The sequence below is a fragment of the Aotus nancymaae genome, unplaced genomic scaffold, assembly GCF_030222135.1.
Source record: "Aotus nancymaae isolate 86718 unplaced genomic scaffold, 86718_ANA_hifiasm-v0.15.2.pri h1tg000040l, whole genome shotgun sequence".
NCBI classification, from domain to species: Eukaryota; Metazoa; Chordata; class Mammalia; order Primates; family Aotidae; genus Aotus; species Aotus nancymaae.
In genome coordinates, this window is record NW_026988454.1 from 7,667,098 (window position 1) to 7,788,993 (window position 121,896).

General features: G+C 41.1%; 1 protein-coding gene across 1 annotated transcript; it reads left to right on the top strand.

Annotated features, from left to right (window-relative positions):
* The first annotated feature begins 55,847 nt into the window (after positions 1 to 55,847).
* Positions 55,848 to 99,131, top strand: SLC22A2 (solute carrier family 22 member 2). The gene is made up of 11 exons (XM_064360480.1): positions 55,848 to 56,342; positions 58,074 to 58,177; positions 64,081 to 64,235; positions 65,391 to 65,559; positions 67,522 to 67,636; positions 69,261 to 69,367; positions 73,578 to 73,792; positions 74,957 to 75,065; positions 75,760 to 75,872; positions 88,216 to 88,315; positions 98,500 to 99,131. The coding sequence occupies exons 1-11, from the start codon at positions 55,932 to 55,934 to the stop codon at positions 98,564 to 98,566; spliced, it is 1,665 nt and encodes a 554-aa protein (XP_064216550.1). The 5' UTR covers positions 55,848 to 55,931; the 3' UTR covers positions 98,567 to 99,131.
* Positions 99,132 to 121,896: the final 22,765 nt, after the last annotated feature.

The window sequence follows — 121,896 nt, forward strand, 5'->3', positions numbered from 1 at the left end:
CAACAAGTCTTTCCTTAGAAGGGATCTAGGAGGACGACCCAGTGTTATCAGTTCCTTCACTGGATTTTTAGTTGCATGTCTTTCATTATTCTTCTAGTTGTTCTTATCGGGATTACAATGTAAATTCTTATCACAGTCTACTTAGAGTTAATGTTGTGCCACTTCTCATAAAATATAAGGATCTTGCAGTAATATAGTTCCACTTATTACCATCCTTAGTTCTATTATTGTTATATTTTTGTTATATTTATCATATCTAAATATATTATAAATCCCCAATATAGTGTTACGTACTCTTAAAAGAAAAATTTTTAAGTTCTTTTAAAAATTAAGAGAAGAAAAAAACTGTGTAATCTTCATCTGTGCCACATATTTACAATTTCTGGTGCTCCTTGTTTTCTCCTGTACCTCTATGATTACATTTGGAGCCAATTTTCTCAGCCTGAAGAATTTTTTTTTTTTTTTTTTTTTTTTTTGCTACTTATAATGTGAATCTGCTGGTAACAAATTCTATTTTTATTCACCTGAAACGACCTTTATTTCATTATCAATTTTGAAGGAAATTTTTGCGAGATACAGAATTCCAGGTTGAAGATTGTTTTTATTCCTTTGAACCTTAAAGATGTTTTTTTTCAAAGTATTCTCCCTCCATTAATTCTGATGTGAATCATTCTAATGTGAGTCATTATTCATGTTGTTACTTCCCTGTAGTTAACGTGGGTTTCTCATTGTTATTAGTTTTGTTTTTTCTGTTTCAAAGATTTTCTCTTTATCTTCAATTTTGTTTTATTTATTTATTTACTTACTTATTATATTATAAGTTCTGGGGTACATGTGCAGATCGTGCAGGTTTGTTACATAGGTATACACATGCCACGGTAGTGGTTTGCTGCATCCATCACCCCGTCATCTACATTAGGTATTTCTCCTAATGCTATCCCTCCCCAATACCCCCACCCCTGATCTTCCTCCCCTAACCCCTCAACCCCCAGGCCCCAGTGTGTGATGTTTCCTCCGCCCTGTGTCTGTGTATTCTCATTATTCAACACCCACTTATGAGTGAGAACATGCGGTGTTTGGTTTTCTGTTCTTGTGTCAGTTTGTTGAGAATGATGGTTTCCAGTTTCATCCACGTCTCTGCGAAGGACATGAACTCATTTTTTTTATAGCTGCATATTATTTTATGGTGTATATGTACCCCATTTTCTTTAGCCAGTCTGTCATTGATGGGCATTTGTGTTTGTTCCAAGTCTTTGCTATTGTGAACATTGCTGCAATAAACATACTTATGCATGCATCTTTATAATAGAATGATTTATAATCCTTTGGTATATGTCCAGTAATGGGATTACTGGATATTTCTATGTCTAGATCCTTGAAGAATTGCCACACTGTCTTCCACAATGGTTGAATTAATTTACACTCCCACCAACAACGTAAAAGCATCCCTATTTCTCCACATCCTCTCCAGCAGCTGTTGTCTCCTGATTTTTTAATGATTGCCATTCTAACTAGTGTGAGGTGGTATCTCAATGTGATTTTGATTTGCACTTCTCTATTGACCAGTGATACAAAAATTAACTCTAGATGGATTAAAGATTTAAATATGAGGCCTAACACCATAAAAACTCTAGAAGAAAACCCAATACCATCCAGGACATAGGCATGGGCAAGGACTTCATGACTAAAACACCAAAAGCAATGGCAACAAAAGCCAAAATAGACAAGTGGGATCTAATTAAACTTACAAGCTTCTGCACAGGAAAAGAAACTATCAATAGAGTGAACCAGCAACCAATAGAATGGGAAAAAAAATTTGCAATCTACCCATCAGACAAAGGACTAATATCCAGATTCTATGAAGAACTTAAACAAATTTCAAGAAAAAAACAAACAACCCCATCAAAAAGTGGGCAAAGGATATGAACAGACACTTTTCAAAAGAAGACATTTATGCAGTCAACAAACATATGAAAAAAAACTTATCTGCAATTTTCAACAGCTTGCCTACGACAAGGTGTGAGTTTCTTTTCTCTATTTTTCTTGGGTTTGCTGAGTTACTTGGATCTGTAAGTTTAAATTTGGGAAAATTTAAGTCACGTATTCAAAAAAATATTTTCTGCCCTATATTCTCCTTTTTCTCTTTCTGGAATTCCAGTTACATGTGTATAGACTGATTGATCTTGTCTCACAAGTCAATCTCTTTTCAATCTATTTTCTCTTTATTTTTCAGAATTGACAGTGTTCATGTGTCAACCTGCAAGTTCCCTGATAATTTATTTTGTCAAACATAATCTACTATTAAGCCCAGCCAATTAATTTTTCTTTCATTTTGGTTATTTTAATTTTTAGTTTTAAAATTTCTGTTTGCTTCTTTTATACGGTTTCCATTGCTCTGCTGAAATCCTATACCTATTTTTGCATTATAAGCATTTCCCCTTTAATTCCTTGAATATGTTTATAATGACTATTTTAAAGTCCTTGCCTTCTTCTAATTACCACATTTAGGTTATTTCAGGGTCACTTTCTATTGGTTTTCCCCCTGATTATGGATCACATTTTCCTGCTCATTACCTGTCCATCAATGTATGACCTAATGATGGATATTGTGAATACTACATTATTAAGGGTTCAGATTTTGATGTCTCTCTCTGGAAACCATATAATTTTGTGCTGACAACTAATTTACAAGTAGATAGATTTAGTTCTTTTGAGGCCTATTTTTAAACTCTTAGACTGAGTCTGGAGTAGTCCTTACTCTAAGTAGAGTAGCTTTACTTCTAAGGTGTGGCCTTTCTGCTACATTAGCTGAAAGCCCAGCATATTCAGTGAGGTCACCCTACTCTGGCTGAGTGGAACTCTTGTCTCTCAGTACTATATCACCTTCATCATCTCTGTTAAGCACATAGCTTAATGGAACTCCTACTCAGACAGGCCTCATAGAACCTTGTTCTGTTCAGAAGCAAGTATTTCTCAGCCAAAGATTCCATGATCTATGAAGATTTTTATAGGCCTATGCCAGTAGATCCCAGTGCTGGGCCAGCCCCCACAGACCTCATCCCCTGTGGACCTAAGTTACAAACCACCCCCTACCACCCCAGGATCTAGGCTTGCCCTCATGAACCTATCCTCCAGGTCAGTACCCATATGCCCACCCTCCAGGCTTCCCAAATGGACTAATACACCAGGCACACCCCAATGGATCAAGCCCTAGGACCATCCCAGTGCCCAGAAAGCCCCGACAGACTAAAGTGTAAGGCCTACTCCAGTGCCAGGTTAGTCTTTGTGGACCCAGGCTTCAGGCCATTCTCTGCAGATATAGGATCCTGGACTCCCCTTTTGGACCCAGGCTCCAGGCCCACCACATGGACCAAGTCCACTGGTCCCTCCAGTGGATCCGGGATTTAGACCCACCACATGGACCCAGGCACCAGGTCAGCCTGCCTGAAGATTCCAGCAGCAAAGCTTCTTACAAACTACACCAGGGAGCCTGCTTATGAGATACTCACTTCACTTATAACAACATACCTAGACTGAAAATAAAGGGATGGAAAAATTATTTCATTAAATGGAAACCAAAAGAGAGAAGAGAAAATTGTATAGATTGAGTATCCCTAATCCAAAAATGCCAAAATTAAAAATTTTTTGAGTGTTGATATAATGCTCAAAGGAAATGCTCACTGGAGCATTTTGGATTTTGATTTTTAGATTAGGAATGCTAAAACAGTAAATATATAATGCAAACATTCCAAAATCAAAAAATTTTTAAATTCAAAAACCTTCTGGTCCCAATCATTTTGGATAAAGGAAACTCAATCTGTATCACATAAAATAAACTTTAAGTCAAAAACTATACAAAGAGACAAAGAATATAATATTATCATTATAATCCAATGATAAAGAGATCGATTCATTAAGAAAATATAACAAATATACAAATATATGTACCCAAGGCTGGAATACCTACATATAGCAACTAAAGCAAATATTAATAGATCTGTAAGGAGAGATAGAGTGTAATACAATGAGAATAGAGGACTTTAGGAGCCCCACTTTCAGCAATGGACAAGTCATACAGACAGAGAATTAATAAGGAAACATCAGATTTAAACTACACTTTAAGCCAAATGGAACTAATAGACATATACAGAACATTTCATTCAACGGCAATAGACTGCATATGTTTCTCAAGTGCACATGGAACATTCTCCAGGATAGATTACATGTCAGGCCACGAAACAAGTCTTAACAAATTTAAGAAGATTTAAATTATATCAAGTATTTTTTTCAGATCATAAGTATATAAAACTAGGCATCAATAACAGGAGGAACACTGGAAAATTCAAAAATACATGGAAATTAAACAATACGGTTAATGGGTCAAAAATACATTAAAAGGGAAATGTAAAAAACAACTTGAGAAAAATGAAAATGGACATACCAACATATCAGTAACTTATGGTGTGCAGCAAAAGCAGTTCTAAGAGGGAAGTTTATAGCAATTAACATATTAAAAGAGAAGAAAGAGGGCCCAGATCAGTGGCTCACGTCTACAATTCCAGCACTTTGTGAAGTCAAAGTGGGAGAACTGCTTGAGCTCAAGAGGAATTTGAAACTAGCCTGGATGACATAGTGAAAACTTGTTTCCACAAACAAAATTAAAAATTGGCCAGGTGTGGTGACTTACCTGTAGTCTCAGCTACTTGGGAGGCTGAAGTGGGAGGAACACTTGATCCCAGGAGGTCAAGGCTGCAGTGAGCCATGATCACACCATTGCAACCCAGGAGGTCAAGGCTGTGGTGAGCCATGATCATACCATTGCTCTCCAACCTGGATGATGGAGCAAGACCCTGTCTCAAAACAGTGAAACATAGCCAGGCACAGTGGCTCATACTTGTAACCCCAGCACTTTGGAAGGTTGAGGAAGGCAGATCACCTGAGGTAAGGAGTTTGAGACCAGTCTGGCCAACATGGTAAAACTCCATCTCTACTAAAAATACAAAAATTAGCCAGGTGTGGTGGCGGGCACCTGTAATCCCAGGCTGACACAGGAGAATCACTTGAACCTAAGAGGCAGGGTTGCTGTGAGCTGAGATCGCACCACTGCACTTCCAGCCTGTGTGACAGAGCAAGACTTCATCTCAAAAAACAAAGAAACAAACAAAAACAGTGAAAAATAAAAATCAATCTTTTATTTAAAAAGAAGATCTCAAGTAAACAAGCTAACATTATACTTCAAAAAACTAGAAAAAGAAAAAACAAACTAACCCAAAAGTTAGTAGAAGAAAGGAACTAATAAAGATCACAGCAGAAATCGAAGAAAGTTTTAGCCAGAGCAAGGAGGCAAGTAAAAGAAATAAAAAGCATCCAAATTGGAAAGGAAGAAGTTAAATTGTCCCTGTTTGCTGATGACATACTCTTGTAGATAGAAAACTCTAAAAACACCACAGAAAAAAACGTTTTTCGCTAATAAATTCAGTGAAGTTACAGGATAGAAAAATCAACATGAATTACATGCAAAAATCAGTATGTATTGTATCCACAATATGTTTTATATCCACAATATATAAAAATCAGTATCCTTTCTATACACTAACAAAAATCTAACAAAAAATAGATCAAGACAACAATCCTATTTGAGATAGCTACCAAATAATTGGACTAAATTTAACCAAGAAGGTAAAAGACCTGTACACTGAAAACTATAAAACATTGATTAAAGAAATTGAAGAAAACACAAATAAATGGAAAGATATCTCATTTTTATGGATTGGAATAATTAATATCAATTTATGCATAAATAAAGTTTGTCACCTTTATTGTTTTGAGGTACATTTATACCTAATTTGTTAAGAATTTTCATCCTGAAAGTTAAATGTTTATATGACCCAAAGCCATCAGCAGACTCAATGCAATCCCTGTCAAAATTCCAGTAACATTTTTCACAGAAATAGGAAAAAAAAAAATCCTATTATCCATATGGAAAGCAACAGACCCCAAATAGCCAAAGTAATCTTGAGGAGAAAAAGGTCAGAAACATTATACTATCTGACTTCAAAATATACTATAAAACTATAATAATTAAGACAGTATTATACTGGCATAAAAACAGACAATGACCAGAGGCACAGAATAGCAAGCCCAGAAATAAATCCATGCAGTTAGTCAGTTGATTTTTTACAATGGTGCCAAGACCATACAGTTTCTTCAATAAGTGGTATTGGGAACACTGGATATCCACATGCAGAAGAATGAAATTAAATCCTTATCTGACATCATCATATTAAAAATTAAAATCAAAATGGATTAAATACCTAAATGTAAGACCTGAAGTTGTAAAACTACTAGAAGAAAACATGAGAGAAAAACTTACTGACATTGGCCTAGGCAATAATTTTTTTGATGTGACCCAAAAGTACAGGAAAAAATGCAAAAAGAGAGAAACAAGATTGCATAAAAGAAGGCATACAAATTACCAACAGATATCAGAAAAATGCAAATTAAAATTACACTGAGACATCAACTCATACCTGTGGTGTTAGACGACTAATACCAAAAGGGTGAAAGATAACAAGTGTTGGCAAGGATGTAAAAAAAAAGGGGGGGTTGGCAAGGACTTAAAAAAAAGGGAACCCTTGCACACTGTCTGTGGGAATGTAAATTGTACACCCATGGGGGAGACAATCCACAATGGCCAAATAGGAACAGCTCTGGAGTGCAGTTCCCAGCGAGAACACAGAGGGTGAGTGATCACCGCATTTCCAGACAAATTTTTACTGCCCAAAGACCAGGCGATTTCCAGGCAGAAAAGCACTACGAGTCTCTAGCACGACTGTTTCAGCCGGCACAGCAGGTCTCCCCAAAAAACACACAAATCTGGGTGCCATTTCAACTGGCACCTGGAACGCCTAGGAGACAGAGTCACCCATTCAACTGAATAAAAGGGGGCTGAAACAAGGAGCCAGGTGATCTGGTTTGGTGGGTCCCACCGCCAAAAAGACCAGCAATCTGAAACGCTCTGGATTGAGAGTTTCACAGCAAGCACAACTGGACCTGGGATGGTCCAGCTCTGTGGAGGGAAGGGCGTCCACCATTACTGAAGCAGTTTGCCATTACTGAGGCAGTCCGCCATTACTGAGGCAATCCGCCATTACAGAGACAATCTGCCATTACAGAGGCAGTTCTATCTATAACTCTATAAACAAAACCACAAGGAAGTTCACACAGCAGCTGGGCAGAACCCACAGCAGCTCAGCAACGCCTCTGCTGGCAGACTATGACTAGGCTACCTCCTCACTGGGCAGGGCATCTCCGAACAAAGGCAACAGCACATCAGGAACTTATAAATAAAGCCACACCTTCCCAGGACAGAGTCCCCGGGGAAAAAAGGTGGTTATGAGTTCTGCTGCAGCAGACTTAAACATACTGACCCAGCAGCTCTGAATGGAACAATGGTGCACACAACTCAACACCTGAGCTCCTATAAGGGACAGACTGTCTCGTCAAGCAGCTCCCTGACCCCCTTATATCCAAAGACACACCTCATAAAGGACAGCTCAGGCTGACATCTGGTGGATATCCTTCTGGTACAAAGATAACAGAAGAAGAAACTGGCAGCAACCCTTACTGTTCTGCAGCCGCTGCTTGTGATCCCCAGGCAATCAGGGTCTGGAATGGACCTCCAGTAGTCCTACAGCAGAGGGGCCTGACTATTAGCAGGAAAACTAAAAAACAAAGAAATAACTTCATCATCAACAAAAAAGACATCCATTCAGAGACCCCATCTGAAAGTCACCAACTACAAAGACCACAGGTAGATAAATCCACAAAGATGGGAAGAAATCAGTGCAAAAGGTATGAAAACACCCAAAACCAGAACGCCTCTTCTCCTCCAAGGGATCATAACTCCTCACCAGCAAGGGAACAAGGCTGGATGGAGAATGAGTCTGATGAATCGACAGAAACAGGCTTCAGAAAGTGGGTAATAACAAAATTCTCTGAGCTAAAAGAACTTGTTCTAACCCAATGCAAAGAAACTAAGAACCTTGAAAAAAGGTTTGATGAAATGCTAATGAGAATAAACAGCTTAGAGAAGAAAAGAAATGAATTGATGGAGCTGAAGAAAACAACACGAGAACTTCCTGAAGCATAAACAAGTTTCAATAGCCAAATTGACGAAGCTGAAGAAAGGATATCAGAGATTGAAGATCAGCTCAATGAAATAAAATGAGAAGGCAAGATTAGAGAAAAAAGAGTAAAACAATATGAACAAAACCTCCAAGAAATATGGGATTATGAGAAAAGACCTAATCTACATTTGATAGGTGTACCTGAGTGTGATGGAGAGAATGAATCCAAGCTGGAAAACACTCTTCAGGATATTATCCAGGAAAACTTCCCCAACCTAGCAAGGCAGACCAATATTCAAGTCCAGGAAATACAGAGAATACCACGAAGATATTCCTCAAGAAGAGCAACCCCAAGGCACATAATCGTCAGATTCACCAGGGTTGAAATGAAGGAAAAAATGCTAAGGGTAGCCAGAGAGAAAGGTCGGGTTACCCACAAAGGGAAGCCCATCAGACTCACATTGGATCTCTCCACAGAAACCCTACAAATCAGAAGAGAGTGGGGGCCAATATTCAACATCCTTAAAGAAAAGAATTTTCAACCTATAATTTTATACCCAGCCAAACTAAGCTTCATAAGCAAAGGAGGAAAAAAATCCTTCACGAACAAACAATTGCTCAGAGATTTTGTCACCACCAGACCTGCCTTAGAAGAGCTCCTGAAAGAAGCACTAAAAATAGAAAGGAACAATCAGTACCAACCACTCCAAAAATGTACCAAATGGTAAAGAGCATCAACATAATGAAGAAACTGGGTCAACCAACGGGGAGAACAACCAGCTAGCATGAAAATGGCAGGATCAAATTCACACATAACAATATTAACCTTAAATGTAAATTGGCTAAATACCCCAATCAAAAGACACAGATGGGCAAATTGGATAAAAAGTCAAAACCCATCAGTGTGCTGTATCCAGGAAACCCATCTCACATGCAAGGATACACATAGGATCAAAATAAAGGGATGGAGGAAGATTTACTAAGCAAATGGAGAGCAAAAAAAAGCAGGAGTTGCAATCCTAGTCTCTGATAAAAAAGACTTTAAACCAACAAAGATCAAAAGAGACAAAGAAGGGCATTACATAATGGTAAAAGGATCAATGCAACAAGAAGAGCTAATGATCCTAAATATATATGCATCCAATACAGGAGCACCCAGATACTTAAAGCAAGTCCTTAATGACCTACAGACTTAGACTCCCACACAATAATAATGGGAGACTTTAACACTCCACTTTCAATATTAGACAGATCAATGCTACAGAAAACTAACAAGGATATTCAGGACTTGAACTCCGATCTGGACCAAGCAAACCTAATAGACATTTACAGAACTCTCCACCCCAAATCCACAGAATATACATTCTTCTCAGCACCACATCACACTTACTCTAAAATTTACCACATAATTGGAAGTAAATCACTCCTCAGTAAATGCAGAAGAACGGAAATCATAACAAACAGTCTCTCAGACCACAGTGCAATCAAATTAGAACTCAGGATTCAGAAACTAACTCAGAACTACACAACTTCATGGAAACTGAACAACTGGCTCTCAAATGTTGACTGGATAAACAATGAAGTGAAGGCAGAAATAAAGATGTTCTTCGAAACCAACAAGAACCAAGACACAATGTACCAGAATCTCTGGGACACATTTAAAGCAGTGTCTAGAGGAAAATTTATTGCAATAAATGCCCACATGAGAAGCCAGGAAAGATCTAAAATCGACACCCTATCATCAAAAGTGAAAGAGTTAGAGGAGCAAGATCAAGAAAACTCAAAAGCTATCAGAAGACAAGAAATAACTAAGATCAGAGCAGAACTGAAGGAGATAAAGACACAAAAATCCCTTCAAAAAATCAATAAATCCAGGAGCTGGTTTTTTGAAAAGATCAACAAAATAGACAGACCACTAGCCAGATTAATAAAAAAGAAAAGAGAATAATCAAATAGATGCAATAAAAAAACGATAAAGGGGATATCACCACTGATTCCACAGAAATACAAACTACCATCAGAGATTACTACAAACAACTCTATGCACATAAACCAGTAAACCAGGAAGAAATGGATACATTCCTGGACACTTGCACCCTTCCAAGCCTAAACCAGGAAGAAGTTGAAACCCTGAATAGACCAATAACAAGGGTTGAAGTTGAGGCAGCAATTAATAGCCCGCCAACCAAAAAAACCCCTAGTCCAGAGGGGTTCACAGCCGAATTCTACCAGACATACAAAGAGGAGCTGGTAACACTCCTTCTGAAACTATTCCAAACAATACAAAAAGAGGGAATCCTTCCCAAATCATTTTATGAGACCAACATCATCCTGATACCAAAACCCAGCAGGGACTCAACAAAAAAAGAAAACTTCAGGCTAATATCTGTGATGAACATAGATGCAAAAATCTTCAATAAAATACTGGCAAACCAATTGCAACAGCACATTAAAAAGCTTATCCATCACAATCAAGTAGGCTTCATCCTAGGGATGCAAGGTTGGTTCAACATACACAAGTCTATAAACGTAATTCACCACATAAAGAGAACCAAAGACAAAAACCATATGATTATCTCAACAGATGCAGAGAAGTCCTTTGACAAAATTCAACAGCCCTTTATGCTAAAAACTCTCGATAAACTAGGTATCGATGGAATATATCTCAAAATAATAAAAGCTATTTACAACAAACTCACAGTCAATATTATATTGAATGGACAAAAACTGGGAGCACTCCATTTGAAATCTGGCACTAATAGTATTGGAATTTCTAGCCAGAGCAATCAGGCAAGAAAAAGAAATAAAGGGTATTCAATTAGGAAAAGAGGAAGTCAAATTGTCTCTATTTGCAGACGACATGATTGTATATTTAGAAGACCCCATCATCTCAACCAAAAATCTCCTGAAACTGATAAGCAACTTTAGCAAAGTCCCAGGATACAAAATCAATGTGCAAAAATCACAAGCATTCCTATACACCAATAATAGACTTAAAGAGAGCCAAATCAAGAATGAACTACCATTCACAATTGCTACAAAGAGAGTAAAATACCTAGGAATACAACTAACAAAGATGTAAAGGACCTCTTCAAGGAGAACTACAAACCACTGATCAAGGAAATAAGACAGGACACAAACAGATGGAAAAATATTCCGTGCTCATGGTTAGGAAGAATCAATACTGTGAAAATGGCCATACTGCTCAAAGTAATTTATAGATCCAATGCTTTCTCCATCAAACTACCTATGACCCTCTTCACAGAACTGGAAAAAACCACCTTAAACTTCATATGGAACCAAAAGAGAGCCTGCATAGCCAAGTCAATTCTAAGCAAAAAGAACAAAGCAGGAGGCATCACACTACCTGACTTAAAACTCTACTACAAGGCTACAGTAATCAAAATAGCATGGTACTGCTACCAAAACAGAGACATAGACCAATGGAACAGAACAGAGGCCTCAGAGGCAATGCCACATATCTACAACTGTCTGATCTTTGACAAACCTGACAAAAACAAGCAATGGGGAAAAGACTCCCTGTTTAATAGATGATGTTGGGAAAACTGGATGTTTTCCCATGTGCAGAAAGCAGAAACTGGACCCCTTCCTGACACCTTATACTAAAATTAACTCCAGATGGATTAAAGACTTAAACATAAGACCTAACACCATAAAAACCCTAGAAGAAAACCTAGGCAAAACCATTCAGGACATAGGCATAGGCAAGGACTTCATGACTAAAACACCAAAAGCAATGGCAACAAAAGCCAAAATAGACAAATGGGATCTAATTAAACTCCAGAGCTTCTACACAGCAAAAGAAACAATCATTAGAGTGAATAGGCAACCAACAGAATGGGAAAAAATTTTGTAATCTACCCATCTGACAAAGGGCTAATATCCAGAATCTACAAAGAACTAAAACAGATTTACAAGGAAAAAAACAAACAAGCCCATTCAAAAGTGGGTGAAGGATATGAACAGACACTTTTCAAAAGAAGGCATATATGTGGTCAACAAATATATGAAAAATGCTCATCATCACTTGTCATTAGAGAAACGCAAATCAAAACCACATTGAGATACCATCTCACACCAGTTAGAATGGCAATCATTAAAAAATCTGGAGACAACAGATGCTGGAGAGGATGTGGAGAAATAGGAACACTTTTACACTGTTGGTGGGAGTGTAAATTAGTTCAACCATTGTGGAAGACAGTGTGGCGATTCCTCAAGGACCTAGAAATAGAAATTCCATTTGACCCAGCAATCCCACAACTGGGTATATATCCAAAGGATTATAAATTGTTTATTATAAAGACATATGCACACATATGTTCATTGTGGCACTGTTTACAATAGCAAAGACCTGGAACCAATCCAAATGCCCATCGATGATAGGCTGGACATGGAAAATGTGGCACATATACACCATGGAATACTATGCAGCCATAAAAAACAATGAGTTCATGTCCTTTGTAGGGACATAGATGAATCTGTAAACCATCATTCTCAGCAAACTGACACAAGAACAGGAAATCAGACACTGCATGTTCTCATTCATAGGCAGGTGTTCAACAATGGGAACACATGAACAAAGGGAGGGGAGGATCACACACTGGGGTCTGTTGAGGGGGATAGGTGAGGGACAGTGGGGGGTAGGGAGTTGGGAAGGGATAACATGGGGAGAAATGCCAGATATAGATGATGGGGTTGGAGGCATACATTGCCATGTATGTACCTATGCAACAATCCTGCATGTTCTTTACATGTACCCCAGAACCTAAGGTGCAATAAAATGTATATTAAAAAAAAAAAAGAAAAAGATCATCAACCCAACAGAAAAAAAAATTGTACACCCATTATGAATAAGAGCATGAAGGTTCTTCAAAAAATTACAAATAACTTATGATCCAGCAATCCCACTATTAGGTATATATCCAAAGGAAATGAAATAAGTATGTTGAAGAGATACCTACATTCCCATGTTCATTACACCATTATTCACAGTAGCCAAGATATGGGATCACCCTGCGTTCATCCACAAACAAATGGATAAATAAAATGTGGTATGTATACACAATGGAAAACCATCCAGCCTTAAAAAGGAAGGAAATCCTATCATTTGAGACAACATGGATGAAATTGGAGGACATCATATTCAGTGAAATAAGCCAGACACAGAAAGACAAATGCTTTGTGATCTCATTTATATGTGGAATCTGAAAAAGTTGAATTCATAGAAGCACAGAGTAGGATGGGGGTTAGCAGGGGCTGGGGGAGAGGAGATGTTGGTCAAAGGACACACATTTCTGATAGGCAGGAAAAATAAGGTCAATAGATCTATTGTACAGTATGGTGACTACAGATAATAACATTATATTGTATTGAAAATTTCTAAGAGAGGAGATTTTAAGTGTTCTCATCACAAACAAAAAATTGATGTTTGTGAGGTAAAGCATATGTTAATTAGCTTGATTTAGCCATTCCACAACATATACATATGTCAAAACAACATGTTGTACATGATAATTATATAGTTTTTATTTGCCAATTAAAAAAATTTTTTTTTAAGTGTAACTCAAATACACCTGTTAGCAAAGAGCTGAGAGGCCCTGAAGGGGTCCTGGAAGGAAGAGACCTGGGCCAGGAGCCCTAGCCCCCCGCCCCCACATACTTTCCTGCCACCAATCCCTGGTGTTACATTGGACAAATCACTTTTTCCCTGAATCTGTTTTCTCCTCTGTAAAAGAGAGATGCCGCCTGCACCCTCACTTCCCTCCCCTACCTTCCTTCCATTTTTTCTTTCTTCATCCAAGCCTTAGTTGAGCTCCTAGCAAATAGCAGCCTGGTGGCTCAGAAATGAGTTATTCTGTCTTCTGGATAGCCTACACACCCCCACCAACTTTATTGGAACATTGTGGGGAACAAATAATCAGAAAGAGGTGATGCTGTTCTGTATAAGAAGGTGCTTCCCAGGCATTAGCCATGATTGATATTTTTTCAGCATTCCTGTTCTAAAGGCAGGGTTTCCTTTAGTAGCATCTGGTGTAACTATTGCCTGTCTATGGGGAAGCCCTGGAACAATTCTGTGTTTTGTTCTGGCAGAAACTGAACAGGCCCCTGTGTTGTCTGGCTGGCCCCGTGTGCGGGCACAGACCCAGTCTGGCATCTGGTGAAGTCACCCTGGTTGCTGCGCCAGCCCCCACTCCTCCGCAGTGAAATACACACAGCATGCAGGTGAGCCTGGGAGTGTCCAGGCTTCCTAGAACCTCAGCTTATCCCAGTTAGAAAGTCAGCACTATTTAACATGCTCTTGCTGCAAATATTTGTATTAAAAATTCCAATCTGATATGCTTTGCTTCACTACCTTTAGTTCTATAATTATTGATCTTAATTGCTTTGATGCCAGTCTTCAACCTTGATGGTCAGCACGTGACTAGTGTGTCCAGCTCTGTGTGTCAGGCCAGTGTGTCCAGCTCTGTGTGTCAGGCACGAAGCTAGATAAATCATGATCTCTGCAGGGTTCAGTTGGCTCTTCTGTTAAATGAGGGGACAGACAAGATTCGTTTATCCTTCTTAGTTTCATGATTCTACAGTTTTAATTCAAGTTTTAAAGCTTCTAGAGCTTATAGTATAAATTGGGATCTAAAACTAATAAGAAAGTATAAAATAAAGGTTTCTTGTTATCACCTCCCTATCTTCATTTGCAGATTTCTGTCAAAATGGAAGAGGAGTGTAAAAACAGCATCATTACATTTTTATAAGGTTAAATTTATTCTCTTCTAAATTCGCAGATGAGTCCCACACTTTCTGATATCCACATGTTCTTTTTTTTTTTTAGACAAGGTCTTGCTCAGTTGCCCAGGTTGGAATGCAATCTTGGCTCACTGCAGCCTCAACCTCCTGGGTTTAAGTTATATTCCTGCCTCAGCCTCCCAAGGAGCTGGGACAACACACATGCCTGGCTAATTTTCTCTCTCTTTCTTTCTTCTTTCTCTCTCTTTCTTTTCTTTTCTTTCTCTTCCTCCCTCCCTCCTTCCATCCTTCCTTCCTTCCTTCCTTCCTTCCCTCCTTTCAAAATGGGGGTCTTGCTTTATTGTCTAGGCTGGTCTCAAACTTTGAGACTTAAGAAAACCTCTGCCCCAGCCACCCAAAGTGCTGGGACTACAGGCATAAGCCACAATTCACAGCCATATAACTTTTTTGTCATTGGTGCTTTGGCTTGATTTTTTTGTTTGTTTTGTATTTGAGTATCTTGTTGGCAGCCCTGTGTCAATCATTCTATCTTTAAAATTTGTATTCCTGGTCCATGAAGTCCAACTGACATGGTTTGACTATGTCTCCACCTAAATCTCATCTTGAATTGTAGCTCCCATAATCCCTATGTGTCGTGGGAGGGACCTGGTGAAAGGTAATTGAATCATGGGGGCAGATTTTTCCCATGCTGTTTGTGTGATAGTGACAAGTCTTACAAGATCTGATGGTTTTATAAAGGGCAGTTCCCCTGCACACGCTGTCTTGCCTGCCACCCCATAAGACATGCCTTTGCTCTTCCTTTGCCTTCCACCATGGTTGTGTGGCCTCTCCAGACATGTGGAGCTGTGAGTTCATTAAATTTCTTTTTCTTTATAAATTACACAGTCTCAGGTAGGTCATTATTAGCAGTGTGAGAATAGACTAATACAGTAAATTGGTACCAGGAGTGGGGCAGTGCTGTAAAGATACCCAAAAATTTGGAAGTGACTTTGAAACTGGGTAAAAGACAGAGTTTGGAACAGTTTGGAGGGCTCGGAAGACAGGAATTGAATGCCTTCAATCAAAATGCTGATAGTGATGTGGACAATAAAGTCCAGGCTGAGGTAGTCTCAGATGGAGATGAAGAACTTGTTGGAAACTGAAGGAAAGGTCACTCTTGCTATACAAAGAGACTGGTGGCATTTTTCTCCTGCTCTAGAAATCTGTGGAACTTTGAAATTGAGAGAGATGATTTAGGGTACCTGTCAGAAGAAATTTCTAAGCAGGAAAGCATTCAAAAGGAGTCAGAGCACAAAAGTTTGAATAATTTGTAGTCTAATGATGCAGTAGAAAAGAAAACCCCATTTTCTGGGTAGAAATTAAAGTGCCTGGCCAACATGGCGAAACTTCATCTCTACTAAAAATTAAAAAATTAGCCAGGCTTGGTGGTGAGTGCCTGTAATCCCACGCTTGAACACAGGAGGCAGAGGTTGCAGTCAGCCAAGATCATGCCATTGCACTCCAGCCTGGGCAACAAGAGCAAACTCCATCTCAAAAAAAAAAAGAAAGAAAGAAAGAAAAGAAAGAAACGCCAACTGCAGAAATTTGCATAAGTAACAAGGAGCCAAACATTAGTTACCAAGACAATGGGGAAAATGTCTCCAGGGCATGTCAGAGATCTTCATGGCAGCCACTCCCATTACAGGCACAAAGGCCTAACAGGGAAAAGATCCCTGCTGTATGCAGCGTTGGAACTTGTGTCCCAGCCACTCCAGCCATGCCTAAAAGGGGACAAAGTACAGCTCAGGATGTGACTTCAGAGGGCGCAAGCCTTGGCAGCTTCCACATGGTGTTGGTCCTGCGGGTGTGTAGAAGACAAGAATTGAGGTTTGGGAACCTCCACCTAGATTTCAGAGGATGTATGGAAATGCCTGGATGTCCAGGCAGAGGTGTGTTGCAGGGGTGGAACCCTCATGGAGAACCTCTGCTAGGGAAGTGCAGAAAGGAAACGTGAGGTTGGAGCCTCCATAGAGAGTCCCCTCTAGGGCACTGCCTAGTGGAGCCATGAGAAGAGGGCCACTGTCCTCCAGACCCCATCACGGTAGATCCACCAACAGCTTGCACCATGCGCATGGGAAAGCTCAAGACACTCAATGCCAGCTGTGAAAGCAGCAGGGAGGGAGGTTGTACCCTGCAAAGCCACATGGACAGAGCTGTCCAAGGCTGTAGGAGCCCACCTTTTACATCAGCTTGACCTGGATGTGAGACATGGAGTCCAAGGAGACCATTTTGGAACTTTAAGGCTTAATGACCCCCACTGGATTTCAGGGTTGCATGGGACCTGTAGCCCCTTTATTTTGGTCAATTTCTCCCATTTGGAATGGGTGTATTTACCGAATGCTTGTACCTCCATTAAATTGCTTTTGATTTTACAGGCTCATAAGTAGAAGGGACTTGCCTTGTCTCAGATGAGACTTTGGATTCTGGACTTTTGAGTTAATGCTAAATGAGTTAAGACTTTGGGAGACTGTTGGGAAGGCATGACTGTTTTTGAAATATGAGGACATGAGATTTGGGAGAGGCCAGGGTGGAATGATATGGTTTGGCTGTTCCCACCCAAATTGCATCTTGAATTATAGCTCCCATAATCCTCACATGTTGTAGGAGGGACCTGGTAGGAGGTAATTAAATCATGGGGATGGGTTTTTCCCATGCTGTTCTTGTGATAGTAAATAACTCTCACAATATCTGATGGTTTTATAAAGGGCTGTTTCCCTTCACAAGCTCTCTTGCCTGCTGCCATTTAAGACATGCCTTTGCTCCTCCTTTGCCTTCCATCATGATTGTGAGGCTTCTCCAGCCAAGTGGAACTGTGAGTCCATTAAACCTCTTTTTTTGTTGTTCATAAATTACCCAGTCTCAGGTATGTCTTTATTAGCAGCATGAGAACAGAATAATATATCAACCAGCTAGAACTGATCAGCAGATTTCTTATCTGAATCCATAGCTCTTATTTCCAGTAAGCCCATGAATTATCTAGTTCATCAAATTAATTAGCACATTTTTACCTATAACTCTAGTTTCTCACCCTTTGTCTTTTTGCCCACACTCTAGCACCAACTCTCCATTCCAGTTATCACTTACTCCAAGGCACCAGATAAGCAAATCTTCCTCCCAGAACATCCTTCCCCTTCCAGGTCAGGTTCTCCTCCATCCTTCTAAACTCAAGTGAAGATTTGCCTACTTCATAAACTTTTCCTGAATTTTACCACCCTCTTCCAGGCACTGTAATTTAATAGATTATATCCTGATACCATTAATCAGGGAAAAATGGGACCAACTCATGTCAGAAATGTGGACTATACTGGATATATGTTTCTCTTTTTTCTCACCAGTAGTGCTTTCCTCTACCTAATACTCTGTAACTACTGCCAAAAAGTTAAGTAAATCAGATCATTGACTAGAAGAGGCCTTTGAGGCTAAGTTACTTGCCCAAGGTTGCAAATCTAGTTTAGGGAAGAACTAGATTTGCAACCTTGGGCAGGTAAGGTTCCCAGCACCTGGGACCAGTTCCCAGCACCTGGCTCTTCCTGCCATGATTGGTGACATTGACCGCACTGCCCTCCTGTCATAGTTCCTGGAAGAAACTCCTCTGATTAATGCACCACCTTAATCCCTACTAGATCATTTCAGAATCCAAGTAGATGACACTTACCTCTTAGATAAATGGCGCTCTCAGAGGTTGGCTATCAGGTACAATAGTTTTCTGGAAATAGTGTCTGCCCAGAATAGATGAAGACCTTTCAACTTGGCTATTTTCTAAGGTAGACCCTTGGTGAAACCTTTGAAGTTACTTTGCAGCTGCAAATGGCTGCCCCATGCACAGAATAGGACTAGATGTCTAATAATTCCAGAGCAGGCCTGCACAGTCACCTCAAAGCACAGTGCTGCAAGTGAACGTTTTCTTAGCATAAACATCCTATTCCTTGCTATGTTATTACTTCCACCAAACATAGATTTCTTAAGTTCTTTCAATTTGAGATAAAGTGTAACTTTTGTTTAGACTGCAAAATACCAACCAAAGAAAGGGGCCTTTAGAAATTAGTTTTATTGACAATTTTAGTATGTCTTTAAAAGGAAAGATGCAAGAATGCCCATGTGATTCTGTCTCAGCAGAGTAAGTGAGTCTCAGCTGCCTGTGTCCATCACAGGCGGGTAAGGCTGATCAGAAGACTGTGTTCTTGACATGGGTGAGATGCTGGGAACTTGGCCAATGCCCAGGCAGCACAAGGAAGCTCCAGAACCTGCGAGACCCCAGGAATGGGCTGTCATGACCCCTTACTCTTCACTTACTTGGAGCACTACTGATTCTACCAAGTGTGTTTAAACTGCGCCAGATCTGTCTAAAACACTCCCTGAGCCAATACCTAAGGGAAATCTTTACAAGCTCACAAGAGATAGGGATAGCTCAGCCTGCCAATATTTAATGGCTTTGGGCCCTGGTGAGAAGAGAAAACATACAGAAAACCTCCTTTTCTCTTTCTGTGGGTGTATTATTCAATCTTCCCCCACTCTTTGGATGGGAAAGCTGGAAACTGAATTACTGTACTTTGTGAAAAAAAAAAAAGGATTTTGTTTGTGCAGCCAGTTTCTCAACAAAGCCTCAGCATGGTGTAAACGATTCTCATCGGATGAGGTTGCTGCGATGTCCACAGAGACCTGAAGGATGCTGCTGGTGTCTCTCAGCACCTGGCTGAACCCCCATGGTGTGTGTAAGACAAGGGGCTTGGTGAGTGTGTAAGACACCACCCAATGAACCTAAAATGCTTCACAGCATAGCATCCAATGCCAGATGTGGATTTCTAGAGTAAGTGCCTCAGGAACTTGGTAAACACCTACAAAGCGCCAGGCACTGGGCTGCTCCCAGGAGGCAAGGGATAAGCGGCAGCATCCAGGGAAGGCGCCCTAGACACGGTGGGAGCCAAAACGTGGATTTTCCTAGAGAGAAAGGCAAGGAGAGCCAGGAGTAAAGCAACAGGCTGGCCAGAACCTGCTGTGCCGGGGGATGGGTGAGGAGCTGGGCCCTGGTGGAGTGAGGTGTCGAGTCCCCCAACCCAACCTGGCACCTGGATGGGAGGGGGTAGACTTTGTGTTTCCCGCATGGGCCACACCTTCTCCCACCCACTTCTGCCAGACACACCCTGCCCACTCCTTTGCTGGGCTGGCACCTGCCTGCTCTTCCAGAGTAGCGTCATACTGCGTAACATTTCTGGGAAGTCCTGGCTGCCCCTGCTTTCCTCCGAGGCTCCCTGTTTGGATTTCCCCCAGCACTTGGCACATGCTCTTAAATCACCTTGGGTTTGCTGGTCATGGTCCCCTGCAGGCAATAAGTGCCTTCAGATCGCACCCCAGGGCCCAGCACCACACCCAGCATGGAGTCAGCTGAGGGTGGAGCCACAGGAGAATGGCAGAGCCCAGGACTTCTGAAGTCTGGGGCAGGGGTTGGGGTGCACTCTGCTCCCTGACAGGGAGCTACAAGATTTAGAGGGAAGCTTTGCTGGCAGAAGTGGCTACTGGAGAAGATTCCATCATCTTTGGATTTATGTACCTGGGTTCCCTGAGACCTGCCAAAATCTGCTGAAGTTCCCTGGCTACTACGGAAATCAGACGCCTCTCAGGGCCTCAGTTTCCCCATGGAAGAAACAAACAGCTTCTTAGAGATGATCACAGAATCACATGTTATTAAAATCTTTGCTTTTGATCCAGCCATCCCACTCCTGGAAATCTGTCCCATAGAAATAAAAGTGTATTCTGGGACATAACAGCACAAAAAGGATGGTTATTGCAGCAAAACATTGGAAACAAGGGAACGCCCACCCACAGGAAGACCAAGCTGCCTTCTCTCTGTCCTCACATGGTCTTCCCTTGCACATGCGCATCCCTGGTCTCTGTGTGTGGCCAAATTTCCTCTTAGAAGGACACCAGTCAGATTGGATCTGGGATCACCCTAAGGCCTCACTTTATCTTCACCCTTTAAAGGCCCTGTCACCAAACACAGCCACATTCTGAGGTATCCTGGGTTTAGGACTTCAACATAGGAATTTGCAGGGGACGCAATTAATTCAGGCTATAACTATGTGTGTGTGTATGTGTTCATAGACGGGTATGTGTGTGCATATATGTGTGTGCTCATATATGTGTGTATATATGTGAGTGTGTATATATGTGTGTGCATTGTGTGTGTTCGCATGTATATATGTGTATGTGTGTATATGTGTTTGTGTGGAGGTATGCATGTGTGTATATGTGTGTTTGTGTGTGTTTGTATGTATGTATGTGCATGTGCATGCATGTGTGTGAATATGTGTATTTGTGTGTATATATGTGTGTGATATGTATATGTGGTTAGATATGTATGTGTGTATATGTGTGTGTGATATGTTGTTAGAGATGTATGTGTGTATATGTGTCTGCATGTGTATATAAGTGTTTATGTGTGTATGTGCATGTGTGCATATGTGTTTATGTGTGTGGATATGTGGATATGTGTGTGCATGTGGATATGTGTATGTAGGCATATGTGCGTGTGTGAGTATGTGTGCATGTGGCTATGTGTATGTGTGTTGCATATGTATGTGTGCCTATGTGTATGTATGTGTATGTGTGTATGTGTGCCTGTATGTATGCATGTATGCATGTGTGTGCATGTGGATGTGTAACTGTGCAAGTGTGTTGGGCATGTGTGTTGCATTTGTGTATGTGCGTGTGCCTGTGTATGCATATGTGTACGTGTGAATGTGTGTGTGCATGTGTATATGTGTATGTGTGCATGTGTGTGCATGTGTGCCCCTGTGTTGTGTATGTGCATGTGTGTGCATGTGTGTATATGTGTGTGTGTGCATGTGTGTGAGAGAGAGAGAGTATGTGTCTGTGTGTGTACCTTGACTCTGATCGGATTATGCTGTGCATTTCCAGGCACAGCGTGCATCTGTTCTGACTTGGCCTGTACTTCTTTTTGAGAGAGACACGGTGACTTGCTCTTTAAAAAAATATATGGCCGGGCGCAGCGGCTCACGCCTGTAATCCCAGCACTCTGGGATTCATTTTAGGTTAGCCCAGTCCTGGAAAATGATGCCGGTTGGAGTAGTGCTCTCTGATGGCAGGATGTTTATGAAATGACAGAGTCTTCTTCCCCTTTGGGGTTAAGCAAAGTACAAATCTGACCATTTCGTGAGCTCTACTTTTCATATCCCTCCCTTGCCCCTATGATTTCTTTGTCTTTGCTCACTCTGTGACCTCTTCAAGTCCGTTTCATCCTCTGCCCACACATATTTTTCTTTTTTCTACACCCTTTGCTTTTACCTACAGCTGGGATTGTCTTCTCCCATAACGAAGTCCCACATAACCAAGGTGAGTGAGCAATTCAACACAACCTAAATGAAAAAGACAATTGCCATTTCCATGCCTGATTTAAGGAATAAAATGTGTTGTTTTTGGAATGCCCATTGTGGGTTTGATGTTGCTGCATCTCAATTCCCCATCTGACCATGCCCACAGAAATATGGGAAGTGTTCTGCTGGCTCTAGAACAGCCTCAAATAAACCTCCAAATTCTCTCCTCTTTTTTTTCTAAACTATCTCAAGATGACAGAAGGAAGCCACTGAGCAAAGCTTTCTGAAGCAGACCACGTCGTTGCAGGTATAGGTTGTGGTAGTCTTCAAACCAACTGCCAGAAGTATGAACACCCACACTGGCAAGGACATAAAGCAGCAGGACTAATCGATTCTGAAAGCCTTGCCACCATGGTGGACAACGAAGAGTACAGAGCTGGGTCTGGTTTCACGCCACTGTTCATTTACTGGGCAACCTCGTCGAATCACCCACACCTCATCTGTCCAGCTTCTCACCTGTGTCCTGGAATGGCTCTGTTCTTCTCACCTGTGTCCTGGATGGCCAGGTGGATCCTAGCTCATGCATGAAGGGCCACATCAATGGCAGAGCCCTGGGTGCATGGGACGTAAGAGATGGCTTTCGCATTGCAGTGATGAGAGGTCTGGCTCAAAGGCAGAAGAGCTAGGTCACCCTCGCTACTTTCCCCTGAACCTCACACTCATCATCGAGAAAATGAGGACATGAGAGGCAACCTCCCAGCTGCCCTTCCATGCTTGGACCATCCAGAGGACATTCAGACAGCCACTCTGCCAGCATCCTCTACATGCTGTTTTTCCTTGTCCCCCTTCAAGGGTAGGCAGCCCACCCTCTCTAGGGACTGTGCTCTATGGGGTGGGATCCTGGGAACACAGCTCTGGGAGGCTTGGATCCTGGCTTTGGAGACCAGAGAGTCTCCTCGGGCCTCAGCCCCCAGCCCTCCCTTAGAGTCCTCCTCGTCCTGAAGCGGATGCCGAGGGGCCTTGTGCTGGGGACATGGGCAGCAGGTGTCTCGAGCCTCCCAGTCTTCACCCTGCATCCTGTCAGGGTGACCAGGGCTCAGCAGCCACCACAAGGTGGAGTCAACAACTCATGCTCCCTCGGGGGAACAGGATCACTTCCCAGCTCTGCTCCAGAGCAGAGTCCAATCTCCCTGTTGAGTGTGGCTACTGCCCTCAGCCCGCTCCAGGTAACAGGGTGGCAGAGAACCTTCCCACTGCCTGGACCAGAGATGCAATGTCATCTTATCCTATATTATCTGTAACGCTGTCTTAATCCAGCAACCCTGCCTCTGTGCACACATCCAAAGGAAATGAAATCAACCTCTCATAGAGACACCTACACCCTCCCGACCTTGCTTCAATTTGCAGCTATTACTCACAATAATCAAGGCATAGAATCAACCCAAAGCATCCATCAACAGGTGAATATATGAAGAAAACACGATGTGCGCACACACATATGCACACACACACACACACACACACACACACACACACTGGAATACCATTCAGCCTTTAAGAAGGAGATCCTGATGTTTGTGACAACATGGATGGGCCTGGAGTACATTACACCCAGTGAAATAAGCCACATACAGTAAGAAAAATACTGCATGATCTCACCTACATGTAGAATCTAAAAAAGTTAATCTCACAGGAGTAGAGAGTGGAATGGTTGTTACCAGGGGCGGAGGGAGGGCATTTGGAGACATGGTGGTCTCAGAGTACAAAATTTCAGTTAAGCAACGTGAATAAGTTCTAGAGATCTCATTACAGCATGGCGAGTGTATACTGTGTACTTAAAATTTGCTAAGAGTAGATCTTGTGTTATCACCGAAAAAAGGTAAGGCGTAAGAAAAAAGGTAAGGTGATAGATATGTTAATTAGCTTGATTTTAGCAATCATGTCACAATGTATATGTCTCTCATCATGTTGTACACTTTAAATACATACAACTTTTATTTGTCATTTCTACCTTAATAAAGCTGTAAAAAATGAAAATATGAAGTAAGGGACAGTCTCACCAGCTCATAATGGATAGAATGTATACCTTATATTTATTTTTATGCTAAGTGTTTATTCAGTTATTCACTCATGCCTTTACTGAAAACTATGCCCTCTTCCAGGCATAGTGCCAGGGGCTGAACGCAAACAGATAAATAAGTCACAGCCCTTGTCCTTGGAGAGCTCATGGTCTAGCAAGAGGTGAACAAAAAGAAGGCAATACGGGCATTCGGTAAATCCCTGACTGGTATGCAAATGTGAGACCAGTGCCCCTACCTGGACTCCCCTCCCTAATAATGTAGAATAGTGAGCTTTTCATACACTGTGGCTAAAGCTTCTAGGAAAACACACACACACACACACACACACATTTAGAGGTGCAGACTGTGACTATGGAATAATCCAGTGTAACAGCCCACATGATGTTTGACCTTGAGGCCAGGTCTCTGATAATCTATGAAACAAGTCTCTCCAAAGTCTTAAAATTTGTAAGTAGGAAGGGCTGAACCCTAGTTGTGACTGAAAAACATACTCTGAGTTCTCTATTTTCATTGAGAAACACTTTATCCTGCTTAATAATAAAAGCCAGTGATGGCTCAGATTACCATGTGCCTGTATAGCTTTAAGAAGAACTTGTGTTCCTAAATTCTTAGGGATAAATCCATCACCAGAACACTGGCTCCATCTTCAAGTGCTCAGAACTTGCTTATCCACACAAAGAGAGGATAAAGTCTCATGTTAGGAGTTGATATCTCAGGCTTCCTCCTGGCACTGCCTGCTTTGAGCCGGGTCGAAAACCAGCTCTTCCAACAAGACTTCCTGATTAATCCTGCCTTATACAACTCATTTCAGGGCCTCCTGGCACCCATGCAGTGACCACGGCCAACCAAGCATGAAAATAATCACTGTCTTCCCTAAACCCTTAAACCAATGGTTTATCTAACTACTATGTGCTCTCTTTTGGGATCATCCACAGTTTTGTTCGTTTGTTTTTTAGCCTGTTAGAAGTTACCTATATATACTCTGTAGGCTGGTAAAATAATTTGAATGAAACTACTTCTAATTAAGTTCACCACCCAAAACTGTATTTGTAGAAGACTTTTTGTTTACAAAAATCTTATACCTACATTTTCTCAGTAAATATCACACTAATGCTTCTGTAGATAGAGCAACTTCCATCTTACAGATGAGGAGAAAGATCACAGATTCCAACCCCGATGTTCTGGTGTACTCCCTTTTTCTAACTCCTTCATAACTTTCACATGTGGTATATACAAGCGTCACTATATTTGTAATAATGTAGATGCTCCCTTCAAATGATTCTACGTGTTCTATTAACATGCCTATCTAACGCTTAGCACTTACAGGTGAGACTAATAGAGACTCTGTAAGTGAACGTGGAAGACCGTCCCTATATCCTCACCCATACTTAGCCTATGGAACTCTGTGATGTCTGAGACCAGGTCTTCTCCACCCTTTGTAATTCTCAGAATCTTGGGCACATGGTGAGTTCACTCTGTATTTGTTGGAGAATTTAATGGATTGTTTTTATAAAGATGGAGATTCAGTCCCCCATCTCCTAGATAAATGATCCTCAGGCATCTGGGGGACATAGCTGCAGCAGACCCTGGGGGAATCAAGCTGCAATTTTTATCCCAGGATGTTACTCTTACAGGCTTTCAAGCCACAACAGAAGCAAAGATGGGGTGAGTAGGGACACAGTTATTTCCAACTGGTTGCAGATGGGAAGAAAGGTCTGTGACATCTGTTGTTGATCTCTGGGCTCACATCAGACACTTTGCAAAGCTGGCTCCCTCCAGGGGATTTGGGTAACAGCCCCCACTTTCAGAGCACATAATATTATACACTTGCAGAGCTCTTTATAGCAGTGTCGGTGGCTTTCGGGACACAAGTTTTCAGCTGGGTCTATTCCTGTGAAGTTCCCAGAGTTACACCCCCGAGCCCCTGCCCCCCAGCCAAATGTAACTCTAGAGCAGAGAGTTTCCATGTAGAGGCTTCATCTGTTTGTGTTGGCCTGTTGCAGACACTCGCTGAGATTTGACCAGTGCAACATGTGGCCCCATGCTAGCGTGCTGTGTGCTGAGAAAGCACCTTAGAGCAACAGCTGGGGAACCTTCCTTTCTGCCTCTGCTCTGAAATCAAGCATGTTTATTTAAGACAAAGGGGGCTGTGCTGGAATCACTTTGGGGAAAATTACAGGTCGCAAAATGTAATGTGACTATAACATGTTGGAATGTTGATGACTGCTTGCCATAATGTGGTCACTAATGTTTCTTTCTCCCTCAACATTTAACATTGCAACAGCTACATGTCACATTCTCTATTTCATTCCCTGAAGAATTAGGTTTAGTATGACTAAATTTCTACTCAATTCTAAAGAATTCTAAGATTTAATAGCAAAAATATATCATATAATGAGGATATTATATTTTGGAAGCTTGGGTTTAGTGGTCTCTCCTGCTCCATCATTTTATAAGACTTCCTTGTATTATTAAATGGAATCCTGATTCAAGATAGCATTCATTGTAATCTATTCGTGAAAGAAAAAGCCATATAAAATCAACTGGACACTATTAAGGAAATGTGACAAAATAATGTGTGGGCCTTAGTATTTTTGCTATCAACCAGCAAAGATGAATATAAAAAATTAAAAAACAAGTAACTTAAGAAAATCTTATTTTAAAATGCACAGTATACACACACATACACACACGACATGTATTTACTGAATTGCATACATTGAAATATTTGAAATATTAAAATAATTTAAATTGAAATAAAGTAAAAATATTTCTGCATAGGAAAATTGGGAAGATTAAAGTACTATAAAAATAGCAATACTTCTCTAAATAATTGAGGTCTACTATTTAATTCCAAAGAAAATGTTTATTTTTTTTTTTTGAAGTTGAAAAAGTTAACATAAAGTTTATGTGGAAAATGAAATAGATAAGAATAGTTGGTGAATAGGAAGAGTATTAATTTTTTCTACATTGGATTTTCCTATCAGATTTGAAAAGATATTTTAAAGTTTAAATATAACTTCAATTAGCATTTTAGGGATATAAGATGAGCCAGAAAGAGAAACAGAACAGAGCTGAGAACCCATAAACAAATCCTGCTATACACCAAAAGGACATGTGTTATAAATGAGGCATCACAAACCAATCGGGATTTTTTTTTTAAAGTAATGCTCTAAGAGAATTGTCTTTTATTTTGGAAAAAATATTATTTTTTTATCTCATGCCTTTAATAAATTCCATATGAATTAAATAATGATACATAGAAAATAATTCCATGCAAATAATGTTTTTGAAAACCTTATCTCATCTCAGTAACGAGGATGCCAAAGTATAAAAGCAATGGAAGAAATAAAACAAAAATATCTGTCTATTTAAATATTGAGCAAATTTTAGGTAGGTCAAAACTTCCTAAAATCAAAAAGCTAAAAATAAGCTAGGAAAAACATTACTGGCACAGATTTTCAGCTTTCTGAAAGTACCAGCTTTGCCTTGTTCTCCATTCTGCAAAGAACAGGCTGTTTCTGTGTTGACGTAGGCTTTCCTACTTCTGTTCCTGTTTCAAGACCTCTTGTCCCCATGGATTAGTGACATAGGAAGAGATCAAGTATGGAAATTCTACCATTTACTTAGAGCACTGTTAAATCTCTATTTAAAATGTCTAGATATTTCTATGCCTAAAGACCTCATCCTGCTAAGTATTTTGTTTTAGAAGTTGTTTTACTTTAGGCTTAGATTTTTAACACTGGAAAAGAAATGTGATACGGTCCCTTAAGGAAAAGTCAGTTCGTAAAATTCTGAGGAAAGGAAAAGGTGGAATTTCAAGGAGTAAGCTTAACTAAATTCCAAGTGGGACTTTGATAGGAGCAAAGAAGAATCCCACTGAAAAGGAGATATTACTCTCTTGAGAAGAAGAGAGATCTGTGCATGCCCATTTGTGATAAGTAGATAAACAAGGGTAGGAATTTTCTAACATCTTCAGTACCCAGCAGGTATGATTTACCTAGAAAACAAAACTCACGAATTAGTCATGTTTAGTTCCAGTACAAAAACAAGAATCAATTTTACTTACAGAAAATGTTCATTGTACATATGCAATGTAAAAGCATAGCCACATGCACGCATGTTTCTTAGAAGGAAACAAAAACTCATCCAATTGCAATTTCTGCTTCTGATCGAGATGGAATAACAGAGACCAGACTTACCCTCCTATCTGAAACAGTCATAAAAACCAAACAAAATATATCACAGTAGTTTTCAAGATACGGGACGTTAGGCAATGAAGGACAGTAATCCTGAGAAATGGGAAAAAAAACAAGATGAGCCCTATGATTACTCCAGCTCACTACCATAATAAGTTTCCAGTCCATGATGGAGGAAAAGAGAATTCAGGTGGCACCTAGTGGACTCCCTATGTAAAGAGAACTCTGTAAATAAATACAGCTGAGACTCTGGGAGACCAAGCTGCCTAGAATTTGCAGATTAAAGTGTCAGAGAGGAAAAGAGTTGCATGGAGAGAGAATTTCTGAGATTTATGCAACATGCCCCTAAAAAATTTAGCAGAGTTCTGATAAGCACATGCACTTAAGGAAACTATGTGAGGCTGGGGAAGGAAGTGTCATAGAGGATTCGAGAAGACTACCATGCCCAGGAAAAGTGCCTCTTCCCACCACTGAGAGAGAAAAGCATCAAGATTAATGTGTCATTAAATAGGGCACTCAAATTAGTCTTTTCTCAGTAATGTGGAGTAGTTAGCTTGTGAGAAACCACTTCTCTGTTCCAAGTAAAGATTCTTTAGAGCAAGACCCAAAAGAATCAAACTTTTTCCGAGTAATTTGACAACATTCTAGAACAAAATTCAAGAATATCCATAGATATACAAAAATACTCAGCACCAAAGTAAAATTCACCAAGCATGCAAAGAAACAGGAAAGTGTCTACACTTAGGAGAAAAATCAACCAATCAAAACTGATCAAGAACTGATAAAAATGCTTGAATTAGCAGATAAAGACATTCAACAGTTATTGTAACTATATAACTCTATTCTAGATGTTCAAGAAGTTAAATAGATCCAAATCAAACTTCTAGAGAAAAAAACTGTAAACTGTTAGATAAAAAATATACTGGATATGAATTAATAGCTACTTAGACATTACAGAAGAAAAGATCAACTGACTTTGAAAATATAACAATAGAAACTATTCAAAACTAATTTGAAGAAAAAAGAACATAAAAAAATGACAAAATCATCATTAAACTGTGGAATAACTTCAAATGGCCAAATACATGTATATTTTGCACCTGAGTCCCTAAAGAAGTGTGAAGAGGGGACAACAGAAAAGCTTTTTAAAATAATAGATTAAATTTTTCCAAATTTGGTTTAAAAAAAGTAGAAACTCAGAGATCCAAGATGCATATCTTACTCTGAACACAAGAAACATTAAAAAATTATACCAAAGCACTTTGTAATTAAATTGCACAAACCACTAATAAATCTGAAAAGATGCCAAAAAACAAGACATAATAATAGATAACAGATACAAAGGAACAAAGAATAAGGATGACAGCAGATTTCTTTTTGGAAACAATGCAAGTGAGAAGGCCATAATAAAACATTTTTAAGTGCTAAAAGGAAAAACAAAACTGTCAATAATAAATTCTATATTCAGTAAAATACCTTTCTAAAATGAAGGCAAAATAAAAACAAAAATTCTAAATTCCCATTAAGTTGAAAGAATTCGTTGCCAGCAGATCTACATTACAAGAAATGTTAAAAAAAAAAAAAAAAGAACTCTTTCAGCATAAACTGAAACTAAATGGAAACATAGATTTATACTAGTGATTTTCAACTGTGGCACTGTTGACATTTGGGGCTGGATAATTTTTGTTGAGGGACTATTCCTTGTACTATGGAATGTTTATCAGTATCCCTGGCCTCTACCCTCTAAATGCCAGGAGTAACCTTCCTCAGTTATGACAACAACAAAAACTAAAGGTGTCTAGACATTGCCAAATGTCCCCTGAGGGGCAAAATCACACCCAGTTGGGAACTAATGATTTATATGAAGGAATGAAACACAATAGAAATGGTATGATATTTATTGGCAAATATGTAAGTTTTTTCTCGCTTTTAAAACCTTTTTAAGATATAATTGACTTTTTAAAGGCAAAAATAATTTCTTTTTTGACAACAAATTCTTTCATTTTTAAAACATTTTTTTAAAAAGTAAGACATTATGGATTTTATAGATTTCTGGGATTTAAGAAAAATGTATTTCATAATAGCATAAAACCTGGGAGAAGAAAAATACAGAGTTCCACTATTATACATACTTGTACTACATGAAAGTCATATACCATTTGAAGTATGTAACTATAAGCCCTAAAGAAGCCACTAAAGTAGCAAAAGGTTTTAGCTAAAAGTCAACAAAGGAGATTAAATGAAGTATTAAAAAACAATTCAAAAGAAGAAAGAACATAAGGAAAATGGAACAAAAAATGAGGCAAAACAAATAGAAAACAAATATCAAAATGGTAGACTTAAATCTAACTATATAAATAATTACATTAAATGTAAATGATGTAAAGCTTTTAGTAAAGAGCCAAAGATTGGAAGAGTGTATAAATAAAGCAAAACTTATTTAAACATCACATAAGAAATGTACTTTAAATATAAAGAAACAAGCAGGTTAAAATGAAAAGGATGGAAAAAGATACAACATGCTAACACAAGCCAAAAGAAATCTGAAGTGGATATTAATATTAAACAAAGACAAATATAAAGCAAATAATATTACAGATAATAAAAAAGTTACTTCACTAAGATAAGGGTTGAGTCATCAAGAGGTACAACAATCATTAAAGTTTATGTACCTAACAAGAGAACTTCAGAAACCATGAGGCAAAACTGATATATGCAAAAGGAGAAGTAAAGAAATCTATAATTATAATCAGAGATTTAAATGCCACTCTCTCAATAATTGATAGAACAAGTAGACAGAAACTTAAGGACATAGAAGACATGAACAACAATAGCAACCAAATGACCTAATTGTGAATTTATTGAATGCTCCATCCAACAACAGAAGAATACACATTCCTTTCAAATGTATACATCATATTTACCAAGATAGTCATATTCTGGCCCATAAAATAATTCTCAACAAATTCAAAAATGCTTCAATTCATACAAAGTATGTTTTCTGACCATTAAATTATAAATCAATAACAGAAAAATCACTGAAAAATCTCCAAATAGCTGAAAAGTAATGAACACAATTCTAAATAACCCATAAATCAATGAATAAAGCAAAGAGAAATTAGAAAATATTTAGAATTGCATAAAAATAAAAACATTAAACCCCCACTTCTATGGATTAACACTAAAACTGTACCTAGAGGAGAACTGAGAGCACCAAATGGCTATAGTTGAAAGTATAAAGGATCTCAAACCAATAATCTCAGATATCACCTTCAAAACTGGAAAAAGAGAAAGTTAAATTTAAAGTAAGCAGAAAAAAGGAAAAAAGGAAAAATCAGAGTACAACTCAATGAAATAGAAAACATAAAAAACAATCAATAAAACAAAAAGCTGTCTCTTAAAGAAGATCAATAAAATTGATAAACCTGTAGCCAGAACAATCAGGGGAAAAAATGAGAAGGCACAAATTACCAATATCAGCAATGAGAGAGGTGATATCACGAGTCTACAGATTAAAAAAAAAAAGATAATAAGAAGATATGAAGAACTTCCTGCCTATAAATTCAACAACTTAGATGAAATGGATACATTTTTAAAAGACACATACAACTAAAACTCATGTAAGAAGAAACTGATAACCTGAATAATCTTGTATCTATTCAATTGAATTTGTAGCTAAAACCTCTTCAGTAGGAAAATCCCTGGTTCACGTCTTCATTGGTGAATTCTACCTATTATTTTCAAAAGAATAATTTCAGTTCTACATAAATCTTTCCAGGAACTTGAAGAGGAAGGAGTACTTCTGAAACTATTCTGAGACTAACACAGCCTTAACACCAAAATCATGTAATGATATTACAAGAAAACTATAGACCAATGTTCCTTTTGAACATAGATGCAAAAATTCTAAACAAAATATTAATAACCAAATCAAAAAATCTTTTAAACAGAAAATGCATCACAACCAATAGGACTTCTTCAAGGAGTGCATGGTTGATTTAATATTTAAAAATTAATTAATGAAATTTAGCATATTAACAAACTAAAATTGAAAAAACATATAATAATCTCGATAGGTGCAGAAAATAATTCAACTAAATCCAACATCTACTTACGATTTTAAAAAAAGCTCTCAGCCAACTAAGATTAGAAGAGAACTTCCTCAATGTGATAATAAAGATCTGTGAGTAACCTACAGTTATCATTATAACTAATGGTGAAAACCTAATTGCTTCCCCTTAAGATTGGTAACAGAACAAGACGTTCACTCTCTCCACTTCTATTTAAAATTCTACTGGAGATTTTATACAGTTCACTCAGGCAAGAAAAAGAAAAAAGTTCTAAACTGGAACTAACCCAAATGCCCATCAACAGATGCGTGGATAAGTGTGTAATACTACTGAGCAGTAAAAAGAAATGGATTCTGATCCACACAATGACATCGATGATTCTCAAAATAACCATGCAGAGCAAAATGAAGCTACAGGAAAAAGTACGTAATGCCTGATTTCATCTACTTAAAACTCTAGAAAATGCAGGCTAATCTACAGTGACAGTGAACAGATCAATAGTTGTGTAGAAAAGGTTAAGGGGCAAGAGGGAGGAATTACAAAGAGCATGAGGAAATTGGAGGAGATAATGGGCATATTCATTATATTTCATGTGGTAATGGCACATACACATCAATGTTTATCAAACTTTACACTTAAGCGGTATGCAGTTTATTGTACACCAATTGTATCTCAAAAATTATTGCTGCTGTTTTTTAAAAATCCTATGATACTAAGTTTAATAACCTACCTCAGTGGTTGCAGGGCTTTTGAAGAGTGGTAAGTGAGTGCGCTGAGGATTGAGTTGCCTTTACATTAGAGGGCAATCATTTCAAAGTGAGCCAGCGTTGACACCACAATACAGAATGTGGGTACTGCCGTGGAGAAGACGCCTTCATGAAGTCACTTAACTTTTCCCAAGTGCCTACTGAGTGCTAGACAGTCCTCTGGACAAAGAGGTCACAGCCATGAACAAAAGACACCCAAATCTCTACCCTCAGGAACCTACGTTCTTAATGGGGGAGATTGAAAAAAAAAAACAGAATAACTGCATAAGATATGCTTTCAAGAGTGAAACATCAGCAAGGATCACTAAAGCCAGGACTGTATGTCTGTACTAAGTGTTGAGGCAAGAGGGCGTGTTGGAACTTCAGATAAAATGTTTAGGAAGGCCAGAATATGGAGGAAGTGAGGGATTGGGCTGTAAAGATGCTGGGAACAGAGTGTTCTGGCAGAGGGAACAGCAAGTGCCCACCGATGAGGAGCAGGGTGTGCTGGATGACAGGAAAGGGGCAGGGGAGGGGTGAGAAAGAGAGGGGGCAGCAAGGGTAGGATGCACGTGCAGGGAGAGGCTAGGAAGCGCTCTAGATCACACAGGGCTTATTCCTGAGTGAGGAGAACACGGAGGAGGAATGGGTTTCTTTGGTTGCTGGGTGGGAAATAGATGCGAAAGCTCAAGGGTGATACAAGATCAGAGAAGGGTCTCTTGCGTTCACCTGGCTGAGAGGCCATGGTCGCTTGGACCAGGGGTTTGGCAGGGGAGGTAGGAACAGCATCCAGCTCTCCATATTTGGTGGAGGTGGAGCTGATGGACTGCACATGTGTATGAGAGAAACACAAGTCAAGGCTGATATGGAAGTTTTTGGCCCAAGCAGCTGGAAGAATGGAACTGCTCTTAACTGAGAGTTCAGGTGTAACCACTTGCAAGCTTGCTTCAAAACTCCTTTCAAAAAGGAGTGTCAGAGCCACGAATGAAATCCAGAGTTTTCGACTTGCTGTGGAATGCCCTTTCTTCCCCACCACGCTGCACACCACTGCATGAGAAAGGACGGGAAGCAGGGCTTGCCTTCACTGGGCAACAGCTTTCCTGGGCATACCAGCTTATCACAAACACCATCCTGGGAGCAGTGCAGAAGATGTAGTCACTCAGAAGAAAGATCAGAATCTGAGGCCTCCGGGCATCCTGACCAGGCAATATTTCTTTAATTCATCAGCTTGATTTTGTTGCCAACCCAGCCCTCATTTGGACGGTGGGTATTTCTTGGTTTCCCACAAAAATCTGGACTAAATTTTTAAGGAAAACAAAAAGGCTGTTGACAGAGGAGTTCATCTGCTACCTGATTAGCCATCTGCTTGAAAACAGGTAGCAGCCAAAAAGTTTGAGAGAAAATTTCTGACAGAAAAAAAAATGTAAAATTGAGCTCTTTCCTTGTAATTCACAGAAAGGAAGGTGAGAGTGTGGTTTTCGTGAAGCTAAAACGGACCCAGTTCATGAAAACAAAACAAAACAAAACGTGTTTTGAGGAGTGTATTTTGAGAAGTTCTGCCTTAGGTCATTTAATACTCATTCGCACTGGCTTCTGCCACCCCTGTAAATGCAGTAAGCGAGCTGCGGAGGAAAATGGCCATCTGTGGGTCCTGACTTCAGCTGCAGAAAAAGGGAGCTGTGGAGATGCCAGCAGCTGCCCGTGTGGAGGAAGATGCGAGAACATTGCTTCCAAGACAGGAAGCCAGACAGGGCCGGGAAGTTGTACATTCTCAGGCAAAGAGCTGAAAGATGCTGTCGCTGAGGTCAGGGGGAGAAGAGCAGGAGGGCTGGATCCTTGATGGTCGCAGAGTAAGGAGGATGCGGTTTGCACCCACAGGCCCCTCCCTCAACATGCAAAGATTTCAACCTGAGGCATCGAGACTGCAGGTGAGGCCAAGAAAAGACTTATACTCACAAAGTTAAGGTGAACTGGGTGCGTGTGTGGGTGCATGTGTAAGGGGTGGGTGAGTGATGCACGGCAGAGGCAGGTGTGTCCACGAGGCTGAGCAGACACTGAGACTGCAGCCCCTACACCTCAAGGAACAGGCAGGACATCTTACTTTAGGAATGTGTCTGCAGCTGGCGGAGCCCAGGCGAGGGGCTTTTGTAACTGTGTCATCCAACGCGTTAGTCGCTAACCACATGTGGCTGCATAAACTTTAAACTGGTTAGAATGACACAAAATTGCAAATGCAGTTTCCCACTTGCACTAACCCTGTTTTAAGTCTCCATAGCCACCTGTGGCCACTCGCCACTGCTCCAGGTGTACAGACACGGGACATTTCAGCCGCTGCAGAAATGTCTCTTGGCGGTGTCTGCAGGTGCCTGCTGCAGCTCTGCTGGGCAAAGGAGAGTGGCCGCTCAGCTGCCTATGGATGTACATGACCCTGCTGACATCTGAACAGTTGCTCTCAGCACCTGAGCTGCATCATTAGGGTGGATCTGGGGCACGCAGGGAGAATCCCAGCCTGTCAGCGAGATGGCCTGGCCTGCAGTGACCGGTCAGACCTCTTGTCCTCATGGTCACATTTTCAGAATTGGGGGCAGGAATCCTGCTGGTGAGTCTCCTGAAAACATTTCATTTTACCCAAGAGTTTGTATTTTCTAAATCCTGGTTCGCAGTGAACCTTTTATAACAAAGTATCTTTCAGATTTCTACATGACTGCCTTAACTATGAGTTTTTGGTTTTGCCTTAATATAAAAGACATGTAAAAATGGGAAGGCTCAGGGGTGAGGAAATCTGTGCTGTGACTCTGAATGGGTTGCTCAGGCTGTCTGGGATTCAGTTCCTTCAACCGTAAGATAAAACAGTAGGAAGACAGTTTCGGGAAGCTACGACAGAGTCTGAGCTAACCATAGTTCTGGAAGCTAGTGAGTGACTCGAAGTTTTAGCCAGATTCTGAGGAGAAAGTGCAGGGGTAAGCTTGGACACACCAATCAAAGAAGCTGTGGGTGATATCCCAGCCCTACAGAGTCGGAGAAATGAGACCCCCCAACTCCTAAAAGTGTCAGAGCCACGAATGAAATCCAGAGTTTTCAACTTGCTGTCGAATGGCCTTTCCTGCCCACCACGCTCCACACCACTGCATGAGAAAGGACGGGAAGCAGGGCTTGCCTTCACTGGGCGACAGCTTTCCTGGGCATACCAGCTTATCACAAACGCCATCCTGGGAGCAGTGCAGAAGATGTAGTCACTCAGAAGAAAGATCAGAATCTGAGGCCTCCGGGCATCCTGACCAGGCAATATTTCTTTAATTCATCAGCTTGATCTAGTTGCCACCCCAGCCCCCAGTTGGACACTGGGTGTTTCTCAGTTTCGCACAAAGCCAGCAGCGAATTCATCATCTGGCTGCAGTGAGGAGACTCCCAACACGGAAACACAGTCCTTCTTTCCGACCGGCAGGCAGCTGCAGGGTTTGTTTTTGCTGGTAGTAGCGTAAGCGGGTGAGGATGTTGAGCCTCCTGATGGCGTCAGCAGCGTTCCTGAGTTATCCCTGGGAGCTGCAGATCATTGCAACACAGGGCTAGAAGAAGCACCTGCTGCGGCCGTTCGGAGGATTTGTCCCGTCAGACACTCGGCAGCCCTGAGGGAGAGTCGAGTTGTGAATTTCGTCACCGGCATACTGACATAAATTGAGCTGAGCTTGAATGTCACTGGCCACTCGCTGGCTCCAGTGGTCTTTCCCAACCAGAAGCCACTGGACTCAGTGACAACAGCTCTGTAAAGTGTCAGAATCCAGCACAGGCCTGCCAAATGACCCCGGGCAACCTGAAGGTGAAGGAGCCTCTCACCAACCGGAGAGGGCTGCACTCGCGGCGGTACGCTCCCTGAGGAGGAACATTCTGGAGCCTGGTCTCATTCACCCTCTGTTCTCCCTTACACTTGTTTGTCAACATGATGAATGAGAGGCAAATGGCAGGACCACACTGTTTCAAACACGTGAATTGATTTTTTTTCCCTGGGCCTCTGGGTTCACTGACCAGAAGAAAAGACCCCAAATAAAACCGGATGTTTTCATGAAGCGAACTTTAACTTTGCATATATTACACCCAATTATCAAATGAACAAAAGCTATGTACGGATTAATTTGCTATTTGGCAAGCATGCAGTCACTCAATCATTAGTACCGTGGAAAATGATCAAGTATAAAATAATCCTTTGGGATTGGCTCAAAGGATTTGTTTTTTTCACAAGCAGACGGAAAGAGAAACAGCTACTTGTTCAAAAAGAAAGTGTGAGTTTGGAAGGAACATTTTGGTCACTCAGAATCAACTCAATGACCGTCATTGAAATTTCACAAAAATCTTGGTTCTTAAGTGAATTGGAGACAACTCAAACAGGACAGGCTTGCCAAATTTGAGTTTTTCAATAGAAGCTACATTATTCTGCGGGTCTGAGCCCAGAGCTCTGATGCAAATGGGATTGAGAGACTAACCAATATGAGCCAGCAGGTTTTGCTGCAGTTCATTTTTGTGAAAAGAGTCCTATAAAGTCAGCAACCCAGAGGTGCTGGCCCAAAGTCTGATTCTCACTGGCTGTGTCTAAGCCATCTCACCCTCCCTTTCTGAACCTTCATTTCTTGCTTCTATGATAAGGAATCTGGACCAGTAGTTCTCATGTGGGGATATGTGACGTGTCATGACTATGGGCATCTAGTTAATAGAGACCAGAGATGCTGTTCAACATCCTACAACGCACAGAAAGGCCCCTTAACAACAAAGAATTATCTGGCCCAAAATTTCCATTGTATTCAGGTCGAGAAACCCTGGTTTAACCTAGATTTACCTCATTTTCAACAAGATCACATCCAGCTTCAACATCTCATGGTCCTACAGATAGTTCAGTATATTTCTTCCATTCCAGATCCTTTATCCTCAATATAAAAATAATTTTTATTTTATTTTGCTGTTTTATTTTTTGAGACAGGGTCTCATTCTGTCACCCAGGCTGGAGTTCAATGGTGCAGTCAACAATTCACTGCAGCCTCGGCCTCCCGGGCTCAAGCAATCTTCCCACCTCAGCCTCCCAAATAGTTGGGACTATAGACATGAGCCACCATGCCCAGATAAGGTTTCTGTTTTATTTTTTGTAGAGACAGGGTCTCATCATGTTGCCCAGGCATGAGCTACCATGCCCACCCTAATTTTCATACCTTACCAAAAATATGTGGGTGGCAGGCACTATGTTAATATATAAAGGAAAACAAAAACAGCAGAATAAAGCTTCCTAAGTAACACACTTCTAATAAATACTTACAATGGCAGTTTGCAATGACACAAAGTCTTCCAGGGTATAACCTGTATCTCAGCAGTAAAATTAATCTTTTGGAAAATGACCTTAAAAATTGTTTGCATGATGTTTGCTAAATAAATCATTCATCAGATAATATCTTTGGTGCTGGAAAAAAAAAAAAAACCACATAGGTCACAAAAGCCCCATACTATGGGAAATAGGGAGACATGGATGTCTATGTATAATTGTGAGTTTGGGACCTACACACAGACTTTAAAAAGAAAATAAAGCCAAAATGTTTTCCCCACAGAAACGCCCTTTCTCATTCATTTTTTCCAATAAGAGCTTCGTTTAGAAGAACATGTGTTTTCTTTGCTGACTTCCCCTCTCTTCCCCTTGAGCCCAAGTCTGATTCCCCTCCTTGGGAATTCCATAAAACCTGCAATACTTGAACATTGCACTTCTTGCATTTTGTTATAAATGTTGGTTCATTTGTCTGTCTCGTCCTTTGGACTTTAAGTTTCTTGAGGAAAAAGCCCATGCCTTGTTTATTTCTGTATCGTCAGTGTCTAGCCCCAGTGGGCATACAGTAGGTGCATCACAAATATTCATTGACACCCTTAACATCCGAGACTTAGCAGACCTGGCTGCTCCTCCCACAGAGAAATGCTGAATAGAACCATTGTTGGAAAGAGAGCTCAAAAGCAAGAAAGGTGCTAGAGTCACAGAGTCATAGAAGGAAACTGAAATCAGAGAGGTGGCTTTTCAGTTCCAACATGATTTGAGCCCATAGGGTGCAGTGAATTCCTTGGCACTGGAGTTTAGTACTTGAGAAGAATCGGAATTTGTGGCCTCAAGCCTGTATGTGATGAGAAGCTGAAACTGAGTTCCCCAAATAAAGCTAAGGGTTGGGGGTAACTCACTCCCAGGAACACAAAAATTAGTTAATCTGAAAAATATTTTAAGTGGGTCTGTTTTAAAGGTTTGCATATATAAAGGAAGTACTTAATGTGTAATATAAGAATACAAAATTATGCTTAAAAAGAACAAGGAGAAGAAAAAGAAGAGAAAAGAAGAAAAAAAAAAGAACAAGGAGATTGACCAAACACCATAAATACAAATTCAGCCCTGAAAATAAAATACCACAGACCAGTTAGACTGTAAACCAAACACAACAGAAGGGAAAACTAGAGGGCTGAAACTACATCTGAGAACGCAAAATACACTGACCCAGGGAACTAAAGAGGTTGAAAATATAGACAAAAAGTGAAAAGAAATGGAGAAAAGAATGAAAAGCTCCAACTTATTTACGGAAAGATTCCAGTTGAGAGAGTTGAGAGAATGGAAAAGAAACAATATTTGAAGGGGAAAAAGGTAAAGAATTTTCCATAAGAAGCCTTACCAGACTTCTCCCTTACATCGATGGAGCTATTTTTCTCTAATTAACCCGGTAGGTTTCATTGCCGCCTGCATTACTATGATCTCAGAGACTGAACATCTAGGAGAGTCTAGGAGAGAGCTGCCTCCATGTGTTTCTCTCTGCTCTGCGCTCTGTTCTATATACACACTTTAAGTTCTGGAGTACATACACAGAGTGTGCAGGTTTGTTACATGGGTGTACACATGCCATAGTGGTTTGCTGCACCCATCAACCCGTCATCTACATTAGGTATTTCTCCTAATGCTATCCTTCCCCTAGTCCCCCACCCCTGACAGGCTCCAGTGTGTGATGTTTCCCTCCCTGTGTCCATGTGTTCTCATTGTTCAACTCCCACTTATGAGTGAGAACACGTGGTGTTTGGTTTTCTATTCTTGTATTAGTTTGCTGAGAATGATGGTTTCCAGCTTCATCCATGTCCCTGCAAAGGACATGAACTCATCCTTTTTAATGGCTGCATAGTATTCCATGGTGTATATTGGCCACATTTTCAGTATCCCATCTATTATTGATGGGCATTTAAGACCACACCCCCAACCATGATATTACAGGCTATTATTATTTCGGACTGCTTCCCCCATCACAGTGTTAGATCTCTAGATAGAACTCTCCTCCCCATCCAATGCTGGTTTGGTTTCTTTGTATTAAGTAGCTAAAGCTTATTGGTCACTTACCACATGACCATCTTGGGAGAGACTGAATATACACATGAACAATGGCAAGACATATAAAGTCAGAACTCTGCAATCAGCCCCAGAAGCCAACCCACCACCTACAGCTAACATCTCAGGAAGCCAAACGACAACCCTGGTAGCAACCAACCCAAGATAGAATTTGCTTAATAACTGACAGCTACCCCCATTTCTATCCCACTTGCAGCTTAGGACCAACTGGAGAGAGTGAACTATGTGCCCTAAGCAACCACAGAGGATGGATGCGTCACCTCTGGACGGCCCACGTCCTTCCAGCTTGCCTGGCCAGCAGCCCCTGGTCAACACCTACCTGACACCTTCCCTTTTCTGCTGTAAAGCTTCCCCACTCCTCTGCCTGCCTATGAGTCTCTGTCAGAACACAAGTGATGGCAGTAGACTCCCTTGCTATAGCTAGCTCTGAATAAACAGTTTTTGCTTGTTCTCATTTGAGTGGTTTTTGTTCATTTCCACACTTGCTTATTTTAGCTTTAGCACACATTCTTTTAAAAAGGTAAATTACAGATCCTCCTCAACTTACAATGGGGTTCTCTCCCAACGAACCCATCGTAAGTTGAAAATATTGTAAGTTGAAAATGCATGTAATACACCTAACCTACCAAACGTAATAGCTTAGCCGTGTCTAATTTAACCATGCTCAGAACACTTACATTAATCTATAGTTGGGCAGCATCATCTAACACAAAGTCTCATGAATACCACAGTGAAAGTGAAAAACAGAATGGTTATATGGGTGCTTGAAGTGCATAGATGCCACACCACTGTGAAGTTGGAAATTGTAAGTGGAATCATCGTACATCTGGAATCATCTGTATTTTACTCTGTAAAATAAATACGAAGAAAATAAGTAAAAATAATTTTTCAATTCTCAGTTATACAGTATTTTCTTCACATCATGTTCCTTTTTTGCTTGGTCTGGGTAAATAAATATGGCTTGCTGGTCCCCTAATTTACATCCAATCCTATGAAAATAATGCCGTAGGCAACCTGTCTCTCTATTCTTGGATCAAATAAACCTAAACTCTGAGACTTGATGTTGAGGAAATCCTAAATGTAAACAAAACACTTTGATCACTTGCCCAGTGTCTCTCATTTCAACCCCAAGTCTACAGGTCTTTTCCTAGTCTTCTACTTGAATCTGTCTTTCTTAGGAAAATGAATTAATGGATGAATTAATTATATCAAAGATACATTTGATCATTTTTTTCTCGTGGTTAATAAGGGTAGTAATCCAAGGAAATGGAGAGGAGGTAGGTAGCTGTGGATCCAGGAACCAATGAATCACACACACACACCATCCTGGCTCCACATTAAGCAAGAGCCTTTTGAAAGAAGGAGGGAAATACTTATATATGCGATGATGAATAATCTATAACATCAGAAGCATTATTGAGCTCTTTATCTGTGCGTGACATAAAAGACCTGATTTACCACTAGCAAATCACTAAGTCCTTAAGTGGTGAAATTAAAAAGCTCCCTAGCCATTAGTTCATTTCCTTTTATTAATAAAGACATTATAACCCATTAACTGACTAGCTTAAGGTCACAGAGCAAGTTATAGCGAATCTGGGACAAAGTACAGATTCTTTTCCAGGTCAGGAGTTGTTCCATTATACAGCAAGATGCTTACTGAACCCCTTTCAGCCCCAAAGCCTCTTAGGGACTTTCATGTCCCTAATTTGGGGATTACAGAATCATTTGTATAACTTTAGAATCCAGTGGAATTTGGCTTTATTGCCCCAAATGTATAATAAGTTACTATTCCAATACCTCATTTGATTTTTTTGTCAAATAGCCTTCCATACTATGTAAATAAGTATGACAAGGTTCCCACTATGGATTCCAAATTATTTTAGGGTTTTCGAAAATGTCACAGATTTTATCTTTTTATTTTTCTTATTCTTAAGCTTTTTGTGATTCCATTCAACACATCCTGCTAAGACATGCCACTACTCCTGAAAATTACTGTGGTTTTGTAACACAAAATGACTTCAAATGAGTATGGAGTATGTATATATATGGGAATGGCCCTCACTCCACACTGCATTAGAAGATCTTTCTTTAAAACAAAGTTCAAGGCCAGGTGCAGTGGCTCACGCCTCCCAGCACTTTGGGAGGCCAAGGCAGGCAAATCATCTGATGTCGGGAGTTCAAGACCAGCCTGACCAATGTGGAGAAGGCTCATCTCTACTAAAAATACAAAATTACCCAGGCGTAGTGGCGCATGCCTGTAATCCCAGCTACTCGGGAGGCCGAGGCAAGAGAATCGCTTGAACTGGGGAGGCAGAAGTTGCAGTGAGCCAAGATCCCGCTGTTGCACTCCAGCCTAGGCAACAAGAGCGAAACTCCATCTCAAAAAAGAAAGAAAGAAAGAAATTCAAATTTCTCATCAGGACAGATTTGGGGACAAGGGAAGAAGGCGGATGGAAGTGAGGTGAACAATGATGAAAGAGAAAGGCTGAGGCCAGCAGGGCAGAGCGAGCCTGTGCACTGCTAGAAGAACAAAGTCAGAGCCAGGCCCAGGAAATCTCTGATGCACACAACATCCATGTCAGTCTGGGACCAATCAGTAACCCTGCTTGTTTATCCCTCATCTCTCCCTTCCTGCTCCTTAATGAGGAGAGAAGCGATGAAAGGAAGGAGCAGAGCAAGCCAAGGAGGGGAAGTTTGGTTGGGCTCTGTCTTAATCCGCTGGGGCTGCTGAAACAAAATACCTTAAACCGGGCAATTCATAAACAACAGAAATATATTGCTCACAGTTCAGGAGGCTGAAAAGTCCAAGTTCAAGGTGCCAGGAGATTAAGTGTCTTGTGGGGGTTTCATAGATGGTGTTCTGCTGCTGCCTCCTCATATGGCAGCAGGGGCAAGGAAGCTCACTCAATTCTCTTTATAAGGGCACTAATCCCATTCACGAGGGTAGGGTCCTTGTGACTTAGTCACTTCCCAGAGGCCCCACCTCTTAATACTACCACATTGGGCATCAGCTTCCAACATTCAGACGATGGCAGGCTTCGTCACTAAGAATACAGGAGTGAGACTATGAGGGCCCAGAGGTTTCAGCAAGAAGCCAAGGAGCAAAGACACTCCCCACCGTGCCATGAAGCATTTCACAGAGTTACTACTAGATTCAGAAATCCCCTACCATAGCTGTGTTGGCTTTAGGGCTCCCGTGACAAAGGACCGCAAACTGGGTGGCTGAAGCCAACAGAAACTTATTCTCCCATGGTTCTGGAGGCCAGAAGCCTGACACCCAGGTGTTAGCAGGGCCATGTCGCCTCTGAAATCTGTAAGGGAGAGTGCCTCCTTGCCTCTCCCAGCTCCTGGGGTGGCCGTGGATCCTTGGCGTTCGCTGGCTCACAGCTGCAGCACTCCAGCCTCTGCCCGCATCTCCACAGCCACGTGCATGTGTCTCTTCTCTTCTTATAAGGACGCCAGGCACGTCAGACCAGGGTCCCACCTACCCCAGCAGGACCTCAATTAATTACATCTGTAACAGCCCTGTCTCCAAACAAGGTCACATCTGAGGTGCTGGGGGTCAGGACTTCAACACATATTTTTGGGGAGTACAACAGTAACCTTCTGTTCCTTTTTTCCATGGTGATTGTGCTTACAAGCCTTCAAACAGAAAATCCTGTGTAAAAGGAAGGACCCAGGAGATGACGTCTGTCTTGTCCATCAGGCTTGAAAGAAGAGAATCCCAGGTTCTCCCAGGAGCAAACAGTAGAGGCCGTGTTACGTGGCAGGAAAACACAAGCAAACTGATTTCCCCTCCTATGCTCTCAGCACAGCACAGAACACTTCTGTAACCAGATGTGCGGGTTTTTCCCCACACATCCATTGACACTCTCTACCGGGAGTTACCATCCACTGGTTAAGGGCCCAATCCCACAAAATGGCCCGCATGATGCCAATTGCAAGGCTGGGACTCCAGAACTTCCAACGGATCAGCTATAAATCAGGAGTTCCCATGACTCCCTCCTCGGGTTTGATTCATTTGCTAAAGCCTCTCATGGAACTCCGGGGAACACTTTACTTACATTTACCCGTTTACTATTCATATCAAGGATATTGTAAAGGACACAGATGAACGCCAGATGGAGAGATGCGCAGAGCAGGGCATGGGGAAGGGGCACAGAGCTTCCCTCCCTCCAGGCGCTCCCCCATGTCCACCAACCCAGAAGCTCTCCACACCCTGAAGTTCAGGAATTCTTATGGCAGCTTCATCACATACGTGTCATCGATTATTAACTCCATTTCCGGCCCCTCTTCTCTTCCCAGAGGGTGGGGTGGAGATGAAAGTTCCAAGCTTCTAATCCTCCTCCATGCAGAAGGCCACTAGGAGTGGCTCCATTAGAACAAAAGATGCTCCTGTCACCCAAGAAATTCCAGGGGTTAGGAGTTTTGTGTCAGGAACCCACATCAAAGACCAAATATCAGAACAAAAATGCACCTAGTACCCCTGTTGCTCAGGAAATTACAAGGGTTTTAGGAGGTCTGTGCCAGAAACTGGGGGCAGAGACCAATAGCTATTTCTTATTGTAGTACAATATCACAGTCCACCCCCTGGTCGCTGGCCACAGATCTCTTACAGCAACATGATATACAACTCGAAAGATACTGTCAGTTGACTAGAATCCCATTCATCCATTAATAGTTAGTCCAGTCCATCATCATATCTTATGGAAATAGCTCCCAAGGTGGGACTACTCAGATTTGCAGGCTTCCACCCCGTCCCATAGGGCTTCAAAAGCAGGAGTGGTCTCGGCAAACACATAGCCTTACCCTTTCACGCATCGGGGATAACTGAGCTAAGAGGCAATGATGTCTCTTGCTCTGAACCACTTTCAAAGTATTAATGTCATGTGAGACTTTTCTCATTGCAAGAGCCTTTTATTCACTCATTTACTCTCAGCTACGATTTCTCCTTCTCTTTGTTTAGACCCAAATGTTTCCACCCTTGGAAGGGAGACTTGGATCAGCCACTGTGCTGGTCTAGAATGCCGGCAGCATCACTGCTCGAGCAAGTGCCTCCCCCTCGGTCCACTCCGTTCAGACAGGGTACAGAACAGTGGGCTATATTTACCACCAAACAAGATAGCTTCATTCCGTGTTAGCCCCAATTTTGCCAGAGGGTGAAGATACAACCCGTCTGTAAGGCTGACCAAAAGGATGGAGAGGCAGACTCAGGGTCAGGTTTAGCAAGTTTATTTCAACCTGCCAGGCTGGCTGCCTCGCCACAGGCAGTGAAGGCAGCAGCCTGGCTTGCAGACTGTGGAAGTTATATAGGGGATTTGCAGGTAGCCATGTGCTATTCTAAGAAAAACCACCTTTTAGTTCTTAGGTGCTAACATTATGCTTAATTGGGTCACCATCCTGGGTTCGAGAGCCAAGTGCAACCACATCCTGAAACCCAGGTGCCCTGCTTAGAAGGCTTGAGGCCGTTTTTTGTTGTGAGCTCAGCTTAGCAGGGGAGAACGGGGAGGGGGTCTATGGGCTCGCCTTGCTGTGACCCTAACACCATCCCCATCAGGCCCTTGGGAATTCTGACACAAGGTTTAAAAACACGGTGACAGTTTCCTGCTTAGGAATCATCCCTGCTGCCAGCACTTATAATTGCAGCCCTGGTCCTATGACCCCTGCATCAGGTAGGGAGTAAAAAGTTAAAGTGATGCGGAGAGGGAAGGAAAAAAATTACTGCCATTATACCTGTGTACTTCCGCCTTGGCAAGAACTGCTTAGTCATACCAGCATCCTCCCACCCCTCTTTCCCAGCTCCACCGGAAAATGGAAGAAAACGCTGAGGGACACGCCTTTAGCCCCACTCATACTGAGTGTGCACTACACTCGTGAAGATGTGCAAGCCAGCCCTTCGTGTCTTCACTTCCCCGCATTTGGGAAAACCAATGTGTTAATTGCCCGTCCTACTTCTCTGTCAAATTATTACTCTGAGGAGGCTAGCTCTGCCCATTCCTGGAAATTATGGGCTGTACAGTGTGTTCTTTGGTCTAAAGAAATGTGACTGGGCCATCCAAATTGGTGCAGTATCTTCTGTTCTGGTTTTTGAATGGTACGGTGAGTATTTATATCTTCCACTGAGTAAGCAAAGCCCAGGCCAGAGTCAGTGTCTACACAGAATAGGTCTAGATTCAGCCCGTCTCTGCACTGCTGCAGTTACCCACTGATTTTGTGGACCCAGCTGGCCGCCTCAAAGGAGGACATAGGGATAACTGCTTGTTGACTCCAGTCACCTTTTGAATCTGGAAGGGAGTTCTGATGAGCATTGACTTGTTCTACTTTAATGTACCCCTCAGATTTCCACAGGGCTGTGCTCCATGGGGGAGTCCTTCTAGTAGCCACGTTTCCATGGCCCTTTTGCTGAGTGTATGGCCAGGCCACTGGTTGCGGCCTGAGAGTCAATAAAAACCCAAACAGGAGCTCCTAAAACCCTTCAAGTCTTCCATCACTGTTAGGTAACAGCATGCAATTCAGCTCACCAAGTTGATTTGTTTTAACCCACTTTGATCAAAGTAGCCCTTCCTACAGGACTGTGTCTGTTCACCCTGGAGCTGCCATCCACAAACCAAGAAACTCTTGGTCGGTCAGTTGACAGAGGTTGACAGGGCTCTGTCCAAGTGACAATGTAATCCAGCAGATCCTCACATAGCTCCAGATTCAGTCCTAGAGGAAAATGGGCTCCCTGCTCATGCGAATCTCCTCCTTGTATTCCCTAGGAAGCAAGATCCTGTATAAACCATTTCCATTTTATCACAGGACTCTTCTGGGCACTGCCATTCTCATTAGAGCATTTCTCTGCTATCACCCAAGACAGCAGGGGTGTTTCATGTTTTAAGATCATTTTATGTCCTTCAGTCATAAGAGTAGCTTCCACTAATGTCTGAGACCAAGTTAGTAAATGCCCTTAAATGAGAATTCTCCAGTCCAAAGTCCCAGTAGTTGTTGCTGGGAGGTGCTCACAGGCTTTGATGTAAGCTCCAGTGCACGCACCACACAGACCCGACACAGAGATAATCTGGCCCTACCAACGCTCCAGCTTTGATTCTCCCCTGTGGGCTCAGATGGTCTCCCACGTTCCCATTTAGCATGCCCAATTAATATTCCTTTACATGGGTAACTTGTATGTTTAGCAGGTGAATATCCCGGTCATAAAAAAGACAGTCCCACATGACTTAGCTTGCACACAAAGTATGTCAGCTGCTTCATCTGGGGTGCTCCACTTCACTCATGGGAGGAGACAACAGTCTCTCTTCTCAAGATAAATAAACCTTACAGTGACTGTAACAAGTCCACTAGGCAGGCTGTTCCCTTGAGAATAACCTGCTGAGTTTCTGATCACTTAGAGTCATCTGGGTTGTCAAGCTGTGGGTACTGCATCAACCCAAACACGCTCCTCCACTCCGCAGCATTCAAAACCACACACAGTTTCTGAATTCGTTGCTGTCATAATCCATTTTCACTAAAGGCCCCTCAGGAAGCTGATGATACTGATCTACAAAATGAACAGTCCCTTCACACTACACCTCCTGGTTTCACTAATCTGCTGCCTTGTCCCTCTCCCCACGTGGACTACCTTCTGGTGGCTGGAAATCTTAGAAATACTTTCTGTTGTTCCTACATAATTTTCCCCTTGAGAGTGGCTTTCAGGCCAGCGGCTAAAGCTCAGACCCACTGAAATCTGAGCTTGGTCCAGCATCAAGGTCTGACCCAACACCGTCTTTTAGTTTCATTTTAGCTGCTACGTATGACAATAACCAAGGAATTGAACATTTCACCCTAGTTTGCATTTCCTTACGCAGCCAGTGAACCAGCTCCCTGGGAGTTGGAGTCATCTTTCAGTTCCACTTCACTTCCAGTAACTGAGCACAGAACAACTGTGGCTCCAAACATGGGTGACCACGTGGCCACCAAGGAATCAACGTTTCCTCACCCCAACACTTTCATCATTTCTCTTCCCAAACCACATTTCCCAGAGCCAGGGTTCTTCTAGCAAATCCCACTTCATTGACACCAACTTGTATAGTAGGAAAAATGAGGCAGTAAAAAAGAAATAAAAGAAAGAATGAATGGATTTAGGAAGGTCTTTTGAAACTAATAAAGTAAGAAAGCCATTGAATGCTGACAGAGGACGCCACCAGAGGCACGAGGATCAGAAGGCCCGAGGTGGATCGTGGATAACGTCCTTCGTTGCAGTGGCTACGTTTGGGTAGCTTTAACTTTGCCACTCTTGTTTTCTCCATCTGCATTCACTTTTATTGATAAAAAAGTATTTTAAATAACAGAAAATGTACCATGTCACCCATAAATACTTCAGTATGATGTATTCTAATTAATTAGGCCTCCTTGTTTAAAGCATGACCACAATGACCAGACCTAATGAAATTACAAATAATTCTTTAATAACATTTAATATCTAGTCCACATTCAAATGGTCTGAAAGATCGTTTTCTTCACAGTTATATCCAAACTCCTTGGGTCTGGTTTGACACCTCGTTGGGTCTGGTTTGACATCTCCGAAGTCTCATGGATTCCTTGGAGAACCCAGGTCATTGGGAGAATGTCCTGAATCCTGCATTTATCCGATTGCTTCCTTTTATTGTCATTTAACTTGTGACTTTACCCCCAATACATCCTGTGAACTGACAGATTGAGAGGCTTGAGTGCATTCAGGTGTATGTTTTAGGTTGTGTGTTGTGTTCTGTAACCGGTTGCATTACAACAGGCAGCCCATAAAGTCAAGCTGCTCACTTTTAGTGATGGAGTCAGCCTGACCCCTCCAATATGAAATTTCTCATCAGTATTTTACTTAATAAACTTAATATCTATTGCAGATCAATGCTGAGACTCATTATTTAATGAGATTTAAAAAACATCATTATGAACTCATACTCATAGATTTTTAAAATATGTTTCATGTATTTCAATCCATTGCAGTTAATTTTTGGGGGTGGGGGGTAGTCTCATTTTCTATTGCCCAGGCTGGAGTGCAGTGGCACAATCTCAGCTCACTGCAACATCCACCTCTTGGGTTCAAGCAATTATCCTGCCTCAGCCTCCCGAGTAGCTGGGATTACAAGCATGTGCCACCATATCTGGCTAATTTTTTGTATTTATTTTTCAGTACAGATGTGGTTTCACCATGTTGGCCAGGCTGATTTCGAACTCCTGGCCTCAAGCAATCCACTTGCCTCAGCCTCCCAGAGTGCCGGTATTACACCACGCTCGGCCTGTTGCAGTTAATTTTTTGTTTGATGTCCAAATTCCCCCACTTCAGGTCAGTGGTAGCATCTTCAGATGGCCCTTGGTCCTGTCAACACAGCCAGTAGTCTCAGGTTTCTTGTTTCTTTCATTGCTATAATTTTTTCATTGCCCGACAGAATGTCCCAGGCTCCTAGTGCTGATTTCCTTCTTCTGATCTGAAATCAGCACTTTTTCCTAGATGACTCTCTCTTTTATCCACTTCACCCTGCTCCAGGCTGAATGAAGTCATTAAAAAATTAAAATGTAGTGAACTTTGCTCTCTAGCCAGATCACAACAGCTATACTTCCAGCGGTGAGCCACAGTTTTGCTGTGAATTAAAAGACCTGCTTCAGACACCTATTTTTTTTAATCAGTTTGGAATGAATTCATGTTAACATACTATGTTCCCTTGACTCCAGCACACGCACCTGTGTTGAATCCCCTTATCATCTGCGGTGGGAAGGTGGCATGCTCTGTTTTCCTTAATGCTCTGGATAAACAGTCTTAGGAAATAATCACCTGGTCAAGGAGGAAATTGGTTGCTAACCCAAACTTTTAAAAAATGAAAGCAGAGAATTATAGCAATGAAAATCTTAATGATTCTTCTCTTACCGTTCTCCAGGAGGCCTCTGTGGGATACGTAAAGGACATCCTCTCTGTCTCTACTGGATTCACTCTCTCTTTGAAGAAAGCAATGCAGTCAAGAAGTTGACACACTCCTGGGTTTCTGGAGAGAATAAATGCCCAAGAAAACTCAGACTGTATTTGGATATTAGTAAGAACTCTGCTTTGGCAAACAAACCAATGTGAAGGTCCAGGATTGCCAGACCCAAGAGTTCGGAGCAGTGAGGTACTGCGGCATGTTTTTCATTTTTTTTTTTTAAGGAATAGGGTCTCACTATGTTTCCCAGGCTGGTCTTGAACTCCTGGGCTCAAGCAATCCTCCCACATTGGCCTCCCAAAGCACTGGGATGATAAGCATGAGCCCCACACCTGGCACTGGCCCTGCAACATATCCTAGCTGCATGCTTAACCTCATGGAAGGGGAAGGAGAAAACAGCTTTTTCTCGCCCCTGGCTAGATGCATAACTGTGGCCCCTGCTAATGTGAGACAGATTAACAAAGGAAAATCATACACATTTATGCATGTTTTACAAGACACCAGAGCCTTCATAAGTGAAAGCCTAAATAAATAGGGAAATCTGAATATTTTTAAGCTTGGGTTGGTGACGAGTGGACAGTGTGGGGAAGTGTGATTGCACAAACAGGGTGTGATCTAATGCCAATAAACTGGGGGAAACTTAGCAAGGTGTGTTTGTTCAGACTCTTCTCTGTGTTCATGTGTCTTCAGAGATAAGGATGCTTCTTTCCTCCAGGTATCAGGAGGGCACGTCTCAAACTGAGGTCCTATGACTGATCTGCCTCAGGGGAGAGGAACGTGGAAGGTGAGAGATCTTTCTGCCTCTGCCATTTTCTCAAATGCCAAGGTTCTGAATTTTGGGGTGGCGTGTCCTAAACCCCATCGCTAACCTGGAAGCCTAGGGTCAAACCAAATATTTGCACTTAATTTTACATAGAGTAATAACACAGCCTTTAAAAATAAATATCTGACAGGAAAAAAACTTAGTACTTAACTGTCTGGGTCTTTTACAAAATGATTCCCCAGAGCTCTTCAAAATTACACCCATGAAGTCCACTGGGTGGTCTCTGTGGTTTTGTGTTAGGCTCATGCTTTGTCTTTTAGAGAACAGAGCCTAGTCCTTTTACGATTCTAGAGCTGCAGGTTTGGTGTCAAGACTGGGAGTATAAAAGAAAAGTAGAGAGGGAACCACAGGAGGGGCGAGTGAGCCACCCTCATGCTCCTCCTCCCCCGACGATGCCTCCTCCTCTCATCACCAGGAGAATTCCAGTTTCCTGGCTCAGAGGAAATCAGCACAGAGCTATCACTTTGTAGGGAAAATAGAACCGATAAAGATAAATGAATAAAATCAGAAATACACTGATGAATAAGGCCCAAGGAGAGTTCTGGTCAGCCCTCCTGGAAGCCGTGCTCGGCAGGATGGTGATAGAAGTGGTTTTGCATTGCCTTCTGCACACTGGACTCACTGAGGATGTTAGCCCAGCCCTGCATGAGGAGATAACCGCTGGCTCTACGGTGCACCCGGGAAACCCACCCAAGTGACATGCCAGGCCCCAGACTCCTCTCCTGGAGGCAAGAGATAAATCAAAACAGAGCTCAGGGTTGCCCCTGGTGGTGGTGAGAAAAGCATGTCCTCTACGTGGGGAGCTGGGGACATTCATTCTGAAAAGACAAGAGTCAGAGTTAAACATAAACGTTAGCTTCAAATATCCGAAGTTCTGTGTAGGAAAGTTTTAACTTAAGCTACCTGACCCCAAAAGGGAAAATACTGTCCAAATGTGTGAAAAGTTCTAGAAGATGAATCCTGTTGCACTACGAGGATGATCTTTCCAGCAATCTGTGAGGTCCAACAGCAGCCTGGATTCAGCCAATACTGAAAGCATTTCGGTGCAACTACTTGGGACGGGTATTGAGGAATCGAAGGGTCAGATGGGACTGCCTGCTGTCCTCTAAGCTGCCTTCCGTCTAGGAGACTCTGAGATCCGCAAGTTTGAGTCAAGGCCAATCACCTGCTGCTGTTCCTGGCCAGAAGCCCTACACCCAGCCCACCCTGCAATGACGCAAGTGGGTGACATGGAGTTAAGGAAGAAGACCAAGGCATGTGATGGATGGATGGGGCACACAGTGAAGAAAACAAGGGAGGAATAGAGGGCGAAAGTGTCTCTGTGAATGACTTCCAACTGCTGAAGCCACTGTGCTCAGTAATAGTCCTATGTGATCTCATCCATCAGCACTCTGACTTAGGGATAATGGCCTTTTTACAAGAGGCATCAGAGCTTGCCCAGGTGACATGGATACATTAGGGCCAGGCTGGACTACAGTCCGGGCTCTGCTGACCCTCCCCTGGTCCCACTGCTTTTCCCCCTTAGTGGCATAGAGGACAGATGGCACCCATCACTGTGAGGCAATCTATTTCAATCATTTTTGCCTCAGGTAGATGTCAACTTAGCCAGATGGGTTGCATCGACCTCAATAGACCAGATATTGATTACCAAATCAATAATCTTGCTTAGCAAATGACCCAAAAGTCTACGTTCCATTGCTGATGGGTCTCACTGCTTTTGCCCTATCATCCTTTAAGTACCTGATGCCTGGCTTGCCATGGGGTAGATAGGATTCATCCACTCTAACTTCCCACCCTAACTGTCCCCTTGTCCTCTTGTGCGGGGGGCCGAGAAAGTTAGTCTGGGCACAACTGGCCTTCCTCATTACTACACAGAGGATTGTACACTGGGGCAATATTTACTTACATTGCAGAGAAACCTGATAAGTGATTGAGAAATACTTCTGACATTAATTATGTTACCAGATTATATGGATTAAATGATCAGATTATACTCTAGTCATGCTTCTGAATATGTAAGCACCCCCATAAATGAAGTGACAATTTCCCAAACTGTAGGCTCTCTACCCCTCCTTTCTGTGGCTTCTTTCTCTGAGTTACCCACTGCCCGTGTGGCTTCACTGTAGGGGCAGTCACCTAATGGGATTGATTTTATGGCAGCTGTGCTGTGACTCGTTCATCCATGGAATAGTGTTGAGTGACAGTGTAAACGCATTGCTATAAGCAACCTGAGGTCTGAACTTCTTATCTGATTGTTCCCCCTAAGTAATTCATAGTGAATTTCAACATTGTTTCCCACTGACCAGCAGTGCTCTTCTGGCTCTTACCTAGTGCCCCTTGCTCATGACGTGAAGATCTGATGTATTGACATGGATCATATCAGTGAGTAAAACCCAAGGGCACATATGTGTCTGTAAATTTCTTGTAAGAGGCAGTTAGGAGCATCTCTGGGCCCCTGGAGTGGAGTAAAGTTTAACAACCTCTGTCACTTTTTAACTCTTTAACTCCCCCTCCTACAGCTCCTTGATGGGGAATCGGTGCAGACAGAGCAGCCTTGGCTTCCGGCTCAAGCACTCATGATGCTGGTTGCAACTGGGAAGTCCGTAAACAGATCTGAGCCCCCTTATTCAGCTCAGAGCCAACGGGACTGGCAGCGGCCCAGGGTGCCATGCAGCAGAGCACCTCTGTGTGCCCGACACAGCCGCAGTGGAAGTTAATGGATGTCATTGCTGGCGTCCTGCTTTTTTAAGAAAACAGGAAGCCTGCAGCTGCAGCAAGAAGAAAGACCCCTGCAGGTCACTCCTTTTAGACTATGTTATTACACCCACTGACTATTGGAAAATTGGGTTAACTTTCTGGTATTTAGTTTGCAGGTATGTCAGCAGGCCACCTTCTCTACTTGGCAGGGTCACAATGTAGTAAGAATCCTTTTGTCCACCGGGAAAAACAAATTTCCTGTTTGTCTTGCAACCAGCACCATCCTAAAGACATCCCTGACCTATGAGAGCAGAAAAGGGGTGATCCCTTTCCTCCTCCTCCTAAGGCTCACATCCAACAACCTATAACAGGACAGGTTAACAAGAGAAAAGCAGGACACATTTATTTGATCACAGTTTCACATGACACAGGAGCCTTCAGAATGAAGACCCAAAGATACAGGGAAAGCTGTGGACAGCAGCGTAGCACTGTGGTTGGACACAAAGGGTAGGAGCTCATGTTGATAGACTGGAGGAAAACTCAGGAAGGCCTGTCTGTTCAGATTCTTCCTGGCCTCTGTGTACAGTATCCTTTCCTCCAGGCATCAGGGGCAGGAGCCCTCTGGAATGCAGGTCTGGATTTCTTTACGACTCACTGTTATACAGAAAGGCAGCAGGAAAGTTACAGTGATTTCTAGGGTTTCTGGCTAGATTTTGTAAGATACATGGAGGACAGAAAGATACACAGCTTTGGGGAAAAAAAGAGTCTGATTCCTGTGAGCTGATCTGGGGAAGAAGGATTCTGACTTCTGTGGCTTGCCCCGGGGAAGAATGGCCGGTGAGAAACAGGAGGGCAGAAGGTCAGAGAGAGACTTCACTTCTGAGGCCTTCACAGTGGGGCATGGATTTCTTAGCCACAACAAACCCAGACAGAAAAATCCAGGACAAGAGGACAGTGGCTTGGATACACCTGCCAGCATTTACAAGTGACCTGTCTGCGACGTGAGCACTTCACTCTTTCCCTCCAGATGGGTTAAGGGGAAGGACCCTTCAGGGATGAAATGCAGGAATTCCAGATTGGAGCAAACACTTTGAAAACGCAGAGTTATAAAATCTGAACAGCATCAAAACAAGCAGCCCCAAAATACATCCTGACGGCTCTTGTTGTTGGTTGGAGAATGAGCCCAGTGGTCAGACTTGCAACCCACTTTGAATTTGGACCAGGGTTCTGACCCAGATCCTGATTCACATCGCCCTGGGCCTTGTGGCCAAACGCGCGTTTTCTCCTTAGCGCCTTGAAGGAAAGGCTGGGGGTGTGCGTGAGATAGGAGTATATTACGTTCCTGGCTGCTTGGGGCTCTTCGGGAAGATTACTGGGCTGTGATAGGGGCCAGCACTCGGATTCCCTGTGGTGGGACACAGAGGAAGGGTTGTTTGTGCTGCTGGCGTGGAGCACCGACAAGCCTGTGGAGAACCTGTTACAATAAACACGACAGGCATCCTGGGAGTGAGCTCAGGGCATTTGGGAACCGCTGGAGGGGTGCACCTTTGAAGTCAGCTGGACCAAGGAAAGGCCTGCCCCGAAGGCTGGTCACTTGCAGAGGTGAACTCCCCGCTTTGACTTCTGGCCAGGGTCTGTGCTGAGCTGGCTGCAGCCGCTCTCAGCCTCGCTCCGGGCAGCTGGGGCAGCCTCAGGCCCGCCTGCCTGCGGGATCATGCCCACCGTGGACGATGCCCTGGAGCATGCAGGGGAGTTTCACTTTTTCCAGAAGCAAATGTTTTTCCTCTTGGCGCTGCTCTCAGTTGCCTTCACGCCCATCTACGTGGGCATCGTCTTCCTGGGCTTCACCCCTGACCACCGCTGCCGGAGCCCCGGGGTGGCCGAGCTGAGCCTGCGCTGCAGCTGGAGCCCCGCAGAGGAGCTCAACTACACGGTGCCGGGCCCGGGACCCGCGGGCGAGGCCTCCCCAGGCCAGTGCAGGCGCTACGAGGTGGACTGGAACCAGAGTGCCCTCGGCTGCGTGGACCCCCTGGCCAGCCTCGCCACCAACAGGAGCCGCCTGCCCCTGGGCCCCTGCCGAGACGGCTGGGTGTACGAGACGCCTGGCTCCTCCATCGTCACCGAGGTAAGAGACTGAGCCCGGGGCTGGGATGGAGAGCAAAGCATGGAGCTTTTCTCTAGGAGGCAACCAGGGAAAGCCCGGCTCTCATAAACTCTGCCTGGACTTGCTTTTTGGCCTCCATGTATCTTACAAAATCCCAATTTCCAAATGAAAATATGCAGCTTCTCATTTGTCTGGAGAATGAGTGGATTAGTTAAAACGTCCTCAGATGCTGACAGTAATGACTCCAGTTACTGTGTGTCCCGGCAGTGAGAAACAGGCAAAAGCGTATCAGAACCCCTGGAAATGCTGCCGAGATAGGGAACCTGGTGGTTCCTCCTCTTTTTCTGGAAGCCTTACCTCCCCCTCTCTTCTTCCATCACACAGACGCCCACACCCACCTGAAACTGCGGAACCCACCTGAACTGTGCCTGACCGAATGATATGACGTGCTTTTCTCTCAATGTCTATTTTTTCTCTTAATTTCCACAAAGTGTTCATATAAGATCATTTGGGCTAGAGATCACGCTATGGCACTATTATTTTGTTAAAAACCACAGATGACATCAAAAGCTAGTTGTGAAGCCTCATTTCAATAAACGTAATTTTAAAAAGGTAAAAAATGGAGGCTTGCTTTTATTGCAAGCAAAGCAAAATAGGGGGATTAAATTATCCTGAAAATACTGAGCCAGTTGCCTAGTTTAATTTAAAACGACTCCTTGGATAATGGGAAGATATTCTGTATGAGCAGACAGGTAGATAGAACCTAATTTGAAGGATCTAAAGTGGTCAGATAGGATAGTTACAGGAAATGTGCAGCTCATACTCTCCGAGGCTCTCTCACATGGCTAATCTCATCCTGTCCTACAGAGATGAGGAAATTGAGGCCCTAAGCAGAGAAGAGTTTTTTCCCCAGGCCACACGGGAAGTGACTTAGCAGAGTTAACCCTAGAGTTTGGAGGGCCTGACCCAGTCCAGCACCTGCCCCACCTGATCACCTCCTCTTATTCCAAATGAGAGGAAATGCAGCGGCCTTCAGCAGATGCTCCTAACCCCCTTTTATTAAACAGACAGCAGGGAGATGCTAAATGGCTCAGCCTCCTGGTGCCTGCATTGTGTCATGTCCACACACCTATCTGCCTGTGCATTGACATTAGAAAGGAAAAAAATACATTTGTGTATAAGTGGAGTAATTACCCAATTTCAGCTGATTTAACCAATGCTATAGTTTTATCTTAATGACAAATTGCCAGATGGAAGGGCAGGGCTTTTGGTTGTGTAAGAAAAATCGAGGCCGGGCACAGTGGCTCACAACTATAATGCCAACATTTTGGGAGGCTGAAGTGGGAGAATCATTTGAGCCCAGGAGATCAAGGCTGCAGTGAGCCATGACTGCCACTGCACTCCAGCCTGTGTGACAGAGCAAGACCCAGTCTCACCAAAAAAGAGAGAGAGAGAGGAAGAAGAAGAAGAAGGAGGAGGAGGAAGAGGAGATGGAGAAGGAGGAGGAGGAGAAGGAGAAGGAGGATGAGGAGGAGGAGGAGGAGGAGACGGAGAAGGAGGATGAGGAGGAGGAGGAGAAGGAGGAGGAGGAGATTGACATGATCAATAAACAGTGGCTTATTGCCACTTAACTACACAGTTCTACTCAAGGAATATTTAATGAGTACCCCAGCTGAGTTGTCTCCAACAGGATTCTAACAGGATTTCATTTCCTTTCTCTCCCAACTTGGAACACATCTCCCCTGCTGGCAGTTTAACCTGGTGTGTGCCAACTCCTGGATGTTGGACCTATTCCAGTCATCTGTGAACGTAGGATTCTTTATCGGCTCTGTGGGTATCGGCTACATAGCAGACAGGTAGGTTGAACCACCTGTGGTGGAATTTAAATAATCCCAAAGGTTTGGAGAACCCTTGGATGCACCTGCCCCTGCTTGAATACCATCCTTTCCCAAGCACACAGACCACAATCTCCTGGCCTTTGTGTCGGTGTTTTTACAATCTTAGATTTCTTCTGCTGCTTGGATAATCATGACTATTGTCTTTATTTTCAAACTCTCCAGGGTTACAGACAGTTGTTTCAACATTATACAGCAAGTCTTCCACATGGGCTATGCAGAAGCTTAAAGTCGGAAGGGAGAGTAATAGATGATCTCATCCCTTTTGTAATTCCCAATTCATTTTTTGGCCTCATTGCCCTCCACCTGCCCATCAGCCTTCAGGGCCTCTGAGCTCAATCCTATCCTCTGCTTGTCTCGCATATGCTGGGAGCCCCCAGCACCAGGCCCAGTGTAGAATCTCCCTATTACCTGTGGGATTGCAAGATTCCCGAATTAGGTCCCTGGGGCAAGATGTGACTATATGTGTGGAACCCACAACTTGACGAAAGAGAAAGAGGGTCTGTCTACAATGAGAGAGGTAAATGTCCGCCCCTACAATGTCAGTGTCCCTGGAGAGATGACGAAAGGCCTCTCTGATGAGTCTGTGTCTTCAGCAAGCTAGTAGTCAGTGTTCATACAAATGAAGCTATTGCTATATCTTACTTATCCAGCATTTTGAAATCCCACACTCACTGTGTTGCAAGTTCCTTATAACACGCAGCTTTGCTCTCTTGATTACCAATGAGACACTTTTAGGATCCTCAAAAGGAAAAGGAACCAAAAAGTTTGCTTCGTAGTTGATAAGCACTTTAGCTAACGTGACCATCAGGGCTAATTATTTAATATTCATAACACTGTTTAATGAGTGTTTTCCATGGCCGGACACTGTGCTCAACATTTTGGGCAATAGTGTTCCCCTTAATCAGTAGTCACCTAGTGAGCTAATGATGCAAAACTATATATCATTATATGTAACACACAAACATACAATTATTATCTAGATAGAAATATATACTTATATACTTACATGTAAAATATTAATATATAACTGAAATAAATAGTAAAGTAAATGCATTTTTATGCTTGTTGCCCTCCCATGCCATCCCCAACTATATCTGTGACATAATCCAAACCTGTGAGTTTAATGTTAAATGCAAGTAGAATATTTTATCTGATTGTATTATATTGTTAGGCAGAACTAAAACTTGCAAATGTGTTAAAGATTAAAAGTGATGGCTTAATATATCACATCCCCAAGGCATATGCACGTCACAGGGGCCTAGAGCCCTCCTGGCAGCAGGAGGGAAGAGGGGTAAAGGTGGAGGTGCAGGCCACATGCCTCTCATCCCTCTCCTGCGGTTATTACTGTCTCCTCAGCTGCCCTGGCAAGGCTCTTCCTGGGGCTTTCTGCGGGAGGCTTGCAAGGTGAAAGGGAAGGTCATTTGTTTTTATATTTTGTTGCAGCAGAATTGAGGATGATTCTTTAGAGATGACCAATTAAGTCAGGAGAGACACATTAACAAGGGGAGGTCTGGAGTCCACCTCACACCCCTGGGCAGCCTGGCCCTGCAGGCGTTCACTCTTTCCACACTCCCTCCGCCACCATCATGTGGAGATGCTAACACTCACTCCCTCACTCCCTGGCAGTCTGGGAGTAGATGGATGACTCAATCTTTAACCCTTGCACAGTGGGTTAAGAAATTAGTTAATTATTCACATCCCACTCAACAAGTAGCAGATCGGTTATAAATCCCCACTGACAGTGCATTCCTGAGTTATAAGCCCTAGTCAATTATCTGCCTACTTAAATGATCTCATTATTTTGTTACTGTTGCTGAAATCCCCTCTGTCAAGGGAAGTACTCATTATTTTTCCCCAAAGGCTTTCTCCATGCCTCAACTTCTTTTTCTATACCATCTGAAGCTTGGCTGGTCATTGCCCTTCTTTTGTTCTGTGCCTTCGTGCAGGAGTAAGAAGTGTGGCCTAAAGAAATGAGAAAGCAATTTGTTTTTTGTATAGTTAATGCCTACAATTTTCAGATTTTATACAATGGGACAAGAATGTCATGGATACCCATTGTATTCACAGATTAAACTCACATTAAATAAAACGCATTGTCCTCCATGAATAATTTTTAAAATATGGCCTAACAAGCTGATCAGGTAGGTATCCGTTATAAAGCAAAAACAAACAAACAAAAACAAACAGAAAGGCATTGTGAAAAGATTGTAAATAAGATTAAGAATGGACATAAGAATATACCCATAACTTCCTAATGAATGACTTTGAATATGACATAAGACAAAACAAAGCAATTCCTTACCAATTCCAGGGTTTTTTTACTCTAATGAGCAGTAACTATAAGTGCTGTGGTATTTATTTTATTTTATTTTATTTTTTAGACAGAGCTTCACTCTGTTGCCCTGGCTGGAGTGCAGTGGTGCAATCTCAGCTCACTGTAACCTCCGCCTCCTTGGTTCAAGCGAGTCTCCTGTCTCAGCCTCCCGAATAGCTGGGATTACAGGTGCCGGCTACAATGCCCAGCTAATTTTTGTATTTTTAGTAGAGGCAGGGTTTCACCATGTTGGCCAGGCTGGTCTTGACCTCCTGACCTCAGGTGATCTGCCTGCCTTAGACTCCCAAAGTTCTGGGATTACAGGCATGAGCCACCACACCTGGTCATAAGTGCTGCATTTAGTGTGCCATGCTTGTAAATGTTTAACAACTGGTTCTCTGGGAGGGAAAGCCCCAGTTTATAGTGCTTGCTGATATCTCTGGTGTAAATATACCCACTGTGGTCCACTTCAAGCTACATAAATGACATCGTGGGACACAGAGTTGGTCAGAACTGTGCATCATTTCACAGCATTTCCACCATGCAGATAGAGTAGATGTAAATAACCTCACAAGCATAGATGACCAAATATAGTAAAATCATTGGAAAGTGATTTTTTGCATATTACATTTGTTTTCAATAAAATTTAATTGTAAATGTATAAATTTAATTTTTAATGATGGTTGTGCTAACAATTAGTTTGCAAATTTTCTGTAAGTCACTCTCAAGAGCCAGCACCCTACTTTTATATGTCATGATGGAACTTAATCAAAGTGAGCTAGGAGGAGGGACTTGACTCTGAAGGCAGGGCTTGGACACTGGACCAAATTGAGGACTAGTTAAAACTGGTCCCAGGTGGGAGCAGCTTTCCATAAGACATACCCACCAGTGTGCCATGTCAGTTTGCTATTGCCATGACAAGGCAATCATCACCCCTTTTAATGGCAATGACTCTACAACCCAGAAGTTACCATCCTTTTCCTAGAAATTTCAGCATAAGCCACCCCTTAATTTGCCTGTGATTGAAAGTGGGTATAAATATGAATACAGAACAGCCTCCTCTGAGCTGCTCTTCCAGGCACACTGCCTCTGGGGTATCCCTGCTCCACAAGGAGCAGAGGTGCTGCTGCTATACATTGCAGCTTCAATAAAAATTGTTATTTAACGACACCAGCTTGCTCTTGAATTCTTTCCTGGGCAAAGCCAAGAACCCTCCTGGACTAAGCCCCAATTTTGGTGCCTGCCTGCCTTACATCAAAACCAGCGCTAAAGTCCCAGTCAAACTTACCCAACTATATGGGATCTTCCAAAACACGTTCACTACTGATTACTGTGTGCTAGTCAATTGATTGGGCATCCTCATTTGTTATATTTTATTTAGGATCACAAGAGCCTTTTAAAGTAGATTTCATTATCCATAGTTTACAATGGATGAAGAAACTTTAATTTCTTTGAAATTAAAGCACTGCTTCCCAAACGCTGAGGTGTATATAAATCTCCTGAGAATTTTGCTAAAATTCAGATTCTGATCCAGCAGGTCTGGGTGGGCCTGAGATTCTGTATTTCTAACCAGCTCCCAGGTGATGCTGCTCCCAAGCCCATGCTAATAGTCCTCAGCCACATTCTGAGTCACAAGTAGCTAAAAGACTTACCAAGCCAGCAGTACAGGGAGTCCACCCCCTCCTCTCCTGTTTCATCTGATTGTTTTTAATTTAACCATTTAAGTGGCCCTGCTGAGGGGTAGGAGGAGTCTCAAACCTCTATCCCAGATACCCCAAATTTATTCTAGTCATGCCTTATTATTGTTTTAAGTTCATCGTTTTCATATGTGGAACGTGTCCCCAGTGAAGTTTTTCCACATCATGGATTTGATTTTCTTGCTCTGAGTTTCAAATAATGAATACTCCCTCTCATCATATAGAAGATTTTGTCCATCTACATGGAGCACTACTGTGGTGTTCTATTACATGCCTGAAGCATCTTTGGAAGTTGAAGAAGTACCATTTGAGTAAATGTTTATAGATTATCAACTCTTTGAGGGTAAAGGAAGGGGTTTGGGTAGGAGAATATGGGAAGAAATGCTAAAACATTAAGTTGAGATGTGACTTTGGAAGGCTTTGAATTAGAGGCTGAGAGGTTGTATATTAGTAGTGGGGAGCCATTGACTGAGAATTAAGAAATTACATGGTTACCTAGGTGATGGGTTGATAGGTACAGCAAACCACCATGGCACAAATTTACCTATAAAAAGAACTTTCACATCCTGCACATGTACCCCAGCACTAAAAATAAAAATTTTTTAAAAATTACATGGTCAAAACAGAATTTTAAGACTTAAGAAATTTACTAGTTAATGCTAATTACCAACGTGACTGCTTAACCTTTAAATTTCATATTTAAAATATTACTATTCCAAAATAATTGTTAGTAATGTGGGTTATTTTGAAATGTTTAGTATTTGACATGTTCACTAGAATATAGTTGCATAATAGTAAAAGCATCAATTAAACAATGTTTATCCAATGGGCAATCATAATAACAGAAAGCCGTCCTTCCAATTGAAGTGGAAAAACATTAAATAAACATTGTTTTCTATGAAGAATTTTTTTTTATGTATCCACCAATAGTGGATTAGGATATCTTTTACAACAAAACCAGGACATGATGAAAATAATAGTGTTGGGCCCCAAGTCAACTCTCTGAGCTGAGGCAGCTTTGCAAACAGAAGGAAGAAAGGAAGGAAGAAGTCAGAGGTGGGTATGTGCCAAGCTCCTTACCTGTAATATCTCACTTAATCCTCTTTTCAGCTGAGTCAGATGGGTATTTTCCAGATGAAGACATTGAATATGGTTGAATAGCTTGCGCAACATCATAGTAAGTAGTAAGGTCATGATTAAACCCAGGTTACCAATTGTTTTCCTCTATTCCATGTACTGAGATGACTTCCCAAATCCCTAAACTGATAAAACCTAAGTCTCTCAAATCTGATGTGTGGAAGCTCTCTCCCCAGGGTGCTCCAAACAGACACTCCATAGGACAGTAACATGTGTGGTACCAAAGACAATTTTCACAAAGTTTACAAGCGATGTCGAAAAAGGAAGGGGGTATATACTGAACACTGAATTTTGTTTTCAAAGTGAAAACATTCTTGGGTGAATAAATTGGTTGAAACTGTTAGTGCAAAGGTTGCAACTCACATGGCGATGTAAGACCTAGATAGGACCATAGGGTATTCAGCACTGGGTGGCCTGGAAGAATTATTCCCTCCCTGAACACCTGCCACAGTGTGGGACTGAGAAGGTACTTGAACTCATGGGTGAATGGGGCTTATCATGCTGAAAACTGACACAGAATGTGCTGGTGAAAAGTGCTACATGAACCTGGAGTCACAGATTCCGTTTGTAGCTATCAGTCTGTGCCTCCCGGATTTACAAAATTTAACGTTAACCTCTAATTTTGTTTATATTTCCATAACTTCCATGCATTTTCTACAATCTCCACAAATCAAAATGAACTCGATTCCCTCTCTTTGTTTTTCTCCCTGCAGGTTTGGCCGTAAGCTCTGCTTCCTAACTACAATCCTCATAAATGCTGCATCTGGAGTTCTCATGGCCATTTCCCCAACCTATACATGGATGTTAATTTTTCGCTTAATCCAAGGACTGGTCAGCAAAGCAGGCTGGTTAATAGGCTTCATCCTGAGTAAGAATGCTTGTGCTAGCAGTTGTGAGAACAGAGGAACCTCACTGCCAAAATAGAGTCAGGTGGGGGGTGGCATCCAGAAAATGGGACCCAGCTTCAAGACAACATTGAGAGATTTTTTCTTTCTATATCACAAGAATTTCTAAAAGCATATCAACCACTCAGCATTCCACCTCATAAAGAAAAAAAGTGAAGGCAGAAACAAGTATGACATAATGCCATCCAGATTCTTACATAATTTTTTTGGAATTTTTGTTTTCTGTACACTGAAGTATTGTGTAGAAAGAAAATCTATTGCACCAGATCTATTCATAAAGAAGATTCAGTGATGAGAAATATAGTAGATTTATAAAGGACTTTAATACTTTGCAAAAATCTATTCTAGTAACTCCAGTTATCTTCAACTTACATATAAGGAAACTGAAAACACAAGTACTGTAGTCACCCTAGGTTACTCACCCAGCCATTTTTAGAACCAGGAATATAACTTACATCCTTTTCATTAGTAGCCAGAGTTATAGTTAAGTTCCATATACTATAAGACAATATTTGATTTCTAACAGCAAAGCATCTTTATAGCTATATTCTCACTATGACTGATGCCAATGGGTTGAACCACCAGCTTGTAAAATACTCCAGCATGTAAAACCAGTTTTTGCAAGCCAGCACTATCTCACTCCAGCCCTCTGCTAAGTTACCAAGCCATTTATACAAATAAACAGGATTGCGAGATAAATCTTAACCCCATGTAAGAGGACAAGTTATACTCAGGTGTTCATTTATGTAAAAATCATCTACAGTCTAAATTTAATGTTTGATTCATTTGTTCAGGTCTTGAGTTACTACTCTAGGTCAAAATCTTGCATATATCTGAAATACAATTGCATCATGGAAATTATAAATGAAATGTGTTTGCTTATATTGGCAGGCCTTTCATCCCATCTACAATGGAACTAAAAGATTTATTAATTAATAAAACAGCAATAGTTATAACAAAGTAAAAACCAAAAAAAAATCTAAAAATATTCAGAGAGCTGTATAGAATATTCTAGAATGTGTCTATATTTTTGAGGTTGGCGTCCTAGTTTCCTGATAGTTGGACAACCAACTCATTATTGTATTGAATTGCATTGACCATTTGAATTCTCTCTGCAGTTACAGAATTTGTTGGGCTGAGGTATCGGAGAACAGTGGGGATTTTTTACCAAGCTGCCTTTACGGTTGGGCTCCTGGTGCTGGCTGGGGTGGCTTACGCACTTCCTCACTGGAGGTGGTTGCAGTTCACAGTTACTCTGCCCAACTTCTGCTTCTTGCTCTATTACTGGTAAGTCCATTTGGAACAAAAATGAAAGAAATCAAAGTATTTTATTTTGCTAAAAAGGCTACCGTTCTTAATGCACACTATCCTTCTGATTCTGAGATTGCTTTCATTCTCCAGGCTCATTTCACAAAGAGCCCAAGTCCATGTTTCAGGGATAAAAATCACAAGCTTCACCTGTCTCTCCCTCTGTAAATCAAATGTCCTTTCTCTTTGGGTTTGAAGTTTTTATGACCTGGATCTTACAATTCCACATTATTTATTTGGTGTTTAAATTAGCTTCTAGTCACTGTGGTACAATTTGGACTGTAGGCCCTTTGAAGAGACTGAAAATATCACTATTACTATTCTCTCCCTCCCCCAGGGAAAACTTTAGGGTTGAGAAAGCAGAACATGGCACTTGTGTCACCATTTCCCAATACTTGTGCCCAAGGCAGACATCCCCAATTAATTACAGTGTTCTTCATCCCAGATAAGGCCAACATGACACTCCAGACAGACCATACCAATCAATCATAGTTACCAAATATGTTTGTCATCCCTGCCCAAGGGAAACACTTGGAAAATACCAGAAACTATTAGAAACCCCTAATGTGAGATTATCTGAAATAAAACGAAGGGGATACTGGATTATCAGACCAAATCTCTCTCCATGCAACAAACCCACTTATTTAGCTCCCCCTGGATTTAGCCACTTGTTCTTCCAATGGCTGTCTTCTCTAAGAATTAAACATCTCAATCCTTTCCAGGATGCCTGTTTCTTATCCAAAAGCCAGTAAAACTCCGTGTCTTAGCAACTCAGGCTGCTGTGACAAAAATACCATGGACTGGGTACTTACAAATATATTTCCCATGGTTCTGGAGGCTGGGAAGTCTAAGATCCAGGTGCTGGAGAATTTGTTCCTGATGGGAGCCCACTTCCTTGCTTGCATAGGTCCCACTCGTGGGCCCTCACATGGCAGAGAGAGAGATAACATTCTAGTCTCTATCCCCCTTATAGGGACATCTGGGGTCCCCACCCTCCAGATCTCATCTAAACTTAATTACCTCCCAAAGGCCCCAACTCCAAATTGCACACTGGGGGTGAGGGCATCAGTGCATGAACTTGAGGGGGGACAGAGACATTCAGTCCATTACACTCTGAGAGTGGCCCTTCCTGCTCTCTCCATTATACTTCCACAAAAACATCCATTTCAGATTCCTTTTAAACCCTGCCTCTCAGAGCAACTTCTCTACCAGAGTGATGATCCCAACTGAGGCGTTCCTACATTCACACCGTAACTGCCACAGCAGCCCTAACACCTCCTTTCTCAGCTTCTCCTCCTCCCATTCACCCTGAACTCATTCACCTTGAACCCAGCTGCCCAGTGTCCCCTCCAGAGTCAGAGTCAACGGTTTTAGTCTTGCTCAAAAACTTGCAAGAGCTCCCCAAGCCCTGCTACATCAAGCTCAAACTATGCAATCTGTCTTTTAAGTTCTCTTCCCATCTGACCAAACGCTTATCTCATTCCTTTGGGAAACTGAGCATAACACATATACATACTTGCTCCCGCCCCCGCAATGGTTTGCATACTCCAGTGTCCAGTCCTTGACCCCTCTGCCAGTTCTCAGTCCTTTGCAAAGCCCAGGGCCACCCAGACAGACTTGCCTCTCCTCCTTGCAACAGGAGTTGGATGTGCAGCTGCACCCTGCTTTGCAGCTTGCTTCCTGTGTTTCTGCTTCCTGTGTTTCAGCTTCCTGTGTTTCTGCTTAGAAATCCCTGAAGAGGGAACCTGAAGAATTCCTGGACAACGCTGACTACAAGTCAGCATTTGAGGGAGGGAAGAACCACGTATCACCCTACATGATGCTGTTTTCTTTGTAGATCCAACTGTGTTAAGATCCTCAAAGAAATCTGATTATAAAAAATTGAGGGAAGGGGTAAGGAAGATTCCTTAAGATTTGCCCTCCACTCACCTTGTACCCTAGGTGCATACCTGAGTCTCCCAGGTGGCTGATCTCCCAGAACAAGAATGCTAAAGCCATGAAAGTCATTAAGCACATCGCAAAGAAAAATGGAAAATCTCTACCTCCCTCCCTTCAGGTGAGCCAGGGCCTTAAGATAAAATCAGGGAACAGGAAAAAGGGAGGGTCTGGGAAGACTCATGCATGCCAGTGATCTCAGCTGGGAGCCGTGGAAGACCCACCCCCTTGCATTTTGGTTTATCTGTAGTGGAATGCAACAGAGTATTTTATGTACTAAGATTTGTGGTTTCATGGGCGAACATTTCAAATAGGTGGAAAACATCAAACTAAAAGGGAACCAGAAACCATTTAAAGGTCAAATGAGGAGCTTCTGTCTCACAAGATGCCTTCACCAGCCTCCTATGCCCAGGTGCCCATCACTCCCATCATCTGCATATTAACCATCCTCAGGTCAGATTCGTAGATGAGTAAAGCAGTTCTTTAAACACACATGATTCCTTAGAATTTTGTACACCTTGGATAGAAAGAGTCCCAAAAGGTTTTTTTGTTTGTTTTTTGAGATGAAGTCTTGCTCTGCTGCCCAGGCTGGAGTGCAGTGGCACCATCTCACCTCACCGCAATCTCCACTTCCCTGGTTCAAGCAACTCTTCTGTCTCAGCCTCCCTAGTAGCTGGAATTACAGATGCATGCCACCATGCCCAGCTAATTTTTGTATTTTTAGTAGAGACAGGTTTTCACCATGTTTGCTAGGCTGGTCTCGAACTCCTGACCTCAGATGATCTGCCCACCTCAGCCTCCCAAAGTGCTGAGATTAGAGGCATGAGCTACTGCACCCAGTTCAAAAGCTTTTAAGCAATCCCCTGCCTTCTTAAATAGAATCCAGTCAGAGAAGTGTTCATTATCTATGTTTAGTGTTTGCCTTTAGTAGATCCCACTACATTGACCTCAAACCTTTTCTTTCCACAGAGGCTAAAAAAGAGATTAAGCTTATTAGAAAATAGACTGGATGCGATGGCTCATTCCTGTAATCCCAGCACTTTGGGAGGCAGAGGCAGGCAGATCACCTGAGGTTGAGAGCTAGAGACCAGCCTGGCCAACATGGCGAAACCCCATCTCTACTAAAAATATAAAAATTGGTAGGGTACAGTGGCTCATGCCTGTAATCCCAGCACTTTGGGAGGCCAAGGCAGACAGATCACAAGGTCGGGAGTTCAAGACCAGCTTGGCCAACGTGGTGAAACCCCGTCTTTACTAAAAATGCAAAAATTAGCCAGGTGTGGTGGTGCATGCCTATAAATCTTAGCTACTCAAGAGGCTGAGGCAGGAGAATCACCTGAACCCTGGAGGCAGAGGTTGCAGTGAGTGGAGATCATGCCATTGCACTCCAGCCAGGGCAATAGAGTGAAACTGCATCTAAAAAAAACAAAAACAAAAATTAGCCAGGCGTGGTGGCACACAGCTGTAATCCCAGTTACTTGGGAGGCTGAGGCAGGAGAATCACTTGAACCCTGGAGGCAGAAGTTGCAATGAGCCGAGATTGCTCTATTGCACTCCAGCCTGGCAACAGAGCAAGACGCCAAAAAAAAAAAGGATGAAATGAGACACAGTGTGGAAAGTGCTTGCTCTAGTGCTGGGCACGAGATGTGCACTCAGCATGGGTAAGGAATTATTGTTATTCTCTACATGACCCAGGGACACCAGCATTAAATATACCAAGCCATCCTTTCTATTTCTTTTCTTAGCGCCTGAGACTTGAAGAGGAAGCTGGCAAGAAATTGAACCCTTCATTTTTTGACTTGGTCAGAACTCCTCAGATAAGGAAACATACTTTGATATTGATGTACAACTGGTAAGGAATATTTTTCACCTTGAAATGGCTCCAAATACTTTTAATCACAATCATCCATATTAAGGGAGGGAAGATAACCTGACCTCATCCCCGTATTAGCACTGATGGTGGGCAGCAATGGGTGGCTCGTGTCTAGTAGGTTTTCCGATCATGTTTTTCTCAGGCAAATACTGACATCAGTATAGTCCCTAAGCACAGATCAAGGTAATCCAACCTCGGATTCACATTGGAATCACCCAGAAGCTTACAAAATACCAAGCCCAAAGCCCCCAGAAATACCAATTTAATTGTTCTAGAGTAGGGCTCAGGAACCAGTGGTTTTTAAAATCTCCAGGTGATTCTAATACATAGCCCAGACAGAGAACTATTGGTACTACTTAACTGATGATGAACGTAGATCTCTATCATAGAGCTGGCCAAAAAAAGTTGGGGGGGAAGGAGGATGCCTTTTCTTCCCTTTTTCTATTTGGAGAAAAAATAAATTTATGAACAGGAATAATCCCCAAGAATAATTCCAGTGGTTTCACAGCCCAGTGACTTGATCTTTATTGTGTTTGCTGTCACTGAGCTGCTCTCAGAGCTTTGGGCCATGCCTTTTCTAGTGGGGGATGCATCCTTTCAGGGCACATTGCATCTCCACCCAGGCAAATGGAAATTTACAATCACTGAGAAAAGCAAAGCTCGTCAGGAATTAATTTAGCAACCTTTACAATAGTGCATGGGAAAGGCAGCTTTGAAATTCGACTTCATTATCCTTCTTTTTTTTTCCCAGTAATTGTGACTTTCATTGATTATCCTCATATTTTCCATTACATATAATGATCATTTTTAGTTAATAAAGCTAGAAACATTTTCCAAATGTTGTTTGTATCAGGCTGGAAGAGAAGTCATCAAGAAGCAGGGCTGTACTCATTTGGTCTTCCACTTTCCTAAAATTTGAATTAAGTAGTCAGTTCTTTTGATTTCAACTGCACTAGAGTACCCCAAAGAGAGAAATAATTCACGACCACTAATAACTTGACATAGTTTTACTAAATAAATCGTTCCATCGGCCAGGCATGGTGGCTCATGCCTGTAATCCCAGCACTTTGGGAGGCCGAGGTGGGCAGATCATGTGAAGCTGGGAGTTCAAGACCAGCATGACTAACATAGCAAAACCCCATGTCTACTAAAAATACAAAAATTAGTGGGGTGTGGGGGTGCATGTCTGTAATCCCAGCTACTAGGGAGGCTGAGGCAGGGAAATAACTTGAATCCAAAAGGTAGAGTTTGCAATGAGCCAAGATCACACTGCTTCATTCCAGCCTGGGCAACAGAGTGAGACACTGTCTCAAAAAATAAAGAAAGAAAATAAAAAATACGGAGAGAGATCCAAGATGGCCGATTACTAACAGCTCAGGATTGTGGTTCCCAGTGAAAGCGCAGAGAACGAGAGGATGCCACACTTTCAGATGAATTTTTGTTGCTCACGGACCAGGAGATTCCCAGCAGAGGAGCCCCATGGGTCGCCAGCACGACTTTTGTGGCCAGTTTTGCCGGCACCCCAGCACGGTGGTTCCAGGTGCAGAGTAAACGGGACTGGGTCCCCTTTTGGTTGACGTTTGGAGCTCCAGGAAGGCGGAGTTGCCTATTCAGCTGATTGAAAAAGGGACTCAAGAAGGAAGCCAGACCAGAGATTCCCAGGCAGAAAAGCACTGTGAATCTTAACACCGCTGTTTTGGCTGGCGCAGTGGGTTGCTCAGATTTCAGTGCTGGGAATCAACAAGTTGGATGTCCACTCAGAGTCCTAATTTGAAAGTCGGTAATAACAAAGGCGACAGGTGGATAAAATTACATTGATGGGAAGAAACCAGTGTAAAAAGGCTGAGAAAACCCAAAATCAGAATGCCTCTCCCTCTACAGAGGATCATAGTTCCTCATTAACAAGGGAACAAGGCCTGATGGAGAACGAGTGCGTTCCATTAACAGAATTAGGCTTCTGAATATGGATAATAAGAAACTTCAGTGAGTTAAAAGAACATGTTCTATCCCAATGTAAAGAAACTAAGAACCTTGAAAAAAGGTTTGACAAAATCCTAACGAGAATAGACAATTTAGAGAGGAATATAAGTGAATTAATGGAACTGAAGAATACAATATGAGAACGCCGAGAAGTATGCACAGGTTTTAACAGTCGAATTGATCAAGCAGAAGAAAGTATATCAGAGGTTGAAGACCAACTTAATGAAATGAAATGAGAAGACAAGATTAGAGAAGAAAGAGTAAAAAGGAATGAGCAAAGTCTCCAAGAAATATGGGACTATGTGAAAATACCTAATTTACGTTTGATTGGTGTACCTGAATGTCATGAAGGGAATGAATCCAAGCTGGAAAATATTCTTCAGGGTATTATTCAGGAAAACTTTCCTAACCTAACCTAGTAAGGCAGGACAATATTCAACTCCAGGTAATACAGAGAACACCACAAAGATATTCCTCAAATAGATCAACCCCAAGACACATAATCGTTAGATTCACCAGAGTTGAAATAAAGGAGGAAATTCTAAGGGCAGCTAGAGAGAAAGGTGAGGTTACTCATAAAGGGAAGCCTATCAGACTCACAGCAAATCTCTCAGCAGAAACTTTACAAACTAGAAGAGAGTGGGGGTCAATATTCAATATTCTTAAAGAGAAGAATTTTCAACCCAGAATCTCATATCCAGCCAAACTAAGCTTCATAAATGAATGAAAAATAAAATTTTTCATGAACAAGCAAGCACTCAGAGATTTCATCACCACCAGGCCTGCTTTACAAGACCTTCTGAAAGAAGCACTATACACAGAAAGGAACAACCAGTGTCAGTCATCCCAAAAACTTATACACAGAAAGGAACAACCAGTGTCAGTCATCCCAAAAACTTACCAAAAGGTAAAGAGTATCTCCGTAATGAAGAATTTATATCAACTAATGGGAAAAATAGCCAGCTAGCATTAAACGACAATATTAAACTCACAAATATCATATTAATCCTAAATTTAAATGGATTAAATGCCCCAATCAAAGACACAGACAGGCAAATTGAATAAAAAGTCAAAACCCATCAGTATGCTGTATCCAGATCCATCTCATAAGCAAGGACATACTAAGACTTAAAACAAAGGGTTGGTGGAAGACGTACCAATCAAATGGAGAGCAAAATAAAAAAACAGGAGTTGTAACTTTCGTCTCTGACAAAATAGACTTTAATAGTAACAAAGACTAAAAGAAACAAGGACATTACATAATGGTAAAAGGATTAATGCAACAACAGGAGTCAATGATCACAAATATATATGCACCCAATATAGGAACACCCAGATACATAAGACAAGTTCTTAATGACTTATAAAGAGACCTGGACTCCCACACAATAATAGCGGGAGACTTTGACACCATGTTGTTAATATTTGATGGATCAACGAGATAGACAATTAGCAGGGACATCTGTGATTTGAACTCAGACCTGGAACAAGTAAACTCAGTGAATATTTATAGAATTCTTTACCCTGGGTCCATAGAACATAGATTTTTCTCAGTATCACATTACACCTATTTTGAAAGTGATCATATAATTGGAAGTAAATCACTCTTCAGCATTTGCATAGCATTTCACAGACTTAAGTGAAATATTGGATGGCTGTTTGTTTGTTATTTTCCTCCCTTATTCCTTCCTGTCTTCGCTGTTAAGCACAATTATCGGCATAAAAGAGGTTTTTAATACCTATTTTTAGATTGCATTCCAGCCTGGGCAATAGAGCAAGACTCCTATTTTCTCTCCCCCTTTCTCTTTGTCTTTCTTCCTTCTCTTTTTCTCTTCTTTCCTCACTCCCTCTTTCCCTCCCTCTCTCCCTCAAAAAAAAAAAAAAAGAAAAAGAAAAGAAAAGAAAAAATAAAAGTCATTCCATTAAGACATTCTTCTTGGCTTTCCATTTGTCTAGGAAACATTAGTCTAATTTCTAATTATTTCTAACTCTTCTAATTTCTTCCCTTCTTCTGGTTCTTGGAAACCAGCCAGCCACAGCCAGCCACTGAAGTGGATCAGAGATTATAAAAGCAGTGGGATTAGGGGCTAGCAAGGAGACAGTCACGGGGAAAGGTGACCTACAATCCACATTATTTTTCCAGAAGCCTCTCTTTTTTGGTTGCCTGTGTTTGGCGCTTGGCTTGACCTGAACTCTCCTCTTTGCTCAGGTTCACGAGCTCTGTGGTCTACCAGGGCCTCATCATGCATGTGGGCCTTGCAGGGGACAATATCTACCTGGATTTCTTCTACTCCGCCCTGGTTGAATTCCCAGCTGCCTTCCTCGTCATCCTCACCGTCGACCGCATCGGCCGCCGTTACCCTTGGGCCGCGTCAAATATGGTGGCAGGGGCAGCCTGTCTGGCCTCAGTTTTTACCCCTGGTGGTAAGTTTCAGGCCAAGTTGGAGTTTTGTCTCCAAGACCCTGAAGAGAGGGAAAGTCACAGCCCATTAAAAGGAAAACCATGTAATTTGTCATCCAAATCAATTTGGAAAGACAAGTTGGAGGGCAGTATCTGGGACCCTTCTGGGCAAATTTATATGGCCAGCCTCCTTTTAGGAAAAATTGCACCCAATTGTTTCTTGGTATGATATAACAAGAGAGATTACAGAGCCCCATGCTGCAGGCCATCAAGATGACCTGGAGCACAGAGCATGGGCCTTGGGGTGGAGCAGGCCCAAGTCAAGGTCTTACTCCAGCACTTCCTAGGTGTTAATTAGGGGGCTCTCTCTTGACCTCCCTGTATCAACCTGTAGAGTAAATGAGAAAAATGTAAGTAAATGCCATCCATAAACAGCTATCCATTCCTTTTTTCCTTTTAAAATGCTTTCTCAATTAAGGGGAACAAATACCTGTGTAAGAGAATCCTTTTAGCGATATGGAGCTTTATTTGAAGCCATTAGTTATTAGCAGTTGTTTAAATGTGCCTATTGTTTGCTCTTTCTTTGACCTCTATAGACTAAAGTTGGCCCAGCTTTGGAAACTGGTATAACTCCATTGTCATTAACAACTGAGGTCTAAAGTTAAGAGAACACAGAGGGTTTTTAGGGCAGTGAAATTGTTCCATATGATACTAAAATAGTGGATACAGATCATTATGCATTTGTCCAAACCCACAGAAGTATACCACCAAGAGTGAACCCTAATGCCATTCTATGGACTGGGGTGATTATGGTTGTCACTGAAGGTTCATCAAGCAACAAACGTACCACTTTGTGGAGAATGTTGATAATGGGTGGGGGGTAATGCGTGTGTGGGGGCAGAGGTTATGTAGGAAAGCTCTCTATTCCTCTCCATTTTGCTATGAACCTAAAACTGCCCAAAAAAAATAAAGTATTTTTAAAAAGAGAGAATTAGCATTGTGTCTGAGGTTAAGATGAACGAACATGAGAATCTGCTGACATTAACATGAGTCTATAGAAGACATCATTTTTCTTTCTTGTCCCGTTCTGGAATTGGGAATTTCTCCTTGCAAATCCCCCTCTGGAGCACTGTCTGAGGATGAGGAATCATCTGTGTATGGATAAGTGGTGTGCTTTTCCCCCTTAGATCTACGATGGCTTAAAATTTTTATCTCATGCTTGGGAAGAATGGGGATCACAATGGCCTTTGAGATAGTCTGCCTGGTCAATGCTGAGCTGTACCCCACATTCATTAGGTGAGTGTATTTTCCTTAGCATGAAGAGGGTGGGTGGAACATTTGTTCATTGACTGGAACCACCACAGGTGCAGACAGAGGACGCCTTACCTTCAAAACACAGTGTAAGGGAAGGTGAGAACACTTAAAGGTCCAGCCAGGCCCAGCAGTTTACCTCTCACACTTACAGGCTGGGGTAAAATACAGAAGCCGTGGTAAGAACAGAAAATTGAATTGCAAGACAGGGATTATCCAATGGCTACAGGGGAGATTGATTTGAAACAGCACAAACAGGTCCACAGAAACAGTTTAGGGAAGCCAGGTGATGGAAGTAAAAAGAAACAATTGCTCCTCCCAAAGTTAAACAAAATCTTAAGGTTTATATAAAACAAAAGTGACAGAATATGAATGGAATTAAGTATATATAAATATCAATGTTGTGCATTGAAATTAACATGAATAATTTTTTAAATTCTTGAACATTTAATTTTTTTTTAAATTTCAATAGGTTTTTGGGAAACAGGTGGTGTATGGGTACATGAAAATGTTCTTCAGTGGTGACATCTGAGATTTTGGTGCACCTCTCACCTAAGCAGTGTACACCATAGCTCTTGAACATTTTAATGATTTGAAGAAGTATTTATTCAGGGGTGGCTGGGAGACAACTGCTGCACTGTGAAAAGTTAACAAGTTCAATCCGTTTCCTCCATCCTAGGAATCTTGGCGTCCTCGTCTGTTCCTCGATGTGTGACATTGGTGGCATCATCACGCCATTCCTGGTCTACCGGCTCACTAACATTTGGCTTGAGCTCCCGCTGATGGTTTTTGGTAAGAAATCTTCATAGATATCTTTAAATGAAAACTCATTTTTCTAGAGACCTTCACTTTTCTACTTCAAAACAGGTGTCATGCCTATTAGTAACTACTAATTACTACTACTGGTAGTAATGATGTGTCTGCAGCTTGCATTCTTCTCAGACGTGCCTAGTAATTAGTAATATTATTAGTATTAGTAATACTAATCAATAATATTAGTTCAGTATTCATAATATTATCAGTTACTACTAATACTCAAGTATGGGACTCCTGCCATAGAGGCAGAAGGTTGACCAGAAGAATGAGAAGGGAGAAAGTTTTCCAGCAGCAGGCCCCTAACTCTCTCTCTGCTGATTTCCAGCCTTCCTGAGGTCTCTGTCAAAGAGTTAACTCTCCATGCCCAGAGGCAGTGAAACACAAAGCCCTTTTACTTCTTACTTCAAAGAAAGGGGTTAAAATTTTGCAAAAGGCAATTTCAAAACACAGAGGAAATAAAGACTCACATTTAGAAAGTGCATCAGCATAATGGAGCACCTGTGTCAATGCACCTGGAGCGATTAGATTTCAGGAGCGTCCCACAACACTTCCCTTCTGCTACTGCCAGCAGGAACACACCAGCCCTGAGCCTTCTCTGGTTAACTCGAACACCTCAGTGCACCCATTTCAGTCTCTTTGACACCCATTCTGAGCTGCTTTTAATTTGAATATGTGATGCTTTTTCCCATGGGCATATAACACTCAATTTAAGGAAAGAGAAGAGGAAAAGATTTCACTGTCAGATGCACATGGGATGGAAAGGGAACTTTAAAAATCTCAGGACCCCCAAAATCCTTATGCAAAAGGAAAGACTAAGCCTGGAGGCTGAGTCATGCAACACCCTCTTCCAGATGAATAGCTGTTACAAGCATTATACCTCCTGCCTCAGGCGTCTACAAAGGGCCTCCCCTGCAGATCATTCATAAGTAAATTCTTTGCTTGTAGACAAGAATTTTAGGTCTACAGTCTAAGCTTAGCTCCTAAAACTAAAGTCTGTTGATTCCACACTGATCATGTTCGTTGCAAGCTTACCTCCTGAGGTACAGAACAAAGACAAGTCACTCCTCCACATGCCCAGAGAGGCCTGCATAATTGATTCTTCCTTTACTCCCATTTTCTCTCCAAACATTCACCTTATCATGTAAACTGTACACCTAACTGGGCACTAGCTAAAGTCTCACAAGAATGGAACCATTTCTTCACAGCCTACCTGCCACTCTCCCTTCCTGCCTCCCTACTTTAAGGAAATGGATAAATACCTCCTGAAAGCCTCTTTGTAGAAACAGCCACTGATGTGTCTGTGGCTCCTGGTTTTCAGGGACATGCGCTAAAGCTGACTTAATAAGCCTTGACTGATGGGGACTTTTTCCTCGTCACCCATTTTGGTTATCAGAGGAAGCTCCTACCACTTCATTCCTCAGGCTGCACAATGCCCCACGCAGCTGCTCTGCTCATTCCTTCTCTTATCCTTCTCATGGAATTTGTGAGGGAGGAAATTTTCCACCGCTCTAGTTCTGCAAGCAAAATTTCCAAACCATTGGAAAACGGATCCAATGAATTCCTCCACGATCCAGTTAAATAACAATAAGACAGCCAAAGCTGACAGAGCACAACCTCTTTATCCTGAGATAACTTGGCCACAGAGTAGCTGGCGCTACTCCTGAGACATATGTGCCCCCTATTCCTTTCTCCCCCAACACTGGCTAAGGAACCTGTCCCTAGAACCCTCTTTTCATCTTGAGGAGGTGCCCATCCCACCCTCTGGACTCCTTCCTGCCACGGGGAAGTTAGAGACCGCTCAGTCTTGGCCACTCCCTTAGGTGGACAGTGGGTGACCAATGGGTCAGCAGGACATTTTTGGATAGCAAATGGTCACTTTGTTGCTGGAAAGGGATCCTGATCCAGACCCCAAGAGGCGGTTCTTGGATCTCACACAAGAAAGAATTTGAAGTGAATCCATAGACTAAAATAAAAGCAAGTTTATTAAGAAAGTAAAGGAATAAAGAATGGCTACTCCATAGGTAGAAGAGCAGCATGGGCTGCTCGACTGTGTATACTTATAGTTACTTCTTCATTATATGCTAAAAAGAAGGGGTGGATTATTCATGACTTTTCTAGGAAAGGAATGGGCAATTCCTGGAACTGAGCATTCTTCCCCTTTACAGACCATATAGGGTGACTTCCAGGCATTACCTTGGCATCTGTAAACTGTCATGGTGCTGGTGGGAGTGTCTTTTAACATGCTAATGCTTTATAGTTAGTGTATAAAGGGCAGTGAGGATGACCAGAGGTCACTTTCATCACCATCTTGGTTTCGGTGGGTTTTGGCCGGCTTCTTTACCACATCCTATTTTATCAGCAAGGTCTTTGTGATCTGTATCTTTTGCTGACCTTCCATCATCCTGTGACTAAGAATGCCTAACCTCCTGGGAATGCAGCCTGGTAGGTCTCAGCTGCATTTTTCCCAGCCCCTATCCAAGATGGAGTCACTCAGGTTCAAATACCTCTGACAATTTCATGTTTCTCTAAGTGCTATTTAACAAAGCAATGCAAAGTCCAGGCCAAGAGCAACCAGCTTGACCCTTGTTCCTGCCTGACACCTTCCTGCAGAAAAGATACAGGATTATAACTACAGTTCAATATTTAAAGTAAACTCAAAGACAATTCCAAATTTATTCTTGAAAGTAATTTCATATTATTCCCTCACCAATCTTTAATATGAGTAGCTAAGAAAGCAAACCTAATAGTTTTGCATTTTAACTTCTTTCCCTTTCTTTTCCACACAATAATAATATACTAATTGTGGTCTTGAAATAGCCATAAAATGATAATCGAAGAAGGCTGAAAGTCAACACATTGGAAAATACTGGCTGAAAGAACACTGGGAACATCAATAAGGATTATTCTGGTTAATTAGGCCTGTCTTTGCAAATATAAAATGCCAGATGAATGGTAATTTGATTAATCAGTTGTATTTATCATGATTCACTCACTTCAGATATTCAGATGCCCACTGAATGTGTTTCTTGTTTGCATTAGTTACAATACAATAACCAAGTGAATCTTGGGAGGCTTGGAGAGAGATTTTGAGAGGTTAATTATTTAGTGGGCAATTCTGTTGTTTATACCATGTACCAGGTACTATTCTAAGCCCTGACAATATTAATTCATTTTAGCCTCATAACAAGCCTGGCTTGTTACCAGAAAGGGGTCCTGATCCAGACCCCAAGAGAGGGTTCCTGAACCTCACACAAAAAAGAATTCACGGCAAGTCCATAGAGTAATGTGAAAGCAAGTTTATTAAGAAAGTCAAGGAATAAAAAATGGCTACCTTACAGGCAGAGCAGCGCTGAGGGCTGCTGGTTGCCCATTTTTATGGTTATTTCTTGATTATATGCTAAACAAAGGGTGGACTATTCATGAGTTTCTTATTTTTAGACCATATAGGGTAACTTCCTGATGTTGGCGTGGCATTTGTAAACTTCATGGCACTGGTGGGAGTGTAGCAGTGAGGACTAACAGAGATCACTCTCATCACCATCTTGGTTTTGCTGGGTTATAGCTGGCTTCTTTATTGCAGCCTGTTTGATTAGCAAGGACTTTATGATCTATATATCTTGTGCTGACCTCCTATCTTATCCTGTGACATAGAATGCCTTACTGAATGCAGCCCACTAAGTCTTAGTCTTGTTTTTCCTAGCCCCTCTTCAGGATAAAGTAGCTCTGGTTCGAACACCTCTGAGATTTCTCCACTACATTTTATAAGAGAACCCTTAACCCTAATGGCTGCAGAGAGAGGAAGATCCATCCTCTGTAATGTCTTCATGCTGATTAGGGGCAGTGATATTTCTGATTAACTGTTAGGGTTTCTTGTATTCAGGGTAGAGAGCTCAGTCAGAAAGCATCACTATGGTGAGGGCCATTCATAACTCTGAGTTTTGACAAAAAGAGGTATCTGGAAGATTAATAAGAGTTTAATTTAAGAAAACATTTGGTAAGCTTATCCTGTATTTCTACACAAAGAGCCCAATAGCAATATATTCCACAATAGTAAAGCAAAATAAGCAAAATTATCCCAAGTAAACTAAATTAGAAGGCTCTCCGTGAACCTGGCAATTGTTGAAACCATGCTGATATGGGGTCACTAGGTGATTCCAGTGTGACCAGAATTAGAATATTGATCCAGATTTTTATATTACCTATCCCTCTTGTTTCTTCTTCTTTTTCTTTTCTTTCTTTGTGTGTGTGTGTGTGTGTGTGTGTGTGTGTGTGTGTGTGTGAGACAGAGTCTCACCCTGTCACCCAGGCTGGAGTGCAATGGCACGATCTTGGCTCACTGCAACCTCCACCTCCCAGGTTTAAATGACTCTCCTGCCTTAGCTTCCCAAGTAGCTGGGATTACAGGCACCAGCCACCACACTCAGCTAATTTTTGTATTTTTAGTAGAGATGGGGTTTCACCATGTTGGCCAGGATGGTCTCGAACTCCTGAACTCGTGATCCACCCACCTCAGCCTCCCAAAGTGATGGGATTACAGGCATGATTCACTGTGCCCAGCCCCCTCTTGTTTCTTCTGAGCTGCAGGAATCACTAGTTGGAATGAGCAGGGTCAGTCTAAATTGCAGGCGGGGGGCAAAAAAGCTTAAAACAACTGATGAGACTAGAATATAGTAACAGGTGTACCACTGTTCTTGAAACATAATTTTTCTCTCTCCAGTTTCCCATTTTACTAAAGACAAATCATGGTAAGACTGATTTGCTTTATTATACTTGGCCTGATTATTTGTATAAAGTGCAGCAAAAAAATAATTATTTTTCACATAAGCTTTTTAAATTGGCTTTGACAAAACTTTGTTCCATAAAAGGAATCTGATGTTTTTTTCAAAGCCAAGCCCATCCATGGGTTTGTACCCTGAAATATCCATGATTTTAGTAAATTTCTCTTCTCTTGAGGTCCCCAAATAACTCAGGGCTCCTGGTCCTATCAGAAAGTAACATTTTTTACTTACCACAGGTCAGGAACCCTGTATGGGGACTATGTAGACAAGGTATGATGCCAGTTTTCCCACGGGGCTTTTATTGGCTCTACAAGTTAAGCTTGATTCCTTAAAGGGAAGCACACCATTCCAGTCAAAGCCTTGGTCAAAATAACCAGTTTCTCCAATTGTGTCTTGTTGCAAAAGAAAACAGATATTTTAATTGCACTTATGCAAATAACTATATTGCCATAAGTTAAGAATATTCACAAATAGTTTTCAAATTCTAGAGAAATCATGTAGAGATAAACAAATATGTTCCAAAATTTGTTCACAGGAATATACTTGACTTAATTGCCATAAGCGGTAAATATTAATAGCTCAAAAGAAAAGTTTCCTTGACTCTGAAAAACAAAACAAAGGATCAGCAATGTTTTTAGCAAAAAGTTAAAAAGATTACTTTAGTTTTGTATTAGTTCAGTGCATGCAGTTAACTCCTGCTTTGTTTGATATACATGAACATTTCACCTCTCTGTGAGAGTCCTGAAAGTATTTTCCTCTATTCTAATTCACAATCTCCAAAGTTATCAGAAACCTGCATTCAAGAATACCTGTTAAAGTCCTATAGTTGATTACAAAACCACCTTTTGAAGAGGATCAAACAAGACAACAATTGTCTGTGGATGGCAAAGTCTTAGGGCAGCCACAGTCAAAAACACAATTGATAAAGAAACTTGTTACTTCTGTGGCACACACTAATTTGCATAACAATTATAATTATTACTGATAATGTACACTAAGTCCTATCAGAATTATAGGAGTTTCACATAATTTCGGAACACATATCATTAAGACATTTATACAAATAGAGCCCCGAAACAACCAAACACCATTTCATATTTGACAATGCTTCCTGTATGATTTTTATACTATATAAGCCAAATTTCGCTTTTATATTAGTGTACTATTAATGTTAAACTGTTTGTAATAAAACTTCATAGACATATCTACCCAATTTTAATGTTTGACCATAAGGTAGGATTCTCATAAACCTTTTATAACTCTTTATAAATTTTTTATTAAAGAGCAGATCAGTGCTCTAAAAAAACACCCTATTGTGCTTTTATTCTAATGTTCAATTTATGGAAAAACTGAATAATACCTCTTTAACTTTAGCCAATATGTTCATGCAGAATTTCTTTTGCATGATTAATTTTTCACCAACATTCCCAAACTTCTTCAAACCTTCAGCTTTATATTATTTAACTTAAAACAATCCTTTAACCCTTTAGGCAGAAAAATCCACATTTCCATGACTTCTTATAGTCTTTTAGCAAAAATACATTTTACTTTTTTTACACACCTAGTATGTAAAGCTGTTTTTATTTCCCAAAGATTACTTAAGTCACATGAAATAAAAGATATTACACTTTTTACTTTTCTGACAAAAATATTTGACTTAAGCTGTTATTATTTTTAAAACAATCAAAGCTCTTTCATATCACACACACACAACACATATAAATTCACAGACAGAAGAAAGTTTAGTACTTTTAAGATTTTTATTTGCTACTTTTCTCTTCAAAGTATGCAGCTTCTAGGGCCTATTAAGCTGGCACAGCTGAAAAGCAAAAACAGATTCCCAAAATTAAGGGTCTGATTTTTATACCAGATCCTGTATCCCAAAAACAGGAAATCAGCCCATCTCCTATGGGGATCTTATCTCTCAGTGGGAAGTGGGGACATTTTCTTAACTTCTATGTTGCCAAGAACATGCTTTTCTGATCCAAACTTGCAAAGAGCTGAGTATGTCCCCATAACTGCCATTAGCTATCCCCAAAACTATATTTCCTACCTATTTATTACGCATCAAAACGGCCTCATAATGTGTAGTAATTTTAATTTCCGATGCTCTCCAAAGTCAAAAACATCAGTTAATGCAATGCAAAACAGAACACAGCCTTAGGTTTTGAGAAGGACCCGTCCACTTCTAATTCCTGGGGTTTTATGAGGAAAATAGAGATTTTTCCAAAAGGGGGTCTGTGATGCCTCCTCTGTTTTTTCCAAGGCATTCCAGGCTATTAGAGCTTGAATAAACTGACTTTTAACCATAGCACTCTTTTTAAAAAATTATTTTAAATCTCTTATTACCCGACTTTAGCCATGCCAAGTGGCCAACATTTTTGTGCTCAGAGAAAGGAAAGTTCAAAATGGCTCATGGAGGAGAAGAGAATTAACGAGTGGTAAAGGTTATGCAGATTTTAAACCAGAAAGGACTCATTCCCTCAGCCAGGATTGAACCCTGGGTCCCCGTTGGAAAACGGTGAAGCTTTAGCTATTGAGCTACAGTATTGGCTGGTTTCCACTCTTCCCAGAAGGATTTTAGAGCAGCCAATTCTGAGATTGCAAAGGTTTTTAACTGCTCAAGATAATTTTTTGGAATAAGTATGACATGAAGCCCCAAATTCCTGTCTGTTGGGTGGTGGAAACCAAGAGAAAAAACTGCCATGTGGTTGCAAGTTCAAGCTCCCAAGGACATTTTTCAACATATGGTCTCTGGGCAAGATGAAATAGCAGACAGTTGCCCTGAGTAACGGAAAAGTAGAAAAGAGAAAGGAGAGAAAGAGAGAAAAACATTACCTGCACCAGGGTGGGGAAGGCAAGGTGCTCAGAGAGGCCAGAAAAAAACCCACCTATTATAGCAACACTGAAAGGTTCAGGTGACTGCTTGTCAGTAGTGAAGCGATCTTTTCCAACTGTCCTATCAGCTCTCAAGTGTCGCTCTTAGGGAGAAATAAAGCTCCCCATAATCCATGATCCTGCATATGCCTAATCCTATTACCCATAGCCATCAGCAGAGTGCAAGAGAAATTAATTCAAAGAAAATAGCAGTTGACATCCCCTAGTGCCAAATTTGTTCTGAGTTGAGAGAGATTTTACTGTGAGGGGCCTCTAACTCCCTCAATATTAGGAAGGACTGTAACCTTCCTAAGTTAGGTCTCAAATCCAAGTTCAGTCAAGGGTCATTGCCTTTTATTAGGAGGGGCTTTTAACCCTCTCTCTTTTTTTTTTTTTTTTTTTTTTCCGAGATGGAGTTTTGCTCTTATTGTCCAAGCTGGAGTGCAATGGCCTAATCTCGGCTCACTGAAACCTGTGTTTTTTGGGTTCAAGCGATTCTCCTGCCTCAACCTCCCGAGTAACTGGGACTACAAGCATGCACCATCAGGCCTGGCTAATTTTGTACTTTTAGTAGAGATGGGGTTTCTCCATGTTTGTCAGGCTGGTCTGGAACTCCCGACCACAGGTGATCCACCTGCCTTGGCCTCCCAAAGTGCTGTGATTATAGGCATGAGCCACCACACACAGCCAACCCTTTCTGTCTTAGGAGAGACTCTAACTCCCCTAAATTGGGCCCCTGACCCAATCACGTCCTTTACCCGGGTACCCCACTACTTACCCAAAGTTGGCTAATCAGTGCTGCAGTCTAATTCCTTTGGGCTGATGACTCTCCTCAGTATCATCCCTTCACAGTTCACCAGAAAAATGCTATTGAAAAGGGGTCCTGATGCAGACCCCAAGAGAAGGTTCTTGGATCTTATGCAAGGAAGAATTCAGGACAAGTCCATATAGTAATGTGAAAACAAGTTTACTAGGAAAGTCAAGGAATAAAGAATGGCTACTCCACAGGCAGATCAGCTCCTAGTTGCCCATTTTTATGGTTATTTCTTGATTATATGCTTAAACAAAGGGTGGACTATTCATGAGTTTCCCCTTTCTAGACCATACAGGGTAACTTCCTGATGTTGGCATGGCATTTGTAAACTTCCATGGCATTGGTGGGAGTGTAGCAGTGAGAACTAACAGAGGTCACTCTCATCGCCATCTTGGTTTTGGTGGGTTTTATCTGGCTTTACTGCAGCCTGTTGGATTAGCAGGGTCTTTATGATTTGTATTTTGTGCTGACCTCCTATCTCATCCTGTGACTTAGAATGCCTAACTATCTAGGAAGGCAGCCCAGTAAGTCTTTGCCTTATTTTACCCATTCCCTATTCAAGGTAAAGTTGCTGTGTTTCAAACACCTCTGACATGTCAAGGAAAAAAACTAAATTCTGTAAAATATTTAAAGAGTTTATTCCGAGCCAAATATGAGTGACCATGAAGCACAGTCTCAAGAGGTCCTGAGAACATGTATTCAACGTGGTTGGGTTACAGCTTGGGTTTTTTTTTGTTGTTGTTGTTGTTTTTTTTATGAAGAGTTGGGTTTATTTTAACAGTAAATTTGAAACTCTTGCCTTAAGCAAGAGTACTACAGTAATTATATCAGGAATAGACAATAGACAATTTCCTACACTGTCAAATATGTAAAAGTTCCTTTGCACTTTCTTCAACACTGATCAACAAGCAGATTCAGTCCACATTTGCTTTGATCTATCTACTGAGTTAACCCAAACTTCTTCTTCAGAGACTCTGGCATCTCAGGTGGAGGAGGGTGAGGGAGCCTGAAGTAGACCTTCACGGAGTCATAGATAAACCACTGTAATGCAGTCAGAGTACCAATCATGATGATACGGGCAGACAGTCCTTTCCATACACCTTTAAATCCAACTCTCTTGAGGACCTGAGAAGCACTGCTACCTTTTTCTTTATTCAACACAGATACCACAGAATCAGCAGGGTGAGAAACAATTGCACAAAAGACTCCAGCTAAGACTACAGCTTGGTTTTAAACATATTAAGGAGACAAAAGACATCCATCAATACTTATGAGGTATCCACTGGTTTGGTCCAGAAAGGCAAGACAACTCAAAGCAGGGGCTTCCAGGTCATAGGTGGATTCAAAGATTTTCTAATTGGCAATTGCTTTAAAGAGTTATTATCTAAAGATGTATGGAAACCAAGGCTCTTATTATGTAGATGAAATTCATAGTTAGTGCCCTTAGAGACAATGGCAGGTGTTTCCTATTCAGACCTTTAAGAGGTGCTAGACTCTCAGTTAATCTCTTCAGGATAGGGAGGGTCTAGAAGGGGAAAGATGTAGTTATTGTAATAGAGATTCTTTACAGATGCAAATTTTCTCCACAAAAGATGGCTTTGCCAGGCCATTTCAAAACAGGGCAAGGAAATATATTTTGGGGTAAAATATTTTAATTTCCTTCTTTGTCATGTGACGTTACTCAGGTCAGAATTTGCTATCTTATTTCTACAAAGAGTCTGTTGTGTCAGTCTTAAGATGTGTTTTAATGTTAACACTGGTGAATTGTGCTTGAACCCCAAAAGGGAGAGGGTATAATGAGACGTGTATGACCCCTACTTCTTCTCATCAGGGTTTGAATGAGAAGGGGTGGGGGTGAAAAACCTTGAAGTTTTTCAGTTCAATTCAATCAATTTTGGGTCTTCAATCTTTATTTTTGATTTACATCTAGGAGGTGGTATTGTTAAAGAAAAATTTCTCCTGAATTAAATTTAAAAGAATTTAATTGAGCAAAGGATAATTTGTGAATCAGGTAGCCTCCTGAGCCAGAGTATGCTCAGAGACTCCAGTACAGCCACATGGTGGAAGATTTATGGACAGAAAAAGGAAAGCCACATACAGAAATTGGAAGTGATGTACAGAAACAGCTGGATTGGTTACAGCTTGGCGTTTGCCTTTTTGAACATGGTTCAAACAGTTGACCACATTTGACTGGCTAAAACTCAGTGACTGTGTAACTGCCCAAGGGGTTTACCTTGCCTGCTGTCTAGACAGAGCCAATTTCTGAAGACAGGGGAATTGCAAAGAGAATGAGTAATTCATGCAGAGTCGGCTGTGTGAGAGACTGGAGTTTTATTATTACTCAAATCAATCTCCTGAGCATTTGGGGAGCAGAGTTTTTAAGGACAACTTGGTGGGTTGGGGGAAGCCAGTTAGCCGAGGGTGCAGATTGGTTGGGGATGAAATCACAGGGAGTCAGAGCTGTCTTCTTGTGCTGAGTCAGTTCTTGGTGGGGGCCACATGATCAGATGAGCCAGTTTATGATTTGGGTAGTGCTAGCTGATCCACCAAGTGCAGGGTCTGCAAAATATCTCCAGCACTGATTTTACCAGCAGTTTAGAAAGGGTCAGAATCCTGTAGCCTCCAGCTTCATGGCTCCTAAACCATCATTTCTAATCGTGTGGCTAATGTGAGTCCTACAAGGCAACCTAGTCCCAAGGTAGCAAAGAGGTCTGCTTTGGCTGTTGTCATCTTTGTTTTAATCTATAAGTTTCTCCCCAAGTTAGTTCAGCCTACACCCAAGACTGAACAAGGACAGGTTGGAGGTTAGAAGTAAGATGAAGTCAATTAAGTTAGATCTGTTTCATTGTCTCAGTCATAATTTTGCAAAGGCTGTTTCACTTAGCACAGGATTGGGCTACAGTGTGTTTACAATTCCATCTATAGTTCACAATGTATAGAGAAACCTTTAGGCCAAACTTAAAATATATAAGGAGGCAGCTGTAAGCTAAACTTGATTTGAGAGTGTATTATCCCACTTTATATAGGAAAGTCTGGAGCATCAGAGAGATGACAGAACTTCCCAAGGCCCTGAGACCAGTAGGTGAGGGGGCCAGAGTTGGAGCCTAGGTTCCCAGAGCTTGGGTTCTGTTCCCTGCAGCTTCTGTTTCAGCCATTTTCTGAGGGTGTAAAGATAGTGATTGGCATGCAGTGTTTTGAGACCTCAAAACTAGTAAAGAACCCATATCCTATTTTCTGTATTCTATTATTTTAAAACACATATAAATACAACTTTAAAAGATCAAAACTTTTATTAGAATCTAAAGAAACAAAAACGTGTTTATTATTAAAGATTATAGCTAGAGACAAAGGGGAAAAAAAGGAATAATGGGATTTAGTGAACATCTAAATTTTAACTAAAATCCTGGCTATGCTTTTTAGTGCTCTTACGTAGTAATAAATACATAATTCACTTTTATTTGCTAGAAATGATCCAAGTTTCTGAGTTATTTTTCTTACTTAGTGCATTATACTGGCAGAGTTATGGTCCCCCTTTTCATACAGTTAATTTTTTGCAGAGTTATTTTCTAACTCCAAAGTATCTTAATATGGTGGCAATGTCCTCTATCCTAGAATAACCTTGACTCAAAATGTTAAGTATTCATTTCCCTATTAGGAATTGTAATTCAATGGAGTTTGGAACTGGTATAATATTTATAATGGAAAATACAGCATCACAAAAGGCAAAGGAAGCTGTAAATAGGTACAGAAAAACACCCCAAAAATGTTTTAAACAAAAATAAAAGAAACTATAATTATAGACCTTGAGGTTTTCAGTTCTTAATGTGATTTTCATCTGTTTGGCTTTCAGCCGTGGTTGGCTTGGTTGCTGGAGGTCTGGTGCTGTTGCTACCAGAAACTAAAGGGAAGGCTTTGCCCGAGACCATCGAGGAAGTCGAAAATATGCAGAGGTAGGCTGTTGAAAGTTCTAAATAAACTGTTCTATAAAGGTTTTAGGACAACCCTGTGGCCATTTGGGAAGAAGCATTAGATTGACTTCATACTTCACATCATACACTGAGATAAATTCAAACTCAGTCAAAGACTTGAAAGCATTTTAAAATTCATTAAAATAACAAAGACAGTATAAGAGAATGTCTTTAAACTTACATGTGGAGAAGGTCTTTCTAAACATGACCCAAAAAATCCAGAATGCATAGAAGAAAGGTCAATATGTTTGCTTTCATAAAAATAAAAGATTCTGCATTAAACGACTACCACAGGCTAAAAATAAAATTATAAACTTGAGGAAGATATTTACTACTCTATACTGGGCTAATTTTCCCAATATATAGAGACCCCTAAAAATCCATAAAAGCAACCACCCAATAGAAAAAACAAAATAGGCAACACATTTGAGCAAATAATTCAGTGAAAAGGAAATAAAAACAGCTCTTAAATATATGAAAATATGCTCAACCTCCTTCACAGCAAGAAAAGTTCAAATTAACACCGCACTAATAACTACTTGGATTGTCAAAAATAAAACTACTTGGTAACACACTATGTTGGGGAAGAATGGGGAGAAACGCAGTATCCCGTGTTGCTGGTAGGAGTTAGACGCCTCTGTAACGGACGGTGCAACAGTAATATAAAAATCACAGACACGTATGTCCTTTAACCTAGCCACTCTACACTTCTGGTTTACATGTGCCAAGTGACATATGTACAGGACTAGTCATTAAGGCAATTTTTTATAATAAGAGTTTGGAAACAATCTGAATGACCATGAATCAGAAGACCAGTTAAATAAGCCGGGCATAGTAGCTCACACCTGTAATCCCAGAACTTTGGGAGACTGAGGAGGGTGGATCACCTGAGGTCAGGAGTTTGAGACCAGCCTGGGCCAATATGGCAAAACCCTGTCTCTACTAAAAATACAAAAAAAAAAAAAGGAAAACAAAGACCAGTTAAGTAAATGATATGCCATTCTATAAAATTATACAGCTATTAAAAAGAATGAGGCAATTTCATATACACTGACAAGGAAAGTTCTCCAAGATCTATTGCTAACGGGGGAAAAAGCAAAACATAGAAATGTCTATATTCTACCATTTGTGTAAAAATAGTGAAAGACACCTATATAAATAATTGTATCTCTGGAAAAAATGTACAAGAACCATAACATTGGTTGTCTATGGAATTGAGTGGCTGTGGGACAAGGTAGAAGGGAGTTTTCAATGCTTACCATTTTGTAATTTTGAATTTTGGACCATATGAACCTATTCAAACAGTAAACCTGTCCTAGTAAATTAAAAAAAATTCTAAATAAAGACAAAATACAAAGAAATAAAGACAAAATACAGAATATATGAAAACATGCTCAACCTCCTTCATAGTAAGAAAAATTCAAATTAACACCGCACTAATAACTACTTGGATTGTCAGAAATAAAACTACTTGGTAACACACTATGTTGGGGAAGAATGGGGAGAAACGCAGTATCCCGTGTTGCTGGTAGGAGTTAGACGCCTCTGTAATGGACAGTGCAACAGTAATATAAAAATCACAACCACATATGTCCTTTAACCTAGCCACTCTCCACTTCCAGTTTACATGTGCCAAGTGACATATGTACAGGACTAGTCATTAAGGCAAATTTTTATAATAAGAGTTTGGAAACAACCTGAATGACCATGAATCAGAAGACCAGTTGAACTATCTGACGCTCTCCCCACAAGTTTGTTTATGCAGCATGTTTAGATATTTTTATTTATTTCTTTCTTACTCCATTTTCGGCCTGCTGATACCACAAACAACTGACTTTTATTCATTCTGCCAAACCTTCATATTTAACATATTCACTACCTGGGCAAAATGCTGGTAAATCACAGTGGTCTGAGGCTTTTCCTAGAATTGAATCTTAGAGTTGGAAGAGACCTTTGAAACCGGCCAGAGGTCACACACTCGAAGCCTGCAGGTCACCAAGTTCTCCAGTGCTTTATTTGGCCCACACAGTATTTTTTTTAACTGGGAAATTCCATATAAACTAGATTTCCAGGATCTGTTAAAAAAAAAAAAAAAAAAAAAAAAAAAAACAGAATATTTGGTAACATTGAGAAGATATTTCCTCTTGTTGACAGTTTGTAGGAGTGAATGATGGCCTGGCTTTCTGAAGGGCACACCCTCTCAGGAGGCCACAGTCCTCACTGTTTCCTATCGTCTTTGGTACATTGTATGATCTGCCTGGTGCATGCAGACATTTGAGTTGGAGACCTTCCATCTAAATCAACCATCTCCCACCCCGTACCCCTCTCCCCACACAGCTTCCCACATACATGGGCACCTCTCATCAAAGACAAAGTCTAAATCCTGTCCTGGAACTTAGCACGGTGCCTGACATACACAGAGCAGGAGCTACCAATTATTCGTGGAACAAATGCTGAAATTCTTTCAGCAGCATCCCTAATTGAAGTTCGTTTCTCTAGCCAGCGCCAGTGCCAGGCAGGCGTGTGGTGAAGAGCACCGCCTGTAGAACCCGAAGCACTGCCGTCACACTTCCCTCTTGTGTGGCTTTATTGCTTTAATGCCTCAAAGCCTCTGTTTCTTCATCTGTCAATGGAGACAACAGTATCTACTCACTGGATTAAAGAAGAAAATGTGTGTAAAGTGCCTGACACTAATTAAGTGTCGGTTGGTTACTAATTAAGTTGATATGGTTCCTAAGGGCACTAAACCTGTCCTAGTTACAAATATAGCCTGTGGACTCATACCCTATTACTTTATCTCACTTCTTAAGTCTGTTTTCCTTTCTGTAAAATGAGGATAACAATAGCTAGCATTGGCCAGGCACAGTGGCTCACTCGTAATCCCAGAATTTTGGGAGGTCGAGGAGGGCAGATCATGAGATCAGGAGATCAAGACCATCCTGGCTAGCATAATGAAACCCCATCTCTGCTAAAAATACAAAAAATTAGCTGGGTGCGGTGGCACAGCTGGTGGCCCAGAGGCAGGAGAATCGCTTGAACTCAGGAGGCAGAGATTTCAGTGAGCCGAGATTGCACTACCGCACTCCAGCCTGGGCGACAGAGCAAGTCTCCATCTAATAATAAAATAAAATAAAATAAAATATAACTAACATTTACTAAGCGTTCTCACCCAGTGAGTGTTGTTTCAATTGACACTCACCAAGTGTCAGTAAAGTACCTGACACTAATTAATGTCTACGAGCCACTGCTATTATTCATAGAAGTTTTGTAGCCATTCTATAAAACAGGAAAGTATGAGCCTAGACTGCTTATTGGAAATCAAATTTTAAAATACATTCTGAGTTGTTGTAAGATGGAGAAGTGCAGCTCAGGGGCATACACACACCTATGCTTGTCAGAGGTGTTCATTTTCATCAGGCTGGTTCAAAGCAGGCTAATGAGATAGTTCAAAAGATCATTCCTGTTGTTATTTTATATTCTTTTCATGTATGTGATCTATAAATATGCCTATAAAGATTTGCACTGTTCTTATTTCTGTATCACATAACTCAGTTCACCACTCACTGAGAGATGTGTAAGGCTTGGGGAATTGCAGAAGAGTGGGAGTGGGAGGACTGAGACAGAGCCAGAGGACAGTGCGCCTACAGAGGGAGGGGTGGGAGGTGTGGCCTGCAGGAGGCAGGGATGTGTGGGAGCAGGAGGGCAGACCACAGCTGGCACTGAAAACTGACCCCAAGAACAGTGTCACATGCACTGAGGAGAGCCAGCAGAAATGGCAGGGCAAGGGTCCCTGCCTCACCAACCAAGTCACTTGGTTCCTAAGGGCACTAAACCTATCCTACTTACAAATGTAGCCTGTATGGACTTATACCCTATACTTTATCTCACTTCTCACTTCTCACTTTATTTCTGTCTCTCTTTTTGAGACAAGGTCTCACTCCAGTTACCCTGGCTGGAGTGCAGTGGCTTGATCTCAGCTCACTGCAGCCTCGATCTCCTTGGCTCAGGTCATCCTCCCACCTCAGCCTCCCAAGTAGCTGGGACTATAGGCATGTGACACCGTGCCCAGCTAATTTTTTGTATTTTTTTAATAGAGACAGGTTTTGCCATGTTGCCTAGGCTGGTCTCGAACTCTGTAGCTCAAGTGATCTGCTCACCTTGGCCGCCCAATGTGCTGGGATTACAGGTGTGAGCCACCACGCCTGGTTCCTTATCTCACTTCTTAAGCCAGTTTTCTTGTCTGTAAAATGAGGATAACAATAACTAACATTTACTAAGAGCTCTACCCAGTGCTTTCCATGCCCTTCTCGTGTACCTTCTTTTATTGCACTTCATTTTATTGTTTTGCAGATCATGCATTTTTTAACAGATTGAATGTATACAGTGACCCTACATTAAGCAAGTTTATTTGCAGCATTTTTCCAACAGCAGGTGCTCACTTCCTGTCACCATGGCATGCTTTGGTAATTCTCACAATATTTCAAACTTTTCCGTTATTATGATATCTGTGATGGTGATCTGTGATTAGTGATCTTTGATACTACTATTGTAATTGTTTTAGGACACCTTGTCTGTGTAAAACAGCTAACTTAATTGATAAATGTGTGTGATCTCACTGTTCCACACACTGACCGTTCCCCCACCTCTCTCCCTCTCCTTGGGCCTTCTTATTCCCTGAGACACAACCATATTGAAAGTAGGCCAATTAATAGCTCTACAGTGCCCTCTAGGTGTTAAATGAAAGAAAGAGTTGCAAGTCTCAACTTTAAATTAAAAGACAGAAATGATTAAGCTCAGTGAGGAAGGCATGTTGAAAGCCAGCATAAGCCAAAAGCAAGGCCTCTTGCACCAGTTAGCCAAGTTGAGAATGCACAGGAAAAGTTCTTGAAAGAAGTTTAAAAATGCTAGTCCAGTGAACACACAAATAAGAAAATGAAACAGCCTTACTGCTGATAATGGAGAAGTTTGAATGGTCTGGATAGATCAAACCAGTCACAACATTCCCTTAAGCCAAAGCCTTATCCAGAGCAAGGCCCTAACTCTTCAATTATATGAAGGCTGGGACAAGTGAAGAAGTGGTGGAAGAAAACATCAAAGTTAGTAAGTGTTGGCTTATAAGGCTTAAGGAAAGACACCATCTCCATAACATAAAAGTGCAAGGTGCAGCAAAAGAAACTATCATTAGAGTGAACAGGCAACCTACAGAATGGGAGAAAACTTTTGCAATTTACCCATCTGACAAAGGGCTAATATCCAGAATCTACAAAGAACTTAAACAAATTTACAAGAAAAAAAACAGAACAACCCATCAAAAAGTGGGCAAGAATATGGACAGACACTTCTCAAAAGGAGACATTTATGCAGCCAACAAACATATGAAAAAAATGCATATCATCACTGGTCATTAGAGAACTGCAAATCAAAACTGCAATGAGATACCATCTCACACCAGTTAGAATGGTGATCATTAAGACGTCAGGAAACAACAGATGCTGGAGAAGATGTGGAGAAATAGGAACACTTTTGCACTGTTAGTGGGAGTGTAAGTTAGTTCAACCATTGTGGAAGACTGTGTGGTGATTCCTCAAGGACCTAGAACTAGAAATACCATTTGGCTCTGCAATCCCATTACTGGGTATATACCCAAAGGATTATAAATCATTCTATTATAAAGACACATGCACATGTATGTTTATTGTGGCACTGTTCACAATAACAAAGACCTGGAACCAACCCAAATGCCCATCAATGATAGACTGGATAAAGAAAATGTGGCACATATACACCGGGGAATACTATGCAGCCATAAAAAGGATGAAGCTGGAAACCATCATTCTCAGCAAACTAATACAAGAACAGAAAACTAAATACCACATGTTCTCACTCATAAGTGGGAATTGAACAATGAGAACACATGGACACAGGGAGGGGAACATCACACACCGGGGCCTGTCAGGGGGTGGGAGGCTAGGAGTGGGATAGCATTAGGAGAAATACCTAATGTAGATGATGGGCTGATGGATGCAGCAAACCACTATGGCATGTGTATAACTATGTAACAAACCTGCACATTCTGCACACGTACCCCAGAACTTAAACTATAATTAAAAAGAAAAAAAGTGCAAGGTGAAACAGCAAGTGTTGATATAGAAGCTGCAGCAAGTTATCCAGATCTAACAAAGATCATCGATGAAGGTAGTCACACTAAACAACAGATTTTCAATATAGACAAAACAGACTTCTATTGAAAGAAGATGCCATTTAGGACTTTCATAGTGAGAGAGGAAAAATCAATGCCTGGCTTCAAAGCTCAAAGGACAGGTTGACTCTCTTGTGAGAGGTGAATGCAGCTGGTGACTAGATGTTGAAGCCAGTGCTCATTTACCATTAAAACCATAGGGTCCTTAAGAGTTATGCTAAATCTACTCTGCTTGTGCTCATAGAATAGCAAAGTCTATATACAGATAACAGTATTTCTGTTTACAGCATCGTTTACTGAATATTTTAAGCCCACTGTTTAGACCTACTGCTTAGGAAAAAAAGATAGTTTTCAAAATATTACTGCTCATTGACAATACATACACCTGGTCACCCAAGAGCTCTGATGGAGATGTGCCTAAAGATTAATGCTGTTTTCATGCCTGCTAACACAACATCCATTCTGCAGCCCATGGATCAAGGAGTAATTTTGACATTCAAATATTATTATTTAAGAAATATACTTTATAAGGCTGTAGCTACCATAGATGGTAATTCCTCTGATTGATCTAGGCAAAGTACATTGAAAACTTTCTGGAAAGGATTCACCATTGTAGATGCCACTAAGAACATTTGTGAATCATGGGAGGAGGTCAAAATATGAATGTTAACAGGAGTTTTGAAGAAGTTGATTCGAGCCCTCATGGATAACTTTGAAGAGCTCAAGACTTCAGCATAAAAAATATCTGCCGATATGATAGAAACAGTAAGAGAACTAGAATTAGAAGTAGAGCCTGAAGATGTGATTGAATTGCTTCAACCTCATGATAAAACTTGAACAGATGAGGAGTTGCTTCTTAGAGATAAGTTAAGAAAGTGGTTTCCTGGCCAGGTGTAGTGGCTCACGCCTGTAATCCCAGCAATTTGGGATGCCAAGGCAGGCAATTCACGAGGCCAAGAGATCAAGACCATCCTGGCCAACATGGTGAAACCCCATCTCTACTAAAAATACAAAAATTAACTGAGCGTGGTGGTGCATGCCTGTAGTCCCAGCTACTCTGGAGTCTGAGGCAGGAGAACTGCTTGAAACCGGGAGGTGGAGATTGCAGTGAGCCAAGATCACACCACTGTACTCCAGCCTAGTGACAGAGTGAGACTCTGTCTCAAAAAACAAACAAACAAAAAAAAAACAGTGGTTCCTTGAGATGGAATCTACCCCTGGTGGAGCTTCTATGAACATTGTTGAAATGACAACAAAGGATTTAGAGTATTACATAAACTTAGTTGATAAAGCAGCATCAGGATTTGAAAGGATTGACTCTAATTTTTAAAGACATTTTACTCTGGGTAAAATTCTATCAAAACAACATTGCATGCTATAGAAAAATCTTTCATGAAGGGAAGAGTCAATCAACATGGAAAACTTCATATTCTTCTTTTAAAAAGTTTCAACAGCCACTTCAACCTTCAGCAACCACTATCCTGATCAATCAGCAACCATCAACATAGAGGCAAGAGCCTCCACTCACAAGATTGCCACCAATTGAAGGCTTAGATGATTGTTAGCATTTTTAAAAAACAAAGTATTTTTAAATTACATTGTTTTCTTAGACATAATATTGCACATTTAATGGACTGCAGTATAGTGTAACCATCCTTTTACATGAACTGGGAAACCAACAAAAATGTATTACTCACTTTATGGTAAAATTTACTTTACTGTGGTGGTCTGGAACCGAATCCTCAACATCTCTGAGGTATGCCTGTATTCCCTCACTGAATCTTTGCAGCAATCCTATGAAATAGGTGTTATTATTATTAACCCCACTGACAACTGAAAAAAAAAAACAAAACCCAGGCCAGAGAAAGTAAAAGACTTGTGCAAAACCACACAGCCAATAAGTGACAAAGCCAAAGTTTTAATCCTGGCAGTTAGATCCTTTGGCCCATGAACTTGTCTCACCATCAGAGGGTTGAGCTCATGAATGGGACAATGCAATGAAGCACCCACTCCAGTGCTTGGTATTTAGTTAGTATTTACTCACCGGTAGCTGATGTTGCTGTTGCTGCTGTTGCTGCTGCCGCTATTGCCATTTTTATCGTTGCTGTTGTTGCTGCTGTTGCTGTTATTATTGTTACTGCTGCTCTTGTTTTTGCTGTTGTTGTTGCTATTGTACTTGTTCCTATTGCTGTTGCTGTTGTTGCTGCTGTTGCTGCTGCTGTTGTAATTTTTGCTGCTGTTGCTACTGCTACTATTGTTGCTACTGCTGTTGCTGCTGCTGTTGCTGCTGCTGTTGTTACTGCTGGTGTTCGTACTGCTGATGTTGCTGCTGCCGTTACTGCTGCTGCTTCTGTTGCTATTGCTGTGGCTATTGTTGCTGCTGTTGCTACAATTGTTGCTGCTGCTGTTGCTATTGTTGCTTTTGTTATTGTTACCATTGCTGTTGTTTTTGTTATTGTTGCTGATGCTGTTGCTATTGCTGTTGCTGCTGATGTTGTTACTGTTGCTATTGCTATTGCTGATACTATTGCTGCTGCTGTCATTGCTGTTGTTGCTATTGCTGTTGCTGCTGATGTTGTTACTGTTGCTATTGCTATTGCTGATACTATTGCTGCTGCTGTCATTGCTGTTGTTGCTATTGCTGTTGCTGCTGATGTTGTTACTGTTGCTATTGCTATTGCTGATACTATTGTTGCTGCTGCTGTCATCGATGTGGCTACTGTTGCTATTGCTGTTACTACCGATGCTGCTTCTGTTGCTACCGATGCTGCTTCTGTTGCTATTGCTGCTAATGATGATGGTATTACTGTTGCCATACCTGTTGCTGCTACTGTTACTGTTGCCGTTGCTATTACTATTGTTGCTGCTGTTGCTTTTGTTGTTACTGCTGCTGTTGTTGCTGATGCTTCTACTGTTGCTATTACTGTTGCTGCTGTTGTTACTGTTGTTGCTGCTCTTGCTGTTGCTGCTGTTGTTGCTGATGCTTCTACTGTTACTGTTACTGTTGCTGCTGTTGTTACTGTTGTTGCTGCTGTTGCTACTGTTGCTGCTGTCGTTGCTACTGTTGCTGCTGTTGTTGCTGCTACTGTTGTTGCTGCTGTTGCTTTTGTTGTTCCTGTTGCTGCTTCTATTGCTGCTATTACTACTGTTGTTGATTTTGCTGCTGCAGTTTTTATTGTTGTTGGCATAGAGACCACAGGAGCTCAACTGACTTGATCGTACCCCTTCATCTGGAGCTTTAGAGAATTCCAAAACCATAGGGTGATTTGGGTAAGCTTCTGCCATCCCTCGTCTTAGATTGGATTGGTCCAGAAATTGAGACAGAACTAACCAACTCCAGGTGGGGGAAATTCTGTGAGATGCTGGGTGGCTGGGAGCAGCCCACACAAGACTCAATATTGCTATAAACAGGAACAGGTTCAAAGGGCACAGCTGGGAACAACAAAATGAAGAAAGCAGCATTTCTACAATGAATATCAGCAATGTCTTGGCATTCACAAAGACAAGATGATTACTTGCAATTTAAACAAATGTTTTAATTGCAGTTTTCATTTATCGAGCTGTTAAAAAGTAAATATACTTTGAGAAAATAGTTATTCAAATCCTATTTGTAGGACTAATGATAACAATGTCTAAATTTTGCGATCTTCATCATTAACTGACATAAGATTTGTTTAGTCTTTACCTAAATTCTCTATTACAGAGAAAGACGAACACCCTAAAAAGGAACTTATTTAGGCCAGTTCCAATTCAATAAGAGAATTGTAGGAACAACCTTGTCCACATGAGCTATCAACAAGTTCTGTCTATTTTCTTTGTGAGAACCACCACTCAGAACACATTGCAAGACTAATTCTGAAAAAGCTTATCATCATTCGTTGTTTTTCTTATTTTTATCCACTTTATTTTGGTTTTCAGCCTCCTCATAATTTCTTTCTCCCCTCCCCATTTTTATTTCTTATTGCAGACCAAGAAAAAATAAAGAAAAGATGATTTACCTCCAAGTTCAGGAAGTAGACATTCCATTGAACTAAGAAGAGAGACCATCACTCCTGTTGTGACTTCGCTTTGATGACAGCAAGAACAAAAGCAGAAATTTCTGCACTCATCTCAAAGCCCATACAATGCAACCCAACTTACCCTTGAGCCCTGTCAACCTAGATCTATAGCCATTGGAGGTTATTGTACCACTGTGGAAAAGTATACCTATGGGACCAGATCCTGCCAAGTTCTTCCAGCTCACTCTATTCTCAGCATTCCTAGGACATTGGACATTTGTTTTCCAGAGGGTTCTTTTTTTCCATCTTTGTATTTTTTTTAATTTGATTCTTTTCTCTACAATGCTATCTAACCAGAATACATAAGGGAACTGTGGGCCAGAGAAATCAAAATAGAAAAAAAATCTGAAAAACAGTAATGTTGAAAGAGGAGCATCTATTTTCTTAAAGAAATAAAACATCCAAAACAATATAAAGTTGTCCAGAATGTATGTCAAGAACTTTAGATAGCCCTTTCAGTAGCACAGGTGAAGACATTTTTAAAAATACATTGATCATTATCTGGATTAGACTTAAAGTGAATCTCAAATAAAAGAATCAGGAATACAACTTGAGTAATCATGAAGTCTTTCCATATTTAGACTGGATAAGCATGAACGTGTGTTTTCTACAAAAGATCTTGAGAAGAGTTCAGTAAAAAATGTTGTTAACATTATAAAACCATTATCATTTTTTATTCTAGGAAAAATGTCTCAATTTGTAGGTTTTAAAATATATGTTAATATTTTATAAAAGTAATACTATAAATACGTTTTAAAAGCTAAATATTATAAGACTTATAATGAAAAACAAATTTTCTTGCCCTATTTCACCTCTACCAATTCCTCAGAGAAATTTTCAACTATTTTAGGTGAATTTTCCTCTGAGATTTCTCTCCATACATCTAAATAGTTTCTTTATATTGTCATTTCTTTATTTTTCATTTTAAATATTATCTATATGGTTTTTAATGTAAAAGATAAAAATGTAGCTCTCTTCATCTCTCCCTTTTCCCAACACACAGTTTTTCTGTTCCCTTTGAACTTTATCACATTTTTATTAAATCAAATAGTGAATGTTCACGTCATTATGGCTATTAACACTGAGTCACATAGTATACTATTATTAGTACACTAATCATCAATTAGTGTACTTCCTTTCTTTTACAGTATCTCACTTTTCCTGAACACTGGTTTTTGTTGCTTTGTTTTCTACATATTCATCATTAATTTTTTTCCAAACTGTCTGACAGAATAATAGCTCTCCTTCAATATATTCAAATACATCATGCATTGATTTATCTTCTTTTCTTCTGTCCTGAGAGACCTCCCACCTGGAGCCCCCAACCATCCTGCTCTACTTTGGCATGGTGGATCTCTAGGTCTGCAGCAAGACTGTTGCCCTGGGCTCTCTTTCCCCACCTTCTTGAGCATTCCTTTGTCTCTGTGGGATCTCTTGTCTCCTGGATGCTATCTTTTTCCTGGTTTTTGTAACATTTTAAAGAAGCGTATCTTCCAATAGCTTCCTGGAAAAGCATGCATGCATATCCTTCCATATTCTCTTCTGTGCCATCAAGTGTTGAAACTTGCAAATGACATTTCTCAGACCCTTCACCTGGCTTCCTATACAGCTCTACCAGTGGGTCACACTGGCTAGTGATGGGAAGGAAGGAGCAAGAGAGAAGAGAAACATTGATATTATGGGCTGTAGAATTGCATCATAGGCTGAATTCATTCCCTCATCAGACCTCTTAAACAAAAACTATTCAATGGGTAGGAAGGAAGGAATCTCAGAAGTGAAATGGAGACACTGAATGAACTCAAATGAATCTGAAAATCTTGAACTCCCATGATATGGTTTGGCTGTGTGTCCCCACCAAAATCTCACCTTGAATTATAATAATCCTCATGTGTCATGGGAGGGACCCAATGCAATGTAATTCAATCATGGGAGAAGGTTTTTCCCATGCTGTTCTCATGACAGTGAGTAAGTCTCATGATATCTGATGGTTTTATAATGGGGAATTTCCCTTCACATGCTGGGACTCCTCCTGCCTGCTGCCATGTAAGATGTGCCTTTGCTCCTCCTTTGTCTTCCACCATGATTGTGAGGCCTCCCCAGCCATGTGGAGCTGTGACTCAAACCTCTTTCCTTTATAAATTACCCAGTTGGGAGTATGTCTTTATTAGTAGCATGAGAACAGAATAATACAGTAAATCGGTACCAGTGTCAATGAAAAGTATCAAAACTCTATAAAATATTTGAAGAGATTATTCTGAGCCAAATATGAGTGGCCATGGCCCATGACACAGCCCTCAGGAGGTCCTGAGAACATGTGCCCATGGTGGTCGGGGTGTAGCTTGGCTTTATACATTTAGAGAGGAGTGAGACCTCAATCAAATACATTTAAGGAATATATTGGTTTGGTCCAGAAAGGCAGGACAACTCAAGGTGAGGAAGGCCGGGGGTTGGGGATGCTTCCAGGCTATAGATGAAGTTAAACATTTTCTGGTTGATAATTGGTTGGGTTTGTATAAAGACCTGGGATTGATAGAAAGGGAATGTTCAGATTAAGATAAAGATTGTGGAAACCAAAGTTCTTTTGAAGTCTTATAGTGGCTGCCCTTAGATACAATAGATGACAAATGTTTCCTGTTCAGATTTTAGTTAATCTCTTTAGGATTGGGGGAGTCTGAAAGAAAAATATCTAGGTATGTTAATAGAGATTGTTTACAGATACAAATTTTTCTCCTCAAAGAACAGCTTTGCAGGCTCATTTCAAAATATGGCAAAGAAACATGTTTTGGTGAAAAATATTTTTTTTTTCTTCTTTGCTTTGTAATGTTATTCCAGAGTCAGGTTGGAAAGTAAGTCATAATATATATAGTTAAATAAAACCTATCTGGTGAAAATTTATGATTTGTAGGGCATAACTCCCCTGGCCCCTTAGATAGGTATTTGGGTAAGATTAAAAAAAAAAATCATAGTTTAGTCCTCACCAGGTAGTGGAGTGCTGCTGTAAAGATACCTGAAAATGTGAAAGCAACTGTGTAACTAGGTAACAGGCAGAGATTGGAATCGCTTGGAGGGATCAGAAGAAGACAGGAAGATGTGGGACACATTGGAACTTCCTAGATACTTGTTGAATGGCTTTGACCAAACTATTGATAGTGATATGGGCAATGAAGTCCAGACTTAGGTGGTCTCAGATGGAGATGAGAAACTTGGGAACTGGAGCAGAGGTGACTCTTGTTATGCTTTAGCAAAGAGACTGGTGGCATTTTGCCCCTGCCATAGAGATCTGTGGAACTTTGAGCTTGAGAGAGATGATTCAGGGCACCAGGTGAAAGAAATTTCTAAGCAGCAAAGCATTCAAGAAGTGACTTGGGTGCTGCTGAAAGCATTCAGTTTTATTTATTCACAAAGATATGGTTTGGAATTGGAATTTACATTTAAAAGTGAAGCAGAGCATAAAAGTTAGGAAAATTTGCAGCCTGATGATGCAATATAAAAGAAAAACTTATTTTATGAGGATCAATTCAAGCCACTATGGAAATTTGCATAAGTAACTAAGAACCAAATGTTAATCCCCAAGACAATTAGGAAAACATCTCTAGGGGATGTCAGAGACCTTTGTGGCAGCCCCTCCCATCAAGGGCCCGGAGTCATAGGAGGAAAAAAATGGTTTCATGGGCCAGGCTCAGGGCCCCCCTACTCTGTGCAGCCTAGGGACTTGGTGCCCTGCATGCCAGCCACTCCACCTGTGGCTAAAATGAGCCAAAATATAGCTCAGGCCATGGCTTCAGAGGTTGCAAGCCCCCATCCTTGGCGGCTTTCATTTGATAATGAGCCTGCAGGTGACCAGAAGTCAAGAATTGAGGTCTGGGAACCTCCACCTAGATTTCAGAGGATGTATGAAAATGCCTGGATGTTCAGGTAGAAGTTGCTACAGGGGTGGGGCCTTCATGGAGAATCTCTGCTAAGGCAGTGTAGAAGGGGAATGTGGAGTTGGAGCCACCACACAGAGTACCCACTGGGGCACACTACCTAGTGGAACTGTGAGAAGAGGGCCACTGTCCTCCAGACCCCAGAATAGTAGATCCACCAACAGCTTGCACCATATGCCTAGAAAAGCTGTAGACACTCAACACCAGCCTGTGGAAGTAGGAGGGAGGAGGGCTGTGCCCTGCAAGGCCACAGAGGTGGAACTGCTCAAGGCTGTGGGAGCCCACCCCTTGTATCACCATGAAAGTGAGACATGGAGTCAAAGGAAATTATTTCAGAACTTTAATACTTAAAAAAAAAAAAAAAAAGACTGCTCCACCGGATTTGACTTGCATTAGCCCCTTTGTTTTGGCCGATTTCTCTCATTTGGAATAGGTGTATTTATCCAGTGCCTGTACCCCCTTGTATCTAGGAAGTAACTAACTTGTTTAGATTTTTCAGGTTCATAGGAGGAAGGGACTTGCCTTGTCTCAGATAAGACTTTGGACTGTGGACTTTTGAGTTAATGCTGTAATGAGTTAAGACTTTGGGAGACTGTTGGGAAGGCATGATTGTTTTTGAAATATGAGGACATGAGATTTGGGAGGTACCAGGATTGGAATGACATGGTTTGGCTCTGGCATTCCCACCCAAATCTCACCTCAAATTGTAATAATTCCCATGTGTCAAGGGTAGGGCCAGGTGGAGATAATTGAATCATGGGGGCAGTTTCCACCATACTGTTCTCATGGCGGTGAATAAGTCTCATGAGATCCGATGATTTTATAAATGGGAGTTCCTGTGCACAAGCTCTCTTGGCTACTGCCATGTAAGACGTGTCTTTGATCCTCCTGGCCTTCTGCCATGATTGTGAGGCCTCCTCAGCCATGTAGAGCTGTGACTACATTAAACCTCTTTGTTTTATAAATTACCCAGTCTCAGATATGTCTTCATTAGCAGTGTGAAAACAGACTAATACATCCCAAGCCCCCTGAACCTCTTTCGCCAAAAGATGCAACCTCTCTTTTCCTTTTTGAGAGAAACAATCTTCCCTTACTTGAACACTTGTAATCATCTCATCTGAGGTAGCTGCCTTGAGAGGGAATGCTGGCACTTCTTAAGACCTCTGCCACACACTATTGTCCCCAGATATGTCCAGAGTAGATTCCCATGTACATCTCAAGAGAAGTCAAATGATTCCAGTCTAGGAAAGAGATAGCTTAACTATAAAAAGAATTTCAAGATTTTTAAACTTACATTGGCAGAAGTCAGAGGGGAGATTTAGGAACAAATTGTAATGATGCTAGACCCAGGAGGGTGAACATAATGTTGGAGCAAGTCAAATTTATTGATATGAGTTCCCTAATGCAAGATTCTAGATTTAATGTGGTAGCTGAACCATTGGCCACTAGATCCAGTAGTTTACAGACCAACAGCTTTAGAAAAGATGTAAGGGAATGTTTGCATAATTTGTAATAAGGAAAGACTTCTTAGTTAACAACAAAAGCCAAGAGATTTAAAAGATTGATCCATTTTGCTACACAAAACAAGACTAAATTAAATGAAGCTAGGTGAGTAACACACATGCACCATCATACACACCAAAAACAAATGTGATAGATGAGTGACAGATTTAGAAAAACATTTCAGAGTATAAAAAATATCCAAAGGACTATTGTCTAATACAAACAAGGATCTACTAAAAATCAATAAGAAACAGACAGTAAGGGAAAAAATGATCCAAGAATACAAATATTTATAGCAGATAACATAAAAATGGTCAATTAAGTTATGAGAAAGATGTGTATCCTTATCGCTAATCAGAAAAATACAAATTAAAATAACAATGAAATAGTTTTCACTCATCAGATTAATTTTTAAAATTAATAAAATTGAAAATATTGGGTGTGGACAAGGGTGTAAATAAACTTTCGTAATTGATGGTAGAAGTATTGGCTGATACATCCCTTTAAGAAGGCATTTTGGCAGTGTCCGTTATTATTACAAATGGGCATTTCTGTGACCCAACAATTTTGCTCCTAGGTATCTATCTCAGAAAAACACAATAGCAAACACAGAGGCATTTCAGAGATATTCATTGCTTCATTTATTGATGACAGCAAAAATTAGAAATAACCAAAGCATAAATATGAGGAATGCTTACATAATGGTATATTCACTCTTCAGTTAAAGAGGAATGAAGAAGCTTTATAGATGCTCCATAGAAAGGCCTCCAAGACAAAAGACAAAGGCAGGTTTTAGAACAACAGTGTGGGAAAGAAAGGATGCACACTCACTGATGGCAGATTTTTTTCCTTAAGTATATGTCTTCTGGTAAGAGTTCCATGTGCTCTTTCTTGCATATACCACATTCATAATTCATTTGTTTATAATTTGCAATTTTGGTTTCTTTAAAGTAGAGCTAGAACTCAAAACATTTTGAAACATTCTGAATCTCAAATTCGAGATTTTTACAGCATTTTTTATTTTTACATTTGATTCACTCACATTTAATTACATGATATTTTTAGTGATTCATATTTATTAAATATTAAGAAAGCATTTAATTTACATTAAGCACAAGAAAAATGTAACTCATTTTCACATTTATAGTTCATCAGGTTACATAAGTAATAAAATTGGGCAATTTCAACACCAAGTTTAATGAGAAAAAAACACATCTGGGAACAAATGCAACCTACTCTTGGTCAGCCTGTAACTCAACTGGTAGATGTGGGTGGCTGAGCATGCTAGAATGTGACCACCTAGCAGGAGGTGTGGGCTGGTCAACTGCTTTTGCAGGGCGGGGGTGGTCCTGCCAGTTGACTAAGTAGGAACTTGTTTTGTGAGTTTCTCCTAAGTCCAATGCTGATACTTTAAACAAAACATACAATTGTTTTTATTTTCCTCACACAAGCCTCATTGAAAAGAACCATGTATATGAAACACCAACCTGATGAAACACCATCCTGATGAAACCCCAAGAATAAAACTCTTCCCTTTCCCTGTTTGGCAAGTCTTAGCACAAGATCCATGATTAGCAAGGATTCTAAAACAAGGACTCAGATCAGTCTGAGTGGCCTCCATTAAGTTCTGGAATCAAAAGCAACTTGGCAAAGACATCTTTTCCAAAACAGTTTGACTCCACTTTATATCATCAGACAAATGGGTCTTGGACTCAAGTTGACATTCTGATGTCCTTGGCAACAATTCTTCGAGGCAGGAAGATGTGGACTAAGAGGCTGTCTTTATCCATTCCCTCTCCAGCTGCTGGAATTTTCAAGTTTCTGTGACATCAATGTTGCCTCAGTCTATACCTTCCCTGGCTAGTCTAGAATATAATAAATCTTGTGCCATGAATGCTTTTCCTCAATCACAGAGCACACAAGGCCACCCCTTCCACAAGGACTGGTCCTAGCAAAACTGAGGCATACATCTCCCAGTTTCCCTTGGTCCCGGGAAGTTCTGCCCCCTTCCCACCTAGTCCATAGCTCACCGGCCCAGTTAGTCCATAGCCCTTTTCCTGTGACACCAAGCCATCTCCCCAAGCTTGTCAGCAAAAGACGCAGGCACCGCCACCTGGAATCTGAGGACTCCACCACAGAGTGCGGCATGGGAGTCGAGGATACTTTCCTGTAAACTAACCTAGCCGTGTTGTGAAACCAAAAGTCATGGTCCAGAGAGCCCTCGGGCCTTAAATCATTTGAAGCACTTGTGTGCCCAGAGGTTCCTAAAAAGCAGTGACTCTCCACACCAGGCACCTGCTGTGATTCTCACATCCATGACTTGAGCCCTGAACTCTCTTCCCGGCTCCAGGCATTGCCACTTAGCTGTCCTGAGGGTTTCCTGTGGACACCATTCCCCACTGGAATATTACTGCAGATGTTTAAAATACATATTATCTTTAGAGCTCTATAAGAAGAATTCTGAAAAATTCCATATTCATATGTTGCTTGCCCATTTTCTAAGCCATCTCTCATCTCCAGGAAGATTGTAAGCTATTTATACCCCAAAAACAGATGTCCAGTAACCATTTTTATGTCAGATTCAGAGACACCAGGAGCTGTGAAGCACAGCTGCTGATGTCCTGGAGCACACAGTCGTGTGAGACAACAATTCCAAGTCAATAAATTACAGTGCTGTAACCAGAACTGCACTGTGTGAGCAGTGTCACTAGAACATCAGACTACAAGCCACAGCACAGTGGCAAGAGTTGCTGTTGGCCTTTTCTATTCAGTAATCCTTGATGGTGGAATAGTAACCCCAGCATTGCACTAGGCACCGCAACAAGATGCACAAGACGAATATGGCTTTTGTTTTCACAGGAGGGATAGAGGCAAGGAATTGGGCAGTACCATCAATGTGCGCTGGAACAGGAAGAAAGAGCCTTGGGCTCTCAGAGTCAGAGCTCAGTCCTGCCTGCTGAGTGGGGACACGTTTCCCTGGGGAGTTGACATTTAGCTGCAATACTAGAAATCAACAAGCTTTTCCAGGCAGACAGAGGAGAAAGCATGTTCCCTACAGAGATAACAAGTACTGGAGAATGTCACCAGGACAGGTTTGGGGGAACACCGTTGTGGCTGAGGGACAGGGCATATGCCGGAGGTGGGGAACAGAAGGTGGAAAGGAGGGAGGCAAGTCAGAACTGCACAGCCTTGGCACTGTGGGAATAGAGGTGGGGAGGGAAGAAGGAGAAACAGGAGGTGGGGTGGGTGGAGAGAAGGGAATAGATGAGAAACAGATCTAAGGAGGAAGAAAAAATGATGTGATTAGATGTGGGGCAAGAGGTCAAATGAGGAATTTAAGACAAGTCTAGTGATGAGAATGATTCCATTACAATCTAACAGAAAGCAAACAAACTGGAAACTAACTCTAAATGTTCAGTAAATATCTGGAGGTCTACATGTTCTGAGATCATTAGTATCACAGAGTATGATACAGTCACTTTGGTACAGAAAATAATCAGAAAGCATAAAAATAGGTTCAAGTACTGATATAGCTTGGATGTGTGTCCCCTGTAAATCTCACGTTGAAATGTACCCCTCACTGTTGGAGGTGGGGCCTGGTGGGAGGTGACTGGACCATGGGGGCGGATTTCTCATGAATGGTTTAGCACCATCCATTTGGTGCCGTCCTCACTTTAGTGAGGTTCTCGTGAGATCTTGTCATTTAAAAGTGTGTGGCACCTCCCCACCTTGCTCTCTTGCTCTTACTTTTGCCATGTGACATGCTCACTCCCCCTTCACTTTCCAGCATGAGTGTAAGCTCCCTGAGGCCTCCCTAGAAGCAGATGTTGCTATACTTCCTGTATAGCCTGCAGACTGTGAGCCCGTTAAATTTCTTTTCTTTATAAATTACCCAGTCTTAGGTATTTCTTTTTAGCAATGCAAGAACAGACTAATAAGTACATTAAAGTATTCTTTCAAAAGGCAAGAAAAAGTATAAGACATCTTGGAAACAGTTTCATCAAAAATGGTTAAAATGGAAATAGAGGTAAGATTTCAGGTACAGGCAATTTTTAGTTTTCTTCTTTATAATTTTTGCATTTTCCCAATTTTCTTTAGAGTGTGTATTCCTTCAAAATATTTGATAGGTAGCATTTGACGCATACAAAAGCATATATGTGACACATAGGCCACCAATAAATCTTTTTTTCCTTAACTCATCTCTCACCCAGCCCCGACACCACACCAAAGGGAACACTCTTCCAGTTTTGTCTATATTTTGCTCTTGCTTTTTATTATTGCACACACACACAAGCATACACATTCATGTGTATGTATGTATCTCTAAATGAAATATATTTTAGTTTTACTTCACTTTTTAAACAGTTTTATTAAGGTATAATTCACATAAAATAATTCAATATATCTATTTAAAGTACACACTTTGATAAGTTCTGGCATTATTTATATACTCATAAAATCATCACAATAATTGAGATAATGAATTTTTATCCATCATCCCCAAAATGTTCTGAATGCCCCTTGGTAATCCTACTCACACCTCCCTTTGTCCCCCTCAGGAAACCACTGATCAGCTTTATTTCAGTGTAAACTAATTTGCATTTTCTAGAAAATGAAATTAAACCAGTCAAACTTTCTCATCACTCAGCATCATTATTTTGAGATTTGTCATGTATGTTTTTGCATATATCAATGGTTCCTCCCTTTCTGTTGCTAAATAAACATGTTTTTGAAATTTATAAAAATAATACATTGTATTATAGTCTTCTCTGAAGTTCTTTTTTACTCACTATTATGGGGCAAAGGTGGTTTATTTAGGAAGTAACCACAGGAACCAGGAGTGAGAGAGCAGGGAAAGTGAGAGAGGGAAGGGAGAGAAACTCATTGAAGGGCATTCATCATGGTCACTAGTGAGAGAATTCTGCCATGAGAAACAGACAGAACACATTCTGAATTGTCTATTTAGAGAATGAGAATGGGAGGTTGCAATGTTATCCGCCAGCTCCAGTTCTGCTCCTGAGGCCAAACTGTCCGAGTTTCATATGCATTGTTGCAGAGAGCACTAATTACTCATTACATTAACGCAGGATGTTTCACTGTAGAACCAGCACGTGATTCTTTTTAGTACGATCTATATCTCCACTCTTCTACTGATTGAAATTGAAGTTGTTTTCAGTTTGGGGGTTTTACAAACAATGCAGTTCTAAACATTCTTGTGATGTCCCAGGGCTTGTCTACAAATTTCTATAGAGCACACACTTAGAATTTACTTAATCATAAGATGTGGAAATATTCACCATCATAATAGAATTCTCAATTATTTTTAAAAGTGTATCAATTTGTACTCCCATCTGCAGTGTCAAAAATGTCCTGTCAATTTACATCTTCACTAATATTTGGTATTATTGTACGAATTTTGTATTTTCATATTTCTTACTTTTTACCAATTAGCGAATATGACATTTTTAATGTCAGCATGACCTTAATTTGCATTTCCTTGATTACAAAGGAGGTTGAACATCTTTTCATGTGCATATTTGCCATTTGTGTTCTCTTTTCTGTGAAATATATCCTGAATCTGGATGTCCCTCTCTCTCTCAAGACTTGGGAAATTTTCAGTGGTGAGGAATCCTTTTAGCTTTTATTCATTCTGAAAGATACTATTTATTCTTCATTTCTGAAGAATAGCTTTGCTGGGTAGAATAGTCTAGGTTGGCAGTTTTTTTTAAATTTTCTTTCAGCACTTTGGATACATCATCCCATTCTTTCCTGGCCTGTAAGGTTTCTGCCAAGAAATCCACTGTTAGTCTAATGTTATTCCCTTACATATAATTTAACATTTTTGCTCTTTTTAGAATTGTTTTTCTATCTTTACATTTTACCAATTTGAATATAATGAGCCTTGGAGAGGACCTATTTGGGTTGAATCTGTTTAGTGTTCTTTGGGCATCCTGACTCTGAATGTCCATCTTTCTCTTAAGACCTGGGAATTTTTCAGTTATTATTTTATTAAATATGTTTTCTATACCTTTTCTTGTCTCTTCTTCTGGAACACTGTAAAATGAATATCTGTTTATTTACTGGTGTCCCATAAAACCAACAGATTTTCTTCATTCCTTTTTACTCTTTATTATTATTTTTGTCTGCCTGTGATATTTTTAAAAAACTGTCTTGAAGTTCAGAAATTCTTTCTTATGTTTGACCTAGTGTGTTGTTGAAGCTTGTGATTATATTTCTTAATTAATTTACTGTATTCTTTTGGCTCTAGAGCTTCTGTTTGGTTCTTTGTTATAATTTCTGTGTCTTTCTTGAATTCTCTTTTAAATAATGAATTGTTTTCTTAGTTTTGTAGAATTGTCTGTGTCCACTTGTATCTCACTGTGTTTCCTTAAGATTCATATTTTGAGTTTTATTTCTGGCATCTTTTATATCTCCTTATGATTAGGGTCTGTTATTGGACAATTATTGTGTTCTTTTGGAGGTGTCATGTTTCTTTGCTTTTTCAAGTCTGATGTATATCTACACTGATGTCAGTGCATCTGGTGGAAAATTCACCTCTTCCAATTTTATGGAGTGGGTTTTTTAGAAAAAGACTTATTCATATGGGTGGGTGTTGGGGTGTCAATTTGGCGGAATGCATTGGCTTTGGTTCTAGGTGGACACCATAGTGTTTTTATGTGTAGTTTCTTCAGTATAATCCACACTCGTGATGTTTAGGAGTATCTCAGTGGCCTAGGCTATGAGCATTTGTGTTGGCAGTGGTGCAACTTTGCCAGGTGTGGGCTCGCTGAGCTGTTTCTCAGGTTGAGGGACTGTGCATGGACACAGTGTGTCAGCCAACTTGGCTCAGCCTGCTGGGGTTGGAGCCATGGGGATGTTATTCTGGCTGGGGACACAGGCATGTGCTTTCTCAGTCAGCCTGGAGGTGTCTACCAGGAGTGGCCCATGAAGCTGTTTCCCAGGACCAGGATACAGGTGCCAGTCTGCTCAAGTGGCCTGGGGGTGTGTCTGCCTGGGGGTGTGTCTGCCAGGGGCAATGAACAAGACTGTTACTCAGGCTCTGCTTGTGGGCACAGGGACTTTGGGCAGGCCAGGAACTGCCTGTGTTATTTCTCAGGCTCTGAGTGTGGGCATGTAGACAGCCTAGGGACATGCCAGCTGCTCAGTGGCTTGAGGCCCTTACCTGCTTGGGGGAAGGCAGATAGAAGTTTGACTGGCTCAAAGGCAAGTTTGCCTTGGGTGGGACTGCCAGATTGTTTCTGTGGCTGGAAGTGGAGGTCACAGAGATTAGTTTCCCTGCTGTGCAGGACTAGAGTCACAGCTGGTCCTGGGCCCAGGATCTGCACGGCTGGAGTTGTGGTGTTCAGCCATCTGGATGGGCTTGGCAGAATGAAGACAAAGCCCCAGGGCTAGAAAAGCACCGTGGCTGTTGGTTGCCAGAGTAGAATGCACTCAAGAGGTAGTGTCATGCTAAAGTAACTTCATGTGGTGGGTGGGAAATGGGGAGTGCACACTTTGCACTTCTAATCTGGAGCAGTGCAACTGTGTGAATTTCAGGCAGCTCTCCAAACTGGGCTCAGGGCTTGCAAGGACTATGGGATTCTTCTGTAGTAAGGGCTGTTAGTGTTTGTGATGGCAATGGGGGCTGGTTGGGATCTTCTGCTTTCCTTTCCCCACATTAGGAAGCCCCTCCAGACTCCAGGCCAGCCGAATCTGGGCAGGGGAAGACAAGGCTGCAGAGGTGTCTGTCCACTCCTCACTACACTCCAGCACTCTCCCTTTGACCTCCAGTCAAATCTTAGCTGTCTACTCATTGCCTTCATCCTTTCTTGGGTGGAGGATGAGTGCCTGGCATCTCAAATCATGTATTGCTCACTGGCTGGGCACGGTGGCTCACACCTGTAATCCCAACACTTTAGGAGGTCGAGGCAGGCAGATCACCTGAGGTCAGGCATTTAAAACCAGCCTGGCCAACATGGCAAAACCCTGTCTCTACTAAAAAATACAAAAATTAGCCGGGTGTGATGGTGGGCACCTGTAATCCCAGCTACTCAGGAGGCTGAGGAAGGGAAAATTGCTTGAACCTGGGAGGCAGAGGTTGCAACAAGCCAAGATCATGCCACTGCACTCTGGCCTGGGCAACAGAGCAAGACTCCATCTCAAAAAAAAAAAAAAAAATCATGTGTTGCTGTAGTTTCTTCTTTATATGTCCTGGATACTAATTTTGTCAGTTATAAATGTTGCAAATATATTCTTACAGTTGGTGACATGTCTTTTACTATCTTTTTAATGTCCTTAGATGAAAGGAAATTCTTAAGTTTAACACAGCTAAATTTATCTTTTAGATTTGCATGGGTAATATCTTGTCTAAAAAACCCTTTACTACACAGAGGCTGCATATGCATAAGCCTCTAAAAGTCTCAAAGATTTGCCTTTCACACACAAGTTGTTAATTTCTCAGGATTTAACTGTTGCGTATGGTAAGAAAACTGTCTCTTATTTGCCCAGTTATTTGTTACTCTGCCTCTGTCTTAAATTCCGTTTTTATAGAGATAGGTATCAGCTGTTTTTGACCTCTCTTTCCTGTTTTGACTTTCAATCCCTGCAGTAACATGACTCTGTCAATACCTATATCCTTATAAGTCTTTACATCTGCTAGAGCAAGTATACTTTTTCTTTCTCTTCCTTTTTCTTCCTCCTCCTCCCCTCTCCTTCTCCTCCTCCTTCTTCTGTGTATTAGCTATTCTTAGGCCTTTGCTCTTACATATTAATTTCTCAGATTCCCCTAGAAACTCAAAACCTAGTTTGGATTTTTATTGGAATTGCTTTAAACCTCTAAATCAATATTGAGGGAATTAACATCTTTGTAAAATTAAATCTTCCTATTCGAGAGTATCATATGTTTATATATTAAATTAAATCTTCTCTAATATCTTTCAGTAAAGTTTTAAAATTTTCTTCCTTCAAGGGTTGCAAATCTTAGATTTATTGTTAGCTGTCTTTCATTTGTTGTTACTGTTTTAAATTACATGTTTATGTAACAATGTTTTTGTTGCTGCTGGCACATAGAAAGGCAATTCCCTTTTGTGTACTTGTCTTATTATTCCCAAAACTTTGTAGATTCTTTTTTATTTTCTACACAAACTATTATGTTATCTATTAATAATGATAATATTGCTTCCTCTTTTCCAGTATTTCTCCAACTACACGGGCTAGGAGCTTCAGCACAGTGTTGAAGCAGTATTGAGTGTACCACCGTTACCTTAGCCCTGATTTCAAAGGGAATAATTATAACATTTCATCATCAAAAATGATAATTGCTGTAGATTGTTAACCAGTCACTTTATCAGGTTAAGAAATTACCTTATGTTTCTCATTTGCTAAGAGTTTTTCTTCATTTGATCTGCTCGTTTGATTAATCATGTTTATAGATTGTCTAATGTTAAACTATTGTTGAGTTCCTGTGATGAACCTGACTTGGTCATAGCATTATCATCTTTATTGATTGTTGGATGTGGTTTGCTAGTATGTGTTTGGGATTTTTAAATCTATATAATAAATAATAATGGCTTCAAGGTTTCCTTTCTTATTCAGTCCTGGTTTTAGAATTGAGGCTGCTATGAGTACATGCAGATCACCAACAGGGAGCAAAACTAACCCAAGCAGATGAAACCGACTATTTGTTTTCATTCATTCAAAGCAGATGACAACAATAAAAATCTGGTAGTAATTTTTTGAAAATATGATTTACAATAACATATCTACTTCCTTTGACATATGTTTAAAATAGTAAAGTTACAGTATTTAGAATGGAAAGCAACTCTCATTGCATATGTTGCAACCTAACTATGTCAATAAGATTAAACAACATGCTAAGATTTCTGCTAACCTCAGAAACTACAAAAAAGCAAGCAATCGCCAACAAAGTTTTGAATGGCCAGCTCCAATTAACTAAAGTAATAAATATTCTGACAGCTGATTCTGGGATTAAAGCTATGATAATATAAACTCCCCAAAATGCTTATTGTATTGCAGCCAGTCTAGAGCTATTGGAGAAAGCTGTCATTAAAGTGGGATTATATGAAACAGCTTTAAGAGTAGAGTTAAAAAAAAAAAAAAGCAGAGGAAGAAACACAAATACTGCTTGGCCAATAGACTTTGGGTGAATCCCAGACTTTCTGGGAACCCGCTGGGGATCAATCTAAATCAAGACAATCTACCTTTGGCTACTGCACCATCCAAAGTTCAAGCCTTCTCTGTTCTTGAAAAGCAAAGGGTGTTATATGAAAACATCAGGAAGGACATTAATGACCATCTTCTATTTAGTTAAGTCCTTACAAGCCTAGAAAAAACACAACAGAGCCAGTCCCCAGAAACAAGAGAACTACTAGAAATGCATGTTTGGGGTTCTGACAGCTACCAAGAATGGCTAAATGGGATTTGCCATTAATATTTTTAAGAGTTTCTGGTTTTAAAACTGCTATTCTCGATGTTACCTATAGATCTTACAGAAAAACCTCTGCCAATATCAATGCATAAGAGAAAAACAGTATTAAAATATACAGACAGACAATCAAAAGTTGACATTTTATTGACATTCATAGTAGTGTTTATTTGACCAATACTCATTATGTGTCTACTATGTGCAAGTACTGTACTGGGCATGGACACACAGCATAGAACAGGGCAGATTCTTTTCCTGGATCATGGAATTCATGTTGTAGCAGAAGAGAAAACAGTAAGCAAGAAGTTACAGTTCCGGTTATAATGGTGAATTGAACACACTCACCTAGTGCAACAAATGACACAAAGAATGCACTTAAGAAATGGCAGCCCAGAAGGAGAAGTGAATGTTACAGGGAGGCCTGACCTAGGCTGGGAGCCAAGGAGGACTTCCTGAAGAAGCAATGCTTCCACTGAGATCTGCGGGATGAATGGGAATCAATCAGATGGAAGTCAAATATGTGAGAGATAACCTAACTTTATCTGTTACTTGAGACTGTCTTGCCATGTGTAGAAATAACTCACTAGAGCACTGTGGGGCATTGATATATTTTTATTGTGATAAAATACACACAACATATTTAGCATCTTAATCATGCTTAAGTGTACACTTCAGTAGTATTAAGTACATTCAGATTGTTGTACAGTGATCACCGCTATTCATCTTCAGGACTCTTTATCTTGCAAAATAGAAACTCTATACCCATCAAGCAATAGCTCTCCATTCTTGTCTTCCCCCAGCCCCTGGCAACCACCATTCTACTCTGTCTCTGTGACTTTGACTACTCTGGGTACCTCATATAAGTGGAATCACATCGTATTTGTCCTTTTGTGACTGGCTTATTTCACTTAGCATGATTCACACGTTTCACATAGCAAGGTTCATCCATGTTGTAGTATTTGTCAGAATGTTCTTCCCTTTTAATGCTGAATCATACTCTATTGTATGTATATATCACATTTTGTTCATGCATTCATCTGTCAGTGGTCACTTGGTTGCTTGCCCCTCTTGGCTATTGTGAATAATGCTGCTATGAACATATGTGTACAAATATCTCTTTGAGACCTTGCTTTTAATTCTTTAGGGTACGTACTTGGAAGTAGAATTACTGGATCATCTGGTAATTCAATTTTTAATTTTTTGAGGAACCGCTATACTGTTTTGCACAGTAGCTGCAACATTTTACATTCCCACTACCACCAATACAAAAAGGTTCCTATTAACTTGACAGATTTGTGTGTGTGACTATGGTAGTGTTTTTCATTTAATAGTCATAGACCTTGGACAGAATCATTATGTATCATCAAGAGACACACTCCAGAAAAGGCAAAGGCTTTTACAAAACTGTTTTTAAATAAATCACAATTTTTCTTCAGTTTCCCATTTGTACTATTAGAAGCCACAAACAGGCCTGTTCTAATTTTGTTTCACAGTATTTATTGTGCAAATGTGTGTTTTACAACAGCCCATGTACAAAAACCATTTAGATTCTGAGCATCAGCCTTGAGACCTAACTGTGATGTTGGTTGACTCTTGTCTTGAAGGCTGCTGCCATTCAAGAAGTATTTCCCAAGTCCCCATGTTCCCTGGCTGGGGTCCTCACACCAGGACTTAACTGGGTGAGTCAGGGTCTCAACACTCCACCCACTTCTGCAGGCTTTCTCTGTGGGGCTGCTAATAACATGGGTCAGTACAAAATGCACAAAAATGTGTTCTCACAGCCAAGACAGTAGGTAGCTTTTTTGTTTTAGCCATGGCATGTTATGAGGTGCTATGATCTGAAGTTTTGTATCCTTCCAAAATTCATGGATTAAAACCTAACCCACAAGGTGATGGTATTAAGAGGTAGGGCCTTTGAGGATAATTTGGCCATGAGGGTGGACCCTACATGGTTGGATTAGTGCCCTTATAAAAGAGACCTGGGGGAGCCTGTCAGTTCCTCTTTGCCCTTCCACCATGTGAGGATGCAGCAAGAAGTTGTCATCTGTGAAGCAGAGAGCCCTCACCAGGAAACAAGCCTGCCGGCACTTTGATCTTGGACTTCCCACCCTCCAGAACTGTGAGCAATAAATTTCTGTTTATAATAATTTATAAATTGCCCAGTCCAAAGTATTTTGTTGTACCAGCCCAAACAGACCAAGGCAGGAGGCCAGGGAAATGTCTCTACCTGGATATTGAAGAAAGACCAGCTACGGTGCTTTCAGGGGACTCCTCCAAAGCCATGCCTGGCTTTCTCCAGTTTTCCTAATTGGGAAACGAGCCGCCCAAGGTCAGACACTGACACAGCGTTATCTCAGCTCACATTTTAAAATAAAGATTTCCTCTGTTCTAGGTACAAGAGAATAACTGTTCAGTGTGACATATACCCAGAATAATAATTAACTAGATGAGAGGACCAAGAGAAACTCAAAATAAAAAAAAGAGGAGAGCCCCCTCAACCCCTGCTTTTAAATTTGGCTCTAAGGAACTCTGCTAAGACTAATACAGTGATTCTTTCTAAAGTATTCCATAAGAGGCAAGCGTTGGTAAAAGCAGTACAAAATGCAGTGTCCCTAGTTAAATAGAGCCCCATGAATTCATTAAATGGGATTCTTAAATGGAACAAAGTCAGTCATTGTGCTGTGGTGAGGAAGAGAGTAGAAGGTGAAGGGAAGACAGGAAGGTGGGGAAAGAGGGAAAGACTCAACTGTCTACTGCAGTTACTTTACATTTTCACTTGCAAGCACTTGCTGAGGCAGGAGAGAGAAGTGGTTAAGAGTGTAGATACTGTGAAAATCAGAGAGTGCTTTTTTCTGTTTACTATGTGCTGGAACATTTTAAGAATTTTGCTATAAACATCAGATTGTCCTTCAAAATGTGTTACAAATTAATTTCACCAGTACAATGCCAGACTGTGGCTTTTTCATGTCTTTATTGCCACACACACAGAGCTCTCGCTCTCTCTCTCTCCCCACCCCTGACTTTCCCTCTCCCTCTCTCTCTGTCTTACACATACACAACACACACACACACACACACACACACACACACAATAATATCTCATGGCCATTTTATCTGAATTTCTTTGAGTAGTGAGGTTGAACATGTTTCCATGTTTATTGCTAATTTTTCTTTTTTTTTTTTTTTTGACAGAGTCTCACTCTGTCACCCAGGTTGAAGTGCAGTAGTGCAATCTCAACTCACTGCATACTCTGCCTCCTGGGTTCAAGCGATTCACCTGCCTCAGCTTCCTGAGTAGCTGGGATTATAGGTGCATGCCACCATGCCTGGCTAATTTTTTTTTTATTTTTTAGTAGAGGCAGGGTTTCACCATGTTGGTCAGGCTGGTCTCGAACTCCTGACCTTGTGATCTGCCTGCCTCGGCCTCCTAAAGTGCTGGGATTACCGGTGTGAGCCACCACGCCTGGCCACTAACTTTTTTTTTAATTGTGAAGTGACTATTTTTGTTCTTTGCCCACTTTCCTTCTGGAATATTCTGTTTTCCTTGACTAACAGGTCAGAGCCTTTTATATATTTAAGATAGTAGCCCTTTGACTGGCACGTAATCTTCAAATTGTTTCTTAGAGTTGGTTATTTGCTAATGTTTTACATTTAAATAATTCTACCAGAATATTTTCATGTAAATTGGAAGGTATTGATGGAATATTCCAATGTTTAGGTGGTGCTCCAGGCTCTCCCAAGTTCAAGGAATAACCCTGGTGTGCTTAAACTACATGGTCAGGCCAAGTGTGGTGGCAGGCACCTGTAATCCCAGCTACTTAGGAGGCTGAGACAGGAGAATTGCTTGAACCCAGGAGGTAGAGGTTGCAGTGAACCACTGAACTCCAGCCTGGGTGACAAGAGTGAGACTGCCTCAAAAATAAATAAATAAATAATAAATAAATAAATAATAAACTACATGGTCTTGGGACTTGATCAGATGTCCCTGGAGATCACAAAATAATGCATTCTCCTGTCAGTTCCACTTCCTCCCTCTTCCCACACTCCTGGCATCCCTGGGATTCCTTCCCTGATCCAGTTCTCCTCTGCTTCTGTGGAAACTCAAGCTAAGCCTCGAGCACAGGAACAAAACAAATGGGAGTTAATTTCAAACGTCACCCCTCTCCATACGCACATGGCATCCACTGTATCTGATTTCCTTGTGTTTTATCTTTTTACTCATCATATTCATTGTGATCTCTTTTCTCTGCGTGTCAGCAGAATTTCTCAAGCTTATCTTCTAAATCCCAAATTTGGTTTCTATAATATTCAGTCTACTCTTTATTGCTTCTGTTGCTTTTCCATATGATTTTTCTTCTAAAAACAATGTAGGTATTAACAAATTATTTCCTTTCTGTGACTTCATTGCCTTCTAGAATCTTGGAAAGAGCATGCATTAGAGATTTTCAAAAATGTTCTTCTTTTTCATAGGGGGAACTCTTGTATAACTTTATGATATCTCAGCTTTGTCATTTTGTATTGAACTCCTAAAATGGTTTTAATGGTTGGTTAACTTTTTTTTTTTTTTAAGATGGAGTTTCGCTCTTGTTACCCAGGCTGGAGTGCAATGGCGCGATCTCGGCTCACCGCAACCTCTGCCCCCTGGGTTCAAGCAATTCTCCTGCTTCAGCCTCCCGAGTAGCTGGGACTACAGGCACGCGCCACCATGCCCAGCTAATTTTTGTATTTTTAGTAGAGACAGGGTTTCACCATGTTGACCAGGTTGGTCTCGATCTCTTGACCTCGTGATCCACCCTTCTCGGCCTCCCAAAGTGGTTGGTTAACTTTTCCTTGATCCTTAATTTTTTTTGTAGACAAAATCTACACATTTTTCAGAATTAGTAGATCAGGTGTTTTTGTTGATGATACATAAATTATGATTTTGTACAAGACCCGTGGACAAGGCAACTGCCACAGTCACACACACACAGAATGTGTGGGTCACACTTCAGATATCTGGGGCACAGACCTCTGGATGATAGCAAAGTTTAGATCTGCTCTAGTTTCTCTTTGCCACATGTTTTGACACTGCAAATTGCATTTGCTACTTGTCTCTGGGCCAGACTGCTCTGATTCTCTTGCTCACAATGAAATGGAAATTTCCTGGCATTGAGAGAGTGTCAGTACCGGTTAGAGGATTCCAATCACTTTTTTTCCTGATAAAATGCAACGCCCAAACAACATCTCCGTATCACTTGCATTTCTTTCAGCTCCTTCTTGGGAAATCTAAAGCCTTTGAGCAGGGCTAGGGCCCTCGGCTGCTGTTCCTATTAGAGGCAGACAAATAGAACAGTGTGTCCATGTGCTAGGGTTAAAATTTATGAATCTGGGGGGCATTCCATTTCAGCAACTGAAGGTTAAGGAAGCAGAAATTGTAACTTGGTAAAGAAATTTATTCACAGCCTTGCTGGGGTTTAATGTCAGTAGAGTTTACTGAACAAGAACAGAGCCTTAAACTAAGACATGGACTTCTCCCTAAGTAGGTTTGGGAGGGGTATTGTAACCAAGAGCCAGAAAGATCTCTACGAAAAGAACTTCAAATCAATGAATTTACATAGTATTAATCCTTCTTCAATAGAAAAAGGGGAACATATACTCATTCAGGAGCCACGGTAATCATGTAGTAATACTCTCTATTCAAGAAAAAAGAAAAAATGGTTACACAAACACTGAAACTAAATTAGTCCTGGGAATCCATTCAAGTCTTTCTGCATCCTATCATCCTGAGTGACTTTATCTCCTTCTGAAAGTATTTTGATCATCTCTTTAATGTGTTTAGTCTGTCTCCTCCAACTAGAGTGTATATTAAATGAAGGCAAGAAAGAGATCTTGCCTTTGTTGTTCTCTAACTGAAAGCCCAACACCTAGAACTGTGCCTGGCACATAATAGGCCAATTAACAACTACTAACTGAATTCATGGTGGATGACTGGAGATGGATGCATCAGTGAATGAAAACAGGTAAGAAATTTCTCAAGCCATAGTTTTCCTTTAGGTGGCCTTTACCCAAGATGAAATAAAAATTAGGGGGATGTGATGGTTGGTTGTGTAGCCCCACAAAGATGGTTAATTTTGTATTGATCTAAGAATACCCAAGTAAGAGCATTTTTTACTGTTGCTATCAGAAGATCATCATTCATTGGTCTTAAACAGGTCATTAAGTCACCAACTACATTTGCCTTGTTGATTTTTAAAAATTACCCAGTGCACCATTTTCTTTAACTAATCATTAATTCAAGTCTCTGCCTCCTTCATACAGTGGCTCTCAGTGGCAGAAAACATGATCCTCTAACCAAATTAACCAGGGTTTCTGCACCAAATGTTGGAATGACCCAGCCTTTACCTTGGTAGTAGTAGTCAGATACCGCACAACCATTCTTTAGAACAAAGTCAGCATAGGAACAAGGGTTCAAGGGCCACTCGTATGCATATTGGCATTTGGGGTAGGGGTGTCAGCCCCAGGCTCTTACGCATCTGTTTTTCTCATCCAAAGAGAGCAGCCTTTGATTTGGAGCCTGCAACCTCAGAGGCCATGTGGTAGGGATGTGCTGGGTCACTGTCCTGAGCTTTGAACACCACCAGTCCTGTCAAGAGCAGCTGGTCCCTAGGACCACCCTAAAAAAGGGAGTCTCTAGAACCTCCCATTGTAAATGACTGTGGGTCACAAGTTATATTTCCCAAATCCCCAGACAATCTTCTTCATGCCCTTGGTTTGGGTCATAGACACTTCCTTTTGCGGCAGGCTGGGTCTCACCGATAGCTGAACAGGCAGACCGCCAGGACAACTGTTTGCACACTGACTGAGTGGTTACTTACATATGAAAAGCTGATAGAGCCAGTGTCCTTATACAAAGGCTGGAATGTCACAAAAGCCCACCAACAGTTTTGTCTAGGCTTTTCCTGGGCCTTGAAACATGACAAGATAACAAAGGAGTTCTTAACAGGACCTATTTAGGATTAAACAAGTTTAATTAGGGTCTGAAGAAATTCCCAGACCTCCACAAACAAGTTTTATTGGGGTCTAAAGGAACTCCCCAAACCTCCATGATTTAGCAGGAAACAAGATAAGGATAATCACCCCAGCACTTTAGAGTCAGTAAATTTACTGAGGCTCCAGAGGAATGTCTTCAGGACTCAGACCTTAGAGATTAGAAAAAGTGAATCACTTACATCTTTAGAAGAATGCGCGCTTATACATAGACATATAACTCAGAAGGTGTATAAGCTCTGGAAAACATTGTAATTTTGAGTTGGTCTGGCGATATTTTCCCGGCCTTCTCCCTGCACCCGGTTACAGAAGTAAACTCTCTTCTTTTCCAGTTCATCCGCATCTTATTACTGGGCCGCAAGAATAAGCAGCCTGACCCTCAGTTTGATTCAGGAACACTTGCTTCC

Bases quoted from the DNA above. Each gene is read 5' to 3' on its own strand.
- SLC22A2 (XM_064360480.1), top strand. From the start codon at position 55,932: ATGCCCACCGTGGACGATGCCCTGGAGCATGCAGGGGAGTTTCACTTT. The intron at 56,343-58,073 runs GTAAGAGACTGA...CCCTGCTGGCAG, and splicing joins GCTCCTCCATCGTCACCGAG to TTTAACCTGGTGTGTGCCAA. The intron at 67,637-69,260 runs GTGAGCCAGGGC...TTCTTTTCTTAG, and splicing joins CTCTACCTCCCTCCCTTCAG to CGCCTGAGACTTGAAGAGGA.